Source organism: Lissotriton vulgaris, chromosome 11, assembly GCF_964263255.1.
Source record: "Lissotriton vulgaris chromosome 11, aLisVul1.2, whole genome shotgun sequence".
Classification (NCBI taxonomy): domain Eukaryota; kingdom Metazoa; phylum Chordata; class Amphibia; order Caudata; family Salamandridae; genus Lissotriton; species Lissotriton vulgaris.
The window spans coordinates 252,713,992-252,858,170 of record NC_141699.1 but is presented as its reverse complement, the minus strand read 5'-3'; positions in this window follow the sequence as shown (position 1 = coordinate 252,858,170).

The window sequence follows — 144,179 nt, the reverse complement described above, 5'->3', positions numbered from 1 at the left end:
TTATAGCGCTTGTTGACGCACGCTATTCAGGAAGCCTACAAAGGATTAGTGGTGAATTATATGGTGAAATATAAAGTAATTTCAGTGGTGGATATTAGTCAGTTACTTGTAGTGAGAAGGATAGCGGAGGGATAATAGGCAAGAAAGATTTGCATTCATATAGCACTTGTTACCCCTGATTGGTGTTGAATCGCTTTTCTGGCGAGTAGCACACCACTCCGGAACCCATAAAGGATTACTGTCGAAAATTAGTATAGTAAAAAAATATGAAGTAATTTGAGTAGTGGATATGTTATTCAGTTATTTGGGTAGTATATTAGTATAGTTTAATATGGAATTTGAGAAGTGAACATGTTAGTCTGTTAATTTCAATTGAAAAGGATAGTGGAGGGATAAAAGAGTGAAATATTTATTTATTTATTTTTATTTCTTTTCTTTTCTTAGGTCTTAGCAATAGGAGGAGGCTTTTGGATGAGTAAAAAGGAGTTTTTAGACGGGAGGACTCAGAGGAAAGGGTTTAGAAAGGTTTGTTTTAGGGGATCGGTATAGTAAAAGAGGTGTCAGATGATACAAGGAGGGGGTAGAGTAGGAAAGAGTCTAGAAAGGGTTATTTTGGCAATCATAGTAGTGGTATGGAGTTTGGGATAAATGAGAGAGGGGATGTAGAGGATATATTGATAGATGTATAGGATGAGAGATAGGGTAATGCATTTGTTAGGAGTAGTAGAAGAAGTTTGAGATGAGTCAGAAGGTTTGGCTAGAAGATATATTGAGCGAAGTATAGGCTGAGAAATAGGGTAGTGCATTGGAAATGCTAAATTAGAAGAACGTGATAAATATGTAGATCCATAATTACATTGAAAGTATATGTGTTGCAAGAGTTACAAAGTGTGGTGGTGTGCGGTGTGTGTGTTGTGCGTTAGTGTTATTATGGTAGAAGGGAGAGGAGGGTGTTTGTTGGATAACGGATGGAAGGATGATTATACGTTTGTTAGTGATAAAAGGTGGTCTGTTAGGTGTAATTACAGCAGGGATAGTGTGTCTGAATGGGATGTAGTTATGTATGGTGTTGATTGGTGTTTTGTTGGTGACGAGTGTATTGGTGTATTGGTTAGTGGTATAGGATAGAGTTGTGTAGTGTTTGTAGTCGATGGTGTTATATGTGTGGTAGTTGGGATAGTAGGGTGTGTAGATGTGGTTTGGTTGGGTTTGTAGTGCAGGCTGGTACATTAATCTGTGCATAGTGTTGTGCGTGGTGTACATTTGGTGTGAGTGTGTTGCTCTGTTTGTGGATGTGGATGGTGTCGGCGGGGTATTGCTAAATGAGAAAAAAGGCTGCATTTCTGGCCCTAGTCCCGACCAGTCTCGAACAGGCTCAAACAGGAAACTGCCCTTGTCCTCTCTGCCCTTGACAGGCTCAAACAGGAAACTGCCCTTGTCCTCTCTGCCCTTAACAGGCTCAAACAGGAAACTGCCCTTGTCCTCTCTGCCCTTATACTCAACACCTGGGCTGTGTCGCCCTAAGCCTGGCCTTTTTTATAGCCCTAGTAATCAGGTGACCTCTTTAGCCAATGGGAACCCTAGCCCTAACACTATCCAATCACAACACTAGCCCTAAAATCTAGGAACCAATAGGATACCAGGACCTTACAGCCAATCTTAGCCGTAGTCCAAGCACCCAATCAGTTCAAAAACCCTGATCTCTATGTCCAATAAAGGCCCTAACCCTACCAGTAGTCCCAAAACAAGTCCATGCAACCAATGACACAGGTAGCCCTAGTCCCTACTTCCAATAGAAAGCCTAACCCATCTCTAAGTCCCACGCCTAGTCCAGCAACCAATCACACCAGAAGGCCAAATCGTTACTTCCAATTAATGGTCTAACCCTAGCCATAGTCCCACCCAACAACCAATAACATAGGAAGCCCTAGTTCCTACTTCCAATAGAAATCCTAACCCTAGCCCTAGTCCCAATCCTACAATGATTGAATCACAGACCCATAAACCAATCAGAACACTCAAATACCCAACCAATGAGGAAATTAACCCTAATCCAATAGAAACACCAGATACAACCACCAATCAGTGTAGACATGTACCAACCACTAGCAGACAATATAAGGTCCCAGCGACCTCAGACAAGGTTTGCTGGCCAGGGAGTTGCAAGCTGTTTCTCCTGTTCAGAATCTCCAAGGAGACAGACAAGCTCAATCCACACTTTGGACTTCAGCAGGTAAGGGCCTCACTAACTTGAAATCTAACAATACTGTTTGAATACAACTGTACTCCCCCTGCTGGCCAAAAAACGAAGTGCACAGGCCCTAGTAAAACAGAAGCACCCTCTGATGTAGAAAATCCCTGTTGCTGCGGGGGGGGGGGAGGAGGGGGGGGGGGGCAGGGGCGCTGGTTTCACTGGCTTGTGAACACAAAATGGTGGCTGGGAGTGCACTGATTTAACGTACAGGTCTTAGCACAGAGCAAAGGATACATTTAGAGGGGAAACAGAATTGTCACCAAGGAATGAGAGGGACAAACTACATAGGTTGGACTGCAAATCCCAAAATTCAACACACTAAATGGAGGAAGTCATGGGCAGGGAAAACCACAAATTTAAAACATAACACAGTTGATAAAATATGCAATTACAGGAAGGCTAAAACTACAATTTTCAACTGTAACAACCACAGGCATAGACAGTAAACACAGAAAGTGAAAATCGTTTTTTAAACAACTTTTTGTCTTAGGAAGAGACAGCACTAGTCTGTCAGTCAGTCAGTCGTCACTTAGCTTTATTCAATTTTGATTTAAAAATCATAAAAGCATACAGATAAAAAAGACAATTTTAGAGTAAAAACAGAGGAACATACATACAGTAATATATCTACAAGTTAAAAAAGGATGTGTGCCCAGCCTGTTGAAAACAATTCCTTAGCTATATCGCACTCTACATAAAATTAGCATTTATCGTCTGAGTTAATACGTAAGCTTGTCCCTCTTTAATGGGGTCTTCAGAAATTACAATTTTTATACTGTAAATCAAATCTATTGAGGGCAGGAGAGCTTCTACCAGTAAAAGCACGAGGTCCCCTTCCCATCAGATATTTGTGTACTGCCTTTGATCTTGGTAGGGGGATATGTGGGGTACTTGGGTAAATAGGGCACAATGTTCCGATTTCTAAATTTAACTAGAATTAAGTCCCCAGGGATGTCTTTAGGTAGTGACCCTAACCAGCCCACCCTTCTAACGCTCAGGATTCCACCATCTTGATTGGGTAACAGGGGTCTGTTTTTATTTAACCAAAATATGACCTTATTTAATAGGTCCTGATATCTTTCAGGTTTCCCATAAGTGGGTGCAGGTATTCCTGAGAGAACAAGCACAAATGGGGCTGCTTCCGGAGGTAAATGTATACATGCTACTCTGTTTCGCTCCGCTCTGGCAACAGTGTAGTTAGTTAACACAGATTTGGGGGCAATTTTAGTAACAGTTGGTGGTTTTATGTTTGAAGTTTGACTTTCAGCTGGGACAATTTTTCTATTATTAGTTGGCATAGGCACTTCGAGTGCGGTGGGTGGGTTGTGACAATTGGATATTACCGTCTTTATAGGAGGTGAAGAGTTGGCTTTAAAGATTCTCTCTATGCTTGTCAGCCTATCCCCCAGGATATTAATTTTTTCTACCAAGGGAGCTATTATAATTCTTAGCATTTGCTCAAACTGAAACAGTAGTGGCAACTGGGACGACGATACTTGGCCATCCAAACTTTCAGCGTCCCCCTTAGATAAGACAGAGTTAATTGCGGGCGATGAGGGACCAACACATAGTTCTTGTACTTTAGGTTGATTTCCATAGTCATTAACCCCGTCATGCTTCCTTTCAGCGCTTGGCCTCTGGGGCAGTACAGTAGCTTGGATGTTGGCACCCTTAGATGATAGCGATGGTTCAGGCAGTCTGTCAACGGGGGTGTCGATACTGGAGCATTTTACAAGGGAAGGGGTTACCACTGGAATGAACTTCATGCCACACAAAGCATTAAGTTCCTCCCAGTAAGACAAGATTTGCGGACTATCCGGGGTTAAAGGAGGAGATTGCAGAGATTGAGTAGTATCTGGAGGTTGGCGAGATTCATCAGTGTCAACTTCACTTAGAGTGGGCAGTATCCTCCTACTCGGGATTAGCTTTTCCGTCCCCTGCCCCGGGCCCCGCTGTGGGATAGATTTGTTGTAAGCCCCCGTTGCGTGTCAAGTTTGATGAAATTTATTCAATATTAAAGTCTTTAACTGGGAGATAGAGTGTCCATGGAAAGTCACAGTATGGTGTAGAGTAGATCACAGTACCTTCTCTTGTCGGGATGCCAAGGGAGGTGGCCCGTCCCGTCCTCCTCAGGCCTTGGAGGGCATTAGAGGGCCCGCCCTTTGCCCGGGCTTAACCCCGGGCTTAACCCCGCGCTTTGACCTGCGCGCGTCCCGCGGGACAGAAACAAGGCCTGTATAAATAGGTCAAGGAGGCGGGGCCGGCTGGGGAAGAGTACCAGCTGTTGGTAATGTCAGGGAATGCTGGTACTCGCAGTCCCTGGCCGCCGCACCCGCCGATTCCCCACAGCAAAGAAAGGGCAGCAAGAAGTCTTCAAGTGGGCACGATAATCCTCCGATCCCCCAGAAGGTCCCAGACATGGCAAACCTCGAGCCGCGAGTCGCACCCCACTAGTCTGTCTCCTTACCACTTCCTGGACTCTGCTCCCTGCAATCTGGGGTACAGGTATGCTGCAACTTACAAGATGAAGGAGAGTGATTTGGGGTGCACCCAGCAAGGCCTTAAGGGGCCTGGGCAGGCCTACATTGGAAAGGTCATTTCTGATCACAACACATTACAGCTTTGTATTGCTTGGGGTAGACTTGCAGTACTGATCCCCACCTGGCGACTACAACTTGATTGACGGGAAGATGTCATCTTCCGCGACATGTTGAAGGAAGCTATAGAAAACGACTTTCCAATAAATGTAGGAAGAGAATGGAATGAGAGGCTCTCAGGATGGTTATTTGGGTTGCCAGCATAGCTTCCACAGCCGACGCTTGCATCCGTATTAAGAATAAACTTTAGGTTGAGTTGAGCATCCACTCTTACTCCTGGAGTAGGAGGGGGTAGCGGAGTGCAGAGGGGAAAGCAGCTCCATTACAGGCCAAAGATCAATATGCAGAGTTGCTCAAGTGCTTATTGTGCATGGGTTATCAATCCTATTGGGCCACAATCCACACAGGTGTCAAATAAAGCTGGCGGACATCTTGCTTGGCTTGCTTGCCCACACTGGCTTGAAACTCTAATAATCATGTTACAAGATGACACAGTTAACACCTTCAATGCTACAGTGATTCGTCTTGGATGCTGCACTCCCTTGAATCCCATTGTTCATGACGAGCTCAGCTCGTCATGAGCACACGAGCAGTGTACTGCATGACGAGCTGAGCTCGTCATGAGCATGGAAGGTGTTAAGGTGCTGCACTTTCACAGGGACATTTACTCAGCTTTTTATAATTTATATTGAGGGCAATACACTAAACATAGAGTTCATACAGTAGATGAGATGTCAAGTTTTTTTACCAAAGTTAACATTTCCTTGCATACCTCTTGTTGTTGCTCCTCTGAAGTAACACATCACTGAGAAGGAAAAGATAGGGGGTCAACTGGATGCCCGGTGGGCTTCCAGTTGAATTATATAAGACATCCACCTCATTGCAGGTCTCCACCTTGCAACCATTTACCTCTTAATACTGTAGAAGATAAATGAAAAACACTATGGTGCACATAATAAGAAACAAAAATAAAATTCATGTTCTGTTCTGAAGTTGTGTCCTATGACCTCCTGACCAGTGCCAAGAATATCTGTGCAGGACATTTTTAGGTTTCATCTACCTTGTGTGAGGGCTGTCAGCGAAAGCTATTGCTGAAAACAAAAATACGATTAAAAGTGCGCTTAGAGCTTGTCTATTACTTCCCAATACTCACCATTGGATGGCTTCCACGTCACTCTTTTTTCCTTGCTTCATATATGGTCATGCCTCCTGTCGGCTGCTCACCTCCTCCTGCATTCTTCCCGGACTTGGAGCATGGCCCAATACAGCTTCCTGTTTGCTGCCAGTTTACTCTCAATGGCTGCACGCTGCTCAAGGTACTTTTTTTTGTACAATTGGCCATGCAGTCTATAAGAGTGCCTTGCACTGTATGATCTCGGAATGACAGCCATCTTTGCTAGAAAGGTATGAGTTTGGAAAGCAAATAATTAGTTGGGTAGAAGTACTTCACTCTAACAACTTTCCAGGGTTTGTACAGGTCAAGTCATCTCTGAATTGATTTCTGCCAACCCTAGTACAAACAGTGGCGGCTGCAACTAAACGGGGTGGGGAGTCGGGGGTTTGGGGTGAAGAAATGAAAAAAAGAAAATCACTTACCTGGATACGGTCGCCGCCTCTCATTGTCTCTTCCGAAGCAGGAAGCACACAGGCTCCCCTAAGCCTTTCACAAGGCTGCTGTCACCATCACAGCAACGTTGTGATTGATCTGAGCTCCATGTGCAATACAGCTGGGTGGAGAACATGCAAAGTGTGCATGACTGTTTGGTCGGCCCAAGATGGCCAGCCAAACCGTCATGCCCACTTAGTGAGTCCCCACCATTCCTCCTCCTGCTCTGCACATCCCAGCCACGCCCTGCACCTAGAACTGAGCAAGTACGGAAACATTAAATGATAATTACATTGAGTTATTATTTTATTTTTCCTTTTTAAACTGCTCAGGGAGCAGTGGGGTGACGCTTCTCCGCAATAGTGGATGAGCCGCCACTGGGTACGCAGCAGGGATGCCCACTCACCCCTGTTTTCTCCGTCACTTTTGAAGCCTTAACAGCTATGACCTGCACACACCATCTCCTTTTAAGTAGTAGTTTAATGTATTTAGCTGTGCAGCACATTAGCCTGGGTGCTGAAACATCTTCTGTTGTTTAACATGGAGGCAAACTAAGCACCAAACGGAGAACATGTCAGGTATGGAAACACATGGAAAGAAATATTGCCTATCAGTAGGAAATGGTATAGTCAGAAGCCCTGTTTTTAATATAAAATTGGGGCTTTCGGTAGTCATATCACTGAAATTACAAGTTTAGAAAAGAATATTATTGTCTTCGGGTGCTCGTGGAAGTCAAGTTTCTATGGCTTGGAATCTAGAGAATGCTAAAGTGATTCTGGTATTTTACCGAACCCTGCTGGTCGTTTTTCATCAAGAAAGTTAAGCAGAGCCAGTTGCCAGAAAAATAAAAAAAGAAAGTCCCTAAGCAGGAAGCAATTCTGGTATTTTACTGACTTCTACTGATCGTTTTCTATCAAGACAGTTAAATAGAGGCAGTTGAACAAGCAGAAAGCAATTCTGGTATTCTACTGACCTCTACTGGTCATTTTGTATCAAGAAAGTTAAATAGAGGTAGTTGAACAGAAAAAATAGTCCCTAAATAAAAGTGGAAGCAGACTAATCTCCAGAGCCCACAAAGTTCATACAACACATCTTCTAGACAGCGCAAGCACTGTCTATACTCGACCTAAAAAGATAGGGCTGGGTTTTGTCATTAGTTTAAATGAGAAGGTCGAGTTAGCAGCTTCTTCAGGGACCAAACCGCAGCAAAGGCTTCCCTCTCAATGGCCCTCCATTAATGCACTCTGGGGAGGAGCCACTGGATGATAAAAGAAACTGGTTGTTCTTGGCCCAAATTATTAACTTGTGATAACACTGCCCCAATCCCATGTTCAAAAGCATCTGTCTGGACAATAAACTCTTTGCTGAAATAGGTGCCTTCAGGGCAGGTTCTGAGAACAAAGCTTTGTGCAGTGTGTTAAATACCTTTTGACACTGCTGTGTCCAGATAACATTTCTGGATAGTTCCTTAGAAGTAAGGTATGTTAGGGGTGCGACTATGGTACCATAACCGTTGACAAATCTTCTATAGCACCCAGTCAGGTCAATAAAGGCTTTGACTTGGGTTTGGGCTTTAGGAACCTCCCAGGCCAGATTTGTTTGAATTCTGGGTTGGAGAGGTTCTACATGGCCTCCACTTACTTGGTGGCCTAAGCAGATAACTGAACCTTGCTCTGTCTGGCACTTGCTTGCCTTGATACTCAGTCCTGCCTGTAGCAGGGCATCACTCACAACCCAGAGGTGGACCAGATGATCCTCTTGAGTGGCGATAAATACAGCAATATCATCTAGATATGCTGCACTGAAGCTTAGCAAACCAGAAACAACCCGATTCACCAACCTCTGAATGGTGGCAGGTGCATTGTTTTCAACCAAAGGGCATCACTTTAAATTCATAGTGGCCTTTAGGTGTTAAAAAGGCAGACCTCCTCTTGTCTTCTTGTGTGAGGGCTATCTGACAGTAACCTTAAGTCATGTCAAATGTACTTAGGTACTTAGCAGCCCCAGCTTGTCTATGAGCTCATCAGCTCTGGGTATAGGGTCAGCATCAGTCTTATTGACTGTAGTCCAGACACAAGCTCATCTTGGGTTCCTTTCCTTAGGGATTGGATTAGGTACCAGTGCCACTGGGCTGGCCAAATAGCTACTAGAGGGCCCTATCACTTCTAACTCTAGCATCTTAACAACCTCAGCTTTGATGGTAACTTCTTTGAGCTGATCAGTCAAACTATATATCTTACTCTTGACAGACAAGCTAACACCTGTATCCACATCACGGATACACCAGGATATCAGACCTGGAGGTCAATGAAAACAGACCAGCAAACCTTCTTTTACAGGTGATGGCACTCTTTTTGCTGTTGACGTGTCAGGATGAAAGAGAGAACTACTCCCTCCACTGAGCAAACTTTAGCATTAGTTGACAATAAGTCAGGGAGAGGCTCACTTTCCTCTTCTTCCCCTCCATCTGTCACCCTGAGCATGGTAATGTCTGCTCTGTCATGGTGGAGTTTCAGCCTGTTAACATGAATAACCACATGGGTGTTTCATGGGGTTCTTAATTCTACTAGGTAAGTCATTTTTCCTTTCTTCTTTAAAATTGTACAGGGCCCAGTCCACTTATGCTGGAGGGCCTTAGGTGCTACAGGCCCTAAAACCTACACCAACTGTGCTGGCGGGTATTCTACCATTGAGGCCTTTTTCTTCTGTCATACCAGTGCTTCACAAGCTCCTGGCTGGCTTCCAAATATATGTTTGCATTTTTCTTTTGTCATCCTTGAGTGAAGGCCTAGCATATAATCCATAATATCTTGCTTAGGTTCCTTGAGGAGCTTTCCCATATCCCGCTCTACTTAAACTTTGTGGACCTCTCACAGGATGTCCAAATAGTAGTTCAAAGGGGTTGAAGCCCACACCTTTCTGAAGAACCTCCCTGTAGACAAACATAAGGAATGTCAGGAGAACATCCCATCTCCTTCTCAGTTTATCAGGTAAACCCATGACCTTGCCTTTCGTGGTCTTTTTGAATCTCTTCACAAGACCATTTCATTGAGGACGGCAGGAAGTGGTGAACTTTTAAGTCACAACATGCACATCCTACATTGCTTTCAGTTAGGCTGATATAAAGGCATCAGTACCCCTTTCTGAAATTATGTCCTTAGGGAACCCAACTCTGGTGAAGATTCTATGGAGGTCCCTAACCATTGCAGGAGCAGGAGCTGTCCTAAAGGACATAGCCACTTGATACCTTGTACCGAGTGGTATGGCCCACTACCTCAAGGTGAATTTGTTTACAGATTCTGTTTGTGGGTCTAGAGGACCAACACTCTCACTCCCCACACTCCCAAAGGGAGTTCCCACCACCAGTAATGCTATCAGGGGAGCCTTTTGCCTGCTCCCCGTCTTGCCACTTGCTTGACAGGTGGCACAGGAGCGATAGAACTCGTTCACTTTCTCAGACATCTGATGCCAATAAAAATTGTTGACCAATCTTTCCTAGGTCTTGATATACCCCTGATGTTCAGTTAAGAGGATGTCCTAGGCCAGATTAAGGAGGAATTCTCTGCATTACTGGGAGACCACCAGACTCCTGGTTGTCCCTGCTTTGGGGTCCCTTGCCTCACTATACAGGATCCCGTGTACACCTTATGGGTACCACTGACATCCTCTTGTTCTTGTCTGACAGCCAGCTGTTTCAGCCTCTCTAGGCTGGGACAACTATTTTATCCCTGGCTCAAGACCTCTCTGGAGGGACCTCCTGTTCCTTGAAGCTTTGGCAACTCTGGCAAGTTTCTTAAGGAAGAAGCCTCATCTTCAGACACCAGGTCCCCCACCTCTGGGTTAGGCCTTAACCATCCCTTTTATACTACCATAAGCCGTTTCACACTCACCAAGTTAAGATGAAAGAATATACCCAGATGTAGGTAAAATAGATTTACCGATTTTTAATTACCGAATTCTACCGATTCGGTAATTAAAAATCGGTAAATCTAAGGGGTGGATATGTAGGAACATCCAGATGTTCCTTTTACCGAATCGGTAAATATCTGTATTTACCGAATCGGTAAATACCGACCGGTAATGCCCCATTCATTCCTATGGGCTTTGAAGCCCATAGGAATGAATGGGGCATTACCGGTCGGTATTTACCGAATCGGTAAATACCGATTTTGACAAGGGTGCAGGGGGTGTCACTTTGACACCCTCTAGCACCCCCAAAAAAGATTCGGGGGCCATGTGGCAGGCAGACCTTCCCTAAGGGCAGGTCTGCCTGTCATATGGCACAGGTGTGCATGCACACATGTGCATGCACACCGGAATCAGTATTTTACCATGAAGCTGGATTTCATGGTAAAATACCGATTCTGTAAGGCTTGTGGGACTCAGAAGAGTCCCACCTACATCTCATTGTTACCGATTCGGTAAAAATACCGATTCGGTATTTTACAGATTCGGTAAATTTACCAATCGGTAAATTTACTGAATCTGTAAAATATGTGGCCCTACATACCATTTTGTGAATCTCGTCGGTAACGGCCGAAAATACCGATTTTCGGCCGTTACCGACCGACCTACATCCGGCCCATAGTATTTGGCTTTTTTGTGCTCAGACTCGAAGTCCAGGCTGGTCCGTCTCTGTCTTTTTGTTGTTCACAATATTCAGCTGTTGTAAAAGCACTCTAAAGGGACAGAAATATTAAATGTCTTTGTTTGAATTTCAATCCTTCTCTCTGTTAGTTCTTACATGTTGTTTTGCTTAGGGTGAACCCCTAATTACCCACACCCAACGAGGTTGGATTATATCCCTTGACATCAAGTGGAGTATATACCACCAGGAATAACAGAAATAAGAAAAGAGAGGAAAAATTCCCAAAAACTTAAAAAGAATGAAAGAGAGACATATATAAATACATACGTGTTGGGTGTGGTTAATTAGGGAATCATCCAAAGCAAAAGAACATGTAAGAACGAACAGAGGGAAGTATAGAAATTCAAACAAATACACTTTAGAATATTGTGAACAACAAAAGGATAGAGGAGGACCAGCCTGGGCTTCTAGTCTGAGCAAGAAAAGGCCAGACACTGTATTCTTTCATCTTAATTTGGTGAGTGTGAAAGAGCTTGTGGAAGTATGAAAGGGTCTGTTGAGGCAAAAAGAAACATGAGTCTTCCTAGAATGTATTGGTGTCCCCGGTGACTGAGTGTGTGCTTAATGATAACGGTAAACCCTGCATCTGGAATGCATGGTGATGGACAAACAAGGGCCACAGGTACAGCAGTATGAATGATATCAGACAATAGATGCTTCTCCCGTTTTACATAGGATAGTCAAGAGATGGCAGGGGGAAGCCCAACTACTGAGTTGTGAATGACTATGGCTATGGGTGTAAATTTGGGGTACCACTAGGATATTATTTGCACTGTGACTATTAACTAAGGGAATCAGCATTGGAAATGTATAGTTCAGTAACTGCCATTGCTTTTTCACGCAGGTTGTTATTGTCTAGCTGTTAAATTTTGTGGGAGATTATGTACTTTTTGTCTGTCCTGAAGAAGGTGGTAACATAATACAAGATCCCCTGAAATGCGTTGACGTATATCATTTCACGCAGGACCCACTCAATACTGTTTTATGGTAGATGATTGATGTAGTAAAACAAGACATATTACAGTAATACATATAGTGGGCTAGCAACATTGTAATAGTCTTATGCGTACTGTCCTTTGTATTCTCCCCTTTTAAATTCACCAGGGTTTATACATAAGAATTTCTTTCATCTAGGTTATTTATTATCTAATTTAACTTTGTGCCACATTGAGGGGTAGGAGGGTCATTCCATATACAATTGAGATTTGGAACTGTGAAACCTCTATTTTGTATATTATTTATTGTGTGGAAAAAGCATTTTGATTTATCAAGTATTGGTATTCTATATAAATCCTTTAGTGTATCACTCCTGACTCTATGCAAATTTAATATCTATGTGGTAACTTCTTAGAATTGAAAAAACTTTGAGACGCAAAAAGAGTGTTATAGACATTTGGCTGCAAGTTTTATGTATGTCTGGTTTTCCCAAGGGGAGAATTGTTTTACTGCAGATGTAGTGGGCACCTTGAACAGACAGCGGGGGTCAGGCTGTTGTTTTCCCCCTCATTCTCTTCTTCAGTAACTTCTCGGCCATTATCCTCATCCCCACTGTCCGGGGTTATTTCACTTTCAAGTAGTTATTGGGCTCTCCTGGTTTGCTCCTGAGCTCTGAGGGCCTTTTCTAGGTCCTCTTTCTTTGCAGAAATTCCCAAGCTGATTTTCCTGTCCTTGCAAGCATGGTCAGGAAATTGATTCTCAATGAGGACAGGGTGGCCAGGCTGATCTCCATGTGTTCCAAACTTTTTGTGACTTCCACAAATCCTTTGAAACTTTAAAAAAAAGATTGCAAACTTTTCTAAAAAGTTTGTAAACTCCAGAAAAATGGTGCCTTGGAGACTCAGAACTTTCAAACTTTTAAAACCTTTTTTTCAGATGTCGACTTGGTGGATTTTCAGTGGTTTGTGACTTATTAATTGTCTGATACAGCTATCTTCTGGATCCCACCGCTGCCACCATGTGGGGAAAGTGATGTATTATATGGTGTGGTTGTGGGACCTCACTGTGTAATGTAATCACAATACCATTTTGGGTCCAGTCAGGCTCGTTTGTTAAACCTTAGGTCAACCCTGGGTAGCTCCGGCTTCGAGCAGTTGGGTTAAAACAAAGGATCAAGTGTATGGCATTTAAAAATAAGAAAGTCACAGAACACGAAAATTAATTGACCCCAAATTATACAAATAGATCTAATTTTTATGAATTTTTAGATACCAAAGCAGAAATAATTGACCAAGAGTTCCTGAGACACCTTATACAAAGAACAGAGCACAATGGGAGATGCACAGATTCGGGATTATCTTGAGAGAATAGACCTCCCGGTCCAGTAGCGCTCCTTGATCTTGGTGCCTTCTTGCTCACTCTCCCAGAAGGAGAACTCCTAATAGACTTCAATTCCATCATCGATGGGAGGCTAGACCGTCAACCCCCTAGGAAGCCCAATGCAGCACCCTCCTGCTTTGCGGAATTTCTTGAGACTTTTGGCCTTGTGGATACGTGGCGTTTCTGCTACCCATCGGGGCGCCAGTACACCTTCCACTCTGGGGTACACAACACTCTATCCCGGGTAGACTACATACTCACACTAGCGGATGGTTTGGGAAAAATACAAGACATAACTCATTTGCCTAGGGACATTTCCGATCATTCGCCTGTGGTGCTTAAATACACACGTCACGCTGCAGCCCGGCGGCTGACTTACCCAATATATCCTTAAAAACCCTCAACCCAGGAAAGGCATGACTGCCATGACGCAACAATATTTCCAGGAAAATGAACACTCTGTTACATCCCAGGTAATACTATCGGAAGCATATAAGACAGTTCTCCGGGGCCAGGGAATCTCACTAATCTTGGGCCATAAAAAAACCAAACGAAAACAGATCGAAGCTTTAGAACAGGAAGTGGTCCAGGCGGAAAAGCTACATGCACTAAACTACACTGCGGACACAGCTCAGGATCTCCACTTGAAAAAACAAGCCTATAGGGAGGGCGAATGGGAGGATGCAAAGCCAGGCGCATAGCAACACAACACAAAGTCTATGAGGTTGGGGATAAGGCGGTAAAGTTGTTGGCCTGGCTAAACAAGCAGGAGCGAGCTAGTCGGTGGGTGGCGCAAATCCAAATGGAGGAAGGAGAGATCATAACTGACCCGCAGAACATAGCAAATACACTAGCGCAACCGTATAGAAGAGTTTACACATCGACCTCATCCAACACGGTCGAAGAAGCACAGGCGTTCATAAAAGATATCTAAATGCCCACACTCACGTCGGAGGAGGCCTAGACACTTGAAATAGACCTCACGACAGACAAACTAATGCTAGCTATTGGAGCAATACAATCAGTGAAGGCATTAGGGCCCAATGGTATACCTATAGAACTCTATAAGCAAATGGCCACTATTATTACATTGCACCTATTGAGTATGTATGAAGCCAGCCTAGAAGCAGGAGTGCTCCCAAGGGACCAACCCGGCAAGCCAGCCGACGAATGTACATCATACCGGCCCATGTCCCTACTGAATGCAGAGGCTAAGATCCTCGCTAAAGCACTCGTGGCTAAACTGACCCCCCATCTCACTACATTAATACACCCGGATCAATCCTTGCATTTGTAAAATTGCTCTCCTCTGAGGCGGAAGCCGGAGGACTCTTCCTCTATCCTTTACTTTTTTTAAAATACGCTAACACGCTAAAACGCATTTTAATAATTCCGAAATTGTGACAGTCTGCGCACAAGGCTCTCACTTTGTGTGTATTTTTAAATACATAGTGGTTGTAGAAAAAATTGCTTTTTACCTCTGTGACCAGCGCGGTGTTTAGCGCGTTGCTCCAGTCACCGATAGCAGAGCTGCCTAACTCGGTCACAGTCACGTGACCGGACCCACCTCCCCCGCCATCTAGAGGAGGTAAGGGCTGCGCTCTAGGCAATCTAGCCCTACCGCCATCTTAGACTATTTAAGGGGCGATCTGTTTCATTCCAGCAAACCTTGCATTTGTAAAATTGCTCTCCTCTGAGGCGGAAGCCGGAGGACTCTTCCTCTATCCTTTACTTTTTAAAAAATACGCTAACACGCTAAAACGCATTTTAATAATTCCGAAATTGTGACAGTCTGCGCACAAGGCTCTCACTTTGTGTGTATTTTTAAATACATAGTGGTTGTAGAAAACATTGCTTTTTACCTCTGTGACCAGCGCGGTGTTTAGCGCGTTGCTCCAGTCACCGATAGCAGAGCTGCCTAACTCGGTCACAGTCACGTGACCGGACCCACCTCCCCCGCCATCTAGAGGAGGTAAGGGCTGCGCTCTAGGCAATCTAGCCATCCCGCCTTTCCAGCCCCCACGATGCATAAAATAGGAGGTACATCCCGTCCGCGCAGCGGGCGGGCGCAGCGGGCGCGCCGGCGGTGCGCCGGAGGCGCGCCAGAGGCAAGCCCGTCTGCGCCCGTCCGCGCCGGGACCGGGCCGAGGGCCACGACCCCTGTCTCTCAAAGGGCAGAAAGGGCAGAAGCAGTTATAAAATACTCTAATCAAAGTCTTCATGCTCTTAGGCCACCTGCCAGTACTAGTTGTTCACATTTTAATCTCTTAGAGATCCACAAGAACCCAATTACATGTCCTCATTGTAACTTCACTATTCCTCCTCTTTCCAACATCAGTTCCACAAATTACTATCAGGAGGAAGGAGTCAGTATATCCATAGCTCTCATTAATGTACGCTCTCTTGGAAAGCATAGGCAGGAAGTTTTCGACCTCATTACTGATTCCAAAGTAGACGCACTATTCCTTACTGAAACTTGGACTGACGGTACCTCACAACCTGACCTGGCTATCGCAGTCCCAGTTGGATATAAAGCCTACTGTCAGGATAGGCCAAAACAAAGAGGAGGTGGACTGGCCATAATAACCAGAGAATCCTACCCTGTCAGAATAACCCCCATCCCATCCAACTCGTGTGAAGCCTTGCAATTTGCTATTAATTTTTCTCCCCAGTTTAATTTTAAGGGGATTTTGATATATCGACCCCCTGGATCCAAAACGGCGTTTCTATCTAGTATTAATTCCATGATGGAATCTGTAGCTACAGAAAGTGCTTTTACAATTCTAGGTGATCTAAACTTTCACCTAGATCTTACTCACTTAACTGACTCTGCCACTCTTATATCTGATCTGCAAACCTTAGGATTGAAACAACGTGTCATGTCTCCCACCCATCAAGCGGGCCACATTTTGGACCCTATTTTCTCAAACCTTCAGCAGTTTTATACCTGGGTAGGCCAGGCTACGAATCAATCAGCCCCCACTAAAGAACGGTCCAGTAATAGATCTAAACCAACTGCCCCTTGGTATAATGACAAATTAAGGGCACAAAAACAAATAAATCGCAATAAGGAACGTCAATGGAGAAAGAATTACGATATCGACAGTAAAAACACCTACAAAGAAGCATTGGCGCTTTATAAAGCCATGATAACAAAAGCAAAGAAGGACTACTATAGCGACCAAATTGAGAACGCTAAAAACTCCAGTAGGCAACTGTTTCAAATTACCAAGGTACTGTCAGGTAACTCCCCTGATCTCACTCCCCCTCCTTCGCAATCATTATGTGATGCTCTTGCCTCGTTTTTTTACACCAAAGTAGATGATATTTACCAGGCTTTTGCTTCTAATCCACCCTCGCGCACAGGCAGTCTCCCTATCCCGCCCCCTGCAAACACATTCACCAGCTTTCAACCAGTTACCCCAGATCACATAAAAGCCATACTGTCCTCCATCAAATCAGGATCACCCCTCGATCCCTGCCCAATATCAGTACTCCGGCCGGTTATGGAGGATATCATTCCAGTGATCACCCAGGTCTGCAACACCATTCTTCTATCGGGCAATTATCCAGACCCCCTCAAAAATACCTTACTAAAACCCTTGTTGAAAAAACCCTCCCTTGACAAAAGTGAATTAAAAAATGATCGTCCCATTGCAAGCCTCCCTTTTATGGCGAAAGTGCTTGAAAAAGCAATGAATTCCCAGATTTCCGAGTTTATAGAAAAACATCAGCTCTTAGATAACACCCAGTTCGGATTTAGGAAATTCCATGGGACAGAGACAGCCCTGATTAAAGCGGCCGACGATATCAGGGTAATCAGGGACCAGGGGGGCACAGCCATTCTGGTCTTGTTAGACCTATCCGCAGCCTTCGACACGGTCGACCACACCATCTTGGTCGACCGGGTCGAGGGTTTTGGAATCTGTCACACTGCCAAAAATCTAATCGCGTCCTTTCTCGCCAAAAGAACGCAGGCAGTAATCCTAGGACCCTTTCAATCGGCCCAACTCTCAGCCCCATGTGGTGTCCCTCAAGGCTCATCCCTGAGTCCGACACTTTTTAATATCTATGTGTCGGACCTTGCTAAAACCATCAAAGCACATGGGATGAGCCTAACCTCTTATGCCGACGATACCCAACTAGTGTTGGCAATCAAAGGGGACGGAGATCAAGTGGCCGAACAATTCAAGAAAGGACTCCTAGATATAGGAGATTGGATGTCAACCAACTGTTTAAAGTTGAACTCTGACAAAACAGAGGTACTTATTTTTGGAACCCTTCTGCCAGCATGGCCTTCGAGTTGGTGGCCTGACACCTTTGGTATGCCTCCTACCCCCGCTACCAAAGTCAGGAACCTTGGCATCATCTTCGATGATGCCCTAAATTTTATGGACCATGCCAATAAAACGGTGTCTTCGGCACATTTAAAGCTTAAGATGATCAGGAAAATACACCCTTTTCTACCTGAATCAGCCATTAAGACACTGGTCACATCTCTTGTTTTGTCCTCCCTGGACTACTGTAATGGTCTCTTCCTAAATGCCCAAGCCAGAGTCATTACCAAATTGCAGACCATTCAAAACGCCGCAGCACGCCTGCTTGCTGGCAAAACCAAATTTGAATCCATCTCCAATAGCATTAAAGACCTTCACTGGCTCACTGTGCAGAAAAGAATCCAATTTAAAGCTTTATGCATTGTGTTCAAGGCACTTAACAACCAAGGCCCCCAGTTTTTAAGAGACCAACTTCAATTGCACAAACCTTCCAGAGCCTTAAGGTCAGCCACCCTAAACCAATTAGTTACCCCACGTACCAAAACTGTCACCTGGGGCGATCGCCGCTTTGTGGTGGCCGCCCCCAGGCTTTGGAATACTCTGCCTCTCAACATCAAGCGAAGTCCCACCCTCCTTCAATTCCGTAAGCTTTTGAAAACCTGGCTGTTCACTCAATAGTCAATTAGCTCAGAGGCATTTACAAATAATTGGTTTACAGCGCCAAGACGCCCACGGGTATAAGCAGCGCTTTAGAAATGTTAAAAATAAATAAATAAATCCGGGTTCATGCCGGGAAGGAACACCGCCTTAAATCTGCACCGATTACATAATGTCATGGCTCGTAGGCCCACAATCCAAGAACCAACAGCCCTACTGTCACTAGACGCACACATGGCCTTTGACACTATTTGCAGTCCTTAAGCATATGGTTTTTGGCCCAAATGTTGTGCCTGGATTTAATTGCTCCACATAAAACCCCTAGCCCACATGGCAGTAAATGGCCATGTCTCGGCAGACTTCCCCTTAGGGCACGGCACACGTCAAGGTTGCCCCCTATCACCGCTCTTATTTGCCCTTGTATTAGAGCCCCTGACAGCCTTGATACGGAGAGACCCAGTCACCGAGGACTCAGGTGGGCGGAGGGCTGGAAAGACCGCGTAGCCCTATATGCAGGCGGCGTGCTTCTTTACATGGCATCCCCCAGATGTTCTATTGACAGCCTCATTGACATCTTTAAAAGTTACAGCAAATATTCTGAGTACACCATCTATTGGACAAAATCAATCCTCTATGTTTTACAGGGCCCCCGCCTCAACTTCCCAAAGGGTGCAATCTCCCACTCATGGAAAAGGGCTTCAAATACCTGGGAATTTATATCACACCACTACCAGGGGAATTTATGGAAAAAAACCTTCAGCCACTTTTGAAGAGACTCCGCCAAGATGCAAAACATTGGCAATCCCTACCGCTAACATTGCTCGGAAGAGCTGCACTTTTCAAAATGATGACTCTCCCCAGGTTCCTCTATGCCCTGCAAAATTCCCCGTTCCTGGTCCCCTCCAACTATTTTAAGGCAATTGAGGTGACCACTCTGTTGTGGAAGGGAAAACCGGCCTGCTGAGGTATGCATAAATTGATAAAGGGATGGTACGATGGCGGCATCGCCCTTCTAAATATACAAACCTACTATTGGGCGTCACAACTGATCGTCATTAATCAATGGCTTCATGTTCCACGAACCAACCCTGTGTTTGGTGCAGACAGACAAAGCATGGGAGAGGGAGGAGTAAAGAGGGCACTTTACACCATGAAGCGTAACCCATCGTTACTGGGACCTACAGCGCACACACTCAAAATTTGGCAGATAGCCCGTAGGAAACTGGGATGGGAGGGGGTTATAACTCAGCTCACCCCACTATGGGACACACAAAAACTGGATAACCTTGGGTCTAGTAAAGGCTTCAAACGCTGGGACTACATTGGAATCTCGACGGTGGGGGATTTGTGGAGCAAGGGTGAAGTTGTTACGTTCGCCCACCTCCAAGACCAATACGAGCTGTTTTCAAAGGAGGTATTTAGGTACAATCAATTTAGGCATGCACTGAAGGCAGTTATTCTAGCAGGAACTACTCACCCTGAGGCCTTCCCATTGGAAGATAGGCTGTTAACAGAATATATGGACAAGAATGCTATTTCCATCACATATCGCAAAATTATCAATAAACAGCCAGATCCCACAAAATCTCTCTTCAAGAAGTGGCGGACAGAGGTGGTGGACTTGGATGATACTAACTGGCAAGCGGCACTCGCCTCTCCATGCGAAGTAGCAGTGTCTTCGAAATTAAGATTAGTACAACTAAAGATCTTGCATCACATATATTACACGAGAGTAACATTACACATGATTGGAAAGGCAGAGAATACATTCTGCTTGAGGCAATGTGGGGCAGTTGGCACATTCTATCACACTTTATGGAAGTGTCCAGTGATAACCACCTACTGGGAAACAATTATGCGAATCATCAAACAATTTAGCGGACTTATCGTCCAGCCAGAACCCAGAAGTTGACTCTTAAATATCTGGGAGCTGACTGACCTTAACCATACGACACAGGACTGGGTGACACTAGTCATGATGTTCGCCAAATGAAATTTAGCTCAACACTGGGGTGCCCAAACCTACCCGACATACCGAGAGTGGTGTAGAAATATGGATGGGGCTATGGTGGTGGAAAGGACAGTATATATCCACCGCGGATGCCCCTAAAAGAGGGAATGAGTGCGGGGAACATGGAACACCTACAGGGAAAATATCTGCACCCCTCCCCCAACTGAGTCAGATACCAATTCAAGCTGAGCTGAATGAAAACAGAAACACTACCAGCTGAGGTTGTCTATTGGAAAAGTAAAAACTCAGATTAATGGTTTATTGTGCCGAGAGGCATGTAATGTGCAGAAAAGTAGCAACATGTGATCATATGGTTTTTGAATTTCACCTGTAATCAATAAAAAGAATTAAAAAAAAAAAGTCCAGGAAGTCCCCAGGCCCTAATGGTCTGCCGACTGAGTTTATTTTTAAAAAAATATATTTTTATTTGAAAAATGACAGACAAATTCACTGTTATTCATACAATTCACAATGCAAGTTACATTTAGTGTCACTTTAGGAATCAAGTTCAGTTAGATCCATATATTTCACATTTTGCTCCCCATCTCTGTTCCTTCGCACCTCCAATTCCACCACAGGCGATACACAGATGTCCCCCCTATACATGTTCCATTTGGACCATTTCCTGTCTCACTTCTTCGGACACCCCCTTGCAATAAACACTTCTTTCTCAGCAATCATGCACCTATCTAGCTCCCTCTGCCAAAACTCCACTGCAGGTTGTCGTACTCCACCCCATCCCCTAGCAATTTCCCTCTTAAATAGTGTAAAACCTAGCGTTACAAACTGCTGTTCTGTCTCCGTATGATCAGTCGCCTTCCATATGTTGAGCAGGCCCAGTCGTGGCATCAAAGTAAGCGGCTTCCCCAGCGCGGAATGCATATGTGTCGTAATTCTGTCCCAATGGCTCTGCACCATCGGGCATTCCCATATCATGTGGTAAAATGTGGCTGACTGCCGGCATCAAGAAGGTGTGTAGGCACGGCGCACAGCACTGGTTTAGTGGAGAGGATAGTGTTAGAAGGGTATGATTGTTTGAGGTGAATTTTTAGGTGCTCCAGCAGGTGACGTAACTGTCCGAATACGCCAAATATCTAATGAAAGGTTGAGTGCATTACCTCAAGTGTAAATGCATCCCTGCGATTGGGCACTCAGTAGTGGTTCATTTGTAATGAAACAGTCGACTCCAATAAATGTAACCAATAAATGTACAATCAATGTTCAAGGTTAAGGTTTGTGAGCTTCACGGAGTTTCTCGAACCCCGTTCGTCCCTCCAAATCACCCGTGAAAACCCCGCACTAAGACGACAACTAACTCCGCTCCGCAAACCCGAGAACGTCACAACTTCCTGCTCCTTGACAAAGAGCCCATCGGCTCGAAATGCATCGGAGCTCGCACGTTTAAAACCTTGGTTTCATCATGAACTATAAATTTGGAAAAAGTTTGAACAATGGAAACTGAGAATGTATCTGTTCTTACAAAAACTTGCAAGTAAACCTTAACCTTGAACATTGACTGCCGGCATCCCCTTAGACAAAGATTGTCTGGCCTAGACCCAATCCTCGCAAGAGTGACCCCAGTCAGATATGAACGGTGGAAAATACGGAGTTGAATAAGGCGGAATCTAAGGGTGATGGCAGCCTCTCTGGGAGACATTAACGCCTGCCTTCAATCCTCTTCCTCAATTGTCCCTACATCCCCCTCACACTTCTTTTCAAGCTTCTCGAAAGAGTCCGGCACATTATTACTAAGTTTCCTAAAAGTGAGGGAGGTCGCCTTGGTGTGCAGCTGCCCATCCAACAGACGGTCCTCCAGTGGGGCCGACTCCGGTATATTTACACAGCTAGGGAACGCCGTCATCAAAGCATGCCGTATTTGTAGATATTGAAAGACCTCACTGGGCGCCAACCGGTATGTCTTCTGGAGCTCCTTAAACCGAAGGATTTTACCTTTCTTAATCAAGTCACCAACCGTTGAGATACCGATCATATTCCATTTATCGAATCCAGGGTATTGGCAAAGCATACCTAGCTTCTGGAAATACCACAGCGGCGTCATTTTGGTAAGCCTGCCTGTCCAACCCAAAAGAATTAGCTAATTTGCATACATGCAGCGTATGTTGAGTGAGACCTACGAAATGGGTCTTCCTAGTACTAGAGTAAAGTGCCCCAAGGTATCCAGATCTATCCAACTGAAATCTATCCAAAGCGCATGCCGGATCATCTGGTTGGGCGTATATCCACCTATTCACAGTCACCAGTTGCGAGGCCCAGTAAAATACAGCCATATGTCGGGTAGCACAATGCCCCAATCATACCATCCCTTCATCAATTTCTGAAGTGCGATCATCGGGGCTTTCCCATCCCATAGTAACGTACGCACTTCATCTTCCAATGCCGTAAAATAGGCATCTGGAACTTTATATGGACAATTCTGCATAATATAAAGAAACCGCAGAAGGGCGAGCATCTTAAAAAGAGCAGCATGGCCAACCAGTGACAATGGCAAATATCTCCAATGTTGGACGTCAGCCCACAACCGTGCCTACAAGGGCGCTAAATTGTGACTATGAAAGAGGTCCGGATCCGGCGTGACAAAAATTCCCAGGTATCTAAAACCGTCATCTGAGACCATTAAAGCGCAGTCTTTTGGAAGGCGTGGGGTCTGTCCATGAAGCACATACAACCGACTGAGTTTTTTAAAGCCAATTCCACAATACTAGGGCCACACCTGTTGGACATGTTCGAAGCAGCTAGGGAGGAGGCTATGCTACCACCTGATATGCCTAAAGCCACAGTAGTGGTGATCCACAAGCCAGGAAAGCCGCCACCAGATTGTGGGTCGATACCGACCAATTTCACTCCTAGACGTGGAGGATAAGGTGCTAGCTTTTATTCTGGCAAGGAGATTAGCTGGGGTGATTACTTCCTTAGTGCACACTGACCATTCAGGATTCATGCCAGGGAGAGCGACACGATTTAATCTGAGTCGACTAGCGAACTGGATGAGTACGATCCAGGGTAGAGCAGAGCCACATGTGCTGCTCTCCGTAGATGCGGAAAAGGCCTTCGATGCGGTCCACTGGCCTTTTATGTGGCAGACACTAGGGAAATTCGGATTTGGTACAGGGGTTCAGAGCAGGGGGAAAGGAAGAAGGCATCTCGCTTTATGCGGATGACGTCCTCTTGTATGTCACCAATATCCCATTCACAATTCTGATTCTTTTTCGAGAACGGGGCATATTTGGGAAACATGCAGGCTACAAGATTAATTGGGTTAAATCAATCCTTTACCCAGTGGGTAGCCAGTTGATACGCAGGATCTCCCCCAAGAACTTCATGTCACATCAGAGGGTTTTAAGTACCTGGGGATCTACGCATCCATGGACAGTTCACGAAGCCACACGCAAAACATTCGGAGGGTTTTGTCAGAATTTCTGGCTGATGTGGAGAGATGGAGAAGGTTGCCCCTCACTCTGTTGGGAAAAGCGGCAATGTACAAAAGGGTTACACTCCCTAATCTACTGTATAGCCTGCAAAACAAATACCATACATTTATGGAGGACAACTTTAAGGCGATAGAGGGGTAAGTACGCACTCTCTTGTGGGACGGGGTCAGCCACGCATTGCACTCACCACGTTGCAACGCAATCAATATAATGGAGGGATTTCCCTCCCGGACATCAGGCCATACGCACTTGATAGCAGTAAACGAGTGGGGGCATATTCCGAGATCCCATCCAACTTACGTGCTTGAACAGGACCAGTTTGTAGTCCAATCCCACCTGCACTACATATATGGGGGAAAGGGGTCAAACAGTTGCTACCGGCAACCCAAAGGGCCCTGGAGGCTTGGAAAGGAGCCGAGAAACAAATGGGTTGGCATAAGAAAGTAACAAGACAAACCCCATGGTGGGAGGATAGGCAACTAGCAGAAGTGGGGAAACTGAAGGGGTTCAGGGATTGGGACCTGATAGGCATATCCACGATTGGGGACCTAATAAAAGAAGGTTCCTTGATCTCGTTTGCAGCCCTGCAACAAGAATACCAGATGGACGAGAGACAGAGGTATAAGTACATACAATTGCAACACACGTGGGCGGCTGAGGGACTAGATGTGTTTGGAATTCCTGAATTTGCGCCATTGGAGGGCAGACTCCTGCAAGATAAGATATTGGAGAAAGCCATTGCTTGGACCTATAAGACTCTTATCAACAATATCCCAGACAACTTAGTGACCTTGAGAGGGACTTGGGAAGAGGTCCTGGGAAAGCTGGAGGACATAGACTGGGAGGCGGCCCTGATGTACCCATGAGAAGTGGCAATTAAACTGAGGCTGCGGTTAGTTCAACTCAAAATACTGCATAGAAGGTAGATAACCAGGTCCCGACATCCACAATATGGGAATGGCGGAATTTCCAGCGTGTCTCCGGTGTCTGACTGGTAGAGGCATGTTTATGCATACACTATGGGAGTGCACACGGATACAACAATACTTGTGCCTAATAGTGAAGGAGCTAAGTGAAGTCCTAGGGGCTCAACTACCGATGGATGCTAAGTATGCATTGCTGGGGATACCCTCCGACATAGACCTACCCAAGCGGAGTCTTAACCTGTGTAATCTAGGCATGATGGTGGCCATAATGGACATAGCTAAGAAATGGGGAGCACCAGAGATCCCGACCCTCAGTGAGTGGAAAACTGGGATGGACATGTATATGGGTGCCGAACAGGTGACTTACAGAATGAGAGGGTGTCTGCGGAAATTCTTCAAGATTTGGCGCCCCTGTCTCCGATACTACAGGCTTGAACTTCAAGACAAACAGGCGGGGGGGGGGGGTCAAACAATGTTGTATCGCCCTTGGAGGGGAGAGGCCCTGGCAAACAGTCGCCCGAGACGGAAGGGGAGTAGAACCTAATGGTAGTCCATCGCCGTGTACATTAATAGTATCATGATGAGTCGAGAAGAAAGAAGCATTTACTGTAGCTGCATGAGAAGTGTGTGGTGCCTGTTAACAATATTTGTACCAAATGTGAAACTGATGTGTCTTGCAAATCATGGAAAAGTTTCAATAAAAAAAGTTATAAAAAAATAAAAATAAAAAAAAGAGTTCCAGAGATATAGATTTTTAGGTTTACAGTAAATCACAGGTTTTTACTCAAAATGGCAACAAGCTTTGATAACTACTGTGGTTAGCACAACTTTGTACAACTTTTGAAGAGTTGCGCTCAGGTAAATCATCCGGCACGAACTCCCTTTCTATATTAGGAATGCCACTGACCTAATGGCGTTTAGGAAAGAATTGAAAACCTGGCTCTTTAGTGCTTAGGTTCCCACCTCTTCCTTTGTTCAGAGGGCAGTAGCCATTTCCAGGACACCTTCGGGTAACCGTTGTGCTTAAGAAATACAATTAACATAACATATCATTGGGCAGCCAACTCTGGCAGGGAGCAAGTTAAGGGGGCCAGTAAGAACTTGTAGGAAAGTTACCTTTTCACCAAAACAGTGCCCTGTCCAGTTCCAGGCTGTATGGGCAGAACGCTATAGACTGCAATAGAGTGGTCCTGATGCAAGGGATACAGGATGCTGAAGCGGAGAGCTCTGCTTTACGCAGAAAAGAAAAACAGGTCTTACGAAAGGGCACGATTGCCCTTTGATGGGATGATTTGCTCCTGTATTTATGACTGAGAGTTAAAATGACAACAAGCCTCCATGGACTGGGAATCAGGTCCAGGTTTTCCATCGATTTTTGTACTATCTCCTTAATGAATCTCCTAAACTAATGTCCCCCCTGACCAGGGGTATTTGGCTGTTGACTCGCCGGACCCGAGTGCGGGTACTGCCCTACTAATTGAGGGGGTGTTGTTAGGTCGAGGTAATATCCGGTCTGCCGAAGGCAGAACTGGAAGTACCGATATTTAATGTTTCTTAGTGTTACTATTTGTCCCGCCTCTGTTTTTGCCTCTCTCCCATTGGCTGGCTTCCTAAACGGAGGCCAGCCATTGGAGGAGAGAACTGTCCCTCCGAATAGGCTCCGTCCTTTTCGGATTTGGAGGTGTGTTCGGTGTTCTTCTTTCCACTTTTAGGCCACACCCATTCTGAGAACACCGAACACGCCCCCGAATCCGAAAAATTTCGGAAGCTTGAGCCCGCCATTTTGCTGCTGGTAAGGTTGAGGTAGGCTGCTCTCGCTTTCCTCGTTCCCGCCATCTCTCGCTTTCCTCGTTCCCGCCGTCTTTTTTCCCGCCCCCTCCCGCTGTCCGTGTCTTTTCTTGGACTTATGTACAGGGGCCTTCGATTCTGGGATGAGAGGATGGGCATGTAAACTCCTAAACCACACCACTTGTAAACATCTCGGTTTGGGCACACTGAATGGCTAAAGTTAATCAAAACCTAGAGATTGTACTTTAGGTGGGAGGTAGCCTGCTACACTCGTACATGCCTGTATTACGGCATTCATTAACAGGAAAAAGTGCACACACGCAACCCCTCCCTGCTCGTGTCTTTCTCTCTTCCACGGAATTACTGAAAAAAAGATTGTATCCCATATGTTGTAACTGACACAAACCAGGCTGTCTTCCCATAGGCTTGATAGGAAGCGCATATCCGAATTTAAATAAAGAACGGACACAAAGAAGGGACACTTTAGGTATTGACTCAGCATCCTGCCATTGTCTATAGCTCTGCAAGAAACACAGACCTTGAGCCGTAGTGGGTGGATATAAAAACTATGTAATATAAAACGTAACTTCCTGCAAAAGTTAAAATTCATCGAGTTATCACGGGTCCACTTTTTTACAGAGCCCCTCCTGGAGGGTGGGCGTCTGTTTATCAGTAGCCACTCTGCCCTCTCCTGTTCTTTGCATCTCCCTCCTGGAAGGCAGGATCAAGAGGCTTGCCAATGTTCATTAAAGCTGTCCGCTGTGTTACAGAGCTCCGCAATCAGGGTCTACAGAGTTCGTTGGAAAATATTGTTTCATTTGTCTACAAATCTATATGATTTCATCTCCGAAGTGTGAGAGGTTTCTGTGCCCCTCTCGTTCTTGATCGACGCTCCTTGCTGCTGGCCTCCCCCCCCCACCCCCTCTTAAGTTTTGTAGGTCTTGTTTTTGTTGGATTGTTTGCTGCAGGAAATCGCTGCGATTTGGCGCGATGCAGTCACTGTGCGTGGTGAAGCCAGCGGTTCTTGCCAAGCGTCGCTCTGCACAGCTACCTCCTGCCTTTCCGTTAGCAGGCACCCTCTGTGTTGTCTGTACTTGACTAAACACCAGAGAAGCTATGAATGAACACACGCTGTTCGTTCGCAATGAGGTAGTTTTACCTTTTAGTTGAAAATTACTTAGCGGGTTTACCTGCACTAACCCAGGACACCTTACGCGTTGAAGGGTCATGTGCTCACAGATGCGTGTGCTCACCTTTCAGCGAGTTGGAGTACTCTTCAGTGCACACTCACCTTTGAATAGGCCGTCTCATTGTTTGAGAACCGAGATGGCAAGTTGTGGAAATGTAGGTGACTTTTTTGACTTTTTTCAATTCAGTTCATTGCGTTTACAAATTGATATTGTAATCCTCAAGAGAGTGCCAGTGTTCGTATATCTTCTTCTTTAAAATGTATTACATTTTAACCACACTGGGAGGAATGTTGCGATCTCCTTAGAGTCCTCGGGCTATAACAGTTGTGAAAACCGGTTATCATGGTTACACACCCTTGTCGATGGTTCAGGCCTGTAACTATCTCGGGCGCATCATTCATTATTGCCCTCAGCAGCAATCTCTACTGCTTAATAACTCTTCTTTCTCTTTGGAAACTATTATACTGCCTAATAATGATTTGTCTATCTAAATATTTATTAACTTACAGCTGCGTAATGACCCATTTTTGCTTACTGAATATGTGTGCACATTTTGAAAAAATATAGTGCTTTGCTGGATATCTAGCCTTGTGTTGCAGAACCTAGGCTCAGTATTCGCAGCAAGGCGTGTAGTGTCATTGAAACAGTGCTGCCTTTGGACTATTTAACAATATATTTGACTTGCACTGTTTATATCACTCATAGTTCCATCTCAGTCTCTCTGGCCTCCCTATAACTCCATTTTCACTGTCTCCCTTTCTATCTATGTCATCCACTATTCTCTATCCCTTTTGTTCCCCTCTCATATCTACCTTATTCTCAACTCAATCTTTGCATCTCTCCACCCTTTCCATAGCTCCATCTTCAGTCTGTCCCCCCCCCCAACCTCTAGCACGCACTGGCATCTATCTTTTCTGTTGTATTTACCACCATCAGGCCTCTTCAGAACTTTCCGTCCAAGATTTTCAATACAACAGATCATGGAGCAAATCCGCATCTTGAATGGGCATATAAACATGTTTTTGTAGAAAACAGTGGGCATATAAACATATGGTTTTGTAGACATAGAATAGTTAACAGCACAACACATGAACTATTTATATGCTTAGAGTGAAACCACAAAAAAGCGGGTCTGCATATAGAAATTCAACATGGAAAATGCCTTCCTATTTGTAAGGCACTGTGAAGGAAGCACATTACTGTTATCTGAAGAAATGATTTTGGGCACATAAGTGATGTGTGTCAAGACTAGGTCTTAAGTTAACAGAGAGTTCTTGGAGAAATGTTGCATGCATTTTGTATTCCCACTGCAGGTGGACAAGACTTTGTTAGTGAGAGAATCTTTGTTCTTAGTAGACGAGGAGGTATGTAAAGCTGCAACTGGTATGAAAAAATGCGATAAGATGGGAGGAGAATTATCATGGGACAAGGAGACGAGACAGAAGACGGCTGGAGTAACGATTTATGAGAACAGCAAGGCGGTGTATAGAAACCAGTGTGTTCTGATAGTATGGAAATTTACTGCTTACAGTTTGTGGAACGTCCTTTGGATATGACTGATGCTATGATGTAATGTGGTGAGGGATAGTTGAGATTCTGACTTAGGACACCTTGAGGTACAGATCTCTGCTTTGGTTAGTGTGGCTTTATGCCACTTGACCCATGTTGGAGTTTCTTCTACGGAGGACTCTCACAGCTGACACCGTTCTAAATTTGCCTTAATTTAAATCTGTCTGTTTTTTTGTGTGGCTCTGTCTGTTTGTGTGGCTCTGTCGGTCGGTGTGTGCAGCTTTTTTTGTAGGTGGCTCTATGTGTGGGTGGCTCTGTGTGTGTGTGTAGGTGGCGGTGTGTGTGGGTGGCTCTGTGTGTGTTTGGGTGGCTCTATGTGAATGACTGTGTGGGTGGCTCTGTATGTGTGTGTGCGCTTGGCTCTGTCTGTGTGTGCGCGTGGCTCTCTCTGTGTGCGTGTGGCTCTGTCTGTGTGTGCGCATGGCTCTGTCTGTGTGTGCATGTGGCTCTCTCTGTGTGTGCGCGTGGCTCTCTGTGTGTGCGCGTGGCTCTCTGTGTGTGCGCGTGGCTGGCTGTGTGTGCACGTGGCTCTGGCTGTGTGTGTGTGGCTGTGTGTGTGTGGCTCTGTGTGTGTGTGCACGCGTGGCTCTGTGTGTGTGCGCTCGGCTCTGTGTGTGTGCGAAGCTTTGTGTGTGTGTGTGCGCGCGCGCGGCTCTGTCTGTCTGTGTGTGTGCGTGGCTCTGTTTGTGTGTGTGTGTGCGGCTCTGTGTGTGTGCGGCTCTGTGTGTGTGTGTGTGCGCGGCTCTGTCTGTGTGTGTGTGTGTGTGCACGGCTTTGTGTGTGTGTGTGTGTACGGCTCTGTCTGTGTGTGTGGCTCTGTGTCCGCGAATACTCTCTACTACTCTCTAATGCTCACCTATTGCCATTGTAAATGACAATACCATTTATTTATGTTTTTTGAAAAAAAAAAAATTCATGAGCAATCCCAATAGCTCTACCTTTAATAATGCCGAGACCATTGCATTGTAAATGCTTGTTTATTGGATCGAGCTCTACTTTGCCAGAAGAGATGTTTTGTGACATGTGGAGTTACTATTTAAACACGTTTCTCTTTGAAATATCTTTATCATTTATGCTCAAATTTTGAAATAGGAGTATTTGGATCTCCAAAAACTTTTAAAAAATGTGTTCACCTCGAGGGATAGCCCTGCTGTCATAGGTTGCAGCAATATCTATTTAATGTTTGCTATTTGAGGTGCATGTCTGTGACATTTCTCTATATTGTGGTGATCAACTGTAACATCTCTACAGATTAGAATACACAAGGGAAAAGTAAACCTGAAAGAGAATAAACGGCGTGAGAGGAGTATTCTGCATCTCTATGCCACGTATGAAATTAAGAAATGTTATCAGCTGCCTTCTTGAATAATCTTAATTGAATTCACTTTCATTGTGACTTGAATAAGGTGCAAGTTTACAGAGTTCACAAAAACACTTCACATATGTATGCCACAAATGCTTTAAATCTGTGACACAACACGCTAAAGGCAGAGGCACAAAGTGCATTGACCACCCTCACAGCCTCCTCCACCCCCATTTCACCATCAACGACTATTTCTATCGGCAGCCCCTTTCACAGTATGATCCATAAACATGTCACTATCAGTTCCTGACTACCTTGTGACCCCTTTAATCTAATGGCGTGAGGGTGCGAGGCGACCTGTAAGGGTGAGCTTTACAAACATGTGAAGATTGCGAATTCTTAGAAACTGAGAGCCAGATGTACGACCATTCACTTTAGAGAGTCGCTAATTGCGCCAAATTACGACTCGCAATTTGCGACTCGCTAAAGTAAATGTACCACAGTGTTTCAGACACTGTTTGCGATTCCCAAAGGGGTTGCAAATTGCATGCCTCATCAATATTCATGAGGCAAGGCCAATTTGCGACCCCATTAGGAATGGCTAGCACTCCCAGGGATGGTGGCCTGCTGGGGTCAGCAGACCACCATGTCTGTGACTGCGTTTAAAATAAGCAGTTTTTTTTCAATGCAGCCCGCTTTCCTTAAAGGAAAACAAGATACATTCAAAAAAGAAAACTGAAACTTTTTTGTTTCATTTTTAAGGGCAGGCAGTGGTCCCTGGTACCACTGCCTGCTCTTAAAAAATATTTATGCACACACACACAACGGGGAAGGGGTACCCTAAGAACACCTTCCTGTTTGCGAGTCATTTACCATCTACTTAAAGTAGGTGGTAGCCTGCGAGTGTTTGGAGACCGCAAATGCGCTCGCAAAACAATGGTACATGCCATTTGGACTCGCTATTAGGAAGGGATGCCCTTGGCATGCCCTTTCCTAATACCGAGTTCCAAACGCTATTTTGCGAGTCAGTGACTTGCAAAATAGTATTTGTATATACCACCACTGTGTTTTTGTAGTTGCAAACAGGTTGATTTCCCTTTTGCGACAGCAAAAAACGGTCGTACATCTGGCCCTTACTTGGTTCCGTCATCCTTATATGACACCTCCTGACCCATCTTGTGTAAAGTATTGGTGTCCAATGTAGGAGCAGGAAGGCTGGATCCCTGCAACATTTTTTGGCTAGCCCCTGGCTACATACATTTGTTCCATTTAGATTATATGTGCATACATTTACCCTATGGGGATTTCCTGACTATCTGACATGTATCCGACCCTTGTGGATTTAATTCTGACACTCCTAGCTTAGAGCAAATGCACCAGAGTCCATAAAACAAAGAAACAAAAGGCAGACCTATTGCTGCTTCACCATTTTCTCGATTAGATGTTCTTCTGAGGAAAAAGTAAGATGTAAAAATTCCACAACCAACAAGTCTTGGGGTTCACAAAAGACTAGCAGAGACATCAACATAGCCAAGGTAACAGAAAGGGCCTTTAAAGGCGGGATTCATTGCTACTGACAAATTGTTATTGCGTATGTGGAGTAATTATTGCTTATAATATTGATGCTTATCGGTGATAATGATGCCCATGTTCATTGTTGCCTCTACTTGCTGGGGTTTCAGTTGCTAATCTTTCTGGGGGGCATGATTTAGAATTGTAGTTTGAGTCATGATAGTTAAAAAAAAATATCTCATAAAGTGAGACCATGCTATAATTTTCCAGTAGGAAAACTATTGCTTAATATTGCCTAATGGTCCGAACTGCTACAAAGTATGAGAGGTGTACCTTGCCTTACAGGTTTGTACACAGCATAGAGACAAAGAGGAAGCTTTAGGTGCAAATACAGTGACAGAGGTTGACCCACGACTCCCCCTCGCTTATCTGAGATCCTGTGGGTCTTTGAGGACCCTGGGGAGGTGAAGAATCATTTTGCATTTCGAGTCTGAGGAGATGAGAGAAGACGGGAGCAAGAAGGTGCTTCCATGTGTTGAGGTCACTCAAGTGGGAATCAAGTTGTGTTTTCCACTGCTTCGATGTGACTGCAGTGGATAACCAGGCTGCAGATCCTGTGTTCAGGCAATGGCTTCCAACAAAATCTATGCATACACAAGATCATTTTTCCTTGCTTTGATTAAAGGGAATTTATATATGTAGCTATTAAAAATCATTGCATTTGAGGAGTTGTGACATCACAGAGTTGGTTTGGCTAAACTAAGCCTTGTGGTTTCATAATATTTGCACACAAAAAAAACAAAGGACAGTTTTTAGGACTCATGACCGAGTTACAAGTCTGTAACACCTCGTCCGTTTTCAGTGTTGCTCAGACAGTATTCCACACACTGAACCAATTAGTGATTGCTTACGCAATATTTTGGTGAAGACATTTTTTTTTGTCGGAAAGGAATACATTGGGAGTAATAATGAGAACATGATGTTGTGGGACATCTTGAATTGATTATTTGTCTTGAAAGGTTGAATGAGGATCCTGGAGTGTTTATTCAGTGGTGGTCTGGCCAGCACTTGGGGGGTCATGGCAGTATGCTGTTTTTTGGGGTGGTGTCAGACGCATTGGAATTTTATTAATCACTACTATCTGGAGACTACTCCAAAATGTTTTTTTTCGGTCATCCAAACAACGCATTTACATTTTTTGTGGAAATTGATGCGTCAAATCGAGCTACAGGCATTCTACAACTGCAAAGAGACGATCCCATGCAAAAATCGAGTTTGTGTCTTGCTACTCAAATAAGAGCAATACAAAAAGACATAGAGGTGTTTCTTCACAGATCACTAGGAATAGGGATCACTTTGACTCCTATAATTCTTCTAGGGGTCAATATTAATGATAGACAGATGCAAGGTGGATATTTTATCTTTGTTGACATGGCAGTTCTGAGGCTATGCATTGCCTCAGCGTGGCTTGACCCTGTGCCTCTGACATATCACAAATGGCTAACTAAATTACCCTCGATATATAATTTAGAGATTGCAATTTATGCAAGAAAGGGGAAAAAGGGAAGAAAACTAGGCGAGCAAATTTGGGAGACTATTAAGCGGTGGAAAGAGGGAATTTCTTTCAACGTTGTTACAAATGTAATATAGTGTAAGAATTTTTGCAAAATATGTTGATGGTAATATTAATGTCTAGTTTATTCACTTTTGTTTATTTGCTGTGCCCTGTACATGTAAAAAAGGGGAAAATGCTTAATAAAAAAAATCAACAAAAAAAATAAAATCAAATAAGAGCTAATTATCTCAAAAAAATAAGCTTAGGCATGAAATTAAGCTATCGGTTACGTTATGCCAATTCTTTTATGTGCTCCACACTGCTGCAATTTGTATGGTTTTGGTCACAATGCTTGCTCAGTACTTTGGAATACCGATGGCCGGCTTTGTTTCTGTGTTTGTCAGTTTGGTATAGTGACCTAGTTCTGTTAGGCAAAAATTACCGTGATTTGTACATGTTTGAGGGAGTCAGGGGCATATTATCAAGGGATTTATCTCTGCTTTTTTGGCTTTAAAAGCCAAGAAAGCGGAGATAAAATTATCTCCCTATCAGCAACAGGGTACTAACACGCAAATTCGCATGTTAGCACCCTTTTTCTCTACGCTTCCCCTTGCATCTCTAATGAGGACGCCTTGCTGACCTTATCATGCTTGTGGAGAACTTGTACCCTGACTGCTGCTTTTTCGTGCAGCGCCTCGCGGAACCCGCTTCGCGGGTCCCGCTTCGTGGGGTGCGCTGACTTGGACCTTGGACCCCTGGAAGTGTCTGCTTGCCCAATAGGAGTTTGCAGTGGGTGTGTTTGCGTGTAGGCAGGGTTGCGAGCTGCGGGACCGGGACTACCTCTCCCAGGAGTCCCCGCCAGCCCTAATTGACATCATCTGGGCCGCTCTCCCTGCCTGCCCCGCCCCCACCACGAACTTAAAACCTTTGGCACTCTGAAACACTCTGGGACACTTTGCTGACCTTATCGTGCTTGTGGAGAACTTGTGCCCTGACTGCTGCTTTTTCGTGCAGCGCCTCGCGGAACTCGCTTTGCGGGTCCCGGTTCGTGGGGTGCGCTGACTTGGACCTTGGACCCCTGGAAGTGTCTGCTTGCCCAATAGGAGTCTGCAGTGGGTGTGTGTGCATGTAGGCAGGGCTGCGAGCTGCGGGAACGGGACTACCTCTCCCAGGAGTACCCGCCAGCCCTAATTGACATCATCTGGGCCGCTCTCCCTGCCTGCCCCGCCCCCACCAACGAGAGCCCCTATATTATCAATCTGTTATCCCCGCTGCGCGGGGGCGTCCCGGGAGAAGCCCGGGACAAGGGCGGGACCGTCTGTGGCCTTCAGGGGCCGAAGGAGGCTGGGCTTGGCCACCTCTCTGACGCCTGTTGTACTGCTTTGTATCCATTCCTCTTCTTAGAACTGCATGATAGTAAGTTACTTTGTAGATGCATCTTGATTGTGTGTGTAACTGACCTGGCTGTCACTTATTTCAAATCCTATATTTTATAGGACGGTTTTAAATTATTTAAATTCTTGTTTCCTACTTTTTAAAGATGTCTACTTCCATGCCGAACTCTTTGCCCAGTAGCGTAGGTATATCTATACTTGGGCCATTAGACAAATACTTCGCCCGAGCGACAAGAGATATTGATAGGGAGATCTCGTTAGCAGAGAAACGGGCAGAGCGCCGTCTCTCCATTGAACTCCTTAAAAAAAACACTCCTTAAACCACATAAGGCTGCAATGAACATACCATCACAGAATACTACACTTATAGATACAGACGCTGAGCTGTTTAGTATAGATAATATTCCATTAATATTTCAAGACTGCCCACCAGTATTAGCTGACATGGAAGTAATTTCAGACTCTAACACAACAGCTATATCTAATTCGTTAATAGATCTAAATACACCTTTACCAGTAGTTGCGGACCCTCACCCTAATAGTAATATCCCTTCTCCCGTGTTAAAATCCCAACTCGATGCAGTCGAGATATTAGATTCCCAACCGTCTGTTGTAGTTGGTATGTCACACGATAAACCACCAATGAAGGAGGACAGACGAGTACTCCGTTCTCCATCAAGGAAAAGAAGGAGAAAGGGTGGGGTAAGAAAGGGGGGAGTAAAAAAGGGGAGTAGAACCTTATGTCCAGCCTCACATGAAACAGAATCTATACTTAAGTCCCCCAATGTAGCATGGAAGGAAGATCTACCGGGGCTACCACCTGTTAACTTGAAATCTATGCCTAATAAAGGGCTATTGGAGGCTATTGAATGCCTTCTAAAAGCTCTCATACTTCCACTTACGGAGAGAGTAAAAAGGTTGGGGGGCAAAATGGACCAATTCCTGTTAGACCCCAAACCGACAGAAAACCCTAATCTAATTAATCGAAATGAAGCACGCCCGATAATTAAAAACAATTCTAATAAATCATCTGGGCCGCTTATAGTTACCCCTATACCTACAAATATGCCTGCTGATGTAAATTCCATCAAGGCAACAGGCATTACAGTTACCAAAGCTACAAGTAGTAAAAAGACCCAACCAGGTGCCCTGAAAACCGTACACACCGGAAATGATCCCCCTAACAAAGCAATCCATACGCCTAGAGTAAAGTCTAATTATAGAAATATAGTAGACCTGCCCCCGGATTCGTCCAACTATGTCATCATTTTAACAGGTGTCTCATCTGCGCCAGTAGGAAACGTAGAATCTAACATTAATCTTAAAAATAAAGTTACCCAATGGCTGCGTAACAACAGACCGTTACCATCACACCTAAATGGTGATATAGTTTCTGTGAGACGTTGTAACTGGGTGGGCCGACGCCCAAAAGACATCGACGGGGACGTAATAATAGTTAACTTCAGGGACCATAGAGTAGTCACTTATATTAGTGACTGGTTTCCAGGGAGAAGTGAGGGAGGAGTATCATCACGAAACTTGAGCTACTTCTACCCAGAAGCGCTGATGATGCCCCGAAATAAACCTCCTACCTTGCACAGCTTGGATGTCCCTTATCGACCAAATCAAATCCCGAATGTTGTTGCCCCGAGACATCACAATAAGAACTTTGTTGTCCCCAGATATCATAACAATAATTTTACTCCTTCTTTTCCACTGACACACTCAAGCAGGTATTCTTACCCACCTGATAACAACTATTACCCTATTGATCCAAAGGAGTATTGGAGTATCCCAATACATAATCTATTTCATCCCTTATCTGGTTTGGACGCAAACGAATGATTTATTCCAGCTACTGTCAATGTGGGATTTGTTTGTGATAACAAAGTAACAGAAATGCTATACCCAACTAATTTGGGAGACGAAACAGCAAGGACAGCAATTCTAAATGGGGGAAATGCCATAAAAACTCCTGTTCAAGGGTGAGTCTCTTCTGGCAGGTCACCTACTGAGTACGGTCTATCTAAGAAGATCTATGAAATTGTGGCGGCAGACAAGGTAAACGAGGGGGGGGGGTATTGCGGAAACTTTGGAAGATAGTATGGTGCGTGATAAACTAGGGGTGATTAGAAGGTCCTGTGAAAAATGGTCCATCACATTCTGGAATGTAGCCGGACTTAAGACAAAATTAGATAATCTAAATTGGAAACATTTCGCTAATAACTGTGATGTTATATGTTTACAAGAAACATGGGCTGAGAAAGAATATCACATGTGCGGCTTTAAAACTATAACTATCCCTGCCGTAGGTTCAGCGCATGGCCGAGCAAAAGGGGGATTGTGTATGTACATTTCTAACTGCCTTCTTTGTAAAAAAATGGAGCTGTATTCCTACAATTGTTTTTATCATATTGTTGGGTTACACTTTAACAACTCTGTCTGTATATTAATAGTTAATTTTTACAATAACATCCCGGTAGCAGATATAACTGTGGTGCTTAAAACCCTAAACATGAAACTCGATAGCATAAATAACAGTTCCCATAAACAGTTCATCATCATTTGGGGTGGTGATTTTAATTGTTCTTTATGCGAAAGATCAGGAACAGGTAACTGTGGATTAGCAATTTCTAGGGACATTAGTCCGACACACTTTGAACACACACTAACGGGAAATGCTCTAAATGAGATCATGTTTAGTAACAATTTAGGGTTCTCAAATGAACTATGTCGCACCAAGACCCAATTTTCACCAACCTTCAATGGGAGAGGTCTGTTGTCCACCATAGACTTTATTCTCATCTCTTCGGGCTACAGGGATTGCATCATTAGTTATAATGTTTTAAAATCCCCGCTAAGTGATCATTTCCCGATTAGGATCGATTTAATGGACCCACATTTAAGAGTGCATAAAAGAGCTGAGGTCTTTTCTAGGAATATAAAAATTACCAGACAGAATGGATACGCGTTAAAATGGACTAGGGCGGTCCCAGAGGAGTTCCTTAGTAACCTAATTAGCGCTTGCAGTAATAATTTTTCGGTCTGCTTGGATTTGGCATCCAATGATGCAGACATTGTAAGTAATTTCAGTGAAATAACTTCCTGTATAAAAAGAGGTCTTTGGGTAAACGTAAAGGGAAAAAAGACCAAAATGGAACCTAGCGGCTGGTTCAAAACAGCTTGTAGTAAAGCCCATAAACAATTAAAATTGGCTTTGCATAAGAAAATTAGAAATCAGCCATTGATAAGGTCCCTACGTAAAGAGTACAAACTCGCCCTAAAAAATCAGAGACAGTTGATGAGAAAGGAAGCATGGACCGCTATCATGAAAGCTTCCGAATCCAAGGATATGACGGCCTTTTGGAGAGCAGTGAATGCTCCCTTTTTTAAAGATAATACAAAGGCCCGTAAGGAGATAGCAGTCACAGAGGAAGATTGGGTTAAGCACTTTGAAGCACTTTATAATCCAGCAGTAATTACTAATGAAACAGGGAGCGAAGCCACGACTAAAGGGAAGGGCTGCAACTTAACTTTTTACTGGAGGAAGTAATCAGGGGTATTAACTCTAGTTTAGGGGGTAAGGCACCTGGCCCTGATGGCGTCCCTGTGGATATTTTTAAGAAAAACATACCGCTCTGGGCGCCTCTGCTCACCAGAGCTTTTAACCCCTTCGATGTTCATGACGGAATGGTTCCGTCATGAGCATTGGTTGAGCTGTGCTCATGACGGAACCATTCCGTCATGACCACACCCATTAACATTAGGGGTCAGCACTGGTGATAAATCTGGGCAGCAGTCAAGGTGTTAATGCCGCATGTTCAACAGGTCTGCTTGGCACTTGGTATAAATCAATTATTGTACCCATTTTTAAAAAGGGTGATAGAACAAACTGTGCTTGTTATCGGCCCATATCTCTGCTCGACTCTACCATAAAAATAATTGGCAGAGTCATTTTAGATAGATTGCATTCACGGGCAGAGGAAAACCACATCATTAGCGACCTCCAATATGGTTTTCGCGAAGGAGTCGGTACCATCGAACAAGCACTTAATCTATACTACTATTATAAAGAGAGAACGCAAACCTTTTGGCAAGGTAAACTCGGGAACCACAGCGCCAATCCACACACCCAATACATTGTTGTAATCCTCAGGGTGTGCAGATGGACATAGGCTATAGAAAATAAATAAAAAAGCGTACATTTAAAAATATAACAAAAAAAAAGTAGTGCCCTGAAAGTAGCGCCGGCTGCGACGCTGACGGCCACGACGTAGCGATGGCCACAATGTACGTGATGACGAGGAGGAGCGGCGGTGAAGTGAGGAGCTCGGGGAGGAGCGGCGGCTCTGGTAAGGCTCCGGGACATGGGACGGGAGGGAGCCGGTGCGGGAGGTTAGCCCGGAACAACTGCGGTAAGGCTCAGGGTCTGGGGGCAGCATTTCAGGCTTGCGTGCGCTCCTGCCCCGGACCCCGCCTGCCACGACATTGTCCGGGACACAGACAATGTCGTGGCGGGCGGGGGCCGGGGCGGGAGTGCACGCAAGCTTGAAATGCAGCCCCCAGCCCCCTTCTGCCCCAGATAAAGCTGGGGCGGGCTGCTAGTCTATCAATATTGATAGAGAAGTATACTACGGCCAAGGGAGGAAGACTTTTCTTAACCTTTTTAGACCTGACATCTGCTTTTGATTTTGTTAACCACTGGAAATTATGGATTATTTTGACTAAATTAAGAGTGGATGTGAATATTATTAAATTCCTGAGAGATTTGTATAACGGGGCTAGTGCAATGGTCAGGTATGGAAATAACGGAGAATGCACTAGGGAGTTTAGTATCGCGAGGGGCATGAGGCAATGGGTGTGTCCTTGCCCCATTTTTATTTTCTATCTATATAAATAATCTGGAGGATAGATTATTACAGGATTGTAACGATATGCCCATCGCCTCAGCCCGGCGCATACCCGCTCTCATCTATGCAGATGATGCCGTTCTTATGGCAAGAACTCCCATAGCTATGAAGACTATGATTTCCTCTTTTAGTACTTTTATGATTAAACTCGATTTACAAATAAACTGTACTAAGACCTTTGCAATGAATTGTGGTAGCAACGTGAACAAAAAGAAAAAAACTATGTATATAGGATCAATCCCTTTACAGCATACACCAACCTTTGTCTACCTGGGGGTCTTGTTTGATCGAACCGGGAAATGGAGCAGTGCGATCCATGCTAGGAATTTGCGTTTTTCCAAATCTATAATGGCCCTTAGGTCCTTTAGTAAAAAGATGGGTAAAAAGCCAGTTAAAGAGCTTTTATACATATATAAAGCCAGCTGTGTTTCGGTGGCACTATATGGGGCAGGAATATGGGGCGACTCAAACGTTAGCAGCTTACAGGTCACAGAAAACATCTTTCTACGATATCTTTTATCCTTGCCAAAGAGTACGTCCAGTTACAACTGCCACTCGGAATTGGGCATTCCCTATTTGGAAGATCAAATTAAGCTGCAACCTATCCTTTTATGGCATCGAGTATGAACCAATGAGAAATATCATCTAAATCGGGCAATCTTGGAGGACGCAATGAAACTAGATGGGGGAAAAAGGATAAAATGGTTGTGCTACATAAAAGCTTTTTGTAATAATATCAAGCACCCGGAATTCTATACCGACCCTACATCTATGTCCGACATCACCAGGAAAGCATTAAAATTCTTAAGCTGAAACTTCCTTGAGAATCAGAGGGAAAAAATCGAATTGTTAAAAAAGACTGTAATTCCCCATCAGATGATTGGTAAACCAAGGATTATCCAGCCTTATCTAAACCTTCAAATGAAAGAACAAGAAAGGTTTCTGTTGACTAGATTACGGTTTGGTATCTTGTACAGATTGCTGAGCTTTCCTGTTGTAAATGATTGGTCCAGGGTAATCTGCAAATGTCCGTGTGACAATATCTCCACCCAATCGGACATACATATCCTATTTTTCTGCAGATTTTATGTTATACCTAGGAAAAGATGGATCATCCCTATTTTAAAATATATGAATATGAGACAGTGCCGGCCAGCATTTTTTACTATACTACTTTTGGAGGACATTTTCTCAGTTGCTTCAGTTGCGGCATTTCTTAAAAGTATTCATTGCTTACGTAAGACAATGATCATATGAATTGTGTCATTTTTTATCTTCTGGTATATTGTGTATATTGTTTTTAAAATTTATCAACTATGATGATGTAACATATTTTATGTGATTTTATGTACTTTTATGGTTATTTGAAATATAACCGAATAAAGTTTTTGAAATTGAAATTGAGATGCAAAGGGGGCGTTCCAGAGAAAAATAATAGGGGAAATGTTGTTAAGCGGCATTTCTCCTATTATCAAGGATATCGCTAACCCTGTTAGTGATAAAAAAAAGCAGCGCTAACGGTGGTTAGCGCTGCTTTTTTTACACCTGGTATTTTCCTGACTTAGCCATGATATCCTATGAAAGATGGATAACATGGCTAAGTTTGTGAGCCCCTATCATCAAGCTAACGCCAAACTTCGAGAGATTATCGTTGGTTTTCCAGTGATAATCTCTCATTTGGCAGTTAGCGCAAGGATTTTTATCACTTCTGAGATAAGCGTTGCTAATAGCACGCTATCTCAGTGATAAAAATCCACGCTACCCAGCGATAATTATCCTAGGGCTAAGTGCGCTTAGCGATAATTATCGCTGGGGCTTGATAGTATGGAAAGTCAAGAAGAAATCCCTGGGATGTGTTTGTTAAACCGTAGTATCTATACCCATACAGTTATACCATGGTACCCGGATTACAGGTTACCATAGATCACTGTTTAACGGGACGAGATTTGTATAATGATTCCCACAAAGAAAAATATTTGTTAACAATCTAAATTTTTTATTAAAATGAAAGGATCATTTACAATAAAAGTACACACGTTTAAAATTTCAAAGGAACTTTCCCTGAAAAGTAAAAGTTAATCACCAAAGTAACAATAGACAATATGAAACAATAAAACATATAAGTGCATTATATATCACAGACTCCAAGATTATATTACCAAAAACAATACATAGCAAAAAGCAAAAGGACCCCTATTAAAACGGTGGCACTTGGATATTGTTACCACTATGGATTACCAGATCCACTAGCTACAGATGGCATATACACTACTACACACACGTGACAAGAATATATGTACATCCAGTGTGTTTGAGCTTAAAGTGGATTCTCCTATAGAAATGCGTCGACGCGTTTCGGTGCAATACACTCGATAATGTGGCACCTTCCTCAGGACTTCTTAGCAGGGGTTTTCCATACAAAAAGGGCTTCACTCTCCCTGTGTGAGGGGTAAAATAAAATCATATCAGAGTCTATTTACCCTGGGTATATATTCTAACTTCTAACTGCTGTGATGGTATCTTGTTGAGGTATATTGGTATAGAGTGACTCTACATCGAGAGTCACCATATATTCATTGTCCTCATCAAAATGAGTTCCTTCAATCTTTAAGCTCAAACACACTGGATGTACATATATTCTTGTCACGTGTGTGTAGTAGTGTATATGCCATCTGTAGCTAGTGGATCTGGTAATCCATAGTGGTAACAATATCCAAGTGCCACCGTTTTAATAGGGGTCCTTTTGCTTTTTGCTATGTATTGTTTTTGGTAATATAATGTTGGAGTCTGTGATATATAATGCACTTATATGTTTTATTGTTTCATATTGTCTATTGTTACTTTGGTGATTAACTTTTACTTTTCAGGGAAAGTTCCTTTGAAATTTTAAACGTGTGTACTTTTATTGTAAATGATCCTTTCATTTTAATAAAAAATTTAGATTGTTAACAAATATTTTTCTTTGTGGGAATCATTATACAAATCTCGTCCCGTTAAACAGTGATCTATGGTAACCTGTAATCCGGGTACCATGGTATAACTGTATGGGTATAGATACTACGGTTTAACAAACACATCCCAGGGATTTCTTCTTGACTTTTTGTCCTTGTGCCCTGTTCCCTGGCGTAAGTGGGGTAACCTCTCTTTTGAAATCTGCTTGATAGTATGGCCCTTAATTCGTTGTGCAAAGGCCTGTGTATATCTATGCGTTTCTGTTCTGCGAATGTAAGCCAGTATCTTGTGTTAGAGTGCGCATGGCAGAGAATTACTGTCAAAGTGTGTGTTATTGTCTCTCTATTTCGTTGAGTGTCTCCCTGTCCAAATAATTATGCCATTGCCTGCGAAATAGCCCAGTGACTTGAAGATTCACCGGTGATCTGCAAGTTACAAGTTCAACTCCCAGTAAGGCCAACTCAGCCTTTCATCTTTCTGCCTAACATAACATGCACATTTTCAAACACCCAGAAGGGCATCTTGGTGCTGAATAACAGATGTTCCATGTTACCCAACTCAATGGTACTCGTTTTATCTACCCCAGACGGATGAAAGGCCGAGTGGACCCACCAGGAGTTGAACCTGAGACCATGAGGTCAAACATAGGGCGCTTCTGTGAGCGCATTAGTCCACTAAGGTAAGCCACCAGACCTGTCTTAGTGGCCATGTCTCTCTGCACCCAGTGATCCAGCTTCTCTGCCTCAATGAGTGTGAGATTTGCTGTCAAAGGGACCGAGTCTCACCATTCAAGGTATCCTGCCTTCCTGCCGCAGAAAGAATGTGTCACTGTTCCAGCATCCTTGCCCCCTGCCCGGTTGTTCATGTCAGCATCTCCCAGTCCAAGTGTGTGTGTGTGTTAGCATTTCCCTGACCAAGTGCACATGCCAATCTTCCCATGTCCCTGTGTGTGCATGCCAGTTTTTTCCTGTCCAAGTATATGCCAGTGTCTCCCTGTCACCCTGATCCTGTCACTGTCTACATATCCATGTGTGCATGTCAATATCACCCTATCCCAGGGAACATGCCAGTGTTTCCCTGTCCCATTGTATGCGTCTAGAGTAAGCATCTTCATACCTCAATGAGCATTGACATTAGCTTCCTGTCCCGGTGTTGAACGCCCTGTCCCACTGCTCCTGTCTCTCTGTCCTAGCATCAGTGCTTCCCTGAAACGACATTGTGTCTGTCTAGCTTGATATTTGTGCCACCCTGACCCAAGGTCTTGCACACTCTAGTCGAGACTGCCAAATGGACAAAGGTGTCTACGGAGAGGCAACTGCGCAGGCGCCTGCCGTACATGCACATAGGAAGCTAAGACCTTGGAGGAGATGCAGCACAAATCCAGTTTTTGATATTACCCAAATCCTACAGAAACTAACGGTAAGGCTAAATAGTACACTGAAATGTCTTAAGGTAATGGCGCCTATTTACAAACTACATTCGGTAGTACATTTAAAAGTACTATAATACTTTCATTAATATTTTTATTGTAACGTTTGTGTGTATTTATTTCTCATACATTTTTAGATTTTTTTTTAAAAACATAATTGAAATGTTTTGGCAGATTGGTTGGTTTGAAGGGGAGTAGAGTGGTATATATTTTAAATATATTCTCATGCTTTGTATCCATTAACTAATTTTTATTTGTTTATCAACTATGCACATTTAATTGGAAACACTTTACGGGTATTTGGTTGTTTTATAAAATGGTTAAATATTCATTTTGTTATATGTGTTATTTCTTCTTTTTCTACTTTTTCTTATTGTTATGATATTTTGTTTGTTTTTATAACCTTTGATAAATTATAATGCTTTTTGTTTGAATGCTTAACTTTGGCAGGCTGTGTTACTTATGAATTGGTAAAATCATAATTATGTACATTTAGTGTTTAAATCTATATATATATGTACATACACACACACACACTCCCAAATTAATAGCCGGAAGGACGCTCACTCAATAAATCTCATTGCTAAACAAAGTTTATTCACATAACGATAGGGATAAATTACGAAGCATATATAGTATTATGTACAGCAACATAAAAAACAGACGTTGCTTGTAATAAGCAGCAACGCTTTGAAAGAGGAAAGGTCACTTGAAACTGTGCAAAGAAAATGAAAGTGAAGAAAAAAGTTAAGAAAAGTGTGTTAGGATGGCGTACCCAATGGTGAGATACAGACATTGGGACAAGGGGAACGAGCAAACAAACTAAGTACTCTCATCTCGGGTGAAACATTCCAGGTTATTTAATGAAATTAGAAATTGTGGATTAGAGTTATTTCCCATTGGGCATGCATTGTTTGTAGAAAAAACGTTAATTAATGCACATTCATACCATACATGTTTTAGAGTAAACTACTTGGTTTGTTGGCTCGTTCCCCTTGTCCCAGTGTTTGTGTGTGTGTGTGTGTGTATATATATATATATATATCCTTGGTTTCTCGCTTTCACTTCCACTCCTGTAGAACAAACGAGCGTGAACCCATGTAAAGTTCGTGGAATTCTTTATTTAGCCATTGTCGCCATTACGCGTTTTGGGAGATCCCTCCCTTGATCACAGTCTTGAGCCAGATACATACATATACACACACAGGTGTATATATATATATATATATATATATATATATATATTCACTGAAAAAACCATAGGTTTCACACCAGTTATAGTTAGTTGGAAATTTTACTGATATAAAACCATTGAAATTCCCACGTAATAGTTAGTTGGACTCACTATAACTTGCGCGCCTGCAATGCACTGCTGATGACGTCACATATTACATCACTCATGACATGGTCAGTGACATCACTCATGACATCACTGATGACACCATCCTTGTGACAGAGTGACAGACCTCCTTTCAGTGTAATGTAACCCTTGAAACACATATTCAAAAATAGAAACTAACATTTTCAAAAAAATGGAGATACCCATACCAGTTACAACAACCAATTCAGTAATTCTACCAGCTATATACACATCCACTCATTCACCAACAGTTCTATATAGTCACTCATACATATACTCAAAGCTTGAGGTGCCACTCACAGCGCGTTTATTACTCTTTAGTTCAGGAGGGATGCAGGGCACAGGGCGTCACCTTCCAGCAGTTTTCTGCGCCAAACGCGTTTCGGGCTTCCGTAACCCTTGCTCACTGGCTCTTCTAGGGGAGAAGCAGCTGATGAGATTTCCACCGCACTCGCAGTGGTGGTTTTTAAGTCCTGCCTTAAGTAGGAGTGGTTGTTGGGCATTCTGGTAGTAGTAGTTCGTTCACTGTGATAGTATCCCCGAAATAATCTCAATCACCACATTGGGTCGCTGTACAATGGTGAAGCTGGGACCCCACATCTATTGACTCACTGATGAATGGTCCGCGTTGTTCCTTTTTCGCACTTGTCATCCTCGGCGGGGGAGCTGCAACGCCTGCAATCAATCAATCAATCAAAGACATTTATAGAGCGCACTGCTTACACGGAGGGTCTCAAGGCGCGCAGCGGGGCACCTCGCGACCGGAGTAGGCCGCTTAATATCCAAACAAAAGACGCTCAAAGCTTGAGGTGCCACTCACAGCGCGTTTATTACCCTTTAGTTCAGGAGGGATGCAGGGCACAGGGCGTCACCTTCCAGCAGTTTTCTGCGCCAAACGCGTTTCGGGCTTCCGTAGCCCTTGCTCACTGGCTCTTCTGGGGGAGAAACAGCTGATGAGATTTCCACCGCACTCGCAGTGGTGGTTTTTAAGTCCTGCCTTAAGTAGGCGTGGTTGTTGGGCATTCTGGTGGTAGTAGTTCGTTCACTGTGATAGTACCCTCGAAATAATCTCAATCACCACATTGGGTCGCTGTGCAATGGTGAAGCTGGGACCCCACATCTATTGACTCACTGATGAATGGTCCACGTTGTTCCTTTTCCGCACTTGTCATTCTCGGCGGGGGAGCTGCAACGACTGCAGCATGGCACCTCGCGACCGGAGCAGGCCACTTAATATCCAAACAAAAGACGCTCAAAGCTTGAGGTGCCACTCACAGCGCGTTTATTAACCTTTAGTTCAGGAGGGATGCAGGGCACAGGGCGTCACCTACCAGCAGTTTTCTGCGCCAAACGCGTTTCGGACTTCCGTAGCCCTTGCTCACTGGCTCTTCTGGGGGAGAAACAGCTGATGAGATTTCCACCGCACTCGCAGTGGTGGTTTTTAAGTCCTGCCTTAAGTAGGCGTGGTTGTTGGGCATTCTGGTGGTAGTAGTTCGTTCACTGTGATAGTACCCTCGAAATAATCTCAATCACCACATTGGGTCGCTGTGCAATGGTGAAGCTGGGACCCCACATCTATTGACTCACTGATGAATGGTCCACGTTGTTCCTTTTCCGCACTTGTCATTCTCGGCGGGGGAGCTGCAACGACTGCAGCATGGCACCTCGCGACCGGAGCAGGCCACTTAATATCCAAACAAAAGACGCTCAAAGCTTGAGGTGCCACTCACAGCGCGTTTATTAACCTTTAGTTCAGGAGGGATGCAGGGCACAGGGCGTCACCTACCAGCAGTTTTCTGCGCCAAACGCGTTTCGGACTTCCGTAGCCCTTGCTCACTGGCTCTTCTGGGGGAGAACCAGCTGATGAGATTTCCACCGCACTCGCAGTGGTGGTTTTTAAGTCCTGCCTTAAGTAGGCGTGGTTGTTGGGCAATCTGGTAGTAGTAGTTCGTTCACTGTGATAGTACCCCCGAAATAATCTCAATCACCACATTGGGTCGCTGTACAATGGTGAAGATGGTACCCCGCATCTATTGACTCACTGATGAATGGTCCACGTTGTTCCTTTCCCGCACTTGTCATCCTCGGCGGGGGAGCTGCAACGTCTGCAGCGGGGCACCTCGCGACCGGAGCAGGTGGCTTAATATCCAAACAAAAGACGCTCAAAGCTTGACGTGCCACTCACAGCGCGCTTATTAACCTTTAGTTCAGGAGGGATGCAGGGCACAGGGCGTCACCTTCCAGCAGTTTTCTGTGCCAAACGCGTTTAGGGCTTCCGTAGCCCTTGCTCACTGGCTCTTCTGGGGGAGTGAACAAGGCGGAAACGCCGAAACGCGTCTAAGCAGCGACTGATCTAAAATAAAAGTTTGGATTCAGATTCACGGAGTCAGCGCCTTCTTTTATCGTGAAGCATGGTATGAAAGAATATATATATATATATATATATATATATATATATATATATATATATATATATATAAAACGCTCCAATTCCTCCTGATATAGCCAAGAAGACAAAACAGCACTCGGAAAAGTAAATTTGCCAATCACGCTGATTTTATTTTTCGCGGATGCGGGCTCACACAGACGCGTTTCGGCATACTGCCTTCGTCAGTGTGTGTTACACCAGCTATACTATCAACATGTTTTTAAAGCTGGTAACCAATTAAAGACATGAACATAGACAAAGGACCAACATCACAACATCCAAAAGGGCGCGCCATCTTTGAATGACATTAGATGTAATGTATCGCAATTATTACTTAGGATTGAGTGCAGTAAAGCCCACAAATGGGCAATCGCTCTTTATGAAATCGTGATGCCTATAATATAAACAAGCTCTTGAAATGAACAAGAAATCAAGCCGTGGATCGGCTAATGTCCCTTATCTAACATGTCAATCATACCCAACATAATTTACAAAGTGCGTTTTGATTCCATACATGGAAAAATTACTTATGAAGGGGAAAGAAAGCTCTTCAAACAGATGCACTAGGTGTAACAGCGGGAAAAAGCAATAAGGGGTTTAGCATTACACCTCATTATTTCAATCAACTGAGTATGTCAGTCCTGCTGAGTTATATCTCTAAGTGATACTAGGGCTCATAAATACCAACTAAGGTGTTCAATAATGTTAGTCACTTCTTTAGAGATACAAAGAGGCAGAATCATTCCACCTTATGAGACATAAACATGGCAGCATTGTCAGGCAATCATACATATAAACTCATTTAAGATTGCAAAATTAATATCAGCTCAGCATAAATCATTTCCACTAAAATATTGTCCTCAAATACTGAGATTATAGATTTCATCGTATTGCAATCATAAATTCATAGTTTCAAAAATTCATAGTCGTAAACAACAGACCAGAACTAAATGAATTGAACTTATAATTAGCATGACGAATATCAAATGTTCTATGTACAGAACCATTATGTACAATAAGGAGGACGGCGTATTAAGAGAATAATTCCAGCTAGTTCTAAATCACATTGCAAGATTGTGCTCAAACAGTGTTTAAGTTCTAAGTTCATTACTGTGAGCTTTATTTCTTATTTACCTAGATGGAATGCCATCTCTTCCCCACTGTTGAGGCCTTTGGGATGTTTCGTGGAGAGGTCTATAATATATCTCGATTCTAACCTCCGCAATCGTCTTAGGCGGTCACCTCCCCTCACATTTGGGGGCACAATATCTATACCAAAATATTGCAGTTTGTTGCGATCCCGCCCATGGGCCTCAGCGAAATGGCGAGCCACCGGGTAGGCCGGGTCTGCCTTGTCTATCGGTCTGAGATGTTCTAGTATTCTTAATTTGAGCTCTTTAATAGTGCTTCCAATGTAGCGAAGGCCACACGGGCAATGTAAGCAATAGACGGCGTACTGCGTACTACAGGTGATAAATTTGTTGCTAATCATTTTTCTCCCTGTTTCTGTTATGATGTACGATAGGACCTGTTTACTGCCTGCGCACGCTTTGCAGCGGCCGCAGGGGTAAAAGCCTTTTTGCTCTCTTAAGGTGTTAACTCTAGGGGCCAGTTTCTCAAGGTGGCTGGTTACTAACATGTCACCCACAGATCTTGCTTTGCTAAAAGTGAGGAGTGGATGGGTTGGTAGGTCTTCCTTAAGTGCAGTGTCGGTCATTAGAATGTGCCAGTTCTTATTAAGCATCATTCTTAGATCTTTCGCCCCTGATGAATATGGGGTAATCAACCTAAATTTCCCTTTATTATTGGTTTCCTTGTCCCCACGTCTTCCCCGTATAGGGTTGGAAGTGAGGAGGGACCCTCTTTCGATCTTCCTTACTTTATCCAGAGTCTTTTTCAATAGTTTTTCGCCATATCCCCTTATCTTAAAACGGGATACGCACTCCGAGGCAGCCGCCTCGAAGTCAGACTCTCTGGAGCAGTTCCTACGGAGCCTCAGTAATTCCCCGTAGGGAATACTGTTAATGAGTTGGGGAGGGTGGCTGCTGCTGGCAAAGAGTGTTGAATTGCTAGCAGTCTCTTTCTTAAATAGGGAGGTGTGAAGTTGTCCTTCTTCAATAAATATTCTCAAATCCAGGTAATCCGCTGCCACCGGACTGACTGAACCTGAGAAATGAAGATTTAAACTGTTGTTGTTCAGCATGTTTATGTATTCATATGCTGTATTGCTACCACCATTCCATATGATGAACAAGTCATCGATGTATCGATGCCAGCATATTACCCCCCCTCTTGATCCTCAATTGTGCAGCTCCTGGGCACCTGCTCCTCCCACCAGCCCACGAATAAATTCGCGTAGCTGGGGGCAAAGCAAGGTGCCCATCGCCGTCCCTGACCTCTGTATATACAATTGATCCTCAAATAAGAAGATATTGTGTGTCAGGCAAAATTCAACGAATTCCAGGATCATGATGTTGTGTCTGGCAAAACATAATTGACGCTGTTCTAAAGCATGTTTGACTGCTTCTAGGCCATGTTGATGTTCAATTCTAGTGTATAAACTAGTAATGTCCAATACAATCAACAAGTACCCCGATTCCCATTCCAAGTCCTGTATTTTTACCAAAAAGTCCTTTGTGTCTCTGATGTATGATTCCAAATTGGACACCAATGGAAACAGGACATTATCAACGAATCGGGACATATTTTCTGTTAAACTCCCAATGGAGGAAATGATTGGACGGCCAGGAGGACAGTCACGATTTTTATGTAATTTAGGGAGGTGGTAAAATGTTGGTGTCATGGGGCAATTAGTGCGCAGGAATAAGTGTTCGTCTCTACTAAGCATCTGAAGATCGTACCATTTCTTAATTAAATTGTCATACTCCTTAACGCTCTGTTGATAGATCTCACTGGTACATTTGTTATAAAATTTCTCATCCAAGAGTTGCTTCAGAGCTTCCTGCTTATAATAGTCCCGAGTCATTAAAACCACATTCCCCCCTTTATCCGAGGGTTTCACTACAATATTCGTGTCTGCCATTAGGGTTTTTAATGCATTTTTCTGTGGTACCGTTATGTTGTGTCCAAAGTTCTGGTGGTCCACTTTTCAATATTTTATCAGATCGTTGTTCATCGCTTCTGTAAATACGTCCACCACATCCCAAGGAGACTGAGGAACAAAGATGGAGACTGGTTTAAATCCACTGTCCTCTCTGTCCTGTTCCACTCCTTGCAGTTCCGCTCTTTGCGCCACATCCAGATGTTCATTATTCTGAGTTTGCTCCATTTCAAGGTCTTCAAGGATTTCTATGGTATGTAGATCTCTGCTGCTTAAGGTGTCAGTTGCAGTTATCCTAGATCCTTTTTTTCCTCTATCTTGTAGGTGTGGGCGCAATATGAAATATTTATGGAGTTTCAGTTTTCGTGTGAAGCGGAACAAATCAATCTTAGTCTGTGTGTACTCCAGCTCATTGTTAGGACAGAATGTTAATCCAAGGCTTAAAACTTGCTCTTCATCAATCGTAAGTTCTCTTTTTGTTAGATTGACTACTGTCAGATTGGCTTGGTCTTCAGGGGCACTGGAGTCAGGTGATGCTATTTCTTGTTGTTGCGGCTGCGGTTTGACCAACGGGATGCTCCCGTGCCGCCTCTGCCTCTTCTTGCCACCTCCTGCCCTCCTTGTCCTCCTTCTTTTCCTGCTCCCGAAGTTCCTGCATCCGGCGGTTTGTTCTTTCCGCCCCGGAGCCAGGATTTCTTTATTACCTCGAATTCCTCCTGAAAAGGGGTTCTCTTATTTCTTCCAGGTTTGATTGCTTTTGATGTTCTATTGCCACTTCGTTCCTCTGGATCTGATTGATTCCCTTCGGATTCATTCTCAGTTACATCAGACTCCGAGGTGACTATATCAGTTGCATTTGCCGATCCGGCAGTGCCACCTGCTATTTTATAGAAGAGCCAGTGAGCAAGGGCTACGGAAGCCCGAAACGCGTTTGGCGCAGAAAACTGCTGGAAGGTGACGCCCTGTGCCCTGCATCCATCCTGAACTAAAGGTTAATAAATGCGCTGTGAGTGGTACCTCAAGCTTTGAGCGTCTTTTGTTTGTGTATATGTATATGAATGAAATGAACTGAACTGAACTGCTCAAGGACGTTGCATTCTGGGGCTTGTGGTCTAATCAACAAGCCACATGGACACTTGGACTACAATTGTAAAACACACTCACCTGTGAACAAGGCTATCGCTGAAACGCGTAAGGTACATAAGTGTGTTCATTTCCCTCCGCATTTTGACGAATAAAGTCAGCCTGTCAAGAAGTCGGTGTTGGGCTCTTTGTGTTTGGTGGCAGTATCGAAGTACCAGGATCTCCATTCCTGGCGTCAGAGCACGCCCTGCAGGATCGAGGGCCCCCGGTAAAATGGAGATGCTTTTTGGAATGTTTTAAAGAGGGGGCATGATCCGCTCTCAGAAGCGCCAGCATAGAGGACTTCCACTGCAATTTGGCACATTTCCGATTGAGAAAGGGAGAAGGGAGAGATGTTTTCTCTCTCTGAAGGCACCGCATGACATGCAAGCATCAAGGTAAATGCGGAGGAACCGGCACTATGCCAAATGAAAATTAAGAATTACAGCATTTGGGACATTGTTTAACGCTACAGAGCAACAATTATCATGAATGTGCCATGCCGCAATGAACTGCTCAAGGACGTTGCATTCTGGGGCTTGTGGTCTAATCAACAAGCCACATGGACACTTGGACTACAATTGTAAAACACACTCACCTGTGAACAAGGCTATCGCTGAAACGCGTAAGGTACATAAGTGTGTTCATTTCCCTCCGCATTTTGACGAATAAAGTCAGCCTGTCAAGAAGTCGGTGTTGGGCTCTTTGTGTTTGGTGGCAGTATCGAAGTACCAGGATCTCCATTCCTGGCGTCAGAGCACGCCCTGCAGGATCGAGGGCCCCCGGTAAAATGGAGATGCTTTTTGGAATGTTTTAATGAGGGGGCATGATCCGCTCTCAGAAGCGCCAGCATAGAGGACTTCCACTGCAATTTGGCACACTTCCGATTGAGAAAGGGAGAAGGGAGAGATGTTTTCTCTCTCTGAAGGCACCGCATGACATGCAAGCATCAAGGTAAATGCGGAGGAACCGGCACTATGCCAAATGAAAATTAAGAATTACAGCATTTGGGACATTGTTTAACGCTACAGAGCAACAATTATCATGAATGTGCCATGCCGCAATGAACTGCTCAAGGACGTTGCATTCTGGGGCTTGTGGTCTAATCAACAAGCCACATGGACACTTGGACTACAATTGTAAAACACACTCACCTGTGAACAAGGCTATCGCTGAAACGCGTAAGGTACATAAGTGTGTTCATTTCCCTCCGCATTTTGACGAATAAAGTCAGCCTGTCAAGAAGTCGGTGTTGGGCTCTTTGTGTTTGGTGGCAGTATCGAAGTACCAGGATCTCCATTCCTGGCGTCAGAGCACGCCCTGCAGGATCGAGGGCCCCCGGTAAAATGGAGATGCTTTTTGGAATGTTTTAATGAGGGGGCATGATCCGCTCTCAGAAGCGCCAGCATAGAGGACTTCCACTGCAATTTGGCACACTTCCGATTGAGAAAGGGAGAATGGAGAGATGTTTTCTCTCTCTGAAGGCACCGCATGACATGCAAGCATCAAGGTAAATGCGGAGGAACCGGCACTATGCCAAATGAAAATTAAGAATTACAGCATTTGGGACATTGTTTAACGCTACAGAGCAACAATTATCATGAATGTGCCATGCCGCAATGAACTGCTCAAGGACGTTGCATTCTGGGGCTTGTGGTCTAATCAACAAGCCACATGGACACTTGGACTACAATTGTAAAACACACTCACCTGTGAACAAGGCTATCGCTGAAACGCGTAAGGTACATAAGTGTGTTCATTTCCCTCCGCATTTTGACAAATAAAGTCAGCCTGTCAAGAAGTCGGTGTTGGGCTCTTTGTGTTTGGTGGCAGTATCGAAGTACCAGGATCTCCATTCCTGGCGTCAGAGCACGCCCTGCAGGATCGAGGGCCCCCGGTAAAATGGAGATGCTTTTTGGAATGTTTTAATGAGGGGGCATGATCCGCTCTCAGAAGCGCCAGCATAGAGGACTTCCACTGCAATTTGGCACACTTCCGATTGAGAAAGGGAGAAGGGAGAGATGTTTTCTCTCTCTGAAGGCACCGCATGACATGCAAGCATCAAGGTAAATGCGGAGGAACCGGCACTATGCCAAATGAAAATTAAGAATTACAGCATTTGGGACATTGTTTAACGCTACAGAGCAACAATTATCATGAATGTGCCATGCCGCAATGAACTGCTCAAGGACGTTGCATTCTGGGGCTTGTGGTCTAATCAACAAGCCACATGGACACTTGGACTACAATTGTAAAACACACTCACCTGTGAACAAGGCTATCGCTGAAACGCGTAAGGTACATAAGTGTGTTCATTTCCCTCCGCATTTTGACGAATAAAGTCAGCCTGTCAAGAAGTCGGTGTTGGGCTATTTGTGTTTGGTGGCAGTATCGAAGTACCAGGATCTCCATTCCTGGCGTCAGAGCACGCCCTGCAGGATCGAGGGCCCCCGGTAAAATGGAGATGCTTTTTGGAATGTTTTAATGAGGGGGCATGATCCGCTCTCAGAAGCGCCAGCATAGAGGACTTCCACTGCAATTTGGCACACTTCCGATTGAGAAAGGGAGAAGGGAGAGATGTTTTCTCTCTCTGAAGGCACCGCATGACATGCAAGCATCAAGGTAAATGCGGAGGAACCGGCACTATGCCAAATGAAAATTAAGAATTACAGCATTTGGGACATTGTTTAACGCTACAGAGCAACAATTATCATGAATGTGCCATGCCGCAATGAACTGCTCAAGGACGTTGCATTCTGGGGCTTGTGGTCTAATCAACAAGCCACATGGACACTGGGACTACAATTGTAAAACACACTCACCTGTGAACAAGGCTATCGCTGAAACGCGTAAGGTACATAAGTGTGTTCATTTCCCTCCGCATTTTGACGAATAAAGTCAGCCTGTCAAGAAGTCGGTGTTGGGCTCTTTGTGTTTGGTGGCAGTATTGAAGTACCAGGATCTCCATTCCTGGCGTCAGAGCACGCCCTGCAGGATCGAGGGCCCCCGGTAAAATGGAGATGCTTTTTGGAATGTTTTAATGAGGGGGCATGATCCGCTCTCAGAAGCGCCAGCATAGAGGGCTTCCACTGCAATTTGGCACACTTCCGATTGAGAAAGGGAGAAGGGAGAGATGTTTTCTCTCTCTGAAGGCACCGCATGACATGCAAGCATCAAGGTAAATGCGGAGGAACCGGCACTATGCCAAATGAAAATTAAGAATTACAGCATTTGGGACATTGTTTAACGCTACAGAGCAACAATTATCATGAATGTGCCATGCCGCAATGAACTGCTCAAGGACGTTGCATTCTGGGGCTTGTGGTCTAATCAACAAGCCACATGGACACTTGGACTACAATTGTAAAACACACTCACCTGTGAACAAGGCTATCGCTGAAACGCGTAAGGTACATAAGTGTGTTCATTTCCCTCCGCATTTTGACGAATAAAGTCAGCCTGTCAAGAAGTCGGTGTTGGGCTCTTTGTGTTTGGTGGCAGTATCGAAGTACCAGGATCTCCATTCCTGGCGTCAGAGCACGCCCTGCAGGATCGAGGGCCCCCGGTAAAATGGAGATGCTTTTTGGAATGTTTTAATGAGGGGGCATGATCCGCTCTCAGAAGCGCCAGCATAGAGGACTTCCACTGCAATTTGGCACACTTCCGATTGAGAAAGGGAGAAGGGAGAGATGTTTTCTCTCTCTTAAGGCACCGCATGACATGCAAGCATCAAGGTAAATGCGGAGGAACCGGCACTATGCCAAATGAAAATTAAGAATTACAGCATTTGGGACATTGTTTAACGCTACAGAGCAACAATTATCATGAATGTGCCATGCCGCAATGAACTGCTCAAGGACGTTGCATTCTGGGGCTTGTGGTCTAATCAACAAGCCACATGGACACTTGGACTACAATTGTAAAACACACTCACCTGTGAACAAGGCTATCGCTGAAACGCGTAAGGTACATAAGTGTGTTCATTTCCCTCCGCATTTTGACGAATAAAGTCAGCCTGTCAAGAAGTCGGTGTTGGGCTCTTTGTGTTTGGTGGCAGTATCGAAGTACCAGGATCTCCATTCCTGGCGTCAGAGCACGCCCTGCAGGATCGAGGGCCCCCGGTAAAATGGAGATGCTTTTTGGAATATTTTAATGAGGGGGCATGATCCGCTCTCAGAAGCGCCAGCATAGAGGACTTCCACTGCAATTTGGCACACTTCCGATTGAGAAAGGGAGAAGGGAGAGATGTTTTCTCTCTCTGAAGGCACCGCATGACATGCAAGCATCAAGGTAAATGCGGAGGAACCGGCACTATGCCAAATGAAAATTAAGAATTACAGCATTTGGGACATTGTTTAACGCTACAGAGCAACAATTATCATGAATGTGCCATGCCGCAATGAACTGCTCAAGGACGTTGCATTCTGGGGCTTGTGGTCTAATCAACAAGCCACATGGACACTTGGACTACAATTGTAAAACACACTCACCTGTGAACAAGGCTATCGCTGAAACGCGTAAGGTACATAAGTGTGTTCATTTCCCTCCGCATTTTGACGAATAAAGTCAGCCTGTCAAGAAGTCGGTGTTGGGCTCTTTGTGTTTGGTGGCAGTATCGAAGTACCAGGATCTCCATTCCTGGCGTCAGAGCACGCCCTGCAGGATCGAGGGCCCCCGGTAAAATGGAGATGCTTTTTGGAATATATATATATATATATATATATATATATATATATATATATATATATATATATATATATATTGCATCAGCTTCTTCTCCCCACGACTTTCGTAGATAAAGACACGGCACAGCAACAGGTAGCTTCTCCACTATTTTATTTACACACCATGTGCAAAGCAAAAGTGCATCAAAATGGACGGTCTACGCGTTTCGGCTTCCTGCCTTCAACTGGACCATAGAGTCCCTAGGTCTAGACCTGGTTTAAATACAGTGCTGTGTATAGGTACCCTCTACCATTTCCATGGTCATCTGGACCTTCAACCCTGCACAGTCTGTTTTTGGCCAGCACATACTCGTGGCCATTTTGTGAGTTTTACAATTATCGTGAAGTACGCATTTTAACCATACCATTCTTAAATAATAAAGTATTTACAATGACACAATTGTCTAATCATAATATTCTTTTTCCAATCCTTTTCCAAATACACTATACTACATGTAGTAAAGTTTTTTTTGAAAACTTGGACTGATTACATTTTCCTCACTCATATCAGTAAAGTACTAATCTTATAACAGGGATGGTAAATTTCTAATTCATTATTGTTGTAGTCTTTTCCAATATTTAGCCAAATCAAAAAGTTTCCTAAATAGATGTACAACATTTCAAATTATAGCCGATATTCAAATCTTCTATTTACAATTATATACATATTCAAGTAATTTCCAACCATTTGGCCAATCGCGCTAGATTATCGGGATATATGAAAACATAATATCTGTGAAGTACCTATATCAACCAGTTCTATATCCCTAATTCATCCTACGCAATGTATTGTGTTGAATTCTACTTTTTACCTTCCCCGATTATGTCCTATATGTAGGAAAAAATAATAATACATTTTTGGGGATTAGTTAAACTAATTTTGGCTTCTAGTATGTGCTGTATCCAACATCTTACACATCATTATATACATTATGTACATTAGTCTACAAAATTCTCTAGTGAAGAATTCCAACCCCATAGTTCCATCAATTTCTATCTGCAGATATATAGATCTACAGATGTACATGTAGTTCGGTATCCAGATTGTGCCCAAACGGCACCTCAGTTCCCATACTCAATATCATCCTGGATTCCAAACGTCTTAGTTGTACAGTTTGGTCACCGCCTTTTTCCGAGATTTTGCTCAGCTTGATCCCTGAGTATTTTAATAGGGCGGGATTGCTCTGATGATATTTAGCAAAATGTGTGGCCATCGGGTAGCATGGGTCCTTGTTCTTAATGGCCCTCAGGTGTTGAAGTATTCTTAATTTTAGTTTATTTACAGTGCTCCCGATATAGAACTTGCCACAAGGACACTGTAGCCTATAGACCACACACTTTGAGTCACATGTGATGTGATGTGGTCCTGAATTGTTTCTGTTTTGCCATTTTGCAGTTTATAGTTTTTGATGTTTGTTCCGTGCTCACAGGCCTTGCACTTGTAGCATCTCCAAAAACCTGGTGTGGTTAACCACGTCTGTTTGCTCTCTTCCCGTAGTTCCAAATGACTTTGTGTTAAAATGTCTAGTTACCTCATTCCCTTGATTCGTCTCATGTTCCAAGTTGGTCTTAGGCCTCTTGTTTTTTGGAGTTAGTAAATCAGTCCTGTTCTTTAGATGCATCCTGTTTCTCGCAGAAGATATTACTTCCTCAGGGTATCCCCTTTCTAGGAACCTTGTGCTCATTTTATCAATTTCTTCTATTAGATCTTCCTGTTCGGAACAGTTTCTCTTCGCTCTCAACATTTGGCCATATGGTATGCTCCATTTTAGTCTCATAGGATGTCCACTATTTGCATGTAGAATGCTATTGCATGCAGTCGGTTTCCTGTGGATTTTGGAACACAGTTTATTGTCTTTCACGGATATTTCCACATCTAGGAAGATCGGGGAGTGAGAGCTGATTGATGAAGTAAATTTCAAATTATACTCATTGTTGTCTAGAGATCCAATAAAAGTTTCTAGTGAGTTCTCATTTCCGTCCCATATGACAAACAAGTCGTCTATGAAACGACACCAAAGTCTAATTTTCGGCCCCTCTGGATTCTCTTGATCTTTTCTTATTACCTCGCTCTCCCATGCCCCCATCAAAAGATTTGCATAAGTGGGTGCAAATGATGTCCCCATTGCAGTCCCCTGTTTCTGGAGGTATACCCCCACAGAAACAGAAAACATTATGGGTCAGGCAGTAACGGAGCATATCAAGTAACATAGTTGTGTGTTCAAGAAGGTTCACGGAGCGTGTTTCCAGTGCTTTCCTTACCACCCCAATACCATCCTCGTGACGGATTGAGGTGTAGAGCGATGCAACATCGATGGTTGCCATTAGATAGGTTGGTCTCCATTCACATGTAGAAATTTTGTGTAAGAAGTCCATTGTGTCCCTTAGAAAGGAAGGTAAGCTTGTTACATAGTTCATAAGAAAAATGTCTATAAATCTTGATGTAGATTCCAATAGTGATCCTATCGAACTCACAATCGGTCTCCCTGGTGGACATTCAAGTGACTTATGAACTTTTGGTAAAAAGTATATAGTTGCCATGATTGGATTGTCCGTTTTCAGGTAGCAATACTCGTCGAAGTCAAGTAGACCCCTGTCTTTCCAGTTCAACAACATGGAATGATACTCACAGGTCCATTCTTCCATGGGATTTTTTGTTAATTTTTCATAATGTTCTTGAACTTTTAATTGTCTATTTGCTTCCTCAATGTAACTTGAGACATTTTGTATGACGAGGTTGCCACCTTTATCAGATGATTTGATAATTATCGATGTGTCGATTTTCAATTCAGCCATGGCTTTATACTCTTTTGGAGAGAGATTTTGTTTTTCTTTTTCCCATTTCTTGCTGATTTATCAGCAATTTTTGTTATTTCTTCGACCATTAGTTCTTGAAATAAATCCACTTTATTGCCTGGTGGAAGTTGCGGACAGAATTTCGAGTTTCTTTTCAATCCGCTATTGCCTCCTAAGTTCGTTGCTATTCCAAGAGTCTTACAGAAGTCGATTTCCATTTCTGGAGATATTGTGTTATCCTCTTGACTGGTTGAGGGGACTTCTTTAATTGATGCAAGTGTTATCATTGCTGCTAAATCTTTCTGTGCGACAGTTGATGTTGTTTTACTTATTTTTGGGACATATGATTTTTTATGGTCCTTTTCTGCAAAATATTTTTTCAATTTTACTTTTCGGCAGAATCTGTAAAGTTCAATGCGGGCATTGGGTACATTTATAGATTTTGTTGGGCAATATGAAAGGCCTCTATTTAAAAGTCTTAGTTGTGTATCTGACAATTGCTTATTTGATAAGTTTATTACTATATTGTTGGATATTGACATCTTCTTTTTCATAGCTACTTTTGCTTTCCTTTGCCTCGCTTTGCTTTTACTCCTTTTTCCAACCCTTCTGGTTTTTGGTTTGTTGGGGGTTTCTTCGGTGGACGTTGTTCCCTTCCCCACGCATTGGATCTGCCTCTTCCTCTTTGTCGCGTGACCATATGTGCTAGCTTTATCTCCCCTCGAAAATCCAATGGTGTACTGGTGGATTCTCCTTCAACGGAGCTCACTTCTGAGCTATCGACCTTCTCCGTCGGTTCAGTGACTCTATCCATATTTTTATCCATAGCAACGTGACTTCTCAGGGTGTCATATTTGCGTGCGAATGTGTAAATCCGCCCGTTCATATAATCCAACCTGCCTCTGGTGAATTTGTTGGCCTTTCGTTTCTCCACCTCCATCTCATGTTTTGCCACCTTCTTTTCCATGTTTTCAATGACTTCTTTATTTTCTTCCGATGTGGGAATGTCTGCGAGTTCTGATTCTAATGCCGTTATTGTGCTTGTAATCTTTTCTAGTTTCCTCTCGGCATGGATGATTAAAGTTCTCATTAACTTGAAGGAGCATTCATTCGTGTCTGTCTGCCATAGTTTGATCAAGTCCGCATCTAAGTCATTTAAGGTTGGCATTATAAGAATCCTTAGACCTCGCGGGATTTTCTTGTATTCAATATACTTTTCTAGAGATATTTTTTCCCACCACTTATTTATTTCTTGGATTCGCTGTATTTGCAGTTCTCTGACTATGTTCACAATTGTTCTTTCCTTTGTTCTTTCTCCTCCATCCTCTTTGGCTTCAGTGGTCATTGTAGGGGGTTATCATCGTTCAGTAGCTCGCTCGCCCTTAATTAGCGATTCCTGGATTTGTCTGCCATTGCTTATACTGTGCAGGGTTGACTTATTTAGTTTCTTGTTGATACACTATTTCTGTTGCCAGGTGTGTGTTTTTACTATAGTTTTTTCAGGATAGTCAGCTCCCTCATAACAGAGTTTTCTGAATCCAAAAACGTGTCTGTTGCTCCTTACTGAACACCCTGTGTTCATTCAGTTTCCAGTTATGCTACACTGCCCCTTTAAGGAACGTTCGTCTTTGCCGATGACGTATTCTCTCGGCTTCCCTTCCGGGTGACTTCCTGATTTTCTCCCGCTTAACGCGGGTACAGCCAGGTTATGGATTGTAAGGTGAGCGTTTTTGTTGTAAAGAGGATTTAATTCTCCTACGTGTGTTTTCACGCTACACCCCGGCTCCGTTTTCAAGAGTTGGTTTGCCGATGGGAGGCTGTCCCCTCACCCCACCCGAACGCTGCCTCCGTGCTACAGAGCGGAATGAAACTGACACACCCCCCGCCGGTTCACTCACCCTCGAGTCCTTCGCCTTCACAATCTTCCCGCGAACTTCTTCCTACTGCGAATCTTCCCGCAGCATTTATTTCACGGGGCTCCCGGCTTGCAGCAGAGGCGTCGGTTGTTTCTCCCAAATCAAACTCACTGGATTCCAATTCCTTTCACGACCGCTTCACCTCTTTCTGGAGTGCCTGTGTTGCGCGTTCCAGTGCACACGCCAAATTTTGCATCAGCTTCTTCTCCCCACGACTTTCGTAGATAAAGACACGGCACAGCAACAGGTAGCTTCTCCACTATTTCATTTACACACCCTGTTCAAAGCAAAAGTGCATCAAAATGGACGGTCTACGCGTTTCGGCTTCCTGCCTTCAACTGGACCATAGAGTCCCTAGGTCTAGACCTGGTTTAAATACAGTGCTGTGTATAAGTACCCTCTACCATTTCCATGGTCATCTGGACCTTCAACCCTGCACAGTCTGTTTTTGGCCAGCACATACTCGTGGCCATTTTGTGAGTTTTACAATTATCGTGAAGTACGCATTTTAACCATACCATTCTTAAATAATAAAGTATTTACAATGACACAATTGTCTAATCATAATATTCTTTTCCAATCCTTTTTATTATTCTTTTCATATATATATATATATATATATATATATATATATATATATATATATATATATATATATATATATATATATATAACCTACTGGCGGTCGCCAGTAGGTAGTTATAGTTAGGATTTTTTTCAATGTTAAATCTCAAAATTCTATTTGGAATAACTTTGGCACCGGTTGACGAATCTGCCTGAAAATTTCCTGAAAATGGCCTCGTCGAGCTCCGGTCCTTCCTTGAAAGTTTGGGGGGGATACGTCAAGCGGGGGCCGAGATAAAAGGGGGGTCCCAAAACGCGTTTTCCCCATGTTAATTTCCATAGGGCGGTCGATTTCACTTTTAACCCGAACGGCTGAATGGATTTCCACCAAATTTGGCAAAATTGTAGGGACTGGTAGCCCGATGTGCCTTTGCTATGTCTCAAGATATGTGCTCTAGTGGATTTTGAGTAATTTAGGTTCAAAAAAATATATATATCTATAGCAGCGCACCGGTGCGCGCACCGGGGAGCGCTCCGGGCGCGTGACGCGAGGTGCGCGCAGAAAGCTGATTGGCTCTCGGGTGTCTGTAAACATTCGAAACAGTCCAGAGCGGCCGCCATCTTGTGTCTCGGTAAAATCGAGACATAAGAGGTGGCTAAAACAAAGGGGGAACTGACCATAAGGCGTCAGGGATAGACCCCTTTGACCCCCTAGGTTTGATGTGGGGGCTATAAAAGGGCCCGGCGGGGCATTTAAAATATTTTTTTTTTTTCGTTTTGCGCGGGGGAAGCACCCGGTGCGCGCACCGGGGAGCGGCCCTGGGAGCGTACTATGATGAAAAAAGGTGACAGAGTTTTAAAAAAATGAAGTTTTGATTTAGAAATTGGAGGTAGTTCTAAAAAGAACTTTTTTTTTTCTTCTTTTTGTTGTTTTATATTTTTTTTGTGTTTTTTGAACTTTTTGAACTTTTTTTGGCTTTTCAAAACAGTTTTATATTTTTTTTTGTATTTTTTTAGGGGGAGAAACAAAAAAAGGGAATTGAAACTGGCTCAACTGGAGCAAAAAAACAAAAAACCCAAAAAATTACTTCTTTTTGGGGCACTTGTGATTATCACCTGCAAGGACGATGAGCTTAACGCTTTTTTCGCCATAGGCGATAAGCTTGCCACATGCAGAACAAGTGATTTTAAAATCAGCAAATCTCGGCTGAATGCAAGGCATCACCTCGGATGTTTCTGGTTCTGATGAAGTGGTTTGGTTTCTTTGGGAGGGGGTCCTTGATGACTGGGGGAGGTTACTGGCCAGTTCCCTGAACTCTGCACGAGAGTAGTTGATTGGGTGCTTTCTGGTCATGTGCCGAATCATGGTATAGTTACCAAAAGAATATTTTTTGTTTGGGTTGCCCCGTGAAAGTTCATCATTGCAGATGAGGCAAGTCACCTTGGGCGCATTCACCTTTTTTTTCCCCTCTGGGATTGAAAAAAACTCCCATACAATGTGTGGTTTGGGTTTGTATGGGGTATTTTCTTCTGGCAGCCATCTTCTTCTCCCCTCCTCCTCTTCCTCTTCCTCCTCCTCCTGTTCTTGACCACCAATATAATTTGGAGCTGGTCCTCTTGGTGGTTGTGGTGGTGGTGGTGGGGCAGATGCACCAGCTGATGCTACTACTGAAGCCATTATTTGGAGCAAAAAAGTAGAGAGAGCAACAAACAGGTCTTCCTCAGTCAAAGGACAAAGTCAGAATAAGGAAAAAAGGTGGGGTCTTTCATCATTTAGAAAAAAAAACTGTCCTGAACCAATGAGAAGTGTTATTTTCAGGTCACAAGACCAGGGGCTTCATCATTATGAAACTAAAACTGTTATGAACCAATGAAAAGTGTTATTTTCTGCTCACATGACCCGATGCGCTTACGCTACGCGCCCGGGGCGCGCCCGGGGGCGCGCCCCGGGTCGCGCAGCGTAAGCGCTTCGGAAGTTTACGTTGTGCGATCGTATTCGCTCGAGTACTTCCGGGTGCGCTTACGCCGTGCGTATCACGCGGTCGCGGCTACGCGATACGTCACAATCATGTTTTCGTTTGCGATATTGGCGCTCACGGGACGCTCCTCGGAGCGCGCCCCGGGGCGCTTTTCAGAAATACGCTTTTCGGGGCGCTCCCCCAAAAAATTAAAAAAAAAAAAATGGGATAATTGTAGGGACAGGTAGCCCTATTCTGAAGTGGTTTGTAAAAAAATTAACTTTAGAAAAATATGTATTGTGCTACATTGGGCTTAATATATGTTAGAGCCAAAATGTAGCCCAAATGTAGCCCAAAGTAGCCCAATGTAGCCCAAAGATGGCCACCAGAGACCAAAAATTGTAAATGTAGCCCAAATTTCAACTAGATGTAGCCCAACTGTAGCCCAATGACAGAATGTACCAGAGTGTTAAAAAGAACAACTAGAGTGCTAACAGTCTTATTTATAAAGTGAAACTTATAGTTAGGAATTAGCATTAAAAAAACCTATGAAATTCACTGAAAAAACCATAGGTTTCACACCAGTTATAGTTAGGAATTAGCATTTAAAAAACCTATGAAATTCACTGAAAAAACCATAGGTTTCACACCGGTTATAGTTAGGAATTAGCATTTAAAAAACCTATTAAATTCACTGAAAAAACCATAGGTTTCACACCAGTTATAGTTAGCTGGAAATTTTACTGATATAAAACCATTGAAATTCCCACATTATAGTTAGTCGGACTCACTATAACTTGCGCGTGCAATGCACTGCTGATGACATCACATATTACATCACTCATGACATGGTCAGTGACATCACTCATGACATCACTGATGACACCATCCAGTGAATATGTGTCTTTCTGAAAAATAAATATTAGTGAGTTATCTTTAAATATTTAAATACATATATTAGTGTTTCACTTTGTGTATAAGTGGCTACATGTGTTGATAAGTAGATACATGCGTATGTATATGGGTTATTTGATATTTTTATTAGTATCAGTATGAGTGTCTATATGGTTTGGTGGGGGTATTACTTAGCACATAGATGCATGAGTGACTGACTCTTTGTTTGTATGTGTTTTGAAGACAGCATATGTACAGGACTGTATGGGTGGATGAGTGTCTATATGTGTTTGTTAGTGAGTGAATGACTGTCTCACTAGTGTCTTTATCAGTAACTACATATGTTTTAATCTAGTATATATGAATATTGATGTATATAAGTGAGTATATGTGAGAGTAAGAGATTGTAAGATTTCCTGTTTAAATAAGTATGTGTTTCTATAAGTGATTGTTTAAGAGAATAAATATGTGTAATTTTCAATAGAAGTAAGGTGGAAGTGTGTGTATAACTCTATATTCAAATAAATGGTTGTTCAATAGTTTATTTGCACGTGTGAATATGTGTGTGAGTAACTTTTGGATGAATGTCGGTGTGTAACAGGATGTATAGGTGTATCTCTTCATATGATGAGTGAGTATATGTATGAGTGACTATATAGAACTGTTGGTGAATGAGTGGATGTGTATATAGATAGTGGAAGTACAGAATTGCTTGTTGTAACTGATATAGGTATGTCCATTTTTTAAAAATTTCAGTTTCTATTTTTGAATATGTGTCTGAAGGGTTACTTTACACTGAGAGGAGGTCTGTCACTGTGTCACAAGGATGGTGTCATCAGTGATGTCATGAGTGATGTCACTGACCATGTCATGAGTGATGTAATATGTGATGTCATCAGCAGTGCATTGCACGCGCAAGTTATAGTGAGTCCGACTAACTATAACGTGGGAATTTCAATGGTTTTATATCAGTAAAATTTCCAGCTAACTATAACTGGTGTGAAACCTATGGTTTTTTCAGTGAATATATATATATATATATATATATATCCCAACGTAACTTTTGGCAAAACCATAAGCCTCTTTTTACAGTGGCAGCACGGCCGGGACGCCACTCCCCAGTATTCCAACAACAATCCAGTCTCTTGAGAAATAAAAACTCATTGATGCCGTGGCCTCAATTCAACAGACGGTGTTTATTTACAGCAATGGGTGCCCAACGCGTTTCGCAGTTCATCTCACTGCTTGTTCACGGGTACGTTTGCACAAGTGCAATACATTCATTTAAAGGTTCAGGATTCCATTCAGTTCGGCACAATAGATATAGGAAACATACTGTACAAAAGGTTTTTTACGGCATTTGCAAATCATGCGTGGTCGTTACACGTTCCAATTTAAATCAAAAGTTCATAATGAAGTTTTAAATTATAAACAATACATTTGAGGAAAAAATACAGAATTATAATAATCGTTTCACCTCAGTGGTTTACGAAATGAATTGTTTATCGTGAACATGATAAGGTTACTACCCCGCCATCATGGGCATTCGTAATAACAACACAACTCCAATAAATTTTCTTCATTTCTGCAACAAAAACCAAATACAACTCATGTTACCGACCATAAGAACTCCTTAATTTAAAACATAACAAAAACTTGATAAAAACTTATTAAAAGAAGGGCAGTAGCAAAAAGGAGCACAGCTCAGGACTATTCAATTATCTCAATTGTATCGCCATCTCTTCATCCTGATTCAAACCCCAAGGACTCATTGTATTATACTCGATTCCAATTTTCTCAGTTCAAGAGTGCGGTTCCCACCCCTTTCTCTTGGTGGAATCGAGTCCAACACACAGAACTTCAGAAGATTTTGATTTTGGTTATGTTTGATAGTGAAGTGGCGGGCCAAGGTATATTGTTTATCATTTTTGGCGATCGCACGTAGATGCTCAAAGATACGCAATTTGACCCTGCTGATGGTGCTCCCGATATAATATAGATTGCAGGGGCATTTTAATGCACACACTGCAAAATCGGTATCACAGGTGAAGTATCTCATGATCTTGAAAGCTGCTTTCTCACTACATAATATAACAGAGTAGATTGGCATAGAGAGGAATAGTGCACAGTGGAGTGGCATGGAGGTGAGTGGTGTAGAGTGGAGGGGTGTACAGTGGCATAGCATACAGTGGAACAGTATAGAGTGGACTGGTGTACAGTGGAGTGGCCTATAGTGCAGTGTCGTACAGTGTATTAGTGTACAGCAAAGTGACATACAGTGGAATGGCGTACAGTGCAATAGCATACAGAGTAGAAAGGTGTACAGTAAATTGGGAAAGAGTAAAAAATCATACAGTGGAATAGTATAGAGTGGAGTAGTGTAGATTGCAACGGCATAGAGTGGAGTTGGGTAGAGTGCAGTGCGTACAGCCAAGTGGCGTACATTGGGGCAGCATACGGTGGAACACCATAGAGTGGAGTGGTGTACAGTGGAAAAGAGTGGAGTGGCATAGGGTGGAATGGCATAGAGCGGAATGGCATACAGTGGAGCGGTATATTGTGGAGTGGAGTAGCATACAGTGCAGTGCCATACAGTGGAATAGTGTAGAGTGCAGTGGAGTATCGTAGACTGGAGTGGGGTAAAGTGAAGTGGCACAGAGTGGAGTGGCGTAGAGTAGATTGGCTAACAGATGTCCATGAAATTTGTTAGGAATGTACAATATAGTGTGCAGATTAAAGCAAGACAGCGATTTGCATTACATTGTGTTTCTCCAGATTTACCAAGCAACTCAGGGCCAAGCATGCTGGCCTTGTGTTGCTTGGTAAATATGACTTAAGTATTGAGTTCCCCAAGCAAGACCATGCATGATGCTAAGGTAACTCAATACAATAATACATCTGGACCTTAGTTATATATTGGACCTCATTATACCGTGGTACTTTTGCAGTATACCAGGGTAGATGCTGATGAGAAGGCAGAATATTATAGGCTAATGGCTGCCTTTATGAAATTAAAAGGCAGGCATGTTTTTTTATTATACTTTAACTGTGTTCTGGGTTAGGTCCCCAAAATGTAGGTATGTATTAGGTTTTATTATTGTTGCTTATGGATTACCACTTTATTAAAGTGTTACTACATAAGGATATTTAAAAAATATTTTTCTATATATGTTTTAAAACATTTACAGAGTACAGTGGTAGTACCTAGGAAGTGAAACAACAAAAAGAACAAAAAACCTCAAAGGGATCATGTGAGGGACAGACTAACATGTGTAACCACATTCAACCCTCTGTCCAATGTGGTGAGCCGCAGTATACAAAAGAACTGGAAAATCGTGACGAGCAACTGTTTCGAATGGGAAAAACCTCTTTTTTCCTATAAGAGAGCAACAAGTTTAAAAGACTCTCTAGTCCATACCCGTCCGGTCAAAAAACAGAAAAGTCAAGAACCAACAGTGCTGAATGCTTGGGGGCTCCCAGCAGTGACAGGCCATTTCCCCTGTGGGGACTGCAGTATTTGCCATTTAACTGCCCATACAAAATTCCTGAATATCAAACCTGGCAAGCAGTGGGAACAACAAAGTCACATCAATTGCAACACCAGTAATGTTGTATATTTAATAACCTGTACATGCGCTTTGAACTACGTGGGTATGACCACCAGACGTGTAAAACTCAGGATTTGTGGGGCGTGGCTAAGGCGGCTGTGATGGCGGACGCGGCTTAGTAGAGCTCCGTCCCGCCGCTTCCATTCTCCGCCAATTATCCTGTCTTCCCCCACGCCTGAGCCCATCCCGCAGCAGTGAGGGGCGGCGGAAGGTGTCCGACCGGTGTGGCGTCAATCTTGGCCGCGTCGGAGCCCTAGATCGGGCGCGGTCGGCCTCGGAGGTGGAGCGGCCTATACCGGGGGTTGAAGCCGGGACCTCAATTTTGACGACGCCCGAGGAGTGGGAGAGCTGCCGGCCGACAGCGAGACGGGACGGCGGGGCGGCCCAGCCCCCTCCCGAGACACGGACATCAGCAAGGGGCTGCAGGCGGAGTGTGTTGTCGGGCCCGGCACTGTGCCTGAGGGACCGGGCGGCCGCCGAAGGGCTGCCGCCGGCGCGGCGCTGACCGACTGGCTGCTGGAGACGGCGGATACCCTGGGAGAGGCCTGAGCCCGGAGACGCGACCCCGGTGGTGAGTGTGCACTGGGGGCGCGCAGCGGCAGGTGTGCGGAGCGGAGGGGAGCAAGTGGTGGATCCGGCGGTCAGGTCGGACCGCGCCTGACCGCATCCCTGAGGCGCGAGTACGCCGTCCTTGACCCGAAGTGCATTGGTTGGCGCCCAATTAGCCACGGCAGTGGCCTACGACTCGGCGGCTACATCGAGCCGCGGCGTGCCCCCCCCTGGGGTGCCCCCTCGCAACAGAGCAGAGATCCAGTGCATTGGGTGCGCGGGGCGGTACACCACCCACGGCATTGACCATTATTGACTGCGTGGGGCTGCCCGGGGCGGCGCGGGTCCTGGCGATTGCGTTGCCGTACCCTGATCGCGGGCTGGTGGAACTGCGTGGAGGCTTGGGGTGAGTCGTGGGGATCTCCGTGGCCCGCACAGCACAGCGGAGGATTGCTGCTTGGCCCGGCGCACCGTGCTGTGGATTACCTGGCCGTCTATGCCCGGTACATCACCGAGGGATTAACCAGTGGGCCTACCGGCGGGTGGCTGATGAAGGGCCCCTCAGGCCGCGACGGAGAGACATAGTGGGTAGCGAGTGGAACTTTTCTACCAGGCGGACCCCACTGGCTGTGGACCATGACCATAGGCAGCGGAGGCAGCGGATCCTCAAAACAAGGTACCCTCGACAAGTTTACGGGTGCGGGTGGAGCAGCCGGACCCTCTGGGGGCCCTCCGCCCAAGGGGTCAGATAATGCTGCGCTTTTGGCGGCAATCACCCAAGCTAGAGACACCCTGGATGCCAAGATAGGGGCAGTTGGAGCCGATGTCACGCTGTTGCGCCAGGACTTGCGAAATGCGGCGGCACGTATCACCGAGGCTGAAACGAGGATCACCGGAGTGGAAGACGACGTGGCAATATTGAAAAAGAAAGTAGCCACCATGAAAGGGGTCCAGAAAGGCCTGGCGCTCCGGGCGGAGGATGCCAAAGGACGGGCCCGGCGCAACAACCTGCGGTTTGTTGGCTTTCCAGAGGATTGTGAAAAGGGGAATATGGAGGCCTTTCTTACTCAGTGGCTGGAGGGGTGGTTGCCGCCGGAGTCCATTTCTCGCTGCTTTGTCATAGAGCGGGAACACAGGGCGCTCGCTCCGAAGCTGCCGGTTGGAGAGCGCCCGCGGCCAGTGATAGCCAAACTGCTTAACTATCATGATAGGGACACTATCCTAAAGCAAGCTCGGCTGAAGGAACCCCTTATGTATGACAACCATCGGATTATGATATTCCCGGACTACACCAAGCTAGTACAGCGACAACGGCAATCCTTCACAGAGGCCAAGGCTCGCCTGAGGGGACTCAAGATCCAGTACGCCCTCCTTTACCCAGCCCGCCTGCGAGTGATCTTTCAATCCCGGACCATGTTCTTCAACTCTCCGGAAGAAGTATTTACATGGACTGATGAGACGGTTTGGATTCGGCCATACACTCCACCGGCTCGAGACTCTGATTCATCCTCCTCGACGGCGCCGCGGCAGACCCACCGGCGCTCTCGTAGTAGGAGTCCCGCTCCACTAAGAGGTCCCCCACCAAGAAGGGCACTGCAGAGGAAACGGCTCCTCCGGACTCTCAGGAAACAGATTCTAGAAAAGAGAAGGGACATGTGGTACCTAATTTTGTTGGGTCGCGGAGCGAACTCTGCAGGTGACTGAGAATGGCCCAGCCTGAGGTGTCGGACGATGGCCGAGACGCCGCTGACCTTAACTAAGGACTTGATTAGCAGTTATGAGATGCGGGGTGGGAGAGGGTGGGGGGGGGGAGATGGCAAGGCGGGCTACTGCCCCTGGGTAGCAGCAGTCCAGTCGCCCGCAGACGTTAATTCCCCCCTAGCGGGATTGTTTGGGGGTTGAGGGTGTGGTTGTTGGGGATCCATTGGAGTGGGTGGCCGCTGACCTCTCGTTGGGGGTTGGGGCAGTCCTGCACCGCGACAGATACTTCAATGTTGTTGAGGTATAGGGGAGGTATAGGGGAGGGGGGAGGCCAGTTTTCCGGGTGTTGGGTTGGGGCTGGATTCAGGGGCGGGGGTGGGGGGATGCACAAAATTTGGGTCCACAGGGGTAGCTCGTTCACACACGATGGTCCACCAGGTTCGATTCATGTTCTTTAGACAGTTGCACTCACCTACGCCCAGGCTGAGGTAATTAGAATTTTTATGGTCAAATATGTGCCCTACCGTGTACCCCAACGTCTCCGTGTACGTGCTTGAAGTGCATGTAATTTCCCTCCTCGACCAGCTATGAAGACGCAAATACATTTGCGTCCAACGTTAACATGTCCTCTATCAGATCCACCATGAATGGAGTGATAATTCGGTTCTTAAGTATGCCATGCCAACGTCTTTACATGGTGCACTCTTCACGTTTCTGGCTCAATTAAGCTAGGCCCTGAACTCGAGGCTCGAAACCTCTTACTCAAGTCATCTCTGCCTCTGAAAGCTGCAACCCGGATCTGCATCCATGACCTTTACCTTACTCCCTACTCGGCGAGCGGTGCCTGGCTCAGCCTGCCTGCCTGCCAAAGACAGTATTTTGCCTTCAAGTTATCTGTTCAGCTCCTCGAAAACACATTCCAGTACAGTGAAATATGTAAACAGTTCCCTGGTTGCAGAGTAAAGAGTCAAGCCTTCCTGTCTCCATGCAAGTACTTCATTGCTCCCGTTACCATGGTAGGCCCATGGCCCCCGCACATTGCACGTAGTCACATTTGCACGCACTAACAGTCAGTATAGAATAGCCTTTGCCCGAGAGACTTTCACCTCTAGATAGTACAGTTCTTCAAACACAAGATATCAGATATGATTTGGGTTTAGGTTGTTCTGACATGCCAGACTTCTGTCTCCCCTCAGTAGTGTTAAATGTCAAGTCCCCTGCACCCTCCAACTTCACGTCAAATTCACGTCATGCCGCCTGCGCGCGCATCTATGCCATAGGTTTCTGCTGACACTGCAGGATTCCTCTATGAATCCACCCACTTGTGACACTTTCAAGTGACGTTTCTAGCACACACCTCCGTGTACGCCCTCATGCACGCCTTCTGTTACGCACATGTGTTCTTATCTCGTTTCTCTCAGCTGTTACGCCTTCTGTATCCATCACCATTGTATGCTTTTACTATATATATTGTGCACTGTTAATAAAGTATTGTCTATCCCTTCCTGAACCTTAGTGGTGATGGAACATGATACCATGGTTCGAACCATTCCATTACTTGGAATAAAACCCTGATAACTCAGACTCCACGGACTCTGCCTCTCATTTTGATTGAGCTATTTTATTGAACTTATACCGCATAGAAATTAAGTATACGGTAAATATTTATTTACCACAAGGCGATTGCTGACTTTCCCAGTTGATGGCGGATAGAGGTTCAGATTCGGAGCTCCCCAGGGCTACGCTGCAAATTGTGAGCTGGAATGTGAGGGGCATGCTAGATAAAATTAAAAGAGGCGCTGTACTGCGACAACGGAAAATGGAGAGGGCTGATGTCCTGCTATTGCAGGAGACTCATCTCCTAGGTACCAAGGCTCTTAGTTTACAGCGCTATGGTTATCATCAGGTGTTCCATGCTGGTTTTGTCCGGGGATCCCGGGGTGTGGCGGTTATGATTCACCGCAGAGTGTCGTATGTACATTCTACCCTTTGGATAGACGCCCAGGGCAGATATGTCTTTGTTAAAGGAATGATTGATGGGGAACCAGTGGTTTTTGGCAGTGTTTATGCCCCCCCCCGTTGCAATGGTCTTTGGTGGAGAGGCTGTTCATTGTTTGGGCCGAGATTCCGGACGTGCTGGCTGTGATTGGGGGCGATTGGAATGACGTTATGGATGGGACTGTAGATCGCTACCGGCCGAATGGCGGACAGATGTTAGCTGCCCCCACGAGATTGAATGACATGGTGAGAGGCATGGGTTGGACGGATGCATGGCGCTATCAACACACACACAGTCGGGAATATACATATGTTTCGGCGGTCCATCAGTCCTTCTCACGGTTAGACTACTTGTTCGTCCCCTGCGCCAAGATGGGAAGAGTGGCTTCGACGGCTATACTGGCGCGTGGGCTCTCTGACCACTCCCCCATTGCGATAGATATCCTCCTTGACAGGAGGCGGCAGCCTTTTCGATGGCGCCTCTCTACCTGGCACCTACAACAGGACGACTACCAATCCCATATGCGGGAGGCCATAGTTCACTACTGGGATGAAAATGAGAGGTCGGGATCGGATGTGGTGACCCTCTGGGAGGCCATGAAGCCTACACCCAGGGGAGTAGACATTGCCTGGTGTGCGAAGGCCCGTAGGGCATGGGGAGAGGATCTAGAGAGGGCGGCGGGTCGGGTCCGCACCCTGGAGACACGTTCCACTGAAACCGGAGCGGAGGAGGATGTACGACAGCTGCTGCAGGCGCAGAGGGATGCTGCTTCCCTACAACTTGAGGAGTCCCGCCACGTATGGCTTGCAACGCAGAGTAGAATTTACCAGTGGGGGGATAAATCCAGCTCAATGTTATATAGACTGTGCCAAGGCTCGTTCCAGGCTGAGACGTTGCCGGCGCTAAGGGATGAGGCCGGGAATTCCTTATCCGATCCAAGGGTCATTGCCGACAGCTTTGCGCATTATTACGAATCACAATATGCCCCTAGAGATTCTCTCCCTGCGGTGGATGTGGACAAATTCTTAGCGGATCTCCCGCCACGAGGGATCTCCGATGAGGAGCGGGACCGTCTCGAGATTCCATTGTCCGCGGAGGAATTGGGTATGGCACTTGGTGAACTGAACGCTGGGAAGGCCCCAGGGCCGAACGGTTTCCCGTGCGAATTCTTCAGGAAATATCATCTCCAGTTAGGGCCACATTTCAAGAAGGCACTAGATGCTGCTAGAGAGCTAGGTCATCTGCCGCCTGATTGGAGGCACGCCGAGATCGTGGTGTTCTGCAAACCGGGAAGGCCACCGGACCGCCATGAATCGTATCGCCCTATTTCACTTCTGAATATCGAGGCGAAGATACTGGCGAAGGCGCTCGCCAACCGCCTCCTCCCATTGATCACCACTCTGGTCCACCCGGACCAGGCTGGCTTTATGCCACACAGGGCCACCAGATATAATATTAGGCGGGCCCAGGTGGCCTTGGAAATGATGCGAGCCACTGGCTCTCAAGCGGCGCTTTTGTTGGCCGATATTGATAGAGCCTTTGATTCACTGAGTTGGGCTTACCTGCAGGCGCTTCTACCTCATCTAAATCTCGGCCCTCATTTTCTCTCGTATATACGGCTGCTATATACTGATTTGACAGCGTCTGTGCGAGTGGCCGGTGCGATTTCGGGCACCTTCCCCATCGGGCGGGGCACCCGACAGGGATGCCCACTCTCGCCGTACTTATTCGCTCTTGCGATGGAACCTCTCGCGGCGTGGGTGCGTATAGACGCGCAAATGAAGGGGTTTGAGTGGGAAGCTGGGCCGTCAGACAGAATTGCGCTTTACGCGGACGACGTGCTCTTCTTTCTTACAGATCTCAATAGGTCGGACCCGAGAGTTCTTGACATCATGAGGGTGTTTGGAGAGGTTTCGGGGCTTAACCTCAATGTAAAGAAATCCACCTTGTGGACCCTGGGCAGCGGTGTGGCTCTTGGTAATTGGGCGTCCGCCCTGCAGGAGGCATTAAATATCTTGGGGTATTCATAACGGACATCCCTAGTGTCTCATGGGAGCGTAATATAGTTCCGGTCTGGGACAGGGTCCGATCGGATATTAAAACCTGGCCCCGTATGACCTTGAACTTGTATGGCCGGTCGGCCATCTTTAAGATGGTGACTCTCCCTCGTCTGCTCTACCAACTGCAGAACCACCCCTATCCTATCTCGCCGCAATGGTTCCGCCAGGTTAACTCGGCGCTGGGCCGCTTTCTCTGGGCAGGGGGGGCTATACGCGTGGCCCTTCGCACCTGTTTCCTTTCTGCGTACTGCGGTGGCCTGGCATCATCGGACATCCTCTCCTACTATCAAGCGTCCCATCTATTGATACTCAACGAATGGTGGTATGGGGATCTGGAGCGATACTTAATGGAACCAGATACTTTGCACACGTTACTGTACTCAGCGGGAAAGACGAAGAAGCACCCGGTGGTTACGCAGGTTGTCTTCCAGGTTTGGCGTCGAGCCCTTAGTCGTATGGGATGGTGGAATAGGCTGACTAAGGAGACCCCGCTATGGCAGAATGGCCGCCTGCCGGCCTTGTCGACTTTGCAGGGATTTCGCGGCTGGGATGCGATAGGGATCTCGGCGCTGGGGCATGTCATGAGGGGCACAACCCTTAAATCCTTTCAGGAGATGAGGGATGAGTACGATATGCCGTGTTCCCAGTTCTTCAGGTACCTGCAGTTCCGACATGCTATCTCCCCTGCCTTGGAGGGACTGGACTCCCTGCCGGAATTTAGTCCGCTAGAAGCCAAGTTATTTATGGGAGAATTGACAGAATAGAAAATATCCTGCATCTATCAATCACCGGTTATTCATTGTTCCTCCTCCCTAGATGGCTTGCGGTCTACTTGGGAGTGGGATGTCGGAGAAATTGACGAGGAGGGATGGAGGGAGGCCCTTGCAGCCCGAAGGGAGGCAGCCATAGCCGTACAACTGCGCTTTATCCAATTTAAATACCTGCAGAGGGCTTACTACACGAGAGAGAGGCTGTGGCGAGCCGGACTGATTGCCTCCCCCGATTGTCTGAGGTGTGGCAGGGAAGTGGGCACGTTCCTTCATACTGTGTGGTCTTGTGGGGCACTGGAGAGGTATTGGGGGCGTGGTATGGACTGTCTGGATGAGGTACTGGGTTGGCAGCTCCCACGTACATCGCAGCTGGGCCTCCTGCATGTCCTGGAGCAGGTGGGTGGCAACATATACAAAAGACACTTGTTACTCCTGGGTCTTACAGTGGCCAAGAGGGATGTGGCCCGCGCCTAGAAAGACCCTAGGGCTCCCCCGATAGAGGTATGGAAACGGGCCTGTGACTACTACATGGGGCTGGAACGTCCAGTATTTGAGGCCTGTGGCTGCCCTAGAAAGCACTATAAAATTTGGAGAAGGTGGGCGGAATACAGGGGGCTGTGCTGGAGCCGCCGCCGCGGCAGGATGTAACTAGAGACATATTGTCCTGAGAACCAGGGTGGGGGTGAGAGTGTACTACCACCGTTGCATAGACTGATTAGCTTGGATCCAGTTGACCGTCGTGAACAGGGCTAGGGTGGGACCCGGGAGGGGGTGGCGTTCTGGGGTTGGGGGGGTACGGGTAGTTTAATGTTAATGTCTGATCCTGCTTACTGTATTGATTGCTATATCTTGCTTCTTGATTATATGCTCACAGCCCCTCCGGTGTTCGGAGTACTGTGGATATCTTGCGATCATATTTGAATTGTCAATAAAATTGGTTCTGAAAAAAAATACATCAGGATTTGTGAACATTGGAGCAGCATCCGATGTAAACGAAATGCAACTAAACTCACCAACCATTTCATTGAGAAAAATCACACGCCTAACGACATGCGTTGGACGATCCTTGAACATGTTATGGGTGATGAAAGAGTCCTATTTGAGAAGGAACAGCGATTGATTCATCGGCTGTCTAGTCATCACATAGGGCTGAACGATGAGATCCCGTGGGGTTCTGTACTGAGACGTTAATACATCTAAACTATCATTCAGCTAAAAAAGTAGGTTCCTGTATATACTGTCATACTTATGAATACGGACTAGTGTTTTCTTCCAATCACCCCTTTTTACTGTTTGCCAATATACTGACATTGTGCCAACTTTTGAATAGCAGTTTCTAATAATCTACTCACTGCTATTTTACTGTTTGCCAATATACTGACATTATGCCAACTTGTGAATAGCGGTTTCTAATAACCCAACATACTACGAACCTGGTAAACTCTAATTATAATTTCCATCTAGTAAGCTCAGTCTTTTGCCAAAGTACAGCAACATCAGCATAAAGTTAAACATTCTGTTTAAAAAATGTTGGCCCATGCAGGTAACAGAATGCTGCACACAATACAAGACTGCTCGTAAAATTTGCTAATAAAGTTGGGCGCATTTGTTCTGATGGAAATAGTACATGGCCCCTTTAAGAATTAGCTGAAGAAGCAGCGAACACAGAGTCACATGTCTATGTCACATGACTCTGAAATTACGCTATCTCCAACTACGGCGCCCAGATTCAACGTTCATTCGGGCCGCGGTGGTGACAGGCTAGGTAGCCTGCGGGGAGTCGTCAGCGTGTCAGTAAGTGGATACTTAATCTAACAATATATCGGGTGGGTGGATAGACCGATAGTCCGAGAAACCAGGAAATTCTTTCACATTTGGGTATTTGTGAAAAAACATATCTTGTCCTTATTTTTCAAAACAACTGCAGATAACGCGGTGTGAAGACAACCCTCTGCCGTGTCAGCCCATGCAGTGCGGTAACAAACGCCTCTTGTGAGTTAGTTGAGAAGCCTGTTTTATCTTCCATGTTTTAAAAAGCTTAATGGAGTCTAGTAAAGGTTCCATTTTCATTAGTGCATTTTGCTTTATTTCTTCTTCTTTTTTAAGTTGGATAATAGTTCGGGTTAAATAAAATAAACTGAACCTCATCCTATTCACCATATAATCACTCTGGTAGAATGTGATAATTGTGCCTGCTACATGTTAGCAGGCAGGTAAGACAGACATTGCTATACGTTGCTTAATAATAAACGCAGAATGTGCTTGGCGTATTTAGCATTTTACACACATGTTCCTTATTCTAGATCACTCGGACTGGTGTAATTTGGTGAAGGGAGTGATTTGATACTGTTTTCGTCAAGGATTTAATCATTATCATTGAAATGTTTTTCCTTTGCCTCCGCCTGATACATTTTTGCTTTACAGGTAACTGGCCCAAGCAAATAGCTGAGTGTGCCTCAACGGTGACTGCCGTGAGTATACGTAATATTAATTTTACCTTTTTTACACTAATATCCTCACGTTGGGTGCACCTTAGCGCGTGCACACCGCCGGGGGATCACACTACTGGTCCTGAAGAATGCTGAGCGACTCGGGCTCTCTAAGCAGAAACATGTCGACCAAATTTGATTAAATTTATTGAGGACTAGGGGTCTCTAATAAATGAGACTTAACCTAAAGATGTGTAATCACCGGACGCGCAGCGGACGGGCGCAGCGGGCGCGCCGTCAGCGCGCCGAAGGCGCGCCAAAGGCAAGCCCGTCTGGGCCCGTCCGGGCCCAGCCGGCCTTAGGCCCAGGCACTCTGGCTGTGGCAGCCCCCACCAACTTAACCTACACCCGGGACGACTTGCTAGCCTTGAACACCAACAAACATCCCTCCTGTTCACGTATCCTAACCGGAGACACACAATTCTCCGGCTGTGACCGCTGTAACCCCGTTAACCAGACCGTGGCTTCAAAGGGTTTACTCTTAGGTCTACTTAACTGTAGGTCGCTTGTGAAACACGCACAAGAAGTAAACCTCCTAATTACCAACAATAGCCTAGATGTTCTGTTCTTAACAGAAACCTGGCTAACCCCCAGTAGTGGCCCAGACATCGTTCTAGCACTCCCCCCCGGGTACGTTATGTATTCACAGAACAGACCAGAGGGTCGGGGAGGTGGACTTGCAATAATCCTCAAAGACACTCTCACCTGTAGAACGTCTGATGGCAACATCAAGGGCTATGAAAGCTGCCACTATACCATCACAATCTCCCCTGTCACCTCGATATCAGGAACGCTGATATATCGCCCACCAGGCAATTTAGGGGACTTTCCGACCAAAATTGCTGACCAGACCGCCGTCAAATGCACGTCCACAACTAACTACCTATTATTAGGAGACCTCAATGTACATTTCCTGGACCCAGACGACAAACTGGCCAATGAACTACTCCAGGATCTTACCTCAATGGGCCTAGATCTAAAAAACCCACAGGCCACCCACGAAAAAGGGCAACTGCTCGACCCTATTCTTTCCAACATCCCCAACCTTAGATCCCTTGACCATATCCCCCTTCCCTGGACGGACCATTTCTTGGTTCCCCTAGTATGGGACATTATTACTGTGCCCCCGCCACTCCCAAAAATTAGAACGTACTCCAGACAATGGCAAAAATTGGAACCAGATGTCTGGGCAGCCAAACTCCGAGAAAACGTTCCTCATCCCCCCAATAACACCTTAGAAGGGGATAAGAAATTCAGTACCTGGATCACTCAATCACTTGACGCCATCCTGCCCAAAACCCACTCTCTTAGACACATCAAGAGAGTCAACCCCTCACCCTGGTATACCCCGGAACTCAATCTGCTACGTAAAGCGTGCAAAAGACATGAGCGTAACTGGAGAAAGGAAAAAACCGAGGAACGGAAAGAAGCATTCCGCACTGCGGTAAAATCCTATAAAAAAGAGCTCCGTAGCATCAAAGCTAGTTTCTACGAGGACAGAATTAAAAACGCGGTCTGTTCGGCACACGAAACTTACTCAGTTCTAAAAGAACTACTCCACGCCCCTGACCCCCCACTTAAACCCCTCGACCCCAAAGCAGCGGAAACCAAATGTCAAAAATTAGCCACTTTCTTCGATGAGAAGATTCAAAACATTCTCCTAACCATTCCTCCCCCCGAACAGGACCCCACACAGCCGGATCCTACCATCACTACCGCCAACCCTCCACTGCCACCAGCTCTCCAACCCTCCCTGGACACCTTCGGGCCCGTAACAACGGAAGAAGTAGGAGCTATGCTGGCCGCAATTAAAAGTGGCTCTCCCCTTGATCCTGCCCCCCTCCGCTTCCTAAAAAAAGTGTCAAATACCATCATCCCCCCCCTCACGGCCCTGATCAATTCCTCCTTCTCAGAGGGTATTGTCCCCCCCAGCTGGAAAGCGGCAGCAGTCAAAGGTCTGCTGAAAAAACCCTTGTTAGACCCGCAGGACCTCGCCAACTACAGGCCCATATCCCTTCTCCCTGGAAACAGCAAGATCGCTGAAAAGTTGGTAAATAAACAACTATCGCTTTACTTAGAAAGCAACAACCTCTTAGCGGCCTCCCAGACAGGGTTTCGTCCAGGTCAGGGCACCGACATCGCCCTCCTGACAGCAGTGGAGAGGGCCAGAAGCATTCTGGATACGGGAGGATCAGTGGCAGTGATCCTCCTAGACCTCAGTGCGGCCTTCGACACTGTAGACCATCCCACCCTAATCCACCGACTGGGAGAGATCGGACTAAAGGGTCTGGCCCTGAAATGGCTAGAATCCTTTTTGACTGGACGCTCCTTCCAGGTGCGGGAAAACGACAGCTGTTCATCCATCATCCCCCTCCGGTGTGGAGTGCCACAGGGCTCATCCTTGAGCCCTACACTTTTCAACGTGTACATGGCCCCACTGGAGAAGAGGGTCAGTTCGTACGGCGTGTCAGTCATCAACTACGCCGACGACACTCAGCTGGTAGTTACCCTCTCCCACCCTCACCACGCCCCATCCGACCTCCACAGCTGCCTCTCTGAAGTCCACCGATGGATGAACCTCTCCTCATTAAAATTGAACGGGTCCAAGACTGAGATCCTCCTGATGGGCCACAATGGGCCCTCCCTACCATCTCACCTCTGGCCCAGGTGCCTTGGGGAACCTCCCACACCTAAGGAAGAAGTCAAGAGCCTGGGTGTGTGGATTGAGAAGGACATGAGTTTCAGAACTCAGGCCAAGAGAACTGCTGGAATATGCTTTGGACTACTTAGAGCCTGCAGGAAGATCTTTCCCTTGCTCCCAAAGACCGCAAGGAGGCTCCTCATCCAGGGTCTAATCCTGGCAAGATTAGACTACTGTAACGCTATATACTTGGGAGCTCCTGAAGCCACCCTGAATTCACTGCAGAAAGTCCAAAATGCTGCAGCCCGCCTACTTACGGGCACACCTGGAAGATCTTCCGCCAGGCCAGCCCTCAACTCTCTCCACTGGCTCCCAGTCAGAGAAAGGGTCTTGTTCAAAGCCCTCTGTCTGGCCCACAAAACACTCAACAATAACGGTCCCCCCCTTCTGAGAGAACTTTTAATTCCATACAAAGCAGAGAGGGATCTCCGGTCTAATTCTGAAAATCTCATTGTAGTCCCTAGAGTGAGAAAAGCTAAGACCGGTGGCCGTCGTTTCTCGGTTCACACGGCGAAGAGATGGAACCAGCTACCCCGGAAACTTAGGACTGAACTGAACTATCTTCAGTTCAGAAAGACCTTAAAGACCTTCCTTTTCCCGCAAATATAATCCCATTAGTTGGCCAAAACCCCTGGAGAAGCAGATCAGCGCTGGGATGCTCTTCGGAGTTACTATGCGCTTTACAAAACCATTAAATAAATAAATAAAATAAATATGAGTCCACTCATCACCTGTTTTTAACTAGTGCTGGTTGGACTATTAATAAAATAGTTGACAGTCACAACTTAGCATTTTTTAACTTCGCCTTTTTTTGCACTCACTTAGCACAATTGGGTTATTTCCACCACTTCAACACACACAAGAACCAGCTCCGCTGTAATCAGGCGTTATAGCACACTGGAAGGACGCTAGGTCCTTCCAGTGGGAACCCATTGATGAAGCATGTCACCACTAGGTTGGTGAGTGAGGGTTCTTTATAACTTTAAAACTATTAATCTGTGTGGTTTTGCTTCACCAATCCTTTTAGTCTGTCCCTCACATGATCCTTTTGAGGTTTTTTGTTCTTTTTGTTGTTTCACTCTTCTGTTGTTTATTAATACTAATATTAGGGGTAAGAGAGTGAACACTTATACCCTTACTCTCCTGTTGTTTGATTGTAGTACCTAGGAAGTACCATGTTTTTTAAGAAATGTACCTTTTTAAAAAAAATGTTCAATTGTGCTGTAATTTATCGGTATTTCTGCTGTACTCTACACTTTTTTATAAAAAATTAAATATGTAAAACAATATGCATGAATAATATAATACACTGTAGTACACTATATTTGTGAAATATAGTGTATTGCAGTTTTTTTTTTATATTTGTTCTACATATTTATTTAAAAAAAATGTTTTAGGTACCACAGTACCTCCTTGGTAGTACAGCAGTAATCCCTGAAATTGTTTTAAAATATATAGAAACTATATATACTTTTTCCTGAATACTACTTTAATTAAGTGATAAAAGGAGGGAACAATAATAACCCCCATACTCACCTATATATAAGTCCCTAACCCATTACACAAGAAAAGTGGCCTTAAAACAACATTGCTGCAATGAACTTTTCTAAAGGCAGTCATTAGCCAATCATATAATGACTTGTCATCGCCATAAATAGTTTTGCAGAATTTTGCGAAACTACCAGCGGTCACATATATCACTATGATTAAATACATAATAGCTTTGAAAATACTTGCCCTACTGTGACACTGAAGCCAAGGCGCAAGCAAAAACAGTGAAACTGAGGATTTTCTTTTCTTTAAGTTTTTATTTTATTTTCTTTAAAGCAGTAAAGGTTTTCTTCTCTCTTTTTCTAGGGTCTTCAGAGCAATCTCTCATAGATCATGTCACCACCAACGCCCCATCAGAGAAGAAGAGATGGCTCAGGTTAGTTCGTCTCTTATTCTTTTTTTTCCTTAATGTCCTTAAGGATTGGGAGTGAGGGGAAAGACTCTAGACACCGAACCGTCACCAGTAAATACCTGTTATAGTTATCTTACTTTTTTTTTTGTCAATAACCCATCCACCCAGCCCATACCATTGTCCACAAAAATTCTTTCCGACTGACAACAACTAACTTGGACAACGCTTCACCCCCATGGAACACATCCACTTCCAGATCCAGCCCAACCCCAAAAAGACGCGCCGCGGAACACTCGCCTAAAGACCGCCTGGACCCCGCAACCCCTTCACCAATGCCATCGCCGACCGCATTGCACCCCACACCCACGCCTCTACGGACTACGTACTACTCAGAGTCCTGAACTTCCACCTGGACAACCACAGCGATACCCACACCACAGCCCTCCTGGAGAACCTGACCAACATAGGACTGAAGCAACTTGTCTCCACCCCCACTCGCACAGCAGGACACACACTCGACCCGATCTTCGCTGGAGGAAACAACATTTGGTTCAGCCCCACCACTGAACTGCTCTGGACTGACCACCACTGCATCCATTTCTCCTTTACGAAACCCACCGCACCCAAGCACACGCGCCGCCTCCAACGCAGAAGCTCACACAAAGTCTCCGAAGAACTCCTCACCTCCACCCTCACCTGTATTCCACCCCCTCCTACGACAGACGCCAATACAAGGGCAAGCAACCTCCACCAGTGGATCGCCAACTATGCCAATACTCTGACCCCCCCATCAGAACACCATGAAACGACACAAAAAGAAGCCAAACTGGTTCACCACGGAACTCTGAGAATCCATGCGCTCCTGCCGATGATTGGAGAGGACATGGAGAAACAGCAGAACCTCAGAAGCACACGCCGCCTACAAGTGAGTCATCACAGCACACCAACTCATTGAATAAACAAAGAAAAACTTCATCCAAGACAAAATCCTCGTGAACGTCCACAACTCCAAGGAAGTCTTCGCCATCATACAGGAATTCACAAAACCAAACAGCAAAATAACCGACGTCCCTCCCTCCCGGGACCTCTGCAACAAACTCAGCTCCTTCTTTCACCTCAAGATCAAGACGCTCTACGACAACTTCGACAATCAAGACAATGGCACCGCCTCAACTCCCACCCCAAACAATACTACCCAAAAGACCCTTCTCACCTGGATCCCTCTCAAGACAATGAAGAGCATCCACTCCGGAGCACCTTCTGACCCCTGCACACCACACATCTTCCACAGGGCTGCCACTGCCATCGCACCCAAGTTACACCAAACTATCAACTGCTCCCTGAACACAGCCACTTTCCCTGACAACTAGAAGCGCGCTGAAGTCAACCCCCTCCTAAAGAAGCCCTCCGCAGATCTGACGGACCTCAAGAATGTCAGGCCCATCTCACTGCTTCCTTTTGCCGCGAAATTCATCGAAAAGGCCACCAACGCCCAGCTAGCACACTTCATAGAAACCAACAGCATACTGGACACCTCTCAGGCCAGATTCTGCAGCAACCACAGCACCGAGACCATCCTTTTCACCACCACCAACGACATTGGCGCCCTCCTCGACCAAGGCCACATGGCAGCCCTCATTCTCATGGACCTATCAGCAGCCTTCAACACCATCTCCCTTTGTGCACTAGCCACCAGACTCCATGACGCCGGCATCCAAGGAAAGGCCTTAGACTGGATACATTCTTCCCTATCAGAACACATAGAATAAGAATCATGTCCGGAACCGACAGAGATCAGATGCGGAGTAACCCTCGTATCCTCCCTCAGCCACATACTCTTTAATGTCTACACGGCCCCCCTCGCAACCATTGTCAGAAACCACGGTCTCAACATATTCTCCTGTGCCAATGACACTCAGCTCATCCTCTCCCTCAACAAGGACCCCGACATCACTAGGCACAACTTCCAAGAAGCGATGAAAGCTGTTGTGACCTGGATGAGCAATAGCTGCCTGAAGATCAACTCTGAGAAAACAGAATTCCTCATCCTCAGCTCCACCCCCTCTGCATGGGACAGCACCTGGTGGCCCCACCCACCCCAAAGGACCATGCACCCAACCTCAGCATTATACTCAACTCTTCACTCACCATGAACCACCAGATCAACGCCGTATCCTCCACTTGCTTCAACACCCTTAGCAAGACATTCAAGTGGATCCCCCCAACTCCAGGAAAACTGTCACTCACACACTCATCACCAGCAGACTGAACTACAGCAACACCCTCTATGCCGGAATAAACAAAAACCTCCTCTGCACCTGACCATCCAGAACGCTGCAGCCAGACTAATCCTCGATATCCCGCAACACAACCATATCTCCCAACACCTCCGCAACCTCCACTGACTCACCTTCAAAAAAAGGAGAACCTTCTAGCTGCTCACACACGCTACTAAGCCCTCCACAACACCGGACCCCAATACCTCAATGACCGAATCTCCTTCCACGTTCCCAAGAAAAACCTCTGCTCAGCCGAACTCGCTGCGCCACCATCCCTCGTTTATACAGGACCAGAACTGGTGGACGTTCCTTCTCCTACTTCACAGCTAAGACTTGGAACGAACTCCCCTTTCACCTACGATGGAGCCTGACACTGCACTAATTCAGAATGGCTCTTAAAACCTGGCTCTTAGAATGACCTTAATGGAGCTGTGCACTTCCCACCACCCCCACCCCAGCGCTCTGAGACGCTCGCGGGTGAGTAGTGCGCTCTACAAAAACCTGATTGGTTGAACTCTGATAGCCCAGGAAGTGGAGTTCATGTAAAGTGCGAAGTGTATTGTGCCAAGATAAAAGTAATTCAATAATTAAAATGTACCCCCTCAGTAAAAATAACGCTTTTAGATCGTACAGTAAAAGATCCCCCCAAAATAATATTGAACACAGGTAAAACTAATGTGAATGCAATCACAGCATTTTAGGAGCCAAACTAACCGCTGTACGTCTGTGGCATCCACTCACTTAAATAGCTATTGCTCATGAAAAGAAGTAGAGTGCCGACAACCAGAAATGTCCTCTTTGAGAGGAGGTCCGATAGCCCAGGAAGTGGAGTTCACGTAAAGTGCGATGTGCACTGTGCCATGGTAAAGGTAATTCAACAATTAAAATTTCCCCTTCAGTAAAAAATCTGCTTTTAGATAGCACAGTAAAAGGTCCCATCCCAATTTACAATTGAACACAAGTAAAACAAATGAGAAGGCAATCACAGCATTGTAGGCGCAAACTAACCGCTGCGCGTCTGTGGTATCCACCCACTTAAATAGCTATTGCACATGAAAAAAACTAGAGTGCTGACAACCAAAAATGGTTGCTCTTAGCAGAACTCCAATAGCCCAGGAGGTGGAGTTCAAGTAAAGTGTGAGGTGCAATGTGCCAAGGTAAAAGTAATCCAATAATACAAATTTCTCCCTTCATTAAAAAAAAAAAAAAAAAAAAATGCCACAAACACCGAACGTACGAATGGTAAGTTCACGATCTGTTCGGGCATGGAGTGCCTTGCGGCCACACAGATAGAATGGGAGATTAACAAATGTATTATAGATAAAACATTATCACTAATTTCCTCCCTTCGATCGCTAGATCTCCGGGCCCCAATGGCCTGCAAACCAGTATATTTAAAACTGGTCAAGATAAATGGGCTAGTCTTCTATGCCCATTGTTCAAGCATTGCATTATGACAAATGAGGTCCCGGGTAGTTGGATGGGTTCCATATTTGCCCCAATACACAAAAAAGGCCCAACAAACCAGCTTGCCAACTTCAGGTTGATGCTGATAGAATTTCATGATGTAGATGGTAAATGCTTTGCCAAAGCTTTCATTCAAACTTAGAAGAATCGTCTACATCAAGGGCATTAATACCCATCACGGAGTCAGTATTTAGACAAGGCAGTAGCATGGAAGACAATCAGGTGATCCAGAACGGAAGACAATCTGGTGACCATGTCTACCTTTTAAAAAAATATATTTTTATTAATACCAGGGCAAAATAAAAGCTGTACAGATTGAAGCATTAAAAATACTTTCATGTCACATCTCCCATTGCCATAGTCATATCAACGAGACAGTCAGTACAGTGAATATAAGATGGAATGTTACAAGCCACCTAATTTTCTCACCACCTCCCTCACTCAAACCTACATCGGATGCTGTCAGAGGCAGCGTGCAAATCCATCCTCTATATTTTTCCATGCTCCCCATATTCTCTACCATTTTTGGGACATCCACGGTTTAAATCTGTTGCCTTCTCCGCCACCATGGCCCCATCCATGTCCTTCCACCAGTCATGGAGTGCCGGTGAGAACCGTGATCCCCACAATTGGGCTATTTTACTTGTGGCCAACATCATCCCAAGGGTCGCCCAATCTCGTGATGCGTCACTAAGATCACTAGGTTCCCAAATATTTAATAGACATCTTTTGGGTTTTGGCATAACTTAAACTCCACCTACTTGAGAAATAGTTCGCATTACCGCTGCCCAGTAGGGGACTATCTGCAGACACTCCCATATGGTGTGATAGACCGTACCCTCCTCCCCAAAATTCCTCAGACAAAACGGATTTGTGGTACCCCCTATTCTGTGTAAGGTTACCCTAGTATAATGCGTGCGATGTAATATCTTCAGTTGTACCAGTCTTAGTCGGGAGGATATTGCTACTTCACGCGGCGATGAGAGCGCCTCCTGCCAGTCTGTGTCATCTAATTACCCCAGTTCGGTAGACCATTTAATGCCTAGGGATTGCATTGGGTCAGGTAAATTGTTAACAAGTTTGTTATAAGTGCAAAAAGTAGCCTTCTTATCCATGTATTCGGTCAGCAATCTATCCTCCAGGGGAAAGGATTCTGGAAGTGTGGCGTCAGTTGGTATAACAGCCATGAGTGCGTGTCTGATCTGCATGTATCTGAAAATTTCAGAGGACACCAGCTCATATTGTTCCTGGAGGTAATCAAAGGTAACTATCTGACCTTTAACCCATGAATCACCCACCGTAGTTATGCTGATAGAATCCCGCTGGTGGAAACCCTTACTATTCCGAAGTCTTCCCAGCCGCTGTGCTTCCCTGAGTGGAGTGAGCTAGGTTATAACTCCATTCCAACCTAGTAAGTGCATTGTACCAAACCCGGACTATATGTGGACCATGTCTTCCTTGATCGAAGCAGCAAATAAAAACTAAGCGCCTCCTCTCTATGCAGCATTTATTGAGTACAGCACTGCCCCTTCAATAGAGTCGACAGAGGAAGTTTGTGGCAGAAGCTTCACAACTGGGGTATTCTGGCTCCACTGTTGAGAGCAATCATGAGCTTGTATGTAAAGACCCGGTGAAACTTTCACCACCAGGATCACCTTAAAAAGATCTGGACAGCCCAAAGGCTAAAGCAGGGGTGTATCCTGGATCCCCTGCTATTTAAACTTTATTGGGCAGACTTAAACAGCCCTTTAGCTGACGCGAGAACATTTTCACCCAAGTTTGCCTGTTCTTGCCTTCGGTGTCTACAGTATGCAGATGACACAACCATATTTCATCACACAGCTGTCAGCTTGCACAGACCTCTGGATGCTCTGTCCCTTTATTGGATAAGGTTTCCATGGATGCCTAAAAAATAGAAATAATGGTTTGTGGACGAATGATAACCAAGAAAGTTAAATTTCGACTGGATCCAGTGAAACTAGAGCAGGTATCAAGCATGAGGTATTTGGGCATTTATTTTACCCAGTATGGTCGCATCAAGCACAGCTCCTGGCATTGAAAGGAATGTCCACAGACATGAATATTAGTTTTCAAAAACGGATAAAACAAACGAAAGTTCCTGATCTCTACATAATTTGTTTTGTCATTGATGTCAAATTTATTTCAACATTGTCATATTCCAGGGTCGTCTAGGTATTTGGCTGTACAAGACCGAATGATGCTGTTACAGACGATTATTCCAGCTGCAAGATTTCAATCCAAGCAAGCCAGTGATCACAGGGAAATCCTAACCTAAATTATTACTTCAAGTTTAGGACTTACCCGACTGACTTATTGAGGGAGTTAATATGATCAAGCATGCGGGATAGGAAGCTGGCATGGAAGCTATATGCGAAAGACAGACTCAGTTAGCGACTTCGGTTCCTGGGTCATCCTGGACCCTATTTGCAATTCAAGGCCGCCCCTTTCAAACGCCCGTATTTCTATGCTTTCAGAGGTATTATTTCACATTTTTGCCAGATTAGGTATTTTTTCTGCTCTAGACTCAGGTGCCTGGATAGATATAGGGCCCTCCCATTAGACTGGTAACATGTGACACACATATCTATGTGGGACTTCTATGATAGCTGCAGCCGATCATTCTCAGCAGATTTTAATTTTGCTATTTTTTGTTCGAGTTTTGGGCTCATATCTATCCAGGCACTTGAGTCTAGAGCAGAAAAAATCGCTGCTACATGTAGTGTGCCACTGCAGTGAACGGAAGGCCTTAAGGCGCTATTGGGTAAAACCAGTATTCTGTCATCTAGGAATCAGGCAATGCCAAAAAGTGATGACACTGTGTGTGAGTGGGGACATCATACATTTAACATCTCGAATTTTGATGTTCCTGGAAGATGCTTATACGGTCATGAATAAGACAGCCCCGCCCATAAAGAGTCTTAAAACCTGCCCTTACTGTATTTAAATATAGCATCACGTTTTGACGCACGTAACGTTTTAATAAGATGAATTTAATCGACTTTCAAGACTGTGTTGTGAAGGTATCTTAGTGATGTTAAGGCACAGACAATGCTCAGAAATGGCAGACGTTTGCAGGAGGCTTTTAAGTTTGTTAATAAAAGGGCTTTGTGGATATCTCTAGCTTTTGGTCAGTATTGGTATTCTAAGAAATGCATTTTTTAGCCAACCGCATGATGCACTTTTCCATGCCGACATTAATTGTGGATTTCAGTTTTTCCTCACAGACACGCTTATCTGGGTCTCAAGTACTGATAGCATCTAGGATTGTTTAGTATCTGACGGATGTTTACGAGGCCAGAGTGCGTTTCCAAGGCCACCGTGTTCCCATTCTGCTTTATTTGTGTAATTTTAGGGGGGATTATCCACTGTCAGTACATGGGATTGTTATGGAAGTTTATAACATTAGTTACAAGAGTGCGTTTGCAGAACCAACCTATCATCCACATGCGGCACCTCGCACTTTGAACATCGACAATTGGTTCTGGTAGCCGACCATGCCACAATATAGGTTATACTGAGGCACTCGTAGTACGAGTTCAGATGAAGCACTTTATATATTCATAAATGAGCAGGCAAGGGACTATCAGCCCGTGGAATTTAGGGTATATTGCAGGAATGATCTTCCAAGGATTCATGTGTTATGGTGAATCTATACTACTATTATAAAGAGAGAACACAAACCTTTTGGCAAGGTAAACTCGGGAACCACAGCGCCAATCCACACACCCAATAAATTGTTGTAATCCTCAGGGTGTGCAGATGGACATGGGCTATAGAAAATAAAAAAAAAACGTAAATTTAAAAATATAAGTTAAAAAAAAGTAGTGCCCTGAAAGTTGCGCCGGCCGCGACGCTGACGGCCACGACGTAGCGCTGGCCGCAACGTACGTGATGACGAGGAGGAGCGGCGGTGAAGGGAGGAGCTCGGGGAGGAGCGGCAGCTCAGGTAAGGCTCTGGGACACAGGACGGGAGGGAGCCGGTGCGGGAGCTTGGCCCGGAACAACTGCGGTAAGGCTCAGGGTCTGGGGGCAGCATTTCAGGCTTGCGCGCACTCCCGCCCCGGCCCCCACCCGCCACGACATTGTCCGGGACACAGACAATGTCGTGGCTGGCGGGGGTCGGGGCGGGAGTGCACGCAAGTCTTAAATGCTGCCCTCAGCCCCCTTCTGCCCCAGGCAACGCTGGGGCGAGCTGCTAGTATTTTATACATTTTTAACATGCCAAATTGTTGTGGTTGTAAATAACTAAAAACAATAACAATGTACTTATTTGCTTACTTTGATGAGTATAACGTTGCTCTGTAATGTTTTGCATCTAAAATGGAAGTTTTGGAAGCAATAACGAAGAAACATCCTCTAAATGATGATTAATAACCTTTTGTAGCAACATTTAGGAGCTTGATAACATTGGATCGATATCTGCCATGTGGTATTAATGGTAGTTGCTGTTTATTAAGTATTGATTTCTGAATCCCTTGCTAAAAATTGATTATTGTACTGTCAAATAGCAAGCGTTGTATGAAGTATGGCCACTAGAGGGTTCGAATGTTCAGTACTTAACATAGTAATGATACGAGACAGGGTACCCAGATATTGGTTCTAATATGTTTGGACGATGCTTGCTCTATGAGTAATCACACATGTAAACATAGATGTGCTTAGCATTTGAAATGAGAAATGTAAATCATGTAAAAGGTGTATTTTGGGTTACCATAATGCAGACAAAAGTTTCAGGTGGTTGGGACTACATATACCACAATACCCTGCTTTTGTAATTGAAACAGTAGTAGGACCATTTATAAGGACCAGCCACTATGGTACTTGTTGCATGTGATCAAGACATCTTGTTGAAACGTGTCATACTGGGCTTCCCTGTTGTCGTGTCATTATACTAAAAGCACTGCTTCCTGCAGCTCTTTTTTTATTTATCACAGGGGCGGTTACCCCAGGAGAAGCACCAGGGAAAATTGCTCTGTGCTCTGTGGTGAACATCACGAACCACAGAGGATTTATATATATATATATATATATATAGATATATATAGATATATATATATAATTTTTTAATATTCACATAAATTTGCGGAGGATCTGCAAATCCATGGCAACATTTTTTTTTTTTAAAAGCCCTGGCTCCGCACTTTTTTTAAAACACCCCAGGGTTGCCAAGGGCCGGGGGGTGGTGACACGTTTTTTTTTGTTTGGGATAGACGCATGTGCCCCCCTGCCCGAACCTCTGAGAGGCCACAGGGACCCTATCCCCAGGCACTGTGGTACAAAATCAAGGGAGGGAGGGCTAGCAGCCGCCCTCCTGATGCCTAAATAGGCCCTGGGGACCCCATCCCCCTGGGCCAACCTGTATTAAAAGGGGGAGGGGTTCACAGCCCCCCTTTCTGAGCCTAATTAGCCCCTGGGGGCCCCCTTCCACATGAACGGCCATCCTCCCCAAGCCTTAAAAAGGCCCGAGGGACACCCTCCCCGAGCCGCTATTCAAATTAAAAGTAATGCGGCCCCCACCCTGAGCCTTGAAAGGCCTTGGGGACCCAATTCCCTGTGACCAGCTCAGTGACTGTGTCCTGGGGAGACCACCCCCGGGACACAGTAGTTTCCCTGCCCGCACTAGCATGGGCAGGAAAACATATGTTTGCTCCTGTCTGGTGGGAGCATTTTTAAATCTCCTGTCAAATGGAAGCAAATATACAGGTCTCCTACTCTCCAGTGGGAGCTTTAAACATGCACCCGCTGGCTGAGAGCAGACTTTTGTTCTGTTTCCAAGCCTGCACTCCTGCGGACAGGGCAACAAAACACATAGTGCTCCTGCCCAGAAGGAGCATGCATGAAGCAGCTGCTCCCTCTGGTCAGGAGTACTGCCAGCTCCCGCACCATGTAGGGAGCTGGCTGGGGCTACGGGGTCACTGGGGCTCTCTAGTGGCCCCCAACATGCTGTTTTTGGGGGTCCGGGTGGGCACTGGAGTACAGAGCTATATTGAAGGCAGGCCCCCGGGGGATGAGGTCCCTAGAGAAAAAATAAATGCTCGGGATTGGGGTCATGCGACCATCCCATCCCTTTATAAAGTCATGCAGCCATGGGGCCTACTGAGGCTCAGGTAGAGGGGCCCCATGGCCCCACTTCTTTTTTAATTGAATTTTCCCTCAGGGAATGGGGTCACTGGGGTCTAATGAGGCTCAGGAATGGAGGCCAAGGTGACCACTATCACTTTAGCAGCTGCTCTACAAAAGCTTTATTTATTTTTACACTTTGTGCAAAGCGTCCCTTTTGCACTTTCACTTTAATGTCCGCTACACCCCTTTCTTTAGACATTGCTTACTGTAACCTGAATATAGCAAACAGCATCTAAAGAAAGGGGAGCGGCCACCAATAAAGTGGTCTTGCATTTGTGAGAGTTTGAGCTATTAGCATTAGAAATTATAATACCTTTTATAAATGTGTTGCTTTGAAAAACACATAAATAAAAGAAATTATCATTTACAATGCCAGTAGCTTAAAACCTCGCAATTGCGAGACCTGTTTCATTTAAAATGCTTGTTTTCATTGAATTTAGCCCTGGGGGATGGGGTCTCTGGTTCCTAATGAGACTTGAGGAGGAGGGCCACACATCCACTCCCGTTTTTAATGTAATTCTGCCCAGGGAATGGGGCTCCCGGGCCAATTAGGGCTTGAGGAGGGGAGCTTAATATATATGTTTTTGCCCCGTGGATGGGGTCTCCAAGGCCCAAAGGCCAACCCTGTGCCAGGCACACTAAAGGCTATGCACAGCGTGGGGTTGGCAGCCTGTGGGGTTGTCTGAATTCAGGTGGGTTGGCCACAGAGCCTGACTGCAGGCCTGGGGTTGCTGCATGCTGCAGCCAACATCTCGCCTTGCATGGCCAAGGACCAGGCGCAGTGTTGGGTTAGTTTCCTCAAGGCGAGTTGACCGCTGGGCCTCCCACAGGCCAGGCCCTGTGGCTGCCGGCCATGGGCAACATAGGTTTGGCTGCCTGCAGCCAGGCCCTGCGACCAACCTCGCAGCATGGTGTTGACAGCCTATGGGCAGTTGGCAGCAGGGCAGTCTGTAGGCCCAGCCCTGTAGCTAGCCCCCGTCACACAAGGTCAAAGTCAATGTGCAATGGTGGATTGACTTTGCATATGGTTATTAAATATTAATTTATGTTAATAAAACTAGAAATCCACTGAAAATAACAAAGGTTAAAATAACACTATAGTTAGGTGAAATGTTCAGTAACAAAGTAACGTTTTAAACTTTAAAAAACACAGAAATTCACCAGTTACAGTTATAGTTATCATACGTAACTATAATTCGTGACCTGGGTATGCACTTCGAATTGCCCCACATATTACATCACTCATGACAACTTCTTTGGGCTGAAATCCCCCGCATCCTCAGAGCCAGAACGAGAGGCAGATCCTTCTCCTACCTCGCAGCCAAGACCTGGAACAAACTCCCCCTCAGCATCAGACGAAGCCCTACACTGCAAATCTTCAGGAAAGACCTCAAGACCTGGCTCTTCGGATGACCTAGCAGCTGCATGAAGTCCCTCCCCCGAGAGCTTTGAGATCCTCACGGGTGAGTAGTGCGCTCTACAAATCCCTGAATTATTGATTGATTGACAATATTACTGCAACATTTCCAATGAAGTTATTGATGAGAACACTGCGCATGGCAGGGGCCCTATATATATCCAAGTGATCACAACCTCTCTGACGCAGCCCGTGCTACAGTTAAGCCGCAGGTCCAGTCAAAATTGTAGAAATTATCCGATAAAGACAGAACTCCATTGCAGATTCTCACCATGAGTTTATTTGGTACTGCAAATCAAGCCTAGTTAACACATGCTGAGAGCCATCACCCTTAGGGAGAACAGATCTGTAGTGACATTACCTCAAATGTAAAATAAGCAGATCAAATCTTAGCTAGATTAGAAAAATGAGTACATCTGAAAAAAGTGCTATATAATGCCGCCCGAAAGTTAGCAACAGAAACAGGAGAACATTCTTACTGCCCTAGAAAAACAGATGCATCTAGTAAACAACCGGTGGGATTAATTACTGATTTCAGCAATCAATTCAATACAATATGGCATTTATTGAAAAATCATTTAAACATATTGAACACAGATACCATCATAGGTAAAGACGTGGCCACTCACTCAGTGATCACATTTAGGAAAGTTAGAGCATTAAGTGATATACTAGTGCACAGCCTTTTACAGCCCGAAAGACACATACGTTCTTAGAACCATCATTAAGCTCCCATAAATGTGGGCGATGCAAAGCATGTAAAAATATCATGAATCACGATTCACACATTTTACCAACTGGGAAAATTAAATGTATTATCTGAGGAATGCCCATGTAAACTGTGGTAAATGTTTCCAGTACACAAGAGAATATTGGAACACCAGTGAGCGATAAGGAATCGTGATACTACCTACCAGGCTGCCCGACATTTTTTTGAACAACATAAAAATAGTGTGGATTTACTTCAGTACTTTGCTATTGACATAGTCAACAAATTGGCTTGTGGAGGTTACAGATAAAAGAAATGGTGATTTTAAAATCTCGCTACATTCTGAATTTGGACACTAAATACCATAATGACTATAATAAAGATAAAGAAATGGTCATCCAGATCCATTTGTCTTGACATTCTCCACTATTCATGTCAAGATAAGTACACTGGTTTACATAGATGTTTTCATTATTGGTTTCATTTAATTTAATCTGGTCTTTTTTTCTTTCAACAACATTTATGTTTGTCTGTAATCATGTACTATGCCTGCCCATCGTCTTGCAGTTTTGCCTGTTCACATTTGGTACAGATTATTGAGACAATTATGTATATAATTAATTGTTATAATGAGTTTCAAATATGCATATAGACTTGTGAACTCCAGAATCTGCATACATATTAGAACTATTTATGGATCAGTCAAGAGTCTTCAACACAATGCTTATGCCCAAGGGTAAATGACATTGCAACAGTCATCGCCAGATTTTCGAAAGATATACAGTTCTTATTCCTCAGGAAACATATAGCTCACACAATCCCTCTTCGTAATCGGTCAATTGGGACGACAGGATGTCACGTGATATTGCTATGTAGTATTTTCATTCTGATGTAGTTATTCATTTTTTATTAAATATATAAGAAATTGGGCAAGACAGTGGCTTATTAATATTACCATACAGCCCTGGAAACACCAGGAACATGTTAACAATTCTAGCCACAGTTCTCACCAGATATTCAGGGGATACACAGCCTTTATTTCGTATGAAATATATAATCTACATAGTCTCACTATGTAATTGGCCCACTGGTATGGCCATATAGAGCCACTGTTATCCAGTAGATGGGCATTTTTCATAAAATGGATATGACATTAAACTACAAAGTGGCTTGTCATTATGACCATACATCTCTGTGAACACTCGGAATGCCACAATATATTTAGGATGAAATGCCCTACTGTCTAGTGGTCCACGATGATGGAGAACACGTTACCAGGATTATCTGGAATTACAGGAACTATTATAATTTTGTTCATTTTGGGACTTATATCCTGCTATTTAGCAGCAACAGTCTATATATGCCATTATTCTTTGATGATGTTATGTTATGTTATGTTATTTTTATACTTCTATAGCGCACGGCCACTCCACGGAGTATCCCGGCGCTTTATCGAAGGAAACCCAACCGAAGAAGGGAGAACATAACACTTAGAGGACGTGCAGACACAGGAAGCAACATCAAATTAAGCGAAAAGCCATGTCTTAAGGGCCTTTCGGAAGGACAGAAGGCTAGAAGTCTGTCTCAAAGAGATTGGGAGGTCATTCCAAGCATGAGGAGCTAAGTAGCGAAAAGACCGTCCTCCTGCTCTGGCATGCTTGATAATGGGAACACTCATTTTTGATAGGGACGAAGATCTGAGAGATCTGGGGGGGTTATACCAGGACAATCGTTTGGAAATATATTTGGGGCCTATGCCATGTAGGGCCTTGAAAGTCGTGGTCAAAGTTTTAAACAGAATCCTTTTAGCAATAGGAAGCCATGTGCCATAATTTACAATTATATGATCTTTGTATATGAGTCACGATTTACACAACCTTATAGTCAATGAGGTATTCGATGTGGCTAAAGTTTATACTATGAAATAGCCAATTCCAGGACATTGGCACTGTTTTTTTATTTTTATTAAGGGGGTTTTATATAGCGCAAACTTGACCTGAAGGTATCAGAGCGCTTTACACAAGCGGTAGTACATGAAGACACAGTCATAAGTTGTTATTGATTAAGTGATTTGCCCAGCACCACAGGATGTTGCACATCCCTGCCGAGACTCGAACCTGGTTCCCCAGCGCCGAGGTCCACTGCCCTAACCATAAGGCTAACTCTTCTCTTCTTACATTGCACTTGGGTCCTTGCATTCCTAGACCATAAAATAATGTTATCATATATGTCTGACGGGCATTCTGCTTTGTAAATATGACATTAACTAAATTCAAATTATGTAATTAATGTACACACAATACACAATAAACTGTACAATGAGTTTGGTTTTAGAAACATTTAGTTTGGCGATTCTCGCACACATATTGAGCATGTATTTTATGTCTATTAAAGTTTTTGTATTTTTAGCCATGAGAAGTGGGCACGCATATACTTGTGACAAGCATTTTGCAAAGCCAAAACATGTTGTATTTGCAGCATTGAATAAACACACGGTGAGAGTCTTCAGTGGAGGGCTCTCTTTTTCGGATTATTCACACACACGCATCTATTTATGTATTTTAAAGTTAATTTACTATTTTCTAAATCATTGTAAAGGTAAATATTTTTAAATATATATACATGTACTTATATATTTTCAATATTGTTGTCCACCGCATTCTTGTAGTCGATATTATTGTATTTTACACAGTAAGTATGTAAAGGAGATATTTGTGTCTGTAATGTTTTTAGCTGTGTTGTAAATATGTATTTCTCTTAACATGGTTCCCTATCTCTAGCCCTTCCTTTGTGTCCTTTCCTCCCCCTCCTTCCAGAATACTTGTGATGTTCTATGTGGATTATTCTTAGCCAAGCTGCTTTCCAGACTTGTCAGTTGGTGGTCTGGGCAGCTGGCGAGGTGTACGCTTAACCTATGCTCTGCCAATTAATCACCCATCTTCTATCTAGAGGCTCCTGTGTCATACATCATTATACTTGCATCAATTTGGCGACGAGGATGGGATGGTGATTCCTGCGTGGACGTATGTCTGTATACCAGTGGTTAGCATCCCTCTATTGACTCTCCCTGATCCAGTGTTTGCGAGCCCCTGACCACGTTTTTGTCAATCCATGACCCAGTTACTGAGCATCAGTTGCACTTCTTTCTGGCCCAGTGTCTACATCTCCGTAAACCGGAGTCTGCAATTCCCTGACCCAGTGTCTGCCAATACCCATGTTTCTGTGAGCCAGCATCTTTCTTCACTGAGCCAGTGTCTTTAATTCCCTGATCTTGAGTCTGCACCTCCCTGGTCCAGCATCCGCATCTCTCCATTGGACTCTCTGATACAGGGTCTCCGCCTCCATTACACGGCGTCTGTGGTTCTCTCAAACTCTGCCTATGTCGACGTGACCAGGTGGGTGAGCTTCTTGGCCTAGTGACTGATTATGTTAGTTGTGCGTTGCCATGAGCCGGTAACTGCGCCTCCTTGACCAAAAATATCTTCATTTCCATGAGGCAGTATCCACCCTGAGTCAGTATCTTTAGTGCACCTTCCTAAGGGAGTCTCTGCAGATCCATGACACATGGTCTGCTTAATGCTGACAATGTGCTCTTACCTGTTTTATGATCCTGGCGCAGGGCTACATCACCCTGGCCCAGTGCTTGTGTCTCCTTGGTCCAATGTTCGTGGCTGTCTGGCCTGGTGTCCGTTTTCCCCAGTCCAGTGCATGTGTCTCTGAAGCCTGTGTCTCCATCTCTAGTCCTAAGGTGAAAGAGAAACAGCATTTCACAAGTCCAATATATGAATGTCTACCAGTCTATGGATGGCTTAGTGGTGTGCCTAGTTGGTCCAAGGTAGGTGCCTGTAATTTTGCCCACATCTGAGGGGATCTATTTATTGCAAATCACACAGGGGGAGGCATCTGGCGACCCCCATGTGGGTAACATAAGTGGAGGCGACTGGCGTACGCCAGTGAAAGAAAAAGTAATAAAGAGCCCAGGGCTCCAGGCGTGGTTTCAGTTAACTGGCCATTAATGCACAAGAGTCCACACATGGTTGATTGCCTGCAAAGGGGGAGACCCAACGGCCAACACAACACTGGCGAAGAGGTTCCCGTGGTGTGCACAACCATCTCTGCATTCAGCGTAATCCACGCAGCCCCCAGTTCGCCGCCGCCACCGCCTGCTGAATTTTGCTGCCTCTCTCTCCCCAGTTGCCGAGCAGATGATAAACTCACAGCCAGCACGTCCTAAGGTCTTCAACGCGAGCGGCACGCCGGAGAAGAAATGAGTGTCCTCCGTTCCAGATACCACCATACGGCCACGTCCCTGCCCGCTCTGTCAGTCAGGAGGGGCGGGCCCCACCTTTTTGCTGGCCGCAGTGCTTCTTGCTGAGGTCTCATCCTTGCAGGAACACATGGGGAGTCGCTCCGAGAGGAGGAAGCCCATATATATCTGTGTATGGTGCTCCAGGCACTCTGCTGGCATTGCGCAGAGCGGCTACTCGTGCCCCAGCACCAGCCCACAGCTAAACAGATGTGACCTTGAACACCACACGCCTGCGATAACAAAGCTGTTACCTCTGCTGCACAGCCAGGTCTGTGCGACAGCCCCTGCCAGCCACTCACACATTCAGTGACTCAGCATCACAGAGTCCTATTTAACCCCGTAAGTTGAGAGGACATCCCATCCACCTCCACGGCACGCCACTCTCACCCTCATGGCGTCAGTCCCACCACTGGAGCCTTTCACCACCACAGGTCCCCACCCTGCCAAGCTTTGCGATAGAAGGCATGGGTTGAACACCTTAAAAATACTGTGAGGCTGTTGAGATTCCAGCTGCACGCAGACGCCCCATGCTTCTTCACTTGGAAGTGGCCGCCCTTCACAAGCTGTCAAAGATGGTACCCGAAGCTGATCCCTCGTGAAACTACATTACCATGCGAGACGCCATCACTGCGCATTTTGTGCCATATGCCAAACCTGACTATGAGCGGTTTTTCCTTCGCCAAGCATGACAGCTGCCAGACGAATCGGTAGATGTCTTCTATGGCGTTTGAGAGAGCTAGCCACCACTTGCATTCTTCGAGATGAAGACGACGAAATTCGCGCCCAATTAGTTCAAGGGTGCGCCTCCTTCAAATTGCATGAGCTCATCCTGCAAGAACACAACACGCCCATGAGTGACATCCTGACACTAGGGCGTTCAAAAAGCTATCCAAGGCCCGGGCGGCCCACTTTGACCCCCACTCCTAAACTCCAATCAAGAAGAAACCAGTCAATGCCATTCAAACAGTGACACGCGGAAGCAAGCCAAGGACCAATAAACCACCTCTACACCCTACCGACCAAGGACAACAGAGTTGCACGTACGGATGGTGCGGAGGCCCGTACCCCCACAACGGAACCTGCCCGCTAATGGCAAAACATGCAGTGTATGTGGCAAGCAAAACAACTTCTCCAAAGTGTGCTGCTCCTCGTAAGGATGTCGGTTCGAAGGCCCGCAGAAGCTGGTGCGCACAGTAGAACCGCACCCAGACAAGACGTCGGGCAGCAACATGGACGAAGATGAAATGACTGTTGTCCACATGGTGAGTGTGGATAGCACTGCCGTAACCCATACGATAGTGGCCCCCAGGGCACAGTCAAATGTTGCTGAATGCTTTCAGCAACATTTGACTGTGCCCTGGGGGCCACTATCGTATGGGTTACGGCAGTGCTATCCACACTGTATTATGCAACTCCTGAGCAGGGAGTAAACCCCAAGGAGCACGCCATACATAGAAAACTTGTGAAAAAAAACACTGTTGTGCACAGGACATAACCACATTTTTGTCCACATGGTGAGGACACTAGATACGCTCAAGGCCGCCCACCAGACAGCCCACAGTGCAAGATTTAATATTTTAAAAAGAAAAGTTATGATTTTTAGTTATCAAGGTTGTAAGGTCAGAAAAAATTTGAATTGGTTTTTGGGAAAGGAAAAACTGGAAGTAGTAACTTCTCATATATATTTAGGAAAAAATGTCACTAACATGTGTTCAGCCAATAGACACATGGATCATTGCAAAGGTAAAGCGATTTCACAAGCCTCTGAAATTAATCGCCTGTACTCGCAATGTGGGAAAATACGTATGTCACATATTATTTCAGTTTATAAAATAAAGATCCCACCGACTCTGAACTATGTTAGCGAAACAATAGATGCATAAGAGTGGGCCAAATATGAGAAAGTGGAAGGAAAGATCTGGTGCCAAATATGTAACCTAAATTGTGCAGCACCGATTGCAGCGCTTAGACTCGAATTTGGTCTCCTTTCCACATATGTGTTATCAATGGCCGCGTGCTTAAGGTGGTGTAATGCTCTGATAAATGGTTCTGACAATTCGCTAAGGGCAGAGTTGCACAGGGAAATATTTGTAAATCGGATGGGAAAAAGCGCTATTTTTAGAAATTGTTTAAAAGCATTAAGAATGTTTGGCTTAGAAATGGATGGTGCAGCAGTTCTTTATAAAACAGCATTAAAGAAGATAATTAAGAAAACAATATATGTGGTTTCTCTTGAAAGAGATTTTAAATTATGCTCAATGAACAGAAGTATGGATTTTATTGTGGGGAGTAGCATTGTTAAAAATCCCCAACCTTGTGTCTTATGGAAACTGAAGCATGGAGTACGTAGGGTGATCCTGTTATTAAGATTGAATTTATTACCCCTAAGAATCGTAACAGGTTCCTGGGAGGGTATTCCTAAAAATGAAAGGTATTGTCAGCTTTGTAATTTTGGTACACAAGATCTGAATCACGTTTTGTTTGTTTACCCTGCACTCCACTCAATATGACGTAGACATTTAAGGATTGGCTTCTTAAAGTATAACATTACTGCAGCAGAACAGGCCCGAACTGCCTTCTTTCCCCTCCATCCGAACTGATGTGTTTTAAAAATTTTCGTTTTTTTAAAGAATTTTTAAATATTTATTAAGATCGTAAAAAGTTCTTGCGATTTGAACGTCTATAGCACTTGTACTTTTCCGTCATAGGCTATCCTGTATGATTAGTTAAATTTACAACTGTGTATGTAAACTTTTCAAGAAACTTTATGCTGCTAGTTATTGTTGGTAAAGACCATTCTATGTGGAGGTACAGAGCACTTGCACTTTATTGCGTATTTTATAAAAAATTCTTGCTGCTAGGGGTGATTGGGAAAGATTTTCCCCAAAAAGTTGCACAGAGCACTTGCACTTTTTCTGACATGTTAGTCGTCTTGTTCAACGTCTTACGTGCACTTTACATGATATTTTTTGCTGCTAGTTAATGTTTATTCAACAACAACAAGGGACCCCAATATTAGTCAGCAGGGACCTCGGGGAGCATACTTTTATCAAACAACATTGGTCCCCAACATTGGAAAATTTCAGCACAAAATGAAATATAGACAGAATCAATCTATATTTTCAGAAAGGCATGTCCAGCCGGACAGTGGTCTTTCAGAGATTTTACTCAAAATTCATGTATTCAAATCACACGAAGTACCTTCCAACAATCAGCCAGTGTGGACCACAAGCCTGTGTCCAGTACTAACAGAGCAGGTACATAGGTTTGATATAAACAGCAAAGAAGGGCTTTGTAAGGCAAAACAAGTTACTCTATCAACAATACAATTGTACAGAGTATTACAACTGAGCACTTCACATCCAATAGTAATCACAGTTCAGTTTCAGTGCTTTTAAAGTCGACGGCGTTTCGGACCCTTAGTAAATCACAGGGTCCATCATCAGGACAGATACAATGAAAAGCCTTAAAGTATTTTAGCCTCTAAATGCCGGAGTGCCTCATGAAATAGAGGCTTCTTCCTAGGGTAGCGGAAGTACACACGTCCACCCACAATCGGGTGGCGGGAGCCGCGGAAATCAATGGTGTCCGTCGGCTGCCAGGAGACCGGGTTAGTCGGTGAGGAGTCTCACTTTCTGGCATGCTCGGTTAATGTTTGATATAGAGTGTTCCATAGAGGATGCTCAGAGCATTTGCACTTTATTGCGCACCTTATAAAAACTTTTTGCTGCTAGTATTAATTGGGATAGTTTTCCTAAAAGAAGATGCACGGAGCACTTGCACTTTTTCCCGTCTTCCAGCCCTCAAGTCCAAGGGCTTGGATCACAACCAAATATGTGCATTTTTTCAAAAGTTTTGTATTGTCTGATATTTATTTCCTGATTACAACTATATATTAATTCTCCTGTTGCTAAGTTATCATGATTTAGAGGCTTGATGGTCAATAAATTAGGTCGGAATCAGGCCTAAGTTTCATTATATAAGTCTGTGTTACTGACCTTTAGGTTATGATGTACTTTACTTAATCAGGCTTTTCCGATAAACTATAGTGTGCCGTAATTTGAAAGAAGCGTGTGTATGTTAAAGGACCACTTGCATCGTAATTAAGTTGTCGGCCGCAGAGTATAGTTTAGTGTAAAGAAAAATTGTTCTTTTTTTATTGAATGTTTTTAGGATAGAATTAGCTTAAACAATCTGTATAAATTGGTAATAATCCATATACGACAACTTTATTACCTAAAGCTCATGTCTTTTTAAATGAAAATGAGAATCTGAAATTTTATTTGAACTTATTGGTGCATGGAATCGTGTTTTAATCATGTATTTTATGTGGAATTCTTCGGAATTCTAAATCATAATAAATAAAAATTGTATTGAAAATTAAATTGTGTTGATGTGAGAGTCCCAAATGTAGCAATCAAGTGGGCATGTCACCTCACACCGACTGTAGACAACATCATCGGCGAGCTCGTAGTCTCCAAATGGTTCTCCAAAATGGTTCTCCGGCCAGGCTACCATCAGATACTGTTGCTTCTGGATTCCCACCCCATCACCACCTTTTTGACTCACACAGGGCTCTGGAGATACACACGGCTCAATTTTGGCATCTCCAGCGCAGCCGAAGTGTTCCAGAACATCGTCATAGGTGTCCTCCATAGCCTGCAAAGGGAGCTTAACGTGAGTTACATCTTGATTCATGCTCCAAAGTTACAAGAACATCTAACTCGTCTCCAAGCAGTCTTCTCACGTCTCAAGGAAAACAGACTCACACTACACCGGGAGAAGTGTAACTATCTACAAATGTTTGCCATTCCATTGTATTGCACTCTCTTGGTGTCCGTGACTGCTGTTGTCTGTCTCCCCTTCGTTGCCTCCGTGATTCTGTGCCTTTTTTCTCCCTCGGTCCCCTTCGCTGCCCCGTGACTCTGTGTAAATTTTTTCCTTCTGTCCCCTTCGCTGCCCCTGTGATTCTGTGCCTTTTTTCTCCTTCTGTCCCCTCCGTTGCCACCGTCATTATGTGTCTTTTTCTCCTTCTACCCCTGTGATTCTGTGCCTTTTTCTCCTTCTGTCCCCTTTGCTGCCCCCGTGATTCTGTGCCTTTTTTCTCCTTCTGTCCCCTTCACTGCCCCCGGGATTCTGTGCCTTTTTCTCCTTCTGTACCCTTTGCTGCCCCGTGATTCTGTGCCTTTTTTCTCCTTCTGCTCCCGTGATTCTGTGCCTTTTTTCTCCTTCTGCCCTCGAGATTCTGTGCCTTTTTTCCCTTCCCTGATGTTGGTGTTTAGAAAGATTAGCGAAGAACTATCAGAAAGCGAGAGCACGGAGAAGAGAAGAGTGCTAGGAGGAGCACCAGAAAAAACAAAAGAGTGCCTGGAAAAGAAGAGATAGCACAGGAAACAAACAAAGAGTGCCAGAAAGAGCACCTAGAACAGAAGAGTGCCAGGAAGAGCACGAGAAACAACAAAAGAGTGCCTGGAAAAGCACAGAGAATGGAGGAGTGCCGGAAGAGCACGGAGAAGAAACGAGTGCCAGGAAGAGCACCGGAAATAACAAAAAAACACAGAAAAGAAGAGATAGCACAGGAAAAAAACAAAGAGTGCCAGAAAGAGCACCTAGAACAGAAGAGTGCCAGGAAGAGCACAAGAAACAACAAAAGAGTGCCTGGAAAAGCACAGAGAATGGAAGAGTGCCGGAAGAGCACGGAGAAGAAACGAGTGCCAGGAAGAGCACCGGAAACAACAAAAGAGCACAGAAAAGAAGAGATAGCACAGGAAACAAACAAAGAGTGCCAGAAAGAGCACCTAGAACAGAAGAGTGCCAGGAAGAGCACAAGAAACAACAAAAGAGTGCCTGGAAAAGCACAGAGAATGAAGGAGTGCCGGAAGAGCACGGAGAAGAAACGAGTGCCAGGAAGAGCACCTGAAACAACAAAAGAGTGCCAGGAAGAGCACGGAGAACAGAAGAGTGCCGGGAAGAGCACGGGAAAGAACAAAAAAGTGCCAGGAAGAACACACGAAAGAGTGCCAGGAAGAGCACGGAAAATAGAAGAGATGGCAGAAACGAAACAAGAAAGACAAAGCGCACAAGACAGAGGACCGCCACCATTCAAGTTGTTTGAGCCACAAGTAGGAACTAGAGAACTGGCGTCACGAGAGAATATCACGTCGCGAGGGAAAGAGAAAAGAGTGGAACAAGATCGCGCTGGCAGCTGGAAAAAAGGCAGGAATGAACAGGCCACGAAGAAGTACCATGATGAAGGAACATGCTACAGGGGTGGACTTGAATGTCCACATCGAGGCCCATGCCTAACGCGCGGCCAGATGCGCAAGAAATCAAAAGAGAGAAATGACAGAGGAAGACGACGGAGACCGCAAGTGTCAGCAAGCAGACATGGTGAAAAAGGAATAAGGAGCTCATCACCAGAATGGGGAGAAGAAGAAGAAGAAGAAGAAGAAGAAGAAGAAGAAGAAAAAAAAGAAAGGACTGGACGACTCTATCTTATGACGGATGTTACCACAGAGTCAATGAATGAAGATGGAAAAAGAAAAAGAAGATACCTGGTGGGCATAAGCAAAATGAAAAAGACAGAGTACGTGACGGTAGGAGCAGGATCACACAAAACAAAGCTTGCTTTGGACAGCGGTACAACATGTAACATGTGGGTATCGAAATTTACAGAAGAGCCGACACACGACGACCAAAAGAGCAAAGAGAACATTTATGTGCTGAAGGGCGACATCTCAGCGCCATGCTTGCTGAGCATCATCACAGCTCAGACAATGGGTCTCATGGCCATGACATACAACACGACAGAGAAAAGAAGCATCCTAAAAGAATACCGCAAGCAGCGCATTGAACTGACTGTAAATGCCAGCCCAGCGGGACTGGGAGCAAAATTGGCACAACACAAAAAAGGAAAAGATTACCAAAGACACATGGTGGCACATGGGAGCAAAAATATATCAAACGTAGAAGAAGGACACTCCCAGTCGGGATGCTACCAGCCGAAAAAAAAGAGTTTGGCGGCAGTGTGGGCGTATGAAATGATACACAAGCCGGGGAAGGAACAGGAACACGATACAGCAACCATGGCGGAGGAACATCTAAACAGTGCATTGAAACATAACACACCAGCAACGATAAAAAGGAAAGAACTAGAACAAGAGAAAAAACAAGACATCACCATGCAGACCATAATGAAGGTGACCAAACAGCGAAGGTGGAGGCACGCTAACAACAACAGCAGCTGGAAAAAAAAAGCATTGAAAGAAGAGATGTTGGTGTTTAGAAAGATTAGCGAAGAACTATCAGAAAGCGAGAGCAGAACAGTAATGAGAGGCACCAGGATGATAATAACACGCACCAGGATAACAATAACACGGACGCTGAGAAGAAAGACAGCAAAATTGGCACATGAGTCACACAGAGGGACTGTGACAACTAAAAAAAAGGTGCGAGAAAAAGTATGGTTCCCGGGAATTGAGGACATGGGAGAAGAAAGTGCGATGCACTGTCACATCTGCCAAATAACGGGGCCCGCATCAAAACAGGAGCCGCTGCAAATGTCCGCATTTCCAAAAGAAGCATGGAGGGAGCTGGCAGCTGATCTCTACGGGCAGTTGAAAGCAAGAAATTACCTACTGGTAATAATAGAGGAGCTCTCCAGATTCCCCATAGTGAGAGAAGTAGCGTCAACATCAGCCAACAAAACTTTGCCAGCTCTGGATGACAAATTGGCAGCATGGGCGTCACAGCAGACACAACAAAGAGACAATGGACCACCATTCTCTAGTGACGAATACAAAAGGGTCATGGAGCATTTCGAGATCAACGATCGACGAATAGCATCTCTGTGGCCGCAAGAAGACAAAATGGCTGAACGATCTGTGGGAATGATCAAAAAGGCAATACAGAGCAACAAGCAAACACAAATATCAATTGGACAAGCACCGTGGCAGGTGCTGAGAGACTGTCAACAAACCGCTCACAGCCCCACAAGAAGATGCCCTGCTGAGCTAGTGTTGGGGCAATCAAGTAGAACGAGTCTACACCAAGTGAAAGAAGTGGAAAGGGTGGAACAAAAAGACATAGCTGAAAGGGACAAAGAAGCGAAAATAAGAATGAAGGCGGATGCTGATCGGAAGAGACATGCAACAGATGCGAAAGCGAAAGAAAGAGACACTGCGCTAGCTCGACAAAGACAACAACGGAAGGTAGAGAGCACTTTCGCAAAAGACACACTGACCATAACGAAAGTGGGAGGACAAATGATAACGGCGTCAGCAGGACAATACCACTTCACCAGAAATGAGTCGTACTACAGAGAATTAAAAACAAAAGAAGAGGAACGGCCAAAAGATAGGCTGAAGAAAGACGCCCAAAGGGAAGCAACACAAGAAGACTTAACAGAACAAGGACCAAAAAAGAGAAGGCAAGAAGCACAAGAAATTGATTGAGTGAGGAGATGCAGAAACGGAGACCTGTGGACACACCTTTTCCACATATCAATGTATCTCTCTCTCTCTCTCTCTCTCTCTCTCTCTCTCTCTCTCTCTCTCTCTCTCTCTCTCTCTATACCTCTCCTAAAAAAAAAAAAAAAAAAAAAAAAAATCATCAGCAAATATTGTCAACATAAAAGGGGGTGACAATGTCTAGTGTAATGTACTAAAGATTTGTTTATATGTATCAAAGATTTGTTTGCGACAAGGGGGGAGGTGTAGTGACCTGACAGATGGGCGACTGGACAGGAGGGGACACTAGGACCCTGTGGGTCATGAGGGAGGTGACCAGGTCACCGGACACCACATCCGGCTAGGGAACAGGAAGAGGACGGACTGGACGAGGACTGACCAAGGGGACAGGACGTGCAGAGGCGCGCTGCTGCTAAAACAATAAAGAAGATTACATACCCTCACCTGTGTCCTGTGTCTGGTGTCTCGGCTGTCCGACAACAAGGATATGACACCCCTGTGATTCCTGTGCCTTTTTTCTCCTTATGCCCCCGTGATTCTGTTCCTTTTTTTTTCCTTCTGCTCCTGTGATTCTGTGCCTTTTTTCTACTTCTGCACCATGATTCTGTGCCTTTTTCCCCCTTCGCTGCCCCCGTGATTCTGTGCCTTTTTTTCTCCTTCTGCCCCTGTGATTCTGTGCCTTTTTTCTCCTTCTGCCCTGTGATTCTTTGCCTTTTTTCTCCTTCTGCCCCGTGATTCTGTGCCTTTTTTCCCCTTCTGCCCCCGTGATTCTGTGCCTTTTTTCTCCTTCTGCCCGTGAGTCTGTGCCTTTTTTCTCCTTCTGCCCCCGTGAGTCTGTGCCTTCTTTCTCCTTCTGCCCCTGTGATTCTGTGCCTTTCTTTCTCCTTCTGTCCCCTTTGTTGCCCCCATGATTCTGTGCCTTTCTCCATCTGTCCACTTTGCTGCCCTCGTGATTCTGTGCTTTGTCTCCTTCTGTCCCCTTCGCTGCCCCCATGATTCTGTGCCTTTTTTCTCCTCTGTCCCCTTCGCTGCCCACGTGATTCTGTGCTTTTTTCTCCTTCTGTCCCCTACACTGCCACAGTGACTCTGTGCCTTTTTCTCCTTCTGTCCCCTTTGCTGCCCCCGTGATTCTGTGCTTTTGTCTCCTTCTGTCCCCTCCGTTGCCCCCAGGATTCTGTGCCCTTGCTTCTGTCCCGCCGATGTGTCCCCCGCGGCCCCACGCCCCTGACTGCCCATTCGTTGCCCTCGTCTCCCGCCTGCTCCTCACTCCCACCTACCCATATATGGTGGCTGCTGCACGTCCGCGCCGCTGGCGCGCCGAAGGTGTGCCTAAGGCAAGCCCGTCTGCGCTTGTCCGTGCCTGGACCACGCGCAGTGGCAAAACCCCTGCCCCCCACGCCCGCCACGACGACCGCTGCCGCTACGATGGCAGCACACTGCACGACCTCAACCCCGGACGGACCCACACCTGCATCAAGGCCGCACCGAAACGCACACATGGTCCCTTCACCTGCCGGAACTGCAGCCACACAAGTCTCAGAGTCGCCGAACCACCAGCCAAGAAAAACCTCAACCACCTCCAATGCATCCTGCTGAGCACCCACTCCGCACGCAAGCATGCCGTTGAGCTCTGGAACCTGCTCGACACCTCATCCCCGGACGTCCCTTCCTGACAGAGACCTGGATGAACGACTACTCCTCACCCGACATCGCCATAGCCATCGCAGACGGCTACAAGATCACCCGCAGAGACCGCACCAACGGAGTCGGAGGAGGAATTGTCATCGTCCACAAGAACAGCATCAGGGTCTCGATCAACACCGACGACACTCTCAGCACTGCCGAACACATGCACTTCCAGATCCACACAGACTCCAATACCACCCTCAGAGGTTCCCTAATATACAGACCCCCCGGACCCTGACCCCAATTCAGCGAATCCATTGCAGACTTCATCAGCATGCACGCCCTGACCTCAACCAACTATATCCTCCTCAGAGACCTGTACTTTCACCTTTAGAACAACAACGACAGCAACTCCACCACCCTGATCGACAACCTCGCCAACCTCTGACTGAGGCAACTCGTCACAACGCCTACCCATTCCACCGGCCACACGCTCTACCCCGTGTTCTCTTCAAGCTTCACACGTCTCTTTCAGCCACACCACCGAACTCCTGTGGACCCACCACTGCTGCATCCACTTCACCTTCCAAAAACCCACCACACACCACCGCACCCAACAGATCCCCCGCCGCTGCTGGAACAAAATCACGGAAGACCAACTACACGCAAAACTCACTCTCAGCCAACCCACTGACACCTCCAACATCGACGACGCCGCCTGCAACCTCAGACGCTGGATCAACGACTGCACCAACACCCTCGCCCGCTGAAGAAACCCACCCACAGAGACACCAGCTGGAAAACTAGAGAAGAAACGGCTCAATTAAATGACACCGGTCAGCCTCAGAGCCCACAAAGACACCATCTGCAAACACCATCACCTCATCAGGTCTGCCAAGAGGACCTCCTTCAAAGACTGCCTCGACAACAACGCACACAAGGGCTCGCCTAGGTGGCCGCTCCTTCAGTCTTCTGGCCCCACAGATGTGGAATTCTTTACCGCTCCCTTTGCGGGGGGCGACCAGTCTTCTTGAATTTAGGAAAGGCCTAAAAACCTGGCTGTTCTCTCAATAGGTTTGCCTGTAGCCCTGCTTCTCTTGTGGACTTTTATCTGTTTTTATCTGTGTTGTGTTATTCTGAAACCAGTTTCACCTTACCTAAAGCGCCGGGATTCTCTTTTTGAGTAACCGTTGCGCTATACTAAATAAAAAAATAACATAACATAACATAACAACAGCAAGGAGCTCTTCAACATTGTAAAGGAAATCTCCACCCCCAGCTCCAGCTCCAACACCAATAACATCCCGCCGTTGCAAGCCCTGTGCGACTCCCTCGCCATCTTCCTCCACTGCAAGATCGCTGACATCCACGACAGCTTCAACGCCCAGACAGCCCCAACAGACATCGACACTCCAGAAACCCCGCACACCATCGCCAACGACCCCCTGCCAGCCTGTGCCAACGTGAACATAGGTGACACCCTCAAGACCATGAGCACAATCTACTTCTGCTCGCCGTCAGACCCACTCCTGCACCACATCTTCAAAAAAGCCAGCAGCTCCATTGCACCCCACCAGCGCAACATCATCAATCTCTCCTTCGAGCCCGCAACCTTCCCAGAGAACTGGAAACATGCCGAGATCCACGCCCTACTCAAAAAACCCAAGGCGGACCCGAGAGACCTCAAGAACTTCCAGCCCATCTCCCTGCTTCCGTTCCCAACCAAGGTCATCGAGAAGATCGCCAACAGGCAGTTAACCTGATACCTCGAAGAAGACAGCATCCTGGACCCATCCCAGTCAGGGTTCCGCAGCAACCACAGCACGGAGACTGCCCTCATTGTCGCCACCGACGACATCAGGACCCTGCTGAACAATGGTGAGACCGCTGCCCTCATCCTCCTGGACCTCTCCGCCGCCTTCGACATCATCTGCCACCGCACACTACGCACACGCCTCCACGATGCAGGGATCCGAGACAAGGCCCTGGAACGGACCACCTCCTTCCTCTCCGGCAGAACCCAGAGCGTCCGCCTCCCCCCAATCCGAGATAAAGCCTCCAAGATCCTCTGCGGCGTACCCCAGGGATCATCCCTCAGCCCGACACTGTTCAATATCTACATGGCCCCACTCGCACAAGTCGCCCGACAGCACAACCTCAACATAATCTCCTACGCTGACGACAGTCAACTGATTCTCTCCCTCACTAAGGACCCCCTCACCACCAAATCCAATCTCCACAAAGGAATGAAGGCCGTCGCCGACTGGATGAAGATCAGCCGACTGAAGCTAAACACGGACAAGACGGAGGTCCTCATCCTCGGCGCCAACCCTTCAGCCTGGGATGACACCTGGTGGCCTACGCACTGGGAGCAGCCCTGACACCCACCGACCACGCATGCAACCTTAGAGTCATCCTCGACTCAACACTCTCCATGACCAAGCAAGTCAACACAGTCTCCTCCTCCTGCGTCAACAACCTCCGCATGCTCCGCAAGATCTACAGGTGGAGCCCGACAGATACAAGAAGAACAGTCACCCTAGCCCTCGTCAATAGCAGACTCGACTATGGAAACGCCCTCTAAGCGGGTGCCCCGGCCAAGCTCATCAAACGACTGCAATGCATTCAAAATGCCTCTGCACGCCTGATCCTCGACATACCACGCCACAGCCACATCACCCTTAACCTGAGAAACCTGCACTGGCTCCCCGTCAACAAGAGGATTTCCTTCAAGCTCCTCATCCACGCACACAAGGCACTCCACAAGACCAGGCCCAGCCTACCTCAACAGACGACTCTTCTTCTACATCCCCAACCGCCAGCTCCGTTCCGCCGACCTTGCCCTCGCCACTGTCCCTCGCATCTGAAGAACAACCACCGGCGGCAGATCCTTCTCCCACCTCGCCGCCAAGACCTGGAACACCCTGCCACTGAGCCTAAGACAGACCCAAGACCTGCTGACCTTCAGGAAGCTACTCAAGACCTGGCTGTTCGACCAGTAGCGCCCCCCCTTTTCCCCCAGCGCCTTGAGGCCCTCACGGGTAAGTAGTACGCTCTAACAATTCTTGATTGATTGATTGAATGGACATCAGCTTCTTTGGCTACCGCTTTTCTGACAAAGGCATCTGCCCTGACCCCGACAAAGTGAAGGAAATCCAAGAAGCCCCCGCCTCAGTGTCAGTGTCTGGAGTCTGCAGCTTCCTGGGCATGTTAACTTACTGTGGACGGTTTATTAAGAATCTGTCAGACCTCACCGGCCCACTAAGGTACATGACCAAGGCAACCAGCTCATGGGTGTGGGGTCCCGAGCAAGAAGAATCATTCCAACGAACCAAGACTGCACCCTCGGCAGACACCACGCTGGTGTACTTTGACCCCCAAAAAGATTTGCAGCTTGTGGTAGATGCCAGCCCCACCGGCCTGGACGCAGTCCTAGCCCAGAAACAAGAATGTGGAGAATGGGCTCCGGTAGCCTACACCAGCTGCACGCTCACACCAACAGAACAGGGATACTCACAATTAGAGCGTAAGGCGATCTCGATCCTATGGGGCTGTTGGCACTTCTACATCTACTTATATGGCCACCCATTCGCTGTTATAACAGACCACAGGCTGTTAATTCCTTTATTTCAAGGCTCTTCAGCATGACCCCCCCTCCCTGCCCCCCACGAATCGAAAAATGGATCCTGCAACTGCAAGAATTCCAATTCACTGGGAATACCATCCCGGCACCAGAAACCCCGTCAATTTCCTATCCAGGCATGCCTGGCCAGCCACATTTCCCGAGGCCGCTGAAGGAGCTGCCACTGAAGATTACGTGAGGATGATTGTGGAAAGATCCAGAACCCTTCTGATATCCCTGGAAGATGTTGTGGCAGTGACGCAGCGTGATGACTGGCTAGAGGTCGCCATCAGAGCTGTCAGCACAAGAGATTGGTAAATGCTACAAAACCTGACATCTCTCCGCACAGAGATGGCCCTATTGATCCTGAAAGTCCTGTATCAAGTTCTCCAGGTACTGTCCGTGAACTATGATGGTTGTCTCCTTCAAGGCCCACAACTCGTGTTGCTTGAAGCCCTTACACAGAAAGCTGCACTCCTAGTACATGGTGCCCACCAAGGAATCATCAAGTCCAAAAAACGGCTCCGAAGCAAAGTCTGGTTCCGGGGCCTGGACCAGAAAGTATAAACGGTTGTGAGGAACTGTCTTGTCTGCCTGGCCACCGGCCCACCAGATCGGCTGACTCCAGTAGTGACCGAAGTAGGCCCCAGTGTCCAATGGCAGAGAGTGAGCACTGACCTCGGTGCCTCCCCGGTGCAAGACACATGCTAGTCGTAGCGGACGACTACTCGCGCTACCCAGAGGTGGAGATTGTGACAACAACGTCCGCAGCAGAGGTGACCCTGAAGCTAGAGAAGCTCATAGCAACCCATGGGCTGTTCTGAGAAATTCGCACAAACAACGGACCGCCGTTCAACAGCTCCGAGCTTACAGACTACCTAGCAACCCACAGCATCAAGCATCACCATATAACCCCTTGATGGCCTCAAGCCAATGGAGAGGTAGAGCACCTGATGAGAACCCTTACTAAAACGATCCAGATTGCACAGGCGAAGAGTCACAACATGGAACAAGTGTTGCACTAGTTCCTAAGAGAATACTGGCTCACTCCCCACTGCACCACAGGCATATCCCTGAGCAAACTATGTTTTGGCAGGGTGGTGACTGATACCATCCCACATCACCCTGTGTGGGAGGAAGCACCCAACCCTCCTTACCAGTCAAAATACCTGGAGGGTGTGTACCAATGAAGACGCTTCCCGGTGACAACGTGCTCGAAAACGCCCCGTCCTAGTGGGTGACCGACTGTTATTGCAAGATCGCCATCCTGGAGGGAAGTTCAGACTTCCATTCGAACTAGACCCATGGGTAGTCATGGATGCCAAATGTACAAAAGTAATAGCCAAGAAAGGCCAAGAGAAAGTGACACAGAATGTCTCCCAATTCAAAAGGGTCCCAGAGGACACCACCGTCAGGTTCTCGGTGGTTGGACCACCAGAAGGTGATGCTGCGACAAACCCTCAAGACACCAACAGTGAATGCTACATTGCGCCGGATACAGAGATTCTCTCAGAAGACCTATGTACAACAACCCCTCTCAGTACCTCTCAAGAGTCTGAGCCTGTGTTCCCAGCCACCGGCGGTGGGAATTGAGGAGCGAAAGAAACAGAGAGACATGAAAAGTCCTTGCTGATACCCCCAGCGAGGGGTAACCAGGGACACTATGGAAGTGTTCACACCCTAAGCCATCCCAGCAATACAGAGACTTTGTGTCCGGCTGATCCGATGTGATTGACAAGTGTGCTGCAGTAACTAGGTACCAGAGCATCCTGAAATCAAGTAAGAGTATGTTATGACTATTACATCATGACCAGGACTGCCGTGTGAACTTTAAGTCTGCTAATGTTTGTGGTTCTCCCTGTCTGTTTGCTTTTTGTTTTGACATTTCCTGGTAAAGAAGGAATGTGATGTTGTCCAAGTCTGCCTGTGGAAGAAAAGGTAATAAAGAGCCCGGGGCTCCGGACGTGGTTTCAGGCATCTGGCCACTAATGCACTAGAGGCCACGTGTGGTTGATTGCCTGCAAAGGGGGAGGCCTAAAGACCAACGAACAGTGCCTTCCTGCCCCCGTCTATGTGTAAATTACTCAGGATTTCTATATGGTCAGTCTGAAACTCAATAACTCCTCCATACACTTCATATAACTATTGTTTCAAGTATTCTCGAAAACGATACACTTAAACAGATCCTGGTACGAGCAAGCCCTGTGAAGGTAGTAACTTAAATTATGCTATAAAAGAGAACTGAAAGACAATATTTTCTTCCGACATGGAACACAGCACATAGGGAGACAGCCTGTGCCCATGAATCCTGGTGAAAACTCGGGAGCTCAGAAACTAGAAAAGCAAAGGGTTGGAAAGGTAATAATCAACTACTGCAAACAAAGGTAGAGTTGAAACTGTTCCAATCAGGAAATAAAGCACAGATCAAAAAATTCTGCCGAAAGCCAGCAAACACAGCACACGATAACCCTCGAAAAAGAGTGAGCGGAAATAGGAAAACAAGAATTCACAACATTGGAGTCTAGTGAAAGTAGTGGAATGTAAAAACACTCAAAATAAATAGCAAAGGCTCACGGTACAATGCTTCTCTGCTAAACAGTGCTTTCTCAGAGCAGAATAAGGTACTACTAAGCAGTGCTGTCTCAGTAGACAAGCAATAGCTGCTAAAGTGTGCAAGCCAAGAGTAAAATAATCGAGCCAAGAAAACAATAAGTTGCTGCTGCATATCTTAACAGGAATTCACTGGGAACAATTGGTCAGTCTCATAGAAGCTCTACGGCATTCAGTAATACTGTTGATGTGTTTAGGGTGTTTAGAAGTTCACTGATGATTACCTACCTCGGGAGTGATCATTCGAGGACCCGCCAGGCAACAGTATGTTGATTTTTTCACTAATTCCTCGTTTGCGAGGATGAAGACATAGCAATGAGCAAGTCCTTTTGTAGTTTTTGAAAGCAAAAGTGTTGTGGCTGTTACAAAGACTAACATGCATCTGGATTGCTATAGCAAAAAATACATTGATTACAGTTCTTAAATCACTAGTAGGGAGGGACAAATTCAATGTGTTCAGTAGAGTGGTCTTTGAAATCTGTTCCCTGAGCACGCTGGTGTTGAGGGTGAATCTGAGTGACTTTGACAGTGGTTGATAGTTGGGTGTTGAAGCCATCCAGATTCATGTTTTTGAACTAAGTTTGGAATTGTGTTTGGAAGTAGGAGGAACTTAATCCTGGTGGGGTTGATTTCAGGCAGGTGCTGGACATCCGTGTTTGTAAGATGTGCATGCAGTGCTTTAGTCTCCGAACATCGACAACAGAAGAATCTTTCATGCAGCGTTGCATGTCGTCAGCATGTTGCTGAATTTGAATGTGGCTGTCAGTGAGTGGAGTGCTAAAGATGAATACAATCAGTGATGGAATGGAGCCCTGGGGTACTCCATAAGTGCAGTGGAGCTGCTTGGATCTTGAGGTTCCCACATCAATGAGCTGATGTTGTTTAGATAGAGAAGAAGAGAAATATTGGAGGATATTGCTGATGAATCCCAGTTGAGACTGCAGGGTGTGAATATAAGTATGGTGTTTGACAGTGTCGGAGGCAAATGAGAAGTCCAGAAGTATCAGGCAGGGAGGAGCCTCCGATCCGCCGACCTTGCCCTAGCTGTATCCCCACTCATCGCAGAGCCAGAGCGGGAGGGCAATCCTTCTCCTACATCGCAGCCAAGACCTGGAACAAACTCTCACTCAGCATCAAACAAACCCCCACACTGCAAGCTTTCAGGAACAGCCTCAAGACCTGGCTCTTGAGTTGAGACGAAGCTGCGCGCAACCCCCCGCCCCCCCCCCCCCCCCCTTCGCCTTGAGACTCTCGCGCCAGTGCTTTTCAAATCCCTGATTGATTGATTGATTGATTGATTGATTGATCCCTGTTAGTGGTCAGGAGAGTGTTGTCTATTACTTGGATAGTGGCTTTGGCAGTGCTGCAGCATGATCTGAAGCCTGATTAGTAGTCACGGAGAAAATTACTGCTGATGTGTTGTTAGGGTCGAGAGTAGACTATAGATTTTCTTAATGAAGGGAAGATGGGTGATGGACAGTGCTTAATTTGAGCTGGTGGGGCACACTGGCACTCATTTATAGGGACCAGCACTTATTTTTCCCATCAGATATTGACTGCGAGCAAGAGAGAGAAAAACACAAAAGATGAAAATACAGACAATGAGAAAGACAGAAAACGGGCACAAATGAAGAAATCAGGGCCCAGTAAAAGTGAGATAAGGGGGCAGCAGTGTCTGATAGTGGATTGAAGAGACCTCAGGTGAATTCAAGACTATGCAGCCTTTATGTGCGGCATGCCCATTTTCAATAGCACTGCTGGAGCTGAGCTTTGGACACAGGCACTTATTATTTTATAAATTAAGAACTGGTGATAGGTAGGCTCCAGCAGAGCCTGGGAGGTCACCTGAATCTATGATGGCTTTTTTCAGCAGTGGGGGGATCTGGCTAGCCTTAAGGCTATATGGAAACATGCTTTGAATGAGGGTGACAATGATATGAGAAGGGGTGATAGAGGAGGTGCCTTTAGGAGAGCTGAGAATGTGATTTAGGTCTGAGGAAGAGATGAGGTTGTAAAATGACCATTGTGGGATGCTGCATGTTAGGTGATGTCAGGAATGCAGGTTTGGTGCTATTGATGTACTGTCAGGCGTTTTGTATATTTTCACTGAATAATAGGGTAATAGTATTGTTTTAGATCGTGAAGTGTAGGACTGGTGGTTCAGTGATGGGGATGATGTAGATTTAGATCTCGATCATCATTAAGAGTGTTATTGCTTCTGTTGAATAGTTTATTGATGGTATTTTTTCAGTATTTGTCCTTGGCTGACATGCTGAGCAGTCTGTGTGCTGAGAAGAGAATTGTTTTGTAGTGCAGTGATTTAGGGCCAGATGTAGGTAAATCCCATTTACCGATTTTGAAATACCGATTTTTACCGATTCGGTATTTCAAAATCGGTAAATGGGATGTAGGTACCAACATCTGGATTTTTTACCGATGCCTTGAAATTCGGTATTTACCGATTCGGTATTTACCAAATCGGAAAATACCGAATTTGTCAAGGGTGCAGGGGGTGTCACTTTGACACCCTCTAGCACCCCCAAAACGGGCATGTGTGCAATGTGGCACACAGACATGCCCTAAGGGCACGTCTGTCTGTCACATGGCACATGTGTACAAGCACAGATGTGCATGTACACAGGAATCGGTATTTTACCATGGATTTGTATTCCATGGTAAAATACCGATTCTGAAAGCCATGTGCCAATGGAACATTGGCTACCCACATATCATGTTCGGTAAATTTACCGAATCGGTAAATATTACCGAATCGGTAAAATTACCGATTCGGTAATAATACCGATTCTGTAAAATTACCGAATATGTGCACCTACATCTCCATAGCCCTTTACCGATCGGAAACGGCCGAAAATCGGTATTTTCGGCCGAATCCGATCGGTAAAGGGCTACCTACATCTGGCCCATAATCTTTTAACTACCAACTGTAAGCCTTACAATGAGTACGGAAAGCACTAGATAAATACTCACAACATATAATACCCAGGGATGTGTTTTATTTCCATTTTCTTTCTGGCTTGTGAGTGATGTGCTTGGTTGTTGAAATCTTTGGAGCACTGGGGTGCTGATAGGTTGAATTTGAACTTTAGAATTTTTCAGCTGGGCCTCGGAGCTTAGGCACTTTTCCTACAATGTATTGAGGTTTTTGAGAAGGGTATTGACATTAGGAGTCACTGGTGGTGTTTAGGTGAGCGTTAGGTTTGTGTTGTAGGTGTCTCAAGGAGATGTTCTTGAAGGACCTGATTTTTTTTTGTTCTTGCTTTGATTATATTCAGTTGGTTGGTTGTGCATGAAGGGTGTTGAGCTGACTAGGTCTAGTCCAGGAGCATTTGGAGGTTGGTCCTGTTGAGAGGCTCAGGTTGAAAATGTGGCTTTTGGAGTTGTTCAGTTCATGCTGTACCCTATTGAGTGTGTTGATGAGATTGAGAAAGGTGTCTGTGACTTTCTTTGTGCTTGAGGTGTTGAAGTCGGTTGTATGTCGCTACAACGCATACTTTTACAACGCATACCATTACAACGCATATTTTACACCGCAACATCCATTACAACACATTCCATTACAACGCATGCCATTACAACGAAATCTTTGAAACTATCTTTACAACGCATTCCACTACAACGCATACTACATTTACAACGCATACCATTACAACGCATACCATTACATTGCATATATGGTAAGTATTGGATAGTGTAGGGGTACAAATTACTATTCTCACTCCAGGGGGTGCAATAGTAGGGTAAGTGTTGGATGTGTAGGGGTTAAAAATACTATTCTAACTCCAGAGGGTGCAACAGTAGGGTAAGTATTGGATAGTGTAGGGGTACAAATTACTACTGCCGTTTATTTCCCGCCTCTCCTTTTCCCGCCACTCCTCTTCCCCGCCGCTGCCCCCCTGCGGCCCCACCCCCTTCCTTTTCCCCGACCCTCATTCGCCGCCCCGCTCCCGCCTCCCAGCTGCTCCTCCCTCCCACTTCTCTATATATGGCGGGGACCGCGCATACGTGCAGCGTTCACGCGCAGCGGGCGCGCCGATTGTGCGCTTAAGGGGTGCCAAAGGCAAGCCCATCTGCGCCCGTCCGCATCTGGACCGCACCCAGCGCCAGAACCCCTGGCCCCCACGGATGCCAGCCCACCCGCCGGACCTACGATGCCGCCACCCTCCACGCACTCAACGCCGGCCGGAACACCGCCTGCTACCGAGCCACCCCGAAACGCACTCACGGACCCTTCACCTGCCAAGCCTGCCGATTCACCTGCCTCCGGATCTGCACCGCACCCGCCAAGCCGATCACCAGCAGCAACCACCTCAAGTGCATCCTGCTCAACACCCGCTCCGTCCACAGACACGACGTGGAACTCTGGAACCTGCTCGACACAACATCACCAGACGTCGCCTTCCTCACAGAAACCTGGATGAACGCCTGCTTAGCGCCCGACATCGCCATCGCCATCCCGGACGGATTAAAGATCACCCGGAGGGACCGCGTTAACCAGACTGGAGGAGGCATCGCCATCGTACACAAGAACACCATCCGCATCACAACCAACTCCGACGACACCCTCACCGCCGCGGAACACCTCCACTTCCAGATACACACCGACCCCAAGACCACACTCAGAGGCACCCTCATCTACAGACCCCCGGGACCACGCACACAATTCAGTGAAGACATTGCAGACTTCATCAGCCCGCACGCCCTCCCCTCCGCTGACTACATCCTCCTAGGGGACCTCAACTTCCACCTGGATACAGCAATGACAGCCTGCTGGACAACCTCGCCAACCTCGGACTCAAGGAACTGGTGAACACCCCTACCCACTACGCCGGCCACATGCTTGACCCACTCTTCTCCTCCAGCAAATACATCTCCTTCAGCCACTCCACCGGACTTCATTGGACTGACCACAGCTGCGTCCACTTCAGCTTCAGAAGAACCACGATCCACCACCACCCGCAACAGGTTCCTCGCAGGAGCTGGAACAAGATCACCGCTGACCAGCTCACCACCTCCCTCAGCCAGAACCCTCCCGCCAGCACAACGGACCCCAACGAAGCAGCCAGCAACCTCACACAGTGGATCATCAACTGCGCAGACGACCTCGCACCACTGAAGACCCCTCCCAGCAGACCCAGCAGCAAGAAAGCCTCTTGGTTCACCGACAAACTTAAGAACTCCAAGAAGAACTGCCGCACCCTCGAGAAAGCCTGGCACAATGACCAGACCACAGTCAACATGACTGCCCTCAAGCACGCCACCCGCAAACACCACCAGCTGATCCGCACCACCAAGAAGACAGCATTCAAAGAACGACTGAACAACAACGCCCACAACAGCAAGGATCTCTTCAGCATCGTCAAAGAGCTCTCCAACCCCAGCGCCGGAAACAACGACATCACTCCCTCGCAAGACCTCTGTGACTCACTCGCCTCGTTCTTTTACAGCAAGATCGCCGACATACACAACAGCTTCGGCGCACAGACCACGCATCCAACCTCCGAACCAACGCCCCCCACCACCACCCTCTGCGCCTGGACCCCGGTCAGCACCGAAGACACCACCCGCACGATGAACACCATCCACTCCGGGTCACCAACCAATCCCTGCCCCCACCACGTCTTCAACAAGGCCGACTCCATCATCGCACCCCAAATCCGGGACATCATCAACACCTCCTTCAACACCGCCACCTTCTCGGAGAGCTGGAAGCACGCCGAGCTCAGCGCCCTCCTGAAGAAACCAACAGCGGACCCCACCGACCTCAAGAACTTCTGCCCCATCTCGCTCCTCCCTTTTCCCGCCAAAGTCATCGAGAAGACCGTCAACAGACAGCTTGCCGCCTTCCTCGAGACGAACGGATCCCTCGACCACTCGCAGTCCGGTTTCCGAGCCAACCACAGCACCGAGACCGCCCTCATCGCAGCCACTGACGACATCAGATCCCTGCTCGACAACGGGGAAACAGCGGCCCTCATCCTCCTGGACCTCTCCGCAGCGTTCGACACTGTCTGCCACCGCACCCTAGTGCAGCGCCTCAGCAACATCGGAATCCAAGACAAGGCACTGGAGTGGGTCATCTCATTCCTCACCGGAAGAACCCAGAGAGTCCGCCTCCCCCCGTTCAGATCTGAGGCCACCGAAGTAATCTGCAAAAAAAAACAATTTGATGGACAGAATGTAGATCAATGTCTTACATTCACCCCAGTACAAGGATCTGGGCCTAAATCCATCGTTTTTGCACTCCACACCACCCTGGGTTAGATAATGGCTTTATGCAAATCAGCTCTGACCCTGTGCCCCATGGGAACAGTCCAGTCCGAACTACAAAGCCATATCTTTCCCAGACCGGAATCAAGCATCCGAGGACCGGACCGGTTTCGAGGTAACACCTCTCATCAGCCCGGCTAGCTTGACTCCAGTAGTGTGGAGGCTCTGGGACCCACGTCTGAGCTACCCCAGTACACTCAGGGAGAAAATTACAAAAAACAATTTGGTGGACAGAATGTAGATCAATGTCTTACATTCACCCCAGTACAAGGATCTGGGCCTAAATCCATCGTTTTTTGCACTCCACACCACCATGGGTTAGATAATGGCTTTATGCAAATCAGCTCTGACCCTGTGCCCCATGGGAACAGTCCAGTCCGAACTACACAGCCATATCTTTCCCAGACCGGAATCAAGCATCCGAGGACCGGACCGGTTTCGAGGTAACACCTCTCATCAGCCCGGCTAGCTTGACTCCAGTGGTGTGGAGGCTCTGGGACCCACGTCTGAGCTACCCAAGTACACTCAGGGAGAAAATTACAAAAAACAATTTGATGGACAGAATGTAGATCAATGTCTTACATTCACCCCAGTACAAGGATCTGGGCCTAAATCCATTGTTTTTTGCACTCCACACCACCCTGGGTTAGATAATGGCTTTATGCAAATCAGCTCTGACCCTGTGCCCAGTAATCTGCGGCGTACCACAAGGATCATCACTCAGCCCCACCCTATTCAACGTCTACATGAGCCCCCTCGCAACCATCGCACACCAACACAACCTCAACATCTTCTTCAATGCCGACGACACCCAGCTGATCCTCTCCCTCACCAACGACCCCACCACCACCAGAACCAGCCTACACAAAGGGATGAAAGACGTCGCCGAGTGTATGAAGAACAGCCGCCTGAAACTGAACTCAGACAAGACGGAAGTCCTCATCCTGGGATCATCACCCTCCGCCTGGGACGACTCCTGGTGGCCCCCTGCCCTGGGCACCACTCCCAAGCCAACTGACCACGCACGTAACCTGGGCTTCATCCTGGACTCCTCCCTCTCGATGACCAGACAAGTGAACGCCGTCTCATCATCGTGCTTCAACACCCTGCGCATGCTCCGAAAGATCTTCCGGTGGATCCCCACCGAAACCAGGAAGACGGTTACCCAGGCACTCGTCACCAGCCGACTGGACTACGGAAACACCCTCTACACTGGAACCACAGCCAAACTTCAGAAAAGACTCCAACGCATCCAGAACGCCTCCGCACGACCCGTCCTGGACATCCCCCGACACAGCCACATCTCCGGCCACCTGAGAGACCTGCACAGGCTCTCCGTCAGCAAGAGGATCACGTTCAGACTCCTCATCCACGCACACAAGGCTCTCCACGACCTGGGCCCCAAGTACCTCAACAACCGCCTGACCTTCTACCCTCCCACCCGCCAGCTACAATCGACCAGCCTCGCCCTCACCGCCGTTCCACGCTTCCGCAGAGCCACCACCGGAGGAAGATCCTTCTCCTACCTGGCAGCCAAGACATGGAACTCCCTCTCCATCCACCTCCGGCTAACGCAGGACCATCTCTCCTTCAGGAAGCAGCTCAAGACCTGGCTTTTCGAGCAGTAACGGACCCCTCTCCCCCAGCGCCTTGAGACCCCTCCGGGTGAGAAGCGCGTTATACAAATGTTATGATTGATTGATTCTAACTCCAGGGGGTGCAACAGTAGGGTAAGTGTTGGATAGTGTAGGTATGCGTTGTAATGGTATGCGTTGTAATGACTGCGTTGTAAAAGTATGCGTTGTAGTGGTATGCGTTGTAGTGACATGCGTTGTAATGGGTGCGTTGTAATGGCATGCATTGTAATGGATGTTGCGGTGTAAAAGTTTTGTTGTAAAGGTAGTGCGTTGTAAAAGTTGCGTTGTAAGTGTTGTTTCCCGTTGAAGTCTCGAAGGAGTATGGCGTGTATTTATGTTGGATGGATGGGGTCATGTAGACATCCTAAATTTCACATTTAAAGTTCTTACCATCTCTATGGGCTTCTAGATGATGTGGATGTTGGACAACAGGGTAGCCAAGGGTGGAACTGCCAGGTGAGTAGCTCCATGAACGTCTGTGTTCACCCAAGGAACAGGGCTAAAAGGGTTTGTGGATAGCTGTAAATCCTCCCCATATCTAGTATATGCAGTCTCCATGTTGAATGCTGCAGCCTGTGGCAACAAGGACATCCTGTGGGAACAAGGACATCCAAGATGTGTGAGGAGGAAGAAGTGAGACAAGTTTCTATGATGAAGAATGCCTCAAGGTTGTGGGTTGTGATACTCGATGTCCAGAGTGTGGAATACAATAGAGGAGGTTTTGATGAGCATGGCTTGGTGGGTGTGTATCAATGTGTGTTAATGCTTGGTAGTTAGTGAGTTATGACTGAAGATGGACTTGTGTGCATTGCTGTCATGGTGTGAGTATGGTATGAGCTGAGTTTGACTTTGGGGAATGAGTAGTATTGAGTATAGGGTGAAGCAAAGGTCATAGCATCGACCAATGTGTGTATGCTGCTGATGTTCTGTCCCTACGCCCTTTCTGGTCTTAACATGTCTAAAAAGGTAAAATCTGTGCCTCCCCTTTACTGAAGTGCCAGGATTTTAGAGGACGGCCAGGTGCTTTGTCTAATGGCAACCCCTTTTTTTCTCGCAATCGACCATGTGTTCTTGCTTTGGTTTCCTATCTCCATAAAATGTAAGAAGTTTCTGCTGTTGAAGAGACTTTTCAGCTGCTAACACACCTAAATACTTGCTATTCAGGATATCAGTTCCCTTTATGGTTGGGCTCTAAACCCAGCGGAGACTTCCTGCAAACCGAAAAGAAGAAGAGGTTCACGCAGCATGTAATGTTTTATGCCTACATGAATCCCCACAGTGAGGGTATTTGCCCAGTCTAAAAGACAATGGACCTATAGGCTATAGAAGGCTGTTAGCCAATTGGCGGAGCAGGATGTGCTAGCTCAGAATTGCCCTTAGGCTGGCAGTAGTGTAGCAAGGATACCATAGGCCCTGTTGCAAAGCTAGAAAAACAGCCCCTTTGACTGCTGTTGGGGAAGTAAAAAACAGCAATCATCATGGTTCAATGGAATCCTCAGAGTGTGTGCCCCGGTGCCACTGCACCTGCTGCACCAGTGGCAGCTATGACCTAGAGGGTTGGTGGGGGAGATTGGGAGGTTCAAGCTGTAAGTCTCAGGTGGGGCTGGACATTTACTTTATTCCACTGGGCATTTCTCTAGTGCAGTGTTTCTTAAGGGGTAGTCCTGGGACCCATCGGGGTTCACAAAACCTAATCAAGGGGTCTGTGACAGCTTAGGAACTTAATTAATATTAACAGATTAATGTAGTGTATCTAAATTAAAAAGCAACATTTATATTTGGAGGCATAAAACTTAGTTAACATCCTCAGATTGATTTGTGAGACCAGTACAAGTGCCTCAAACAAGATATAGTATAGATGATGAACAGCCTCAATTTAATTTAGAAAAGTTCCAACCTTCCCACTAAAATTGAAATGTAGATTTTTTTATATTTGACTGAATTAAATAAATTATTTCATCATTTGTGTATTTGTTTGATGAATGCTTGGTTCTGTATATTATTGTATATTGCCTTGAACTTCAAATGATCGAAAAATGCCTAGGCTGCGGTGCTCGGCTCCAATAAATCATTCAGTGGGAGTCCTTGGATTCGATTAATGATTCAGTGGGGGGGTCCACGGGTTCCAGTAGTGATTAAGTGGGGGTCCGCAGAAGTCAGAAGGTTAAGAACCACTGCTCTAGTGGACTGGAGCACTGGAGGTCGGTTTTGAAAGCCCAGGGCCACCTACTTGCTACTTTCTTCAGCTCCTGGTTAATTGCAGAAGGGACAGCTAGGTTTCAAGGATGGAGGAATAGAGAGAACGTGATTATAGAGGGAGAAGAAAGAAGGAGCAGGAGAGATTGGATGGATGGAAAGAGAGAGATAGATAGCACGAGGATACAAACAGAGCAGAGCTGGTTTGAGCCTTTTTGCCAGGGCTGCTTTTGGTTCTCCACTCAGGCCTAGTCTCAGTCTCATGCTATGGTTTCACTTTGCAGGAAGGCACAACAGCGGTTTTCAGGTGCAATAAGCAGCTTTTGGTTTCCAGAGCACGTGGTGCAAACGCAATGGCTGTTTGTTTCAAGTGAGGCAGGTGGGCAGACACATGCTCGAGCTGAAAACGTTTTTGTTGCAGGTAATTCTTGGCTGATGTACAGGTAGAGGTGGGTGGGCCACTGAAGGCACGAGCCAGGCTCATGCCAGTTGTCTGGCTCTGGCTCAGCTCTAGGTCCTCCTGGGCCTTGGAGCCGAAACCGAGCCAAGCTTTTATTTGGCTTCTTCCTGCTACCCACAGCCTAATGTTGTATGCCAATACAATGACAAAGCATTACTCTATGATTCGAAACAGGAGAAAGAGATACCCACCCAGTGACTGCATTGCACAATGTGAAACTAGAAAGCCTGGGACCGATCCCGGCTCCCCTTATTAACCAAAGTGTGTGAGCCTAGGCACATATTTTATTTCGCCGAACCTTCTTGTTGTTATTATCACATAAGAGAGCACCTTCAAATACTTGTTTTCAGGATATGTCCCGCACAATAACCTTTTCTGTTTAGTCTGCACTAAAAATCGAAGCCACATATGGGGCACACATGACATCTGACTGCTTTTAGTTCACTATTATGCAGGAATGTTTCTGTTAATATTCAAAATCTTTTAATAAATTCCTCTCAATGCAGTAACATAATGTAATGTCCCAAGGTAAAACACTTCCACATGTTAAAGAAATGCACTTTTTTGAATTTTGAAGAGATTTTATCATAGTTTTACTGTGGTGTGTTGCAAGATTTACATGACAAAATATTTCAGCGTTCAGCTCATGCCCAGGCAGTTAGAGCCATGCCAGACCCTTGGCTCGCCCACCTCTGTGTACCGGCAGGTGCAGACACGACTCATCTCTGTGGATCACAGATGTGTGACACCCCCCTGCAGAATGTGCTGAAGAGCCCGAGTCACACATATCTCATATATGTTCATTGGCCATAAGCTGAAAGGGGCCTCCCTCCGGCCCTGGCAGGGAGTTCTTGTTCTCCTGGGTGCACTTAGTCGTCATTTTGTTTGCCTTAGAGCAGACACCGCGAGCTGTCATGTAGGCGGGGACTGCAGGTGCACTCTTCCCCTCTGGAGACAGCTTTGCCCCTCCTTCCTTCAGTACCCTCCCACCGCACACTGGAGACCATGACAGCCGAAGGAGGGCGGTGCCAAGAATAGCGCGAGACACAAAGCCTCTTCTTTCCGGAGCGCGTGCACCTGTACAGATGCCTGTGCTATTTTAGACCCCCGTGTGTACTACGTCTCCCCAAGGTCACAGAGGAGCTAATAGTGGAAAAACATATCTGAAATGTACACTTTGGCAGACTTGAACATCGGAATTAGAGAAATGTTGTTGCAAATCGCACCTATTTTTTTAATGTAATTCTTTTATAGCGCTGCTCATCCCAAAGTAGAGTGTCAGAGCGCTTTATGTTACACACAGGGACAATAAATCATACAAGTGTGTAAGTCAATGTGCAAGAAATGTTACAAAAAACAGCGAGGGTTATAAATTGTAGAGTTCAGCAGGGGCGTAGCTCTTGTCAGTAAGATTGGGGTTTGGATGAGCTTAAATTTTCCCAAAAATCACGCTGGCATATTATGGTAAAATGCATTTGAGAAGCGGAGCATGAGGGGGCTTAATTGATAGTGGAAAGGAATAGCAGTGCAGATTGTTAGGGTTACTTAAAAGGCGATATTTTGTGAAATAACCAAGTTTTAAGAACTTCAAAACAGAGAGGAGAGAGAGTGTGTATGTTTTTGTCTGTGTGTGCATGTAAACATTCTAGGTAAAACCCGACAGCCACCTCACTACACCTGACTGAAAGCACCTGTACCCAACTATTTACTGGAGAATACATTTATTAGGTGGAATGTAACACCCTAACCCCCCTTCCTCCGAAGCTACACTCCGGAGAGTGAGGACATAACACAGTGATTGTGGTTGACCGTACTAATTAGACGTAATTACTTCCCAAAGGATCCCCTCTTTGCAATTTTAGAATAACATCAGATTGAGAAAAAAATAAGAATCTAAACCCGTGATTTGAAGTATGCCTGCAGCTACCAAATACCAGTAAAAGGATTACTGTGCTGAAATAGAAGGCTTGCAGCTTACAAACTGGAAGTAACAAAATGAGGTTAGTGTCAAAATCAGTAGTTAGTGTCAAAAGCGTAGTTCACTTATCTATCCAAATAAAATATAGATCTGTGATCTGCATCTTACACGATGTGCTTTGCTGCAGGCAACTTAACATTCTACGCTACTTTATGAGTCAAAACTGTGACTAGACCAACCACAGAACTCTCCCAGAATGGTGTTACCACTAGGATTATTTTAGCACTGTTATAATCCCCTCAAACTAGCTGTGCACACTATGATCTCTGCAGCAGGTGTCTTAACCCTGTAGGATATTTTAAAATGCTGCCTATTTGTGACCAATTAAGTAATCTTGAATAGATTTACTGTCGTACGTCCTTGCGGTCAATTCTATGCAGCACATATATATATATATATATATATATATATATATATATATATATATATATATATATATATATATATATATATATATATATATATATTTTAAATGTATAAATTGACTGTCAGACTCTGCTTTTCAAGCTCCGCCCTTTGTGACTCCACCCATTTCCACTGCCACACCTTGACCACTAATTTATGGGTCCCTGGAGTAAAAGTTTTCAAATTCCTGCGCTGGTTTTACTTTGTACAAATCAGCCACAAAATGGGTATCTGGGGCCCGATGTAGGTAAATCTACATTTACCACTTCATAAATACCGAATCATACCGAATCGGTATTTATGAAGTGGTAACTCAGAGGGGGGAGATGTAGGTATTTCAGATTCGGTAAATACCGAATCTGTAAGATTCGGTATTTACCGATTCTGTAAATACCGATTCTGTATCCGCCATTGCTTCCTATGGGCCTTGAAGCCCATAGGAATCAATGGGCATTACCGAATCGGTAATTACCGATTCGGTAATTACCGATTTGTGCAAGGGTGCAGGGGGTGTCACTTTGACACCCTCCAGCACCCCCAAAAAAGGCATGTGAGCCATGTGGCACACAGACATGCCCTAAGGGCATGTCTGTCTGTCACATGGCATAGGTGTGCATGCACACATGTGCATGCACACCTGGATTCGGTATTTTAACACCCAATTGGATTGGGTGTTAAAATACCGAATCTGAAGGGCCTGTGGGACTGAAAGTAGTCCCACCTACATCCCAAATTTATAAAATCGGTACAATTACCGATTCGGTATTTTTGCGATTCGGTAATTTTACCGAATCGGTAAAATACAGAATCGGACAAAAAAAGGTCCCCTACATCTCAGTAGGCCAAATACCGGTCGGAAACGGCCGAAATCGGCCGTTTCCGACCGGTATTTGGTACCTACATCGGGCCCCTAATGTTTCTCCTTTTACCTCAAATGTTTATGCTTTTCTATAGATAGAGTGGGGTGGCAGGCAGAAGCCACTTGAAGGCTGAGCTCGGTTTGGGCTCGAGGATCCAAGAGGACCTTGAGCTGAGCCAGAGCCGAGCATCTGGCTCAAGCCTGGCTCGAGCTTTATGTGGCTCGTCTACCACCTCTCATTTTTGGTGCTTTGTTATGCGTGAAACACTTACAAATATTAATGGAGACCAATTTTTGGCAAATAGTTTTATAAATCAATTAATTTGAAAAGGAATACCAAAAAAACAAAATATTTGAATGCTAGAATATCGTCTAAAGAAATATTGTCTCACATAAATATTCAGTTTTAAATATAATTTAATAAAATATTCTTGCATTTGGCATAAATGTTCTGTTATTAACTCTAACTGAGTCCTTTTTACACAATATTTAGGACATAATACTAATTTCAGATTATACTCTGAAAACAATAGTCTGGTACCACATCTAAATGGTCAATTAATGACTGATAGAGCGCAATGGTGCTCTTAATTTGTAGGAGTGCATCATAATCATGGCTAGATCACACCTACATATTTAACCGCATCGCTGCTGCAGTGATTTTTGTGCTGTGCGGCTGTTTTTGCAAAACCGCGTTACATGACGAGCTCAGCTCGTCATCCGCACACGCCACCCGTGGCTGATGACGAGCTGAGCTCGTCATCAGCATTGAAGGGGTTAATCCTTTGTCGTGTTAACATTTGGTTATTTGAACGTGTAATTTAATAACGTGTACAGTAAAATAACAGGGATATTTTGTATAACATGGAGAAATTAACATTACAATTGTAATTGTGATCTAAATGGAGAAGCTTTAATGTTTGATTTCATAAGTGACTAATGAAGTTATTTTTTTATTATACAACGCATTGATTTATATGTGCACAGTAATAATGCTCGTGTATACATGTGATTAATGAAGTTTCATATTGATTCTTATGTTAGCCAAATTTGTAGGCCTCATGTGTATTTCTCCATGGCTGTCTAGACAACTTGCTAGTAAAACTCATGTGCTTGCAAAATCTTTTCTTTCTCACGTTTCTGTTGCAGGTGGAGAAAACCGTCTTAGGGAGGAGAAGATACATTTGAACAAGCGATGCTGATAATGTGAGACAGTGTTCTTTCTCACCAGAGAAGGCCTGGGAATCAAGGTCATCAAGCCAGCGATGGGAGTATCGCAACCGCCTGGATAGTTACTTACTAGGAGGTGTCTATCTGGATGGGACGATCGCGTGATGTGATGATGGTTGAGTCCTATGATTTTGGTGTTGGCAGTGGCATAGGAAGGGGGGTGCGGTGGGTGCGGGCCACCCCAGACGTGAATGCACTTCTTAGGAAGTTGTCAGGTGCTGACACCTTTTCTTTTCCTGAACTTGCCTGGGAAATGCTAACTAAGTAGGGATGTCACGTTATTGGTAGTGTAGGGATAAACTGATGTTTTTTACTTACGAACCTCCAATGAAGAAGACTCTCGATGTAGGTGCTGTTATACTCTGTGTCCTACTTCTAGAACTGATTCTTTTTTGCATGCTTCATAGACTAAATTTCACCCGAAGGTTTGGCTTTATATTAGTTCCAATGTATTTCTACACCCTCATCTTGAGGTGCCTGTATGCCCAGTTGTTCTTGGCTTTGTAATAAACTAATAAACTTTATTCAGGAGTCAGTGATTCTTCAGGGTCATGGTTTATTAAATATTTTGATATATGATTGGCGAATGGTTCTTCTCCCCTCTACATTTTCAAGCCGGCACCAACAGTCCATCGGCCAAGGGTTCCAGAGTAGGTCTAGAACGTGGAACCCGTCTCCTTCACTCCCAATAAGGAATCTAAAAATAATTACTGAAATCAGTAACTTAGTATATCAAATATTTTTTATAAAAAGTACAAAGCAGTGCCCCAATCTGTACAAATATTCGCAGTAAATTTGCTTTATGAGATAGCAAAAAGGAAGAGCAGCGAAGAAAGTTGGATCTAGCTGTAGAGGAGAGGAAAACAGAAATAACTTATAATAAGGAAGGCAAAAGCAAGGAAGCAGCACTGTGAACAAAGAGGGAAGCTCCTATATGCAGCATCAGAGTCTGTGAGAGGAAGAGGCCACATTTGTGATGGAGCTGGGAAACTGTAACTGAGCTCCCAGCTAGTGTGTGCAACAATTAACCAAAGAACAAAATAGTTAGGAAATATACTTAGTAGGTTTGAACCCAATGTAGAAAATCGGATGTAGGGATCCGAGGCAAACACAAAGAGAAGAAAAGTCCATAAAAAACACATTTGAAAATATGTTTAGTATGGAACATGTTAAAAAATGTACTCCAGGTGTGGCTGACCCGGCTTTGGGACCATAGGTGGCTGACCCACGAATGGATGTGGTTAGATAAAAGTTGGTAGCTTGTTTGGCTGAGCAGTTTCATATTGGAGCATACACATTTTTATTACAAATATTTTGTAATAAAAATGTGTCAAATTTGGGCAGTCCCACTGTAGTTTCAAAATTTGCAACAAACACATAAGAACAAGAAAACCAGGAAAGTAAAGCCAGCCTAACTTGTGTCTTTTTCATGGAGAGTTGGCAGGTTGTCCCCACCCTCCGCTGGACATTTTTATTCCCCTGCAAATAAAAAAGTGGGCTAAAATCTAGGGAGTTAGTCCCGAAGATGTTCCGCTACTGCGACTCCCTTACTGCAGGACACCGCTCTAGGCAACAGGGCACTCTATAAATGTACTTTACATTACATTACATTGAGGAGAAGTCCTCAGACTCTAGTTCACTTCTTTCCTGTGCAGAGGTGTCCTCATAACTCAGCTTCCAGGTCCACAAGAAACAGCCAGTATCAATTGGTGCACTAGAGGGCTTCCAAGCAGGCGTCTCCACTCTCCTGCATTGGGAAAAAAGCTCTGCCGGTATAACCATTTTTCACTGGCAGGACTCAGTACGTCATCAGGACACTGGCGCTGCTTGTCGAGTAAAAATTAGAAGTTGAAGCACTGACAGAGCAGAAGACAACTCTCTCCAATGGTCTCTGGCAGGCAGAGAGGAACCATTTCAGAGCATGTACACATGAAAGTCTTTCTTTCTCCATAGTTCTACCAAGATTTAGTCTTCAGTGTGAGACAAGCAGCATTTTTTACAAGGTACGGTAGGCAGCCACTGGTGAGGGGATCTAGCTAAAGCCGAAAAAGATTACACACTTTACACAACCACATTCTTTTGAGCAATGCCTTGCACGTTCGTGTCCTTGGTACATGCTGTTGGCATCAAACCTATCTCACAGCTCAATGCACCAAAAACTCAAAATGGCGACTTAGTATATCGCTTTACAGCACCCCTACCCCATACTTTCCAGCTCTACCCTGGCCAGTCACTTGTAGTCACCAGAGCGAATGGCTCATCCTTTCAGCCAACACTTCTCCTATATGTCTTAGAGATCAAATCTGAAAGGAGTCTCTTTGGCCTCCCCTTCTGACTGCAAAAAGGCATTATATATTCTATCCAGGCAGAGAGGTCCCACTTGCAGGCATGACGGCATTACTCGCTCCCTTTCGACGGCCTTGTGGGACCAATCTTCTGAAGTATCAATGGAAGAGCAGCGTCATCGCAAAGTGGAAAGGGAGTGTGTTTCTAGACAAAAATGTGTATATCACTGGGAAGCATGGCAGCTGAGATGAGGAGGAATATATTTCATATCTACACATTTCACACGTTTCATATCGCATAAGTGATACAAGAATATTTGGTGAATGGAATGTAACGTCATCAGTGATGTTTTCAGCACAAGTTCACCGTAAGGTGCCATTGTGCTTGTGATGAAATTTCTAAACAATCGTTACTAATTTAATGACACATTGCAGTTTGAAAGAACTGCCCTGCAGAAGAGGGTGTCAAGAAAATATGCCCACTCGAATCATGTAACATTTTGGAAGCTGAAGGGGGCAATATATTTCCACTCTTGCTTCCCATATTAGTACTATGCGCAGCTGCGCTGGACGCATGCACACAGAAAGTTTCTCATTGGAGTAACAGTGATGGCAATTTGTAAATTAATATGCCTATACTTGAACAGAGGTAAACAGAAAAATGATAGCATGTTTGAATTAATCTTAGCCACTGGTAATAACTTGTGGCAGCATCCCAGTCCATTGTTATTTTGTGTACACCGTCACCTCAGATTAGGACCATTCATATGCAAATCAGCCCTGGTCCTGCTCCGACAGGAACAGTCTAGCCCGAGTTGGCAAGTTAGGTCATCTCTGAACTGGAAAACTAGCATCTCAAAGCCGGTTTCAGTCTATGTGGGCCTCCTCAGTTGGGTGCAGCTTGGTTCCAGTGACACAGTGTGCACGGGACGCATGTCTGGGCATATCCGTCACATTACTGGAGTTGCACTAAAGTAATCAAAAAAGTGAATGGTGGAGGCTAGACAATCTCATCCACTATAATTACTCAGGACTGCATGCCAGTTGATTTGTATAGGGGTGGGTCTAATATGAGTTTGTACAGTGGGCCAAAAAAACAATGGAATGAAATGCAGACAAGTAATTATCAGTGGCTGCGATTAATTCAAGCATTCCACCCATCGCTGTTTTGTATTACTTGTAATTTTAATTACACTTTAAACTGAGCACTTGTGACAGGGTCTTGCCAGCTGGCTACACCCACCACAGAGGTCACAAAACCAGAAGCCCAGAAAAAGGAAAGCGGGATGTAAACCTGACCAAATTCTAAAATTCCCAGACATCCTATAGAATTGTCCTGCCCAACCTCATCCAGCTGTTACAGAAATGCCCCATGTAACATTCTGAAGTGCCTTTTTGCTTAATAAATTCCTTGCCACAGTCACAATTCCTCAACAGTAAGACTAAGCATAATCTATCTCTCAGATAGGCACACTCCATCTGAAACTCAGCTGCCCAGTTGACAGGCCTGGAGTGTTGTTGGGTATAACAGCTCTACAAAGCTATGGTTAATACCCTGTGAAGCTACGGGTGGCTCTCATCTGCGTCTGGGTTTTGGAATGCTCTCACAATAAGATACAATGTATGTTTGGCTGGAGATGCTGTATATGAGCCTGCCAACTTGGTGGCCAATGTGCACCACAGAGCTTTGCCTTTACTTACTCAGGCCTGTCTGTCTGTCACAGGGTGGAAGCACTTCCAGTAAGTGGGGCTATTTATTACAATGACACCTGAATAAATAACACTAAAACTTTCCAACGTAGCCAGGGCCCAGTGTGAAAGAATCATGATGGTGAAGGGAGCATCCTTCACCCAATGGGATCACTAAAATAGAAAATGGCCTTTTTTGATTGATAATGCCGATGTTTCCCCTACACCCTTAGTTTGGGTCATCTGTCGGAACCTGGATTCAGATCAAAGTTTGAAAAACTTGGCAGTCTCCAACTGATCAATGAGCTTTACAGCCCATAGGATTGGATGTGCAAGTTATTTGGTGATCGAGATGTGTTCCACCTGTGTTTACCTCTTCTTGTCCCCCTACAGGCTATCTCCTCTGGGTGACGCTAGACAAACTTGTCCCCATCAGAAATGATGGTAGAAGCATGAATTTGGCTCAAACAATTGTTACTGATGCTCTACAATCAAATGTGCAATAGGTTATTTTGCTTGCATGAGATTTTACCTAAGCTGGTGCAGAAGGTAGGAATTTGTGAGCAGACAAACTATTGATCTTGTCGCAAAAATGGCAGTAATTTGCAACCAGTCTTTTTGTGACCATAAACACAGATTGCAAACTGACCTACGTACTCATAGGTGGGTTCAGAAAATAGGGGATCAGAGTGGGTCGCACTTAGATCTACCAAATTAATATTTATTAGATAAGTCTTATATTACATCTTACTATCATTGGTCACAATCACAGCTATGGTGTCCTGCAAGGTTCAGCAGACCACAATGCCAGTGATTGTTTTTAAATAATAAACTTGTTTTTGAAAAAGCAGCCCTATTTTGTTAATTGAAACAGGGCTGCATTTAAAAAAAAAGATTCAGTTAGACTAGTCAGTGGGGCCTGGCACTTCATTAAGGGGTATTGGTCCAAAGGGGAGTCCTTCCCTTTTGTAAATACTTTACAACCCCATGTGGGAGCCCATACATTTTCAACGGTTTGGGACAGAAATGCCGGTGACAGACACATATGGTATCAATTCACAATTTGGACAAAATGCCAACAACACACCCCTTCTAAACTGCGTACCTGTAACCATTCATAGACCTCTCTAAGGAGTTGGTAAAAGTTTGCAGACTTCTTAAATGGGATTTGTACATAGGAAATACCTTTTTGCAAATTGGAGTGTTTGCGACTGCAAAATACGTTAATACATCTGGCCCTATGTTCTTGCACTTGTCTAGCACATACTCAGTGGTGTGATTCTACCACAGGTGAATGCCCACCTCATTCAGTTGCAGTCAGTCGTAGGCCATTCGGAAGGCTGGTTTATGGCCTGAGTTTGGCTCGCACCTGGAATGATCTTCTATCCCAAAAAGATCTGGGTACTCATTCCGGTGTTGAGCATGCAGTGGTGACTCCATCTGGATGATGATACTGATGCAGCCCTGACTGGACTGATCCAAGTACCCACAGAATGGGTAGGCCTTATTGGGAAAGGTAAACCCCTCAGGAGTTGTAGTCTGTTCAGGCCAGCAAGACTCCAAGGAAGCTGAAGCCGTGATCAGATCAGGGAACTCTCTTGGCAGTTATTGCCCCGATAAGACCAAGTGAACCTTGCAGCCGATGTTATTCTGATTGGGCCATTAGAGCCTAGCAGGAGTTGTAGCCCAATCGGGCCAGGTGAACATCCTGGCATGTGTAGTGTTCTCCCCTGTTCCAGGCACCACTTTCCAATTGTCTGCTTCCTCTGGGTTTCATCTTCAACATGGAAAACACTGGGATTCTCCCCTAGACCCTCTCTCTTCTGCATGGCCAGACAGTCTCAGTTTTCTCGCAGTAGGTAGGCAAGCAGGCTTCTTGGCACTGGGCTGACCCTCTACTTCCCCAACAGAAAGTGCTGGCAGATAAAGACATCACACAACTAATGACATGAGATGTTACAAAGTCTGCTGTGTCTAATAATTTCAACTGTAGGACGATTCATAATCATATAAACAATCGTGGCTGCAATAATTAGAATTCAGTTGAAAGGTATTAGCTGCCCTATCAATATGAGCTTATGCAGGATCAACCAAGGCATTTAAAGGTTCCTTTTAAATTGAGTTGCATTGAACAAATCAAAATGCATCTTTTCACGTGACTATCAAAACATAGCAACTAAAACATGTGTGCATGAAAACAAATAGGCCCTAATGATAACATTGACCTATCTAGGGCTTTGACCTCTTCCTGGGCCTTTTTGTGATTACCAGAAATGTTAAGATTGAACATATTGTTTAATGAGGCTGCTGAATCTAAAAGTCCTGAAACAGTTTTTTGTGATCATTATACAAGGTAATTTTCATAAGAACTATTCCATGAAATCATGTGACCCTTGAAGATGACCCCTGACTCTTGATATTGCTGGACTTCTCAGCTGCCTTCGACACAGTCGACCATCCCAACTTTACACGCACACTGGAGTCTTGAATTTGATTCACTGGCAATGTCCTTGTCTGGTTTTCCTCTTACCTTTCCAATTTACACAAGATTGTTCACACGGGCATCTCTAGGTCAAAAAAGATTCTTATCATGTGTGGAGCCCACCATGTTCCTTCCTGTCTCCTGCCATCTTCAGCCTTTACGTGGAGTTGCTTGGGGCTCGACTCATAGATAACAGCATCAAGATTCACCAATGTGAAGTTTACACACAACTCTACTTGAAAGCCTCCTATTCTTCAGACATCCAAGACCTCAAACACTGCTTGCATATCATCCAGACTTGGATGTCCAAAGGCTACCTGAAGCTACCAATCAAGACAGAATTCCTGTTATTTGCCAAGAACAACAAGCAAGATACACCTGAAACCTGGCTCAACTGTATGATCCTTGTACTTTGAACCTCAACTTTTACTGTATACCAAGTCATTTAGATTGAACCTGGACACCAACCTCACCCTCAAACAGCACTGCCAAAAAAACATAAAGACGGCCTGTTACTGACTCTCCCATTTACAGAAAGTCAAGCTGTTTCTCCCAGGAAGAGACTTCCGATCCCTAGTACTCCTGCATGTGATTGGTGGTAATATCCAGCAACCCAGACTCCACATTGACACCCATTAGGGGCATCATACATGTCATAGCATTTCTCATCCTGAGCCTGAAGAAATATGACTACCTCACCCCAACCAGATAAAACTCCATTGGCTCCCCTTGCCAGCTACACCATCTTCAAAACCAGTTGCATCTTTCACAAATCCATCACAAACAGCACCGCCGCTTATCTTGCAGGCTACCTCACCATCTCGTGATTCTCAGCACACCTTCAGCCTTGACACCATCAGATTACAGACTAAGAAGTATAAAAAAGAAAAAAGAAAGACAGCAGGCCTTTCTATGCACCCATGATATGGAGCAACATCATTGCTTTAAAGAATACTACATCACAATGCATTCACTGTCCACATCCCAGCTTCCTCTCCTGTTACTTATTGACCTTATACTTATCTTTGATATTTTACCTACATAAATATACATACATGAGCAACTGAAGAATGCATAGTATTTAATAACCAAGTTAGAACCGATTCAAGTTCTTTCCTCAACAAGGTAACTCTCTTCATTGACGGGGTACGCAGTTGTCCCACTATTACACCTTCCCTGTAAGGTTGCTACAACTGGACTTCTAACTGCATTGGGTTTACTCTGACAATCATTTCCAAAATGACCAAATTGACTACAAGTAATGCACAGTTTTCAAGCATGTCTTCTTTTCTTTTCCTCCTTAGGAAGGGTACCTTTGCCACTACCTAATTGCTCTTGCTTTGAAATGTCAGTGTTTCTGTACTCTTCAAATCTTGAAGTTACTACAAGCATCTTAGTGTCATTCTTATTTTCTCAGGGCTTCCTTCAACTAAACAGTGATCTAACTTTACCACCAAGTCTATAAGTTATTCGTGCTTTGTGATAGAATTGACTGCTGGTGCCATTACATCTTTACTTTGCTTTACAATCCTTTGTAAAATAAAGTGAACTGCTTTTCTTCAGGCTAAACAGTCTGACTCACTAAAGAACTAAAGGTACAGATGTCACCTAATAAGGGCATGATGTAACTGTTTGCAGATGGTGTTAAGACCGTTCTCATGGCAGAGTACTTTAATCCCACCATGGCGAGGGCACTTCGCTCACCACCGTTAGAGATGTCTGTCGGCCCAGCAGACATCTCCTGCATTTACAAGAATCGCCATCATGGCAGTTCCTGTAAATGCAGTGAAAGTGTGCCTTCCTGCTCTGCTCAGTACTTGCGTGTATTCACACTTGATGCTCCCACAGCGTACACAAACAGCCTTCATGTACGCTGCTGGGACATCGAGTGAGAATGAACACAATTCACAGGATTGTAAATGATCTTTCCAACAAGAAGTGGATTAAATATCATGACGTCTAAGAAACAAAGAAGAGAAGTACTATTAATAAAGGAGATTGATGTACCTGTGGTTTAAAGATATACTGACCAGCCCTGAAGAAGGCTTCTTGAGGGACTAAACACGTTGGTTACTGCAAAAAGAAGTTTTATGAAGAAATCTTAATAAAGAAACAATTTTTAACAACAAATTTGAAGAGTCATGTCATTATGTGATAACATATCGGTTGGTCATATAATAATTTCCTTTGACACATAGCGTAGAGGATGCTAATTCACTAAAGAAGTTGTTAAAACTGTGGCCTTTGCCCAATATGGAAGTATATGGTGGTTGGTCTCCCGGATTTTTGCATCAAATGTTGTTTGTTTCTTTGGTAACATATCCACTATTGTGAATGGATGTGAAAATTGTGCCTCAGTCACCAATTTTGTAAATCATTTGCTGTCGACAACATACCAACAATGTATAACATTATCAGAATGGACATTTTCTGTAAAATTATATGATGAAAACATGTATGATGGAACTGACTACCACGAAGGAAAAAAAACAAAAATCAAAACAATACAACGGCTCTGAGTTGCCATGCAATTTAACGAGTAGACACACTCAATCTCCTTCTCCCAATTCGCCTACATGGAGGGTTTTTTTTAACAAACTTTATTGCACACCAATAAGTGTTACAATATTAATATTGAATACATCTTCGCATGTTCCTTTTGTTTTGTTGAGACATCTAAGCCGAATATTTCCCATTGTGTAGGAAATTACAATTTGGTACGACTCAGAATACATCAAGGTAGCGGTTGTTCCTATGCCCGACCAAGTACGTTCGCCAGGATGATACAGAAGTATTGCCTATGGCAGTTGCAATTGAAGTGCAATTTAAACTATTACCTTCATCATAACAGACCCTCACCCTCCCTCCCTCCTGGTCTGCTTTTTGTTATGCGTCCTATGGATTATTACTGTACATCTAGCTAACGACCTTTGACTCCAATTGTCGGTGCCACTTGTCTGGGCGATGAGGTAGGCTCTACAGACCAATATCGTGTATGTTGTGGCATTGTGGGTGTATTATGGGGTAGGTGTGACAGGCCCAGGTGTTAGATCTAATTGCCAAAACACTTCTAGCACGCGGTCCCATTCTAGGGAAATGGGGTGTTTTTGTAACCCTCTTATAGCCGCGCCCTCAGCCCCTCACCACTGTATCATGTCTTCCTGCCATGAAGTTATTGGAGGGCAACGGGGAGATTTTCATTTCATTGTAATCCCAAGTATAGCTAAGATGAGGCCTAAGCCAAAGAATTGCAACTGGACCCTAAGGGCGCCATTACGTTTGCGCAGCCCCAGCAGACACTCCACGGTGTTGTCGTGAATCGTGAGCTGTGTGGTCTCCTCGAGTGCCCTCCGGACCCTGCCCCAGTAAGCACCGAGGCAGGGGCAGGCCCACAACATATGAAGGAATCCTGCTTCCTCATCCCTGCATTGGGGGCAACAATTCTGGGCCACAGGGAACATACGTTGAATTCTCTTCGGGGTTAGATATGACCTATGTAGTACCATAATTTTATGAATTTAAGGCAGGCATTCCGGGACACCCGTTCTGGGGTGCTCCAAGATACTCGTCCATGCTTTGTCAGTTATGACCATACCAGCATCCTCAGTCCATTTTGTCCGGAGATCAGTGAGTGCAATGGAGACCTGCGTTCTAATACCAATATATATAGCCATTTCACTAGGTGGCCAACCCTCCCCATTTAGTAAAGAAGGTGGACTAGCTCATGTTGAGGTGGATCAGTACGCTGAGGTGCCCACGTCTCTTTAGTGTAGTGTGCGACTGCAGCATACAATAAATAGTGTTGGTCCGTTGCGCCTGTGGCCTGCACAAACATGTCATGATTCAGAAGTGTGTCGTCCCCAAATAACGATCCTACCTCTTCCACTCCTGCCTCATTCCAATCCTGTAGCCTCGCCTGTGTTAGTCGCCCACCTGGGATTAGCATACCCAACAATGGGATATTTATTGCGTATAGGACTGTCCCCGAGGTATAATATAAAGCCTTCTTCCAGCATTGAAGGGCGGTTGTCAGCAAAGGGGGAACCTATGTTGGGAGTTTACTTTTAGGGAGCAGAAGTCTGTGGAGTGTCCCACTCTCTAAGTCAAGGAGGTCATATCCTTTTTCCAGCAGGTTCCTTCCCGCAGTTCAAAAGGATAAACACTGTAATTGGCAGGCATAGCAGTAAGCCCTAAAATCTGGGACCCCCAACCCTCCTTTGCGGGGTTCTAACTGTAATTTCTTGAGGCTAATCCTACGCCTACCCTTCCCCCATATCAGCTCTAGGAGAAGCACATCCAATGTTCTGAATACCGTCTGTGGGACTATTAGGGGTAGATTTACAAAAAAATATAGGAGACGGGGAGCACCACGATTTCGGAAATAGCAATCCGTCCCATCGCCGACAATGGGAGAGAGGTCCAGAAAGACACACTTGAACGTATAGCAGTGATTGCCCTCATTAAGTTGCCATCGAATTGAAATGAATGCCTACATGGAGGTTATTTAGGTCCAAACCTCAAGGAGTGGACTACTCACATAAAACGGCTATTTTAAAAAATGGGAGTGTTGGACCTTGACGCACATTGAAACTAATCCTTTAAAATGATTAACTCAATTGCATTAATTATTCCACATGGCATACACATCTGTGTTATGAGCTTTATTGTTAACTCCAATGGAAGTATTCTGGTGCAGAATTGTTGTTCTATAGTGTTCTGATATTAATGCTGGTAAGTATATAATGGTCAGGGGATGAAACTAAACCTCTAATACTAACAAATGATTTTCATGATACACTTGTCACTCAAAACGTAAACCATGTAGGAAAATGTATTTCCTAATACTGAAGATAGCTCCAGTTAGCAAACCCCTATTGTGAGCCTGATTGCGATTCACAGTTACTATATAAAATGTCATTGTATTTCAGCTCAGGAGAAAGATCAAGTTTCTCTGCAAGTATACCATGGACAATAAATGCAGTTAAAACTTCAAGTGAATAAATGATAGTTATGCTAAAGATCTCATTTACATTTTAGATATCAATGCTCCTGCAGTGCAGACAAAAGCCCATCTGCACAACCATGCTTGTGACTAAATCCAGTGACCCTGTTTCTCTCTCTTGCCCCGTTCTTCTTTTTCCTCTGACTGTTTGCTGGAAAGTGTAGATGTGTAAAGACATTAGCTTAGATTCAGTGAATTCTGTCTTATCGTCTGGTACCACAGCACACTATTTTGCAACTGAAACTAATTCAGAAAGATCTTTGGCTTGCCACCCTATACATATGCATGCAGTTACTCATGTAACTTGGATAATAGCCCTTGAATGAACTCAGCTTGAAGAACTTCTAAAGCAGTGGGCATAGCATTAACAATACCGAATTATCAAACAAACACATCTTTCAAATGATCAAGGTTATTTGAGGCTTTCTCTTTGTTCTGTTTGCAAGTATTAGTCTTGGTCATACTTCAAAAATAGCATTCTCGAGGCTGAATGGAGATCTGAAGAGGGCAAGGTGGCGGCCGTAAGTCGGCGATGAGCTGAGCACTCCCAAGCCCCCCCCCCCCCCCCCCCCCCCTGAGCTAACATCGGGAACCTACGGCCAGATTTTGCGGGGGGAAAAACACAGCACATACCGGAGACTATGCCCCTCTTGACTGTGGTTTCCTGGATTAGAGCGCGACAATCCTCGGGATTCAGCTGGCGTCTCTCCCTGCTACAGCTTGCGGTACAAAGTGGCGTTGGTGGTGAGGGTGGAGGAAGCAAGCCCTAGGGAAGTCGGAGTCTTAGTCACAATGCCCTTGAAGGCAGCTTGAGGTAGAGCATGCACACCCATAGAAACTACATCCACGGGGAAAGTCGGCCAGCCGCAGGTAAGCATAAAGAGTGGCAGTACAAGGTTGACTGAAAATGGATGAGAAAAGAAGGTGGACAATGGAGATGCCGGTATCCGCAGCACACCTGCTCTTTTCTTACCGAGTAAAGGGAGAAAACAGCTGAATTCTGATATTATTGAGGGGCCAACAGGGAAAGCATGTAAGGGGATGAGTGCTTTGCCAAATGCTTTGCTAGAGAAGGGCCGTGGCGATGCCCCTCGCGATCAGAAATGTGGAGTTCTACCGAATAATCTAATAAAAGCCATTCCATGCACCTCAGATACTATGTACAATGAAGGCCCGGTGAGGTCACCTGCTATTGAAATTCCCTTACTGTGTGCAAAAGGAATAAGTTCACCAAACACAGGAAAAGGGAGTATGGCCGACAAAGATGGCAAACAGAGTATGGATGGAGTAAATGAAGAATTGGATGTGGGGGACGGTGATAATACCTTGCAAGACCCAAGTTAAAGAAGTCGATTCTGGTGACTTTTTCTCCCTTTCCAATCCTTCTGATTCGTCAGGAAATGAGGATGGTCTTGAGCTCAAGATGGGATCTATGAGGGCATCAGTGAGTAGCGAGTCAAGTAGTATCAGAACTACCCCTCGGACATTCTGAAGAAATACAGGCCATATAGATAATACCAACTTGGATGAAGGAAATGGAGCGGAAGACACTTTGAGATGGGACTATTCCTTCTCAACTGGTTCAGGAGGAAATGGATATGCCATAGTTAAGGAACTGACCAGGGTAGAGAGAAGGAAACCTGAAGAGATGTCACTCAATCTGATCTACGAGACTATTATGGCCCATAGGGAAGAAACCCGTATGGAGAGTCAAAGAACTCAAGGGGCATGTCGTAAACTCCAAAACTCAATTAGGCGAATTGTAAAAGTGTGCTCTGAGTTTATGGAAACTCACAGACCTTAAAAATCGCCTGCAGTGTGCATCAAGGGGTAATTTCCACATCAGTATAGTGATAACCAAAAAATCTTTGTACACACTCAACCTTCACAAGGTACACCGTCCTGCCCTCTATAGAATACAATGAAAACCAGCAATTGAAGGGAGTATGATAAGTAAAACACACTAGCTTATATACTTTCAAATATCCAAAATGTATATAATTATTTGTCAACACAAATAAGGATTAACAATTGATTTTTCTTTTTAATTCTGAAGTTTTATATTCAATCC